Source organism: Lagenorhynchus albirostris, chromosome 15 (assembly GCF_949774975.1).
Source record: "Lagenorhynchus albirostris chromosome 15, mLagAlb1.1, whole genome shotgun sequence".
Classification (NCBI taxonomy): domain Eukaryota; kingdom Metazoa; phylum Chordata; class Mammalia; order Artiodactyla; family Delphinidae; genus Lagenorhynchus; species Lagenorhynchus albirostris.
Genome location: NC_083109.1, coordinates 23,766,640 through 23,904,766, shown reverse-complemented (window position 1 = coordinate 23,904,766; position 138,127 = coordinate 23,766,640). Strand labels below are relative to the sequence as shown.

The following is a 138,127-nucleotide window of genomic DNA, read 5'->3' as shown; positions in this document are numbered from 1 at the left end:
CGGCTGGAGAAACTGTGGGGTGGGGATGAACACGAAGGTCTGAGCTGGGCTGGGTGCGGGCTGAGAAGCCAACGAATCTGGGGTAGCGGGAGGGGCCAGAGGCAAGACGGTGTCCCAAGGCGAGGCTGCGGAGGAGGCTTCCTTCCAGTCCCCAGCGAGCTCCCCGACTCTCCGCGCGTCTCCGGGGTGGCGGAAGGTGGGGAGAGACGACAAGGACCCGAGCAGGAGAGGCGTACAGGATGACAGGAGGTGGCGGGCGGTAAGGGCGGAGAGCGACGAGTCAGTACCAGGAGGTGCAGACGATAAGGAAGCGCACGTCGTCCAGCGGCCCCCAGGGTCCGGGCTCTGGCCAGGGCCGCACAGGGCCCTCGGGCGCCGCGGGCTGGGGTTGGGGGTGGGTCTGAGGTTGGGGCTGGGGCTGGGGCTGCGCGGGCTGCACCGGCTGCGCGGGCTGCACCGGCTGCGCGGCGCCCTGGCCACCGCTCAGCTGAGCTCCCATGTTCTGCAGGACGAGAGGCCCGTCAGGTACGGGACGGGCCGCACGCCACCCCCGCCCCGGCAGGGCCCGACCCTCACCTCGCACCGCCCGAGCCGCCGGTCAGGAGAATCCCAGAGCCGGCCTCCGCTTCCGGCTCGCCTGCGCAGCACCGTCAGCAAGGACTGGCGTTGTGACGCCACGGCGCACGAACCCCGCCCTCTAACCGCCAGCGAGGAAGGTTTCAGGGCACAGGGGCGGGGCCCAGCAAACCCTACCCACCCACCAGCAACCGGCCACACCCGCCCGAAGCCCCGGGGCTCCGCCCCGCGAGCAACTCGGAGACGCTTGGAGCCGCCCCAGCTACCCTCGCCTCTCCAGCCCGGCTCCGCACCCACCCAAGGCCCTAAAGGAAAGGGCCTACCGAGATTGGTCTGAGGCGGTCCTGGGCACCTAGCAGCCAGGCCAGCAAACCTCCATCCACCCTGGGTGAAAGAGGACAAGACTGCCCTGTAGCCAGGTGCCCCAGAGCCCTTCAGGATCCTCACACTGGCCTAGGAGAGAGTTGAAACAGACTCATCTTTGAAGCCAAAAGTATGAGGCTGAAGTTGTGTCGAAAATGGGAGAAGTACAGTGGAGAGTGCTGCTTCCTCATGTCCTGGGATGAAACCGCCCATCTGGTGATGGGGGGAGAGGAGTGGGAGACTGTAGAACTAAGGGGTGTGTGTGCATCCTACCCCACCTCCCCCCGGAACAATGGTGGGGGGCTGAGTGCAGGCTGAGGTCCCCAAATAACACATTCAGAATGGCCGGAAGAAGCTGCCCTTTAATGGGTTGGCACAGACAACAGAGCTCTCAGCCAGAAGCCATAGGACCTGTGGCAGGTTTTTGCAGTAACTATAGATTCAGGAGATGGGCACAGGTGAAGGGCTGGGCGTCCAGCCACTGAGTCCAGGTGAGCTCTCTGCCACGGCCCTGCCAGCATCCAGGACAGACTGGGTGGGGCGTGGAGACGGAGCCAAAGTCCAGAGCCAGGAGCCCATGAAGAGTATGGAAGGTGACTCAGGTGAGGCTAGAGAGAGAAGGAGCATTGTCAGTAGGTGCTTCACAGAGCACAGCTCACCCTCCACTCTCAAGGTGCTTGCCTCCACCCTTACCCCAGGACCTCTGTTCCAGCTCAGCCCCGAAGAGCCACACACAGAGGGCCCTCCAGATTCCACTGCTCCCACGAGTCACAAATCCAGTCTAGCACTCTCAGTGCTTAAAAACTAGAAGTAACTCCTCCACTCGGGTGGGTGAACTCAGTAACTTATTCAAATCGTTACTGATCATAAATCAGAGCCTCACAGGTCAAGCCCAACAGACAGTAGACAAGGGAACAAGATGGCTCAGAGAGGGTAAGGGACACGTCCAGGCCCCAAATCCTCTAGTGGCAGGGCTGCGGCCAGAACATTCTTCCTGGAGGTGATAATCATGTGCACGATTATAAACATGAAGTATGTATTTCTTTTTTACGGCTGCCCCTCACGGCTTGTGGGATCTTAGCTCCCCGAACAGGGACTGAACACAGGCCCTTGGCAGTGAAAGCACCAAGTCCTAACCACCGGACCACGAGGGAAATTCCCTTAAGTACATATTTCTTCTTTGTTTTTCTTTTGTTATCTGAAGTTTTTATTTCTCTTTACTAAAAAAGTTGGATTCTATCTTAGTTTTCCTAGGATTGGCTTTTCCTCATAAAATCTTAAGTAGAAGAAATGAAAGAACTTTGGGGAAGCTGAGGTACATATTTCTAATCCCCGACCTGACACCTTCCTTGTGAGGTCTCATGGGCACCTCAAACTCAACAGGTTCAAAACCAAAGGAGGCTAATGAGTTTTGTCTCTTCTTTTCCAACACCCATGTCTTTATCTTAACTGCAATGCTGACCAGGGCTGCTGACTGCAGGCAGCTCTGCCTGGCAGTTTCTGAAGTTTCACCATTAAATACAACATTTGCTGTAGTTTAGTAGGTAACAATTATCAGGTTACAGAAATTTCTTTCTGTTCTTAGGTTGCTGAGAAGTTTTTTTTGTTTTGTTCTTTAATTAAATGGTTAATTGTGAAAGTACTGTTTTCTTTATGAGGTTCAATGTTCCAAAAGGGGAGAGAGGGTATATTCTATTCATCACCCCATCACTACTGTCTGGCACATAGTAGGTGCTCCAAAAAAAGTTGTTGAACAAATAACAAAACCACTGGTACCACTTTCCTATTCAGACCCTTTCAACTGCTCTCCAGTGCTGACAACAGAGTTTGTCAGTGTGGTCTCCAAACTGCCCTCATCAGAATCACCTAGGAAAGATTATTAAAACAGCCACACATGGTTGGGTCCCACGCCAAACTGAGGGAATCAGTATCTGAGGGGTGAAGGCAAGAAACTACATTAACAAGTATCTGAACATAAACCAAAGGTCAAAACACCTACAGTCAAAACTTCTTGACATGGGCATTCAGAGTCCTCAACACTGGGAATAAAACCTTTCCCCTTCACACCTTCCACACTTCCCCATCCCTGGTTCTGTTTGAAATGCTTCCCCACCCTATCTTCGCATTTTCAATTACCTACTCATTTCCCTGAAGTCCAGACTAAATGATCTGTCCTCCCCAAAACCTGCCTGGATTCCAGAAAGTGTATCACAGGAGCTTCCAAAACCACAAAAGGCACCTTTTACTTCTTCTTTGAAGGTAGCTAACTTATATATGGCCACTACATCTTCTCTCCCCTGCTACAATCTAAGTCCCTCTCAAAGGCAGGATGTAGCACTAAGCTGCCGGACTATCCCACGTGGGGTCTTGTCCATAGGGTTCAATGAACATCAAGCAATTGAATGAATGAAGGAGGGAAAATGAAGGGAAGTTCTGCCCCTGCTAAGTAGGGAGTCTGCTACTGGACACTTGCTCTACTTTGGGGTTTCTATCCTCATAAAGACTCCTGTGCTAGCTGGGTATGGCGTGCCTTGAGAAGGATCCTAAATGGGGGGGGGGGAGGCACTAAATATCCAGCACCTGCTGCTCTTCCAGAGGAAGAGATTCTAGAGCCTAACACCCCAGAACCTTCCAGGGTTAGGGCCCAAGAACCCACTCTTGTTTTAAACCCACAAAGTTCAGATGATGGTGATTTTGATGCATTCCCCATACCCCCGAGTCCCTTAGGCACCTGGGTCTCCTCAGTTCCTAAAAGCAGCCTTCCCTCCTTCCTTCAATTAAAAAGCTCTTTCCTGTCTCAGGCTACTGGCTGGGGACACTGACACACAGGCAAATACAAACTGCAAAAGAATGTGGTCAGTGATAAAATAAAAGACAGACTACAGAAAGGATATACTGAGCCAGCGTCTTCAAAGACGGCAGTGGGCAGATACTCAGGAAAGGCTTGTGGACTGTACTGTGCTTGCTCAGCAGTGTGCAGATGTGGCCTCACACGCCAGGAGAACCTACCAGTATGAATACAGCGTGGCTCCCATTACAGGTGGCATCTCCCTCCTCTCCCCTCCCCTCCCCTCCCCTCCAAAGAAGAGAGGCCCAGATACCTGTCAATGAGGGAATCCCGCATGCTGGTAGCAATGGTGCTAGGCTGGGCTTCATTCAGCTTGAAAACACTCTCCACCACTGACAGCTCTGTGCTGGTCGTGTCCAGGCCACAGAAGGCACACCAGTCGTTCACTACCATCCCAGCGGCGACCACCTCGCTGCCTCGGTTCACAGTGCCCGCCTGCCAAGGGACGGCTCGGTGTGGATCATGGCACCAACAGCCAAAGTCATGAGGACTCTCCCCAAACCCTTCTCCCTGACCCTCAGCCCAAACCCAAACTGTGACAGATAATAATCTAGATTCCCGAATACTGGGCAAAGGGATCTGCTCCAGCAGGAGACAGAGCTCAGAGAATAAGACTGCTTACCACAAGGGGGACCTGAAGGAGAGAGGACAGCTCATCCTGGTCTTCAATTGAAGTCTTGGGATGCACCAGCCCTCCCTGATTGCTGAAGACACAGTAGCTTCCTACCAGCACCTGGTCAGCTATTGTCTGTCTGAAGACTTCCACCTTTAGCACATCAGCCAGGATTTCTTCTGTTTCCTGTCAGCCAAAGGTACTGTGCTCAGCGCCCAGAACAAGCAGATCAAAGAACCCAGGGCCTCCACACCCAGACCCACCCAGGGCATGACTCCCTAAGCTCACTCCTCTGCTATGTAGCTGCATATGGAAGCTTCACCCAGAAAAAGGAGGGAATACAGCTTGGAGCAGAGTCTAGACCAGCTATGGAGCCCCTAATATCCATGCATGCCCTGAAGAGCCAGAGGCTGGTCTCCACATTACCCTCCTTTCCTCTAACCCACAGGCAAGAGTTCACCTGTCAATCTTCTCTCCTAGCCCTGGCTTCAAGACCAGATGGGTCAATCTCCCTGATTCTGAAGGACTGATACACTCCCTAGCTTCTTTCTGACACTGATCATACCATGGAAGGCCTCTATTCACTATTCCAACCAATGTCTGAACTGCAGGAGCCCAGGTATAAAGAGAAACCACAAGAGATACCCCTAATTCCTGTCTGATGGGCAAGAATGGTGGCTAACCGCTGACTCGGCTAATATCCTGTGACTCCTGGGCCGCCTCACCCTGTCCAGGTCTGGGTGGACTAAGGCCACGTAGTCATTGCAGGTGGTGACATTGCCCAGGGCCGAGAGCCGCTCCTCCACCCGCCGGATCTGCACTGAGTCTGGGAGGCAGTTGCGAATGTGTTGCAGCTCCTGGTCGGTGGCGTTGCTGGGCACCAGGAGACCATGCCTGTTCCCTGGGGAGACCCAAATTAGGGAAGGTGGGACAAGGACGGACCATGAATACACAAGATGCCTGCTGAGCCCTGGGGGCTGGGGATACAATCCAGCCCAATTAGCTTCCCCAGCAAAGCTTCAGACCCAGACCCCAGTCCTCCAAACCACTGATCCATACAACACCCGGGGGACCAGGAGTGCCAATGGGCAGGCCAGAGATGACCTAGGAGTTTGTCCCAACACATCCTGCCCAATTCGCCATCATCAGCCAGGAGGAACCAGGACTAACAGGAAGCGCTCTTGGGCATCAGTTGTATTTTAAGAAACTGAAGTAACACTCCACACCTACCAGAATGGCTAATTTTTTTAAAAGAATGTCAATACCAAGTGTTGGCAAAGATATATGGAGCAACCAACAGGAGTATAAACTGGGCGACCACTTCAGATAATTATGTGGCATCATCTACTACATTGAATACCCAGCCATTCCTCTCCTAGGTATTATATATCCAATAGAAATACATACATTTGTTCACTAAGAAACATAGCAGCAATACTCATAACAGACCAAACTGAAAACTACCCAAATACCCACTATCAAGAGAATGAATGAATACACCGTGGTATACCTACACAAAACACAGTACACGGCAACATGAATGAACCACAATTATCTTGTGACAACAATGACTAAACCTCTGCCTAACTCTGCAAGGTCACAACTCTGAACTTCTCAACTGTAAGTTTCTCCCATCATAAAAAAAAAACCCACCAAAGATCAGGTTAAGATCTCCCTTGTTACCTAAGAACTAGCTTCAAGTCCAAAGGTCATGGTTAGGGATAAGAATGTTCTGCCTGAATAAGAAAATACTCAAGAGTCCAATATCATCAGGCTTATGATTAAAAATAAAGGAACAAACTCCTATTTGAGCAAAACTAGAAAGAAGGGGAGGCAGTAAAGGCAGACAGATCCAGCTCAAAGAAAGGACAAATGGCCAGAGTCAACCGTGCTGAGGGATATAGGGGCACATGGTAAAGGGAACTGAAGATTGAAATGGGTAACTGAACAGTACACCCCAGAATCTTAGCTTGTCATTATTATTATTATTATTATTTTTTTGGTGGTACACAGGCCTCTCACTGTTGTGGCCTCTCCCATTGCGGAGCACAGGCTCTGGACCCACAGGCTCAGCGGCCGTGGCTCACGGGCCCAGCCGCTCCGCGGCATGTGGGATCTTCCCGGGCCGGGGTACGAACCCGTGTCCCCTGCATCGGCAGGCGGACTCTCAACCACTGCGCCACCAGGGAAGCCCAGCTTGTCATTTTTTAGAGGCAGAAACAGACGCTCCGAAAGTGGAAGCAATTTGCCCAGAGTCAGTGGCCGGGGAGAGATGACAATCCAATCTTCCCTCACACCAGGTGTGGAACTGGGCGAGTCACTTGGGTTCTTTGAGTCTCAGCTTCCTCATCAGTCAAATTAGGCCAATAATTCCGACCTCCCAGGGTCTTCGTGAACAAGGACTGAAACAAGGGTAAAAGTGAAAGCCCTTAATGTTATTTGTGATTACAATGATCCAGAAGCCTTTGCCAGAGGTTGTCCCTGATCTGTTGACACTTAGGGTCCAGCACAGGCCTGAGAGATTCTGTAGTCCCTGGAAATAATGGATGAAAGCCCAGAAATCCCTGGGTCACCCGGGGTCCCTTCTAGGGGTATAATGAAAGGCGCTGGGAGGCTCCATTTCCTCCCTCGGCGACTTCCAGCTAGCTTACCCACACACATGCGCCCGATGATGCGGCAGCCGGCGATGGAGGCGTGCACCACAGGGATGGTATCAGCAAGCTCACCCTCGAACACACTGCAGGGACAAGGACTCGGTGGTCACGGGGCTGGGGGGCCTGAACCCTCCCTCTGCCCGAGCCCCAGACTCCCAAGTACCCCTCCCAGCCACCCACCCACACACTGCCCACGGGCCCCGGGCTCCCGCCGCACCTGTAGAAGTTCTCCGACCCTCCGATGGCCACCAGGCAGTAGGTGTTGGTAAGTTTAGCAAAGCAGCCGATCTCACAGTTGTTCTCGAACGACGCTCGGACCGCCATGAGGCCTAGGGGCTGCGGGACAGGGAGCTCAGGGCCGGCGGATCCTCTCCCGGAACAGGGTGCTCCGGATTCGACCCTGGGTCCGGGTCCGGGTCCCGCGGCCTCCGCGCCTCAGGCCCCGCCGCAACCCCGCCCCTCTCGGCCCCCAGCCCTCGGGGCCCGCCCACCTAGCCCCTCCAAACACGACAGCCCCGAATCCTTCGGCCCCCAACCCTCACGACCCAGGGCGTCCGGAGCTAACCCTGCCGGTGTCTCGCCACAACCGCTCACCACGTAAACGAAACCTCCGCACGCGCAAGAGGCCTCCTCGGCCCTCGGTAGGTTTCCGTTTCCGCCTCCTCCCTGGGAGACTTCCGAGAGAACGCGGCGCACGCTGCCACGCATGCGACCACTCTAGCGCCAGCCTCTGGGAGCACTCTATGGCTGCAAGTGGTCCTGTCTCTACCCCGCCTGGCCCCGCCTCCAGCAGGCTCGCATTCATTCATTTATTCATTCAGTCAGGAGCTTTGTAGGAGATAATATCGACCCAGACCCGTGCTGGTTGGATGTGAGGCATCAGAATGGAGGAGCCAGGGATGTCTCGCAGAAGATGGGTTGATGATGGAGTTATATCTTAGTTCCCCCACCAGGCATCGAACCCGCGCCTCCTGCATTGGAAGCGGGAAGTCTTAACCACTGGACCGTCAGGGAAGTCCCAGACGGAGTTATACCTTGAAGTAAAGCCCGAGGAGGAAGAGCAGGTGTGGGAGAGGTGAGGGACAGAGTGAGGTGTCGGACAGATGCCCAGGCCGGATCTGGAGCCCAGGGGAGACTGAAGGGCTGAGATGTGGAGCTGAAGCCTGGGGTGGATGAAGTCACCCACGGAGAAGGTGTCCATCACGGAGAAGTAAGACCACGACAGAGGCTGGAGAAGGAGGCGTGGCCAGAGGATGAAAGGAAACCATGCTGAAGAAGGTATTGGAGAGGAGAGGATGGACGAAGCCGGGTGTCAGGGAGGGTCCAGAGTGGGCAAGGGTGTAGGGGCTGATGGGCAACCACTTTCTGCCTCCCTCCCCCACCCCCGACCCCGCCCCGCCCGCAGATGGTGGCAGTCAAGAGACCTGCTCTGGTGGACGGATGAACTTGGCCCCCATTTTGTACAAAAGCCCCAGGGTCTCGCAGAATGTCACTCTCAGCGAGGACAGAGGGAAACTTGGAGCCCCTTTCCTCCCCACCCCCCAGCCCTCCTGCAGCCGTCCACTCTCCTTCAAGGACCTCTCCATAGTTTGCCTGAATGGTGCCCTTCCCCTGTCCCCAACCTGCAGTTTCATAACTCTGCCTTCTCCAGGATACACCAGGCTGCTGCTGGGTCATAGCATGTCTGCTTTTATTGATTTGTATCACGTATACTGTCCCAGGCAGGTCGCAAGCTCAGGAAAAGGACCTACATCTGACAGAGCCTATACTTCTAGGGACACTCAGCAAAATGAGGCTGGTATGTGTGTGTGTGTGTATCCACGTCCTCTCCATCCTCCCAGATTCATCTCAGACCCACTCGTTCAGTCCTCTCCATGGTCTCTCTTCAGCTGGTTCCCTCTACCAGGAATTCCTCTAACCCTCGCCTCCATCTATCCAAGTCCTTCCCACCCTTCAAGGCTTGGCTCAAAGGCTGCCTCCTCTAAGAAACTTTTCTCACCACTCCATCATCACCACCATTTGCTGGCCTTCATTCTCTACCACCTTCTGTCACTGGTTAGCCTTTAATTAGATACACCAGTCGTTTATGCATTGAATCCTTGTCTCCCAGGGACTGAGTCTGATTCATTTCTCAACCCTATGGCATGTCCAGCACAGGACTGGGTACACAGCTTAGGTACAAAAAGATACTGGTTGGTGCATGCATGCCTGTGTGTGTGTGTGTGTGTGTGTGTGTGTGTGTGTGTGTGGTTGTGTGCATATTTATGGTCTGTGGATCCTAAGGGGTCTACGGTGTGCACCGAATGTAACCATTCATTTACCCAAATGACATTTATTGAGTACCTATAACTAGAATCCTGAGTGTTTTGGTTTATCACATGGACTGCATCTGTGGGTGTAGTTTGTGGGTGTGAAACCTGTCAGTGTGCAGTGTATATTGTGCAGGCATTTGGAGCATCTCTGTTACTATGTGGATTTTGTGTGCATGGGGACATGGGAACTGTTGATATTTTGTGTCCTGTCTGTGCAAAAACACGATCTTAAGAAATTAAGAGTCAGAGACACAGATTTGAGCCCCTGTCACTTACTCGGACCTGATTCCAAGCAAGTCATCAAACTCGCTGGGTCCCAGCTTCTAAATTTATATTATAGGGAAGATAATATCTATGATCCTAGAACTGTACACCTACTAGAGCTCTATCTCGTAGGGTATTGTGAGGATGAAGGATGAGAAGTAACTGGTGAGAAGGGCTCAGCACAGTGACAAACGGCAGGTGCCCAGTAACCGTGGGTTCCATTTCCCCACATGTGTGCATGTACGTGTGTGAGCAAGAATCCCAAGCCCAAGGAGTGTCTAACCTGGGCCTCTAGACTCCCTCTCCTCCCTATAAGGCCCCTGCTCGAGCTCCCACCCCAGAGTCTGGGACCTGAGCCAATCTAGAGTCACAGTGGATGGAGGACGGACATGTCCTTTCTGGGAGCAGGACTACAACTGAAAGCGGCTTTGGAGCAGCTTGGACTTGGACTTGTTGTACTGAATAATGAGGTCCAGTTTGCTGTGGCCCAGGGTCAGCCATTTCTCATCCCCAGACAGGCCACTGCTACTGCCATTGCGCTGGCCACCTGTGGGGCCCCTGGGGAGGCCAGGCTCAGGTCCCTGCCTGGTGCCCTGTAACTGATGATACTTGGTGATGAGGTCCAGCTGGCTGTGGCCCAGAGTCAGCCGCTTCTCATCCCCAGAGTCCACTCCAGGCTTTCTTCCAGGGCTCGGTCTGGGGAGATCACTGGACCCAGGCCCCTCACCCCGGAATGGGCCAAACTTCATGATGAGGTCCAGCTGGCTGTGTCCCAGGGTCTGCCGTTGTTCTTCTTTACCCTGCTTGCCAGGCCTGGCCAAGGAGTTGGCTTCAGGGGGCACTCTGGAGCCCCCAGCCTTGGGGGACTGTACCTGGAGGTCCAGTTGGCCATGGCTGTGGTTTGGGGACAGCCTCTTGTCCTCTGGGGTCCGATTGCCAGGCCTGGGGGAACCTGACTCAGGGGGACCCCTGGCATCCTGGGCCTGGGGCAGGAGATCCAGCTGGTTGTATCTCTGATTTGAGGCCAACCTCCTGTCCTCTGGGGCCTGCTCACTAGGCCAAAGGGAGCCTGAGATGGGGGTCACCCCAGAATCAGGGCCCCCTGCTTCTCGTGCCCTGGGGAAGGGGACGAGGAGATCCAGCTGGCCATGGCTCTGACTCAGAGACACCTTATTCTCCTCCACTGCCTCCAGGGCTGTGCCGGGTACCCAGCGGCCTCGTGGGGGGCTAGTCTCCTGGCTTCCTGTGACCCCATTCTCTGGGAGCCGGGACAGAGCTGAGACGCCCCGGGGAAAGGAGAGGAGGGGGCGAGGGTGAGCAAGCAGAGGTGACCCCCCTCCCAGGGTCACAGGGCTGGTGCTATTGGGGTTGAGGGCAGGGGAGGACTGGGACCAGGGGGACGCCCCCAGCTTGCTCAGGTTGGCCCTGTAGGGCCCAAGTAGGGGGCCGTGGTTAGGGTCTGAGAGCTGGCACTGCAGGGAGGGCTGGCCATCGGCCTCACAGCGGGCAGGGCCCGGGGAGGAGGACCCCATAGCCATGTCACTGCAGCCGCCGCCTCTTGGCTGAGCTGGGTAGGAGGAGTGACCCATGCGAGGTGAGCACTTGATGCTGCTGAGGCTGGTGCTGGAGCACGACAAGGACGTGGTGCTGGGGATGCTGGGCCCGAAGGACCGGGCCACTGGGGGAGGGCATGGCACCCTGGGAGACAGGGGATCTTCACCTCCGCAGAAGCCCTCCACGGGCCGGGACTCGGCATAAAGACAGCGGAACTCCCGGTCAAAGTCTTCCACGATGCGGCCCCTCAGCTGCAGCACCATGCTCGTGTGGGCCTGGCTGCAAAGCCAGGTGAAGCTGGGGGCAGAGGGTCAGGGTCAGGAGGCAAAGTGCAGGACCTTGGGGCCAGGCAGGAGTCACAAACAGGGGAGCAAGATAAAACCACCAGCACCCCTAGGGCCCAAGTGAGGGGCAGAGCTCTGACTCCAGAGTCTGTTCTAGCCCTGGCTCAGCTTAGTGGACTTCGGCATGTGGTTTCACATCTCAGCCTCAACTTCCCCATCTGTAAAATGGACCAAGGGCCAGGTTCCCTGAAGTCCCTCCAATTCCGAGGTGCAAGAGTTATTTTCTATGCCAAGGGCATTAAAGTAGTCCTTCCACAGAGTGAGCTCCTCCAGGGCCCAGCCCAGGGCTGTCTTGCTCCCCACACTGGCCCCTGGGCCCTGCACCATGCCTGCCACATGGCGGCTGCTCAGTTCATGGTGGAAGCGATGGATGAAGAAAGGAAAGTTCAAAGCTGCCAGGTCCCAGGCACCCTCGCAAGCCGGTGGCTCAGCCCCAGGCACCCTCCCCGCCATCCACTTGCTCACCTGTAGCTGCCTGCCACCACCTGCTCACCGTCAATGATGGCGAACTTCTCCAGGGCCTGCCCCGTGAAGCGGCGGCCTGCCTTGCTGCAGTATGTGTTCCCACACGTGCTCCGCACACGCATGTTCTGGACCAAGGAGGGAGGGAGGTTGGGAATCACCTTTAGAGGACAGGGCTCAAGCCATATCTAAATCCCCTGGGGTCTCTGACCCAAAATAGCTATAGGAGAGCCCGGCCTCCCACTCCCATTGACCCCCCATGCTCACGAACCACCCGACTGACTCTCCTGCCCTCCCTGACTCCACACCCCAGTTCCTGCCCCCGTCCCTTGCTGACCCGTAGGTGCCCTCCATTGAGGTCCATCTTGTAGCACATCTCCAGGAAGTGCCTCAGGTGTTCCTCGGCCAGAAGCAGGTAGACGGGGACACCACGCCAGCCCGAGGCCTCCATGAGGTCACACAGAAGCTCCATGTCGGTGAAGATGTCCATTACCACAGCCACCACCTGGCGGGGGTGGGGGGTGGGGGGAGCTCAGCCCTGCCCGGGGCACTGCCGAGGCCAGGGGTAGAGGCTAGATCCCCGGAGACAGCACTGGACTGAAAAGCAGGAGGCCAAAGCCCATGAGAACACCTGAACTGGGAGGGCTTTTAGTGGTGACCCAGCCTGGGGGTTCCTGACTTGGAAGCTGGGGGGTTTCACTGTCTTGAAGCCCAGAAGGCTGTTTGAAAGTTTTTGTGTGCATTTTTCTGAGGACGGTTTGTTTATCTGTCATCTGATTCTCAAAGAGGTCTGTGGATCAGCTGTACCAGTCTAAAGGTCTACTCTACAGATGGGAAGACTGAGGCCCAGAGGGGGAAAGAGTCAGAAGCAAAACCCAGACCCCACTTCCCAGGCTAGCACCTCACACTCCCCCCACTAGCTCAAGCTGTAGCTCTGGCTGTCTGTCTGAGGCTCCCTTCTCACGGATCAGAGCTGCAGGCCAGTTACTGGGGTCTTCAGTGCCCTTTGCTAGACCCACCTGTTTCCCTGAGAAGCTGCAGAGATCTGCTGTGACCTCTTACAACTGGGACCAAGTTTTCTGCTCGGTGGAGAGGCGGGGCTTGCAATATCTGCCAAGAGAACCTCCTCTCCCAGTCCAGGCTGAGAGGCAGGAGGTGTGGAGCAAAGCACTCCAGCTCTGGAGCCAGACAGAGCTGGGTTCGAACCTGCACTCTGCTACTTCCTAGTGCTATGACCTTAGATGAATTCCTTCACCCCTGGGAGCCTCAACTTCCTCATCTGCTAAATGGAGATAGTGATAGCTACCTCTCAAGAGTTATGGGGAATTTAATGTGAAAATACTCAACACACAACAGAAGCTCAGTAAATGTTCCTCTCCTGCTGCCTCCTTAACAAACAAAGCCATTGGGCCACAGGGGGAGGAAGCACTTCCCAAGATCACTCTGAGAGTCAGTGACAGCCCAGAGTGGAAGCTTGGCTCCTGACCCAGAGGTGGAGGGTCTAGACGGGAGGATGAGAAACCAAAGCATTGAGGGATGCCCTAGTCCATGGCACAGGCCTGGCCACAGGTGAGGGGAACAGGACAAGCAAGAAAGATCAAAGGGCAGGGGTGATGACAGCAGCCATCTCACTAATAACCCCATTCCCTGTGCCAGTCGGGTCTGGCCCTCCCCTGCCTGGGACATAGGTAGACGTGCCAGGGAGGCTCTGGAGGTACCAGCAGGATGCCAGCATCCTGGCTCCTAACATCTGCAGCAGGTACCCTCAGGGCTGCTCCCCTAGCAAGAGCACTGAGTCTAAGCCACCCCAAACTCTGCCTAGGGTCATCTGATCCATCTCCCTGCCTCCTGAGTCAGAGGCCAGGCCTCCAGGAGTGAGGCTGTGCTAGTCTGTAGCTGAAGGCTTCCCAGGTACCAACACCCCACCTGCTCTGCCGCTTCCCTTTCTCCTGAGGCCTGCTCCCCATCCTTGAGCCCAGCAGCTTCCGCTCCTCTTTCCTTTGGGTGCAGAGCTAAAAGCCCAGCCCTCAAGGCCATGCTGAGGTCCAGGCACCAGTGCCCCTTCCCCTGCTTCAGGCCAGTGGAGATACAGTGCACAAAGTGAGGTGCGGTTGGGACCATTTGTCAGGAGGCAGGGCTGTGCCTGGGGCCCGGGGCCTGAGTCTAGAGCCCTTTCCCTCTCCCTGCGCCCCGGGTTCCATTTCACCAACTGACTGGAACTCCTGAGTAAGTCCCAGTCCCTTTCTGGCCTCAGTTTCCTCCTCTGTAACTCAAGGGGGTGGCTCAGATGCTCACCAAGGTTGGGGTTCTTAGTTTGGGGATCACAGACCTTTTCGAGAATCTGATGAAGGCCATAGGCCCTCTCCCCCAAAAGAGAGAGGATCCCCCTCTGCAATGAACACCACTTTGCACGCGTTTTCAGGGTGTTTGTGGAGTCCCTGAGACCCATCCCCTGTTCTAAGCGTGTTCATAATGTCCTCGAGTGCCAAGAGGTTACCAAGGTAAATAAAACACGCCCACACTCTAGGAGCTTGTGATGTGATAGGGGGCAGAGGTTCTCGTCCCAATGCTGCCCCCAAGCTGCTGTGTGGCCACACTTCCCCTCCCTGGGCCTCAGTTTCCACATCTGTGAAATGAATGTCTGAAGAGACGAGGCCCTTACCGTGCGGGCCTGGCTGAAGAGGAAATGCAGAAGGTTCTTGATGCTCTTGGCTTTGTTCCGCTGGAAGTGGATCACAGCCTGCGTGGGCCTGAAGCCCGTGGCCCGTGGCACCTCGGGCCAGCCCAAGTCCAGGTCCGGGGGGTCTACGTCGGAGGCCAGGGGGAAGTAAGTGCCGGAGGTGACTTCGGAGAGCAGGCTGAGGGCGTCAGGCCCGGCAGCCCCTGGCCCCACGGCCTCGCCTAGCTCAGAGCCCCCGCGCGCATGGCTGGTCATGTAGTCCACATCCAGAGGGCTCAGGAAGAGCAGCTCCCGCTCCTCGGAGAGGACCCGCAGGTAGGCAGCCTCTCCCCGCTCCAGGAGGGCATCGGCCGCCAGCCGGGCTGCCTCGCTGTGCTGGAGCACCCGCGATGAGCTCTCCCGCCACCGCTGCTGCTTCAGCTCCTCCACCCGGCACCGCAGGGGCCCCGCCATGCCCTGAGCTCCCAGCGCCTCCGAACACGCCTGCCCACCGGCTACCCTCACCCTCCAGCAGGCTCCATGGCCTGCACCCCGGGCTGGCCGCAGCAGGAGGAAGATACCAGCAGAAACTAGCTCCCACCCGCCTGCCCTTTGTCAGAGCCACGCTCCACCCCGTTGCCCCCGGCCTCGGGAACCTGTTGGGTCAGCCTCACATGTCCGCCTGCTGTTGGGACTCGCCCGCCCGCCGCCTGGGGAAAGGGAAGGTCCTTACTCAGCACACACTCCCTCCGCCACCGCAGCGTCACCTGCTGCATCCCCACCAGGCTCCCAGCAAGTTTCCTCCAAACCCTGCCCTTCCGGAGTCCCAGTGAAAAATGCTGTCCCACCCCTGAAAAATTCTGTTCCGGATGTCTGCGTTTCCACCACCCTCAGCTCTGGGGAACCTCTTGACCTGGTGGCGCCAGACCCAGCCTTTCTCCCCTCCTCGGGGGCTGAGTATTAAATGGTTAGTGAGAAAGTTGGTTGAGAGGATCGGGGGACACGCTGCATGGTCCGGAGGCAAACAGCAGGCCAGTTTCCGTTCTCTGCCCCCATCAAGGGCCTTAGTCCCGGAGTCCTCAGGAGCAGGGTGAGGCTTTGCGCTGGAGAAGGGGGCTCAGCAGATGGCAGCTAGCTGGGAAGGCAGGCCGGGCAGAAGTGGTCACAAGGGTGCCAGCCCCACCTTTCTGTGGAGGGACGAGGTCCCATGAGGGTGGCCGGGACAGCAGAAGACCTAATGCCATGTCTCAACGACCCCGTTTAGTACTGGCTGCACTTGCTTTAACTGATCTGTGATCATGTCCAGATCAGACACAGGTTCCTCTATGCCCACAAAGCTTCACTTGGGGCCCAATGCATGCACAGCGGGGCTGGTGCTGGCGAGGGGATTTAGGGGCTCCCTGCGTCAAGCTGGGCCCTGGGACTAAAGACGAATGGGGCTTTGTCTCTGAGGATCCTAGAGGGGCCAAGGAGGGGCAGGGGCAGAGATCAGAGCCCCGGGTACTCTAAGGAGGCCCTTCCCTGGGCGTGGGGAGGCTGCGTGAGGGGCAGGGGGAGGAGTAAGTGGAGCCAGTCTGTGGGAGGGTAACAAGCCACGGGGGTAGCCGAGGTGTCAGGGCCTTATCTCTGGATTTGTTTAGGGGGAGAACAGAGCCATATCTGGGTCAGAGAAGCACTCCTGGGAGGGGAGGAGTCATGTTTCTGTGTTGCTGAGTTCCTGTGTTTATCCCTCAGTGTGTATATGTCTACCTGACAGTACATATTTTTGGATCTTTTAAAAAATTATTTTTAATTAACATAAAGTTTACCATCTTAACCATTTTTAACTGTGCAGTTCAGTGGTATTAAGTACACTCATATTGCTGTGCAACCGTCACCACCATCCATCCCCAGAACTTTTTCATCTTTCCCAACTGAAACTCTGTACCTATGAAAGGCTAAGTACCCTCCTCACCCCCTGATAGCCACCACTGTACTTTCTGAGTGTGAATTTGACTACTCTGGGTACCTCATGTAAGTGGAATCATACAGTCTTTGTCTTTTTTGTGACTGGCATATTTCACCTAGCATACAGGTTCACTCATGTTGAAGCATGTGACAGGATTTCCCTCCTTTTTAAGGCTGAATAATATTCCATTGTGTGTACATACCACATTGTTTATCCATTCACTCACTGATAGTCACTTGGATTGTTTCCACCTTTTGGCTATTGTGAATAATACTGCCTGAACATGGGTGTACAAAGTTGGCTCTGTATTTTTTAATATTTCCGTCCATGCCCACATTTGTATTAGATTCCATTTTTTTAAGTAAAAAAAACACTGAATATTGACAATTTCACGTGGCTCAACTCAGCATAGACAGGGACACCTCAGAGATATTATGGGTTCAGTTCCAGCCCACCGCAATAAAGCAAATATTGATATCTCAGTAAAGTGAATCACACAATTTTTTTGGTTTCCCAGTGCATACAGAAGTTACGTTTACACTATACTATAGTCTATTAAGTGTGCAATAGAACTATGTCTAAAAAAACAATGTACATACCATAATGAAAAAATACTTTATTGCTAAAAAATGCTAGCCATCATCTGAGAACTCAGGGTTGCTACAAACCTTCAGTTGGTAAAAAAAAAAAAAAAAAAAAAAAAAAAATGCAGTATCTGCAAAGCACTGTATAGTGAAGTACAGTAAAATGAGGTATGCCTGTACACTATACCTATGCATTACTATATACCTGGGCACGTGTGTACATTACATACTGTCTATTTGTGACGTTTGTGTGTCTGCTTGGCTGTCTTCAAGTAGCTAGCTGCACATCAGTGTATATTTACCTGCATGTGCATCTGTGTATGTTCTCGTGTATGTGTCTGGGTGCATATCTGTGTGCATGAATGTCTGCGCGGCAGGGGTGGTCTTTGACCCTAACATTGGACTGTGGTACTAAGTGTCTGTACAAGGGAGCTCAGCTGAGAGGGGCAAGGATGGGAAGACTAAGTTGAAAAGGGCTCCAAGGGATCCCGGATACCCTGATAATAAAAGCGTATAAATCAAATGAAATCCCCCAGGGCTGCAGGACTGTCCACCCGTCCTATGGGCTGAGTGGGTAAAGGGCAATGGGAGGGCAGACAAGTATATCCTAGCCTTGGGGCTGAGTCTAGGGGTGGGGACCCAGGGTAACGAGAGCCATACAGATAGCTAAGCCCAGACCCTGGATGCAGTGGGTCGGGCACAACCCCCTTAATAACTGTTATTAAGAGGAAGAAAATTATTTTCCTGTCCAGGGGGTGTGTCAGGCGCCTGCCTGGCATCCTTCTGCTATCCTAGGGGCCATTTAGCCTTGTCTGTTCTTTCTTAGAAGCTGAGTGGCACCTGGGCAGGTGAATGTCGTGTGGGGTCGGTGGGAGCAGAGGCTGGGCTGCAGCCCTTCAGTTGCAGGCTGCTCTGATGCCAACACTGCCACACGCCTTTACTGTGGCACCTCTGGGTCAGGGGAGACAGGATTCCTGGGAGGAGCAGCCAGGGCTAGTAGGGGCGCCAGAGTGTGCCTAAATCCCTTGAATGAAGGCAAAGTGACCTAAGAGCCTGACACAGGCACAAGTCGTGAGGATTCCCAGAGACTGGCTCGAGCTGGGTATTGAAGGATGAGACAGATTTTGAGACGTGCAGGGTGGAGGGCTGGGCGTTCCAGGCTGGAGGACTAGAGGGGCGGGGGCCTGCCTCCTGAAGGTGTTGCAAGCAGCAGTGCAGGGAAAGGGCTGCCGGAAAGGCTGCCTGGAGCCACACCCTGAAGAGGGCCTTGCTGAGGCCCAGAGGTTGGCAAGACCGTCGAGCGGTATTTTAGGATAACTTAGGAAGCAGGCCCCCGGGGGCAGGGTGGCCCAAAGCAGGAGTCCCAGAAACAGCCCAGGTGGTGTGGTTGGCTGTTCTTGAGCGCCACACAGGCCTTCAGGAGGCCACACTGGCTCTGGAACTTAATGGGTGAGCCAAACAATCACAACTCTGAGTCACGGTGGCGTAATCTGTAAAATGGGACCAACACCACCTCCTTCACCAGGTGGTTGTGAGGAACACGTGGACTACTCTGTGTCAAGTGCCTGACTGAGAGGACGAGGAGCTCAGTACCTGCTGAATCTAGAGCTTCTCCAGCCATGAAGGGGCAGGGGCTCAGTGAAGGCCTGACGGCAAACGAAGCAGCACCACGGAAGCTCCTTCGGGTCCGTCTCCGGCCTCTTCCAGACCAAAGGCCAGCCCTGAAGGTGAACATGGCCCTGGGCCATGTCAGGGGAGTGTGGCTCTGAGACTTGGCCTCTCATCCCAGCTCCCAGGAGTCAAGGTCCTCTCTCTACTCTGCATACACAGACGAGCACTGGGCAAGTACGATCACAAGGAATAAGGATTTTGGCATTCTGCTTTGGAAAGGTGACTGTGTCTGGGTCTACACTGTAACACTGTAACGATGGGGTCTCACCCTTTCCCCCACGTCCTTCCCTCCACCCCCTCTACCCATCCGTCCACTGTATTCCATCCCACAGTGGGAGACCTGTCCCCACTCCCCATGTTTCCATAAGGGGAGAGAATTCCCACTCCACTCTCCTGGAGGGGAAGGGTGAGAGGACCACTCCCTAAATCCTCACAGGCTTCATCCTCCCCAGAGGAGGGGAATGGCTTAGCTGATTAGTGGCTTAGGGAAGGAGCTGAGCTCAAATATTTCTGGGTCTCTCTCTGTCTCTCTCTCTCTCACTCTTGGTTCTGCTGTAGGCAGAAGTAGCATATTCTCCATTGATCTACACTGTAAAATTCCACAGGAGGTTCTGTCCCTGCCAGGGAGAGAGGTCTGCCCCTTTTTTGGGGGCGGGGGGCGTGATGTTTATTTGGGGGAGGATATTATTAAGTCCATTTGGCCCAAAAGCAAAAGCTACATTCTCCAATCCGCTTTATCAGAAATACTGGTAAAGCCCCCATTTTGATGTCCATGTGTCTGTCTCTTATTTTTCAGTTCATTCTGGACTTGGGAGGGGAAGAAGACATATTAGCCATTGATCTCTTAAGCCCCCAACATTATTGATCCAGCCACGTCTCCCTCCCCATCCCCTCTCCCTCTGCCCATTCAGTCCACCCAACATATATTTAATGCTTACTGTAGGCCAGCACTGTGGTCCCAAAGATGAGTAAGACTTAGTCTGTGCCTTGGAGGAACTCAGTTTAGTGGGGAAGGCAGACTCAGAAATAATTATAAGCCACAGAATAAGCCGAGGTATAAACCAGTTGCTTGGGGTTTAGAGCTCATGAGTCATTCTGGAAGCTTAGAGGAACCATGTTCCACCCTCCACCCCCAATTAGAGTACAGCCCTGTTGTAGGCTCTTTCTCAGATGGTGACTGGGAGGTGAAGGAACTGTTTCTGGCCACAGGGAGAGAGAAAAAGAGGGAAGAAGCAAGCCAGCACAGGCCAGTGATTCTGGTTCCCGACTGTGAAGACTTGAGTGAGCCTCTCAAGGCTTCGGCCTCCCATCTGTAGAGCAAGAGGCTGGAGGTCTCCAAGTCCCTTCTAGTGCTCACATTGTGTTCTATCACTTTTTGACGTTACGGGTCAGTGCTTGAAGATTCCCTTCCCGGAAATCCCTGGCCAGGATCTCCAGGACCTTTTCTCGCCTCATCAGAGGGATGGAGGCCCTTGACCTGGGCAGGGTCTGGGCCCTTGGGCTCAGCAGCGTGGCTTGAGGGAAGTCCCCTGGAAGCCACAGAAAACTTGTGAGGGGTGGTTATCACCAGGGCGGAGTGAGGGGGTAGAAGATCATGGCCAGGGGCCTGAGGTCTGGCCTATCCTCCCTAAGGCCAAGTCCATGGTGTCAGTGGTCAGGGCACAGTGGGATGCAGTGGGAGAAGGCTGAAGGGGGCAGAACCAGGGTAGCAAGTAAAGGGCTGCTCCCAAGGGAAGAGTTCACTTTGGGACTGTCGGGTTCTCGGCCCACAAACTGCCCACTCCCCTTCCTTCCCCACCTCACCCCAAGCGCTGATAAACTCTAGGTTCCCCGGGCATGGAGACCAGTGTGAGCTCCCTTCCCTCTGGGCCCTCACCTCAGAAATCACTTGCCCCCAACCTGTCCTCCAATCTCTGGTCTCAGGAAAGGCTTCCCTCCTCCCCTCCAAAGCCAGGCCCTTGTTCTCCAGACCAGGCTTCCACTTCCAGAGGGATCTAACCCTAATTCCTCACGTTTGAGGGACGCTTCCTACTCCACTCATTGTTTTACACTTAATCAGACTCCTCCGCACCCCCATGCACATCTTCAGTTCTTTCCTGTGCTGAAAACACCTGCTCTCCTATCTCCTGCCCGATTCTTCTTCGTTTCTTCTCATCTAGGCACCTCCCAAGATACCACAACTGTTGCCATAACCTGCTCTCAAAAGTCTTGTTCTTGGGGCTTCCCTGGTGGCGCAGTGGTTGAGAGTCCGCCTGCCGATGCAGGGGACACGGGTTCGTGGCCCGGTCCGGGAGGATCCCACTTGCCGCGGAGCGGCTGGGCCCGTGAGCATGGCCGCTGAGCCTCCGCGTCCGGAGCCTGTGGTTCGCAACGGGAGAGGCACAACAGTGAGAGGCCCACGTACCGCAAAAAAAAAAAAAAAAAGTCTTGTTCTCGGAAGAATCTAAAGCCCTTAAGCTCCACCCACTTACCCCCGGTCCTATGCTCTGCAGCACACAGCTTTAAGAGCCTCCTCCTCCTGGAAGGCTCCACCCACACCGCCCACTCCTGGCTTTGTGATTCTGCCTCCTACGCTGGTTCCTAATCTCTTCCTACCCCGTCCCCACCCTCCCCCGGTGGATGCTTTCTCCCACGCCCACCCCACTCCCTTTTCTACCCTCCACATTTCGTCTCTGGGAACTCATCCAGTTTCATGACTTCAGGTGTCCCTTCTATACCCAAGACAGGGCCAAAGTCCTTGGCCCCGAGGTCATCATCATCCCCCAAGGTCCAGGCCTGCCCTATGCCCTTGCCCTCCCTGATGCATCTTCCGTCAGACCAGCTCCCCATAGACACAACCAACATGCACCAAAGAGGTGGGGTGGGCTTGAAGACATGAGACTGGTCAGCTTCGCTATGTAAGTGGTTTCTTGCACCGGTAAGTGGTTTCTCCTCAGTGGACCTGCTTCCCTAGTGCATCATGGGGGCAATAATCCCTGCCCCATCTCATAGGATAATGTAATTAGCACCCGAAAAAAACCACAATGCAAAGAAGATTCTTCTTTTCACGCTCCTGTCTTCTGCTAGACATCACCATCTCCCTGCTTCCAGGAGAGCCCTGAACAGCTTTCTTCAGGCTTCAGGTTCAGTGAGGCATCCAGTCCTGACGATTTTATCCCCTGCAATGCCTCTGGGGTTTGAACTTCCTCTGAATTTCTACAATCGCTCCCAGGCCTTCAAGCCTAGATGGCTAGAATCCTTCCTGACTGCACCCATCCACCCTGCACGCCGCTGTGCACCTGCACTCCCATCAGGTCACAGTCCCTGCCACATGCAGCGTTACCCAGGCTTCCCTGAGCCGTGGCCCCATCTGGATCTCGGCAACCTTTTCTTCCCTGGCAACCGACTCAGCTGCTCCACTCGAGTCTGAAGTTTCCTGCTCCGTGCCGCAGATCCTCACTTCCTATTTTTCTTTCCAGCTACCTAAACCTTGCCCATCCTTTATGTTCCAACTCCTCGAAGGCTTTTCTGAACCTTGAACCTGAACTCCCTTGTTCTGACTTTTCCTGTTAGTATGTGTAGGCGCCCACAGAAGCCCACATGGCTGGAATACTGCTTTAGTTTTCCTTTTACTTTTTTTTTGTGTGTGTGGTACGCGGGCCTCTCACTGTTGTGGCCTCTCCCGTTGCAGAGCACAGGCTCCGGACGCGCAGGCTCAGCGGCCACGGCTCACGGGCCCAGCCGCTCCGTGGCATGTGGGATCTTCCCGGACCGGGGCACGAACCCGTGTCCCCTGCATCGGCAGGCGGACTCTCAACCATTGTGCCACCAGGGAAGCCCCTCCTTTTACTTTTTAATGTAGCACAACTGACCCTTTCCCCATCTAGTACTCCTTTTCTACAACTAAAAGCATTGGACTTGGGTGTCAGAACCGCCTGAGTCCGCATGCAAGGTAAATCTGGGCTTCCCTGAGCTTCAGTCCCCCTCAGCAGTAACAAGAACTTATTAATAACACTTACCTCACAGAACTGTCACTGAGGATTAAATGAGATACTAACTGAAAACGCCAAGCAGCATCTGGCGCAGAACAGAAACACAAAAAACACTGGCTGAAGTGTAGCCTGGGCTTTAATCTCAGCTTGATGTAAGAAAGCAATACTTGCAATTTTTAAAATTTTAGGCAAATCTGAAATCTTAGGGGTACTGTTCACAACATTGTTCAGTGTTTCTCATTTTAAGACCCTATAAGGAAAACATTTGTTTCTTCTGATGAATAAGTATAATTCCTTTCATGTGACAATGGGAAGTACATAACCTTCAGCCTGTCTCATTTCTGCCTTTGGCTTCCAGGGAGCTCAGAGCAAGGTTTTATACTCAGTTGCAGATTTCCTCACTGACCTGTGGGAAGCAGTGTGGGGTGGGGAGAGAGCAAGGGCTCCAGGGATGAAGATGAGGGCTGGGCACTCTAGGCCCCTTCTTACCCTGGTTCATCTTCCAGGCCTCTCTGAGCTGTAGTCCCGTCTCGTCTCTTGTGTAAAGGGGATAAGAATCAGAAGAACAATACCTGTTTTACAAGACTGCTGCGAGACAATGCACACCTGAGATCACACTTTATAAATTGCTGAAAAAGTCACGTGAAAGTTGGTTATTAGCGGGCTAGGTTTTCTAACCTACCAATACTTGCATCTTATCTCCTTTTTTTTTTTTTTTTGCGGTACGCGGGCCTCTCACTGTTGTGGCCTCTCCCGTTGCGGAGCACAGGCTCCCAACGTGCAGGCTCAGCAGCCATGGCTCACGGGCCCAGCCACTCCGCGGCATGTGGGATCCTCCCGGACTGGGGCATGAACCCGCGTCCCAGGCATCAGCAGGCAGACTCTCAACCACTGCGCCACCAGGGAAGCCCTTATCTCTTAAACTTTGTTTCAATCGTTTTGCAGTTTTTACACCTGTGTCTCTTAATTTGCTGTGATCCTTTCTGGACATATACAGAGTACAAATAAAGGACAAAATTATTCCCAGAGAGCAATCTCCCTGAGAGCAAAGAAAACATGTCTTTCACTTGTTCTGTATAATAATTTGCAATAGAAAAAGTTTAGCTAGAGAAAGAACATCTGGCTTTCCTTCCTATTCAAAGGCCAAAGGAGGTACTTCGTACTGAATTATTAAAATAAGCTGAACTGTAGTACAGACTGAGAGAATGGTCCAGAAAGGGGCTTTTTGTTGGGCTTGTATAGATAATGATTGGTGATTTAGTCATTCATTCCTTCTTTCATTGATCAAAGCTTACACTGATGCCTACTAAGGTCCAGCTATGCTGCTGGACGCTGGAGAAACAAAGGCGACTGATCCAAACACCAATGCCCACTCTGAAGGTGCTCACAGTGCAGGATGGAGAGTGGGTATGTAAAAAATAGCTCCTCTGGAGAACACTGCCTGGGGTGAACAGGAGAGGGTGGTATTAGGGGACATGTGTAATTTCTTTAGTCAGAAGAGCGGACAGGATTCCAGGCAGAGAAAACATACAGGGTAGTCTCCTCAGGTAACCCCAAGTGGTTCAGTTGCTCAGAAAAGAAATGGGTTAGAGACTCAAAAAGACAAACAAGGATCAAACTAAGAAAAGCCTTGCAGCTTCCAAGGAGCCTGGATTTTATTTGGGGGGGGGGGCGGGTGTAGTCAGTGAAAGATGCCTACGGGCAGGAAGTGAGGGCTTCGGGACATCACAGACATGACAGATCGACTGGCTCTTTGAAACATGGCTGCGTGTCATAAGTTGCAGTGTTTGGTGATTACTCTTCTTATGGAGACAGGACTTGGCTCTGCAGGTGGGGGCTGTCTGCTGCTGGAGGTATTCATATAGGGCCCGTATGAACATAGGCAACTGGGATGTTGAGAAAGGGCGTCAAGTTCTGGACCAGGGCTGGACTAAATGACCGCTAACGGTCCTTCCAATCTGAGATGCCATGATTCTAAAGCAAGCCCGATAGCTGAACTGGTGCTGCAGGCTGGGATCTGTGGCTGGGGAGCTGCCCTGGGCAGCAAATGGGTTAAGGCTCAAATAACTTTTATATATAAATTAATGTGTAGAGTTGAGAGCCAAATCTGTTCCATTAATTTTTCCATCCATTCCAGGAGCAGTTAGGTACACACTGTAAAGTTTATTTTGGTGCATGGTATACTTCACTCCATTAAAAATAAATTAATCAGCAAATTCCTGCCTGGCCCAGCTCTGGTTTATGTAAATAGTGCCCAGCTGTAATGAGTTACAAGGTGTTATTATCTCACACACACAGGAGGCTTCACTCTAGAGCTCCTTGTGCAACAAAAGCATCTTAAATAAACTCAGAGAAGGTGGTTTGATTTGTAATGTTTTCACAGAAGTGAGATATACCTCACCCTTATAGAGTTTCTTTATATGACTCATTTTATAGCAAGTTAAATGAAGGAAGTTTGATGGGGGGAGGGGCAATATGGTTCTCCGCCCCCTTTCTTCAATTTAAAGAAAATTCCCCCAGAGATGACCCACACTCAGAGGGAGGAGGGGACTGGTCCTCAAGTGCCCAGACCAAGGTGGCTCTGCAGCACATGCTCCTCGAGTTGGGAAGGGGGTGGAAGGCTGGGCACGGGGCTGGGTCCTGGGGCGGAGCAACGAAGCCAGGAAGAGTGTGTTCTCCTCTTCTCCCCAGTACCTCGTATAAGGGGGAGCCAAGAGAGGAAAAGGCAGCATGTTCCTCACCCAGTTCAATGGGAGTGTGTGTGACAAAGGGACCTTCCTCTTGAGGCCTCTTTCCAAATGACTCAGGATGTGACAAGCCCCCTGGCCATAGAGGCCTCCTGGGTCCCCAAGGTCGTGGCCTGGAAGGCTGTACCTTGGCCAGAACAGTGACATCTCCATGAGCTGGAGGCAGAAGCAGCAGCAGAGACCCCCCTGAGCCTCTCCGCCTCCCTGTCTCTAACTGAGCTGGGCAGTGCTCCTCAGCTCGTGGCATCCACCATCCCAGGTAAGTTTCTAAAAGACCCAGGAATAAAGAGCCATGGCAGAGAGAAGTCTCTGTTTCTTTTAATGGCCAACTCAACCCCACAGCTCAACGCCGGAGGACAGAGCGTGGTTACCCGTCTTGACTCAGAAGAATTACAAACTGCTCCTAGGCCACAGTGGGCCCTTGGGGGGGAGGGGGTGTCCCCTTTCTAACCTACCCCCATTCCCTTCTGTGGCCTTTGGGAAAAGCTGTCAATCGCATGTTTCCTAGAGGGGACCTGGGGAGTGTGGGCAGGGGAGCTCTTTCTCAGGGCTTCTCTTGAGGGAGAGGACACCTTAGAAGGGCTAAGGGTTCTCCCAGCACCGTACCCCACCCAATCAGACTCCTGGGCGTACTAAGAGGAAAATCAACACAAATGGGGCCAAGTATTGACAGATGCTTTTCAAAGGTCAGTTCAGGCCACTTCCTGGGCCAAACAGCCACCTCTCTTCTGGCAGTTCCTCAGAGCTAGTTGGCCAGCTGTTTGGAGGGACCAGCCCATCAAAGACCCTCGTCGTTGTAAGTTGGGGAATGGGGCTTCAGGATGCTCTGAGGATTCTTCTCCACTAGAGGGCGCCAGCTCACCTCCCCTGTCAGAAGCAGATCCTCACCGTTCATGGAGTCCAGGTACTGTATCTGCAATCAGAACAGGAAACAGGAAAGGGACAAGGGCAGGATGGACGTGAGATGGCACAAGGAACCAGCCTCCCAAAGGAGAGAACGGGGCGGGGGCACGAGGGGCTACTGACCATCCCAGCTCCCAAGCCTGAGGCGGGTGGGGGCGGGGGGGCACGGGTAGTGGTCTCTGATCTCCCGGATTATTTCATTTAAGGGGGTTCGAAGAAACAAGTCACTAAGGAAGCTTTCTCAGGCTTTAGGGAATTCCCCATTGTGCCTCTGAATGGACAAATGTCTGACACACAAGCCCTGACTTTGTGGACCAGAACTGTGTGTCTGATTGCCCATTCAGGGTAGCGATGTTACCCAAGGTGAGCCAATTCCCTTCTCTGAGATTTAAGTTCCCTTGTCTGAGAAAGAGGCCCATAATAGTAACGTGTACCTCACAGGATGAAGGACACTGCTAGTCACTGGAACTTAAAAAAAAAATGTGTATGCTTCTACTGTCCTCTAGTGGGCCCTGACCCCATGGTTAGTGGGCCCCAGCTTCACCCCTCTAGGATGACTGAGGGAGTTTATCCCCCTGAACAATGTGGAGAGGGGACACCTGTGATGGAGAACAGGAGCAGCGCAGGGAGGTGTGGTCGGGCAGTTTTGCAAGAGGCAGGTGCTCTAACAAGTGGCAAGTCTTAGGGGATAAAGGCCACCTCTGGGAGGATTCCCAGGCTTCTGCTGGTAAGGAGATGAATAAGGACAAATGCTTTCAAGTGCACAGGCAAACTCTAGGGCGAGAGCTGGATCAGAGCAGGAGTCAGCACTGGATTCAGAAAGATGAGGCTCCATTTGAGGGTAAGAAGGCAACTGGGGGGAAAGGAGAGGTGGCAGGAGTCCAAAGGCCTCATCTTAGGCCTTGCATCGACTCCCTCTTCCAAGAATTCCTTCACTCCCGCTGCTTTGTTTTTAGGCTGCAGACCCTCACACTCACCCCCAGTCTCTTACACACACCTCAGGTCTGGATTTCCACATGTCTCCAGTGCAAGGAGGTCAACTGACCTGTTATCTCATCTAAAAGCCACTCCTCTTTCCAATTACTCCATTTCTGTCCTTAATGCCACCACTATGCCCATCTCCTGGGTTGAAAATCTCAGCATGATCTCTGACTGGGCCTCAGGCCATCTACCAGACCAACTGGCATCATGGCCCAGGACTAGCCTCCTGGCCTTCCCCGATCCACTCGCTCAGACTTAGTCCCTCCTTTCTTTAGCCTTTCATAGACTCTGCTCCTGCCTGTATACATTGCAGACTGACTTACTCCAGGGTTAGCCTTGTGCCTGACTGGCTTCCTTGCCAAATCATGAGCTGGATCCTTGAGGGCAGGACTGGGTCTTACTAATTTCTGCTTTCTCAACAGAGAGGCTGGTAGAATAGGTGCTCAAAAGGTTTGCTGACAGAACTGGGTCCCCATCAGAGCTCGCTGCTTCCCTAAGAGCTCCATCACTGTTTTCCTAGTGCCTGCCTCTCACTGGGGCAATCTGGGCCTTCTTATTGGTGTGGCAGCCCCTTCCTTCAGGGCCCTCAGAGAGGTCCCAGCTGTGCCCTTGTTGTGGCCCCTGGCACAAGCCCACCGCGGTAGATGGAAAAGTTGGGCTGGTCTCTCAGAAAACACAGCATTTGCTCTGCCAGTTGCTACTCCTGTCTGAGGGCGAGTCGAGTCAACAGTGTGAGTCTCAGAATTCTCTGTGGGTGGGGTCCTCTGGCCACAGTGCCTTCTTCCCGGATCTGGCAGATTTGAAGAACGGTCAAACAGCAGTCCTGGCTTCTGGGGTTCTCTACCCTCTGAAGAGCCTTAGTATGTAGTTTTCCAGTAATCAACCAGCTGGGCCCGCTGGCCCTGTCTTCTCCTTGGAGCCAGAGCCTGGCCTTCCCTCTCCTGGCCGTTGGAGGCTTGAAGGCCGTGGACACAGGTGAATAAGAGAATAACTGTGAGGTGAGGCCCCTTTGGCTCCAGGGGCCAGGCCCGTGAAGCAAAGGTGTGACTCATGGGACAGCCTGAGCTGATGAGCGGTCTGGAGCAGCTGAGGCCTCCAGTGGCTGCATGAATCACCCAGCTGGGGGCTCTAGACCAGCTGCACAGCCTGACTCACTGGGAGACCCTGGGAAAGCCTACATGTGCCTCTTCCCTGCCACTCAGCTCTCCCTCATCTATAATGTATGGATTTCCCATCAATACAGGATCCGGGGGCAGAGAGCACAGGAGTGAATTCTTCCTGGGCTCGAGGAAAACTATGTAGTTAAGCAGTCCTCACCCTGGAGCTTTCTCTTAGAAGCTTTCATGTCAGGGAGCCCTGGGCAGCCAGAGGGGTGAGGAATGAAGCAGGGGAACTCTGCTTGATGACAGATAGCACCCAGTGGGAAGAGGCTTACAGGATGTTGTGGAATGCTGCCTGGAGCCCAGTCCTGTTGGAAGCCAGGAGCTGGAAACATGAATCCTGGGGCTCAAAGTGGGTACCTAAGGGGAGCTTTACTGCACCCCATGCTGCTATCTTACAGGAGGACTGTGTGTGCCCAGGATCAGTACGGCACTGCGCACACAGCAGACAGTCGAATGTGCAGTGAATGAGAGACAACAGGTTTATAAAAGCAGCAGACTTCTCGGTGCCCTTTACTCTTCTATTCCTACTCCCTGGCCCCTGACCTGGCTCATGGCTGGATCCACAGAAGGTGTTCTTGATCGGTGCCCACTGCTCACATGATCTGGTCAGAATTCCCTCAGACTGGACTCTGGGAACTCAACCTCTCATGATCCTCTGAAAGTCCAACATCCACAGACCTCAGGAAGGACCTGTTGTCCAGGAGGCTCTGGAGGGGAGGGGAAGGACTGCTCACCTGTTTCCTCACATACTCCACCAACAATTCAAGTTGTCGAGGGTCTTCACATTTCTGGTTAAAGAAGGTTCTCCAGAGGGCAGCAGCCAGCCCACGATCATCTGAAAGGACCCCCTAGAATACACAGCACAACTGTTCTTCTGGGGCATACGGCAGAGCCAGGATACAAAAGCTGGGGATACTGTGAACACGCTAGCAACACAAAATCAGCTCAGAGGGACCTTACAGATACCATGAGAGAGAAATGGGGCAGCACTTGGTAGAGCTTGGAAGGGGTCTTCAGAGAGCATCTAGTCTGACCCCTTCATTTTATACAGGGGAAGAACATGGGACCCAGAGGGGCCAAGTGACTGGCTAATAAGGTTGATACAGAGATGGGGCACATGTCTGATGGACCCTCCTAGGCCACAACTCCCTCTACAGCCTGCCCAGGCCCAGGCAACACCTGAGAGGCAGAGAAGAGAGATGGGAGCAGCAGTGGTTCCACTGCCGTCCACAAGGAATGGGCGTGGAGTACTGTGAGTATATATTTCTTCCCAAGAACAGAGGTGAGTGTAGGTTGCACCTTCTCCCCTGGTCCAAGGACACACATCTGCAAGGCAGCTAGCTCTTTAGCAATGAGAGCCAGGTACCTTGGCCTCACTGTCACCCAGCTCTGGGCTGGCTATGGCTGGCCCAGCCTCTCCCTAAGCAGAGGAACAGGCTGCTCGGCAGGATAGCCATAGGCCCCAGGGGAATGCTCAGAGCCTGTGTGTGCCTAACGTCGGCTGTCCTGGCACAGAGGAGAGAGAGAGCTCTGTTGGGAAGCCCAAATATCACAGAGACCTTCATCCTGGACTAGGGCCATTTTCTAACTTGGAGCTCTGAGGAGGGAGAGAGGAGGGTCTTGCTTCCTGGGCAAGGGTGACTAAAGGGAAAGGCCCTGAGAAGTTGCTCTGTCCAGGTGCCAAGGTAGTGTACGGAACCAGACAAAGTGCTGACTGGGGCCTGGAAGTCAGTTAGAAGACGGGATCAAGTCCTGGCCCTGCCAGTACCAAGCTCAGAGACGGTGGGCAATTTAATAAAGCTGAGTCTTGACCTCCTCATCTATTAAACAGAGACTAAAATGCCTGCCCTACTTACAGCACCTTTGAATGATAAGAGATAACACACAGGTGTTTTGCTAAGTGCACTATGCTAGGTACAAAGATTAGGAGCTTGTTTTGGCATGCAGCTGTGAATACAGTTGAAACAACAGTGAGATCTGGGGATCGGACCACCTGAGTTCAAATGGCAGCTCGGTCACTTGATAGCTATGTGGCCTTTGGAAAGCCACTAGCCCTTCCTGAGCCTCAGTTTCTCACAACCTAAACAAGCAAACTAAAACCTATCCCACAGAGTTGTGAGAAGAGACAATGGCCATGAAAGGCTCTGTAAGTGATAAATCATTACACAAAGAGCCAGGATCACTTATTCGATGTCATGCTGTGGTCTGGCCCCCGAGGCACTGCAATACATGAGGTCTGGCTTTAGGCCTGCTGCCAGGAAGGGCCATGTCCAGTATGGGGTACTGACAGTTTGGTGGAAAAACCGTCCACCTGTCCCAAATGCCCCCTGCTAAACCCCCCTACAATTCCAAGAGACTGTCCTGGCACAATGGCTGAGTCGGGAAAACCAGCTTCTTCTGGCAGATGGGGACAGGAGCCAAGGACAAGCTCAGGCACATCACTGTTCTCCAAGCTATTTGCTAACACAACAGCCTGCCTGTGTCTGAAGTGCCCTGGGCACATGCCGCAGTGCTGCTGGCAGCGACTCACATACGCTACACGAGAGGGAACACGAGTGGGAGCGAGTGTTATAAGGACTTAGAAAATGAGCCCAGAGCACAGGACAGCAAAAGCCCCGGGAGCCACGGCCTGCCGCAAACAGGCAGCCTTGGCGATGGGTGAGATGGCTGGGAAGGGCCAAGTCCATAATCAGTCAGAAGGAAAAGGATGACTCAGAACTCAGATTAACAATGATAGCAACCTGACTGTTCCAGACTGTCAGGGCTCCTTCACACACCTGGCTCTGATGGCGAGGTATGCCAGGAAGAACAGATGCTATTACCCTCGTTGGAAAGGTAAGTACACTGAGGCTTAGAGCTTCTCTAGCTAATTGGTGGTAGATTTGGAACCAGAATGCACTGGTGAGGTCAAGGGATGATGCTGACTGGCTCTAGTCAGGATGCGGTACCTGGCACAGAGTGGGAGTGCAACACAAATGGCTGAATAAATCAACGAACCCAACTTCTGCCTTCTTTCCACCACACTTCTAGTAAGTCAGTGAAAACAAACTGGTCTGAGAGAGGAAGTGGGAAAGAAAAAGGGGTGCCTAGGAGGCAAAAATTAGTTTGCATAGCAATTTTCCCACAATCTACTGGGATGCCTACTTGTTTTCCCTCACGATACAAAAAAAGCATCCTTCAGGAAATTGAGACACCTAGATCTAGAGTAACTGAGAGGCAGCGAAAGGGACTGTCCTGGCCCCGGAGGACCCTGGTTATAGTTAAGAGTTTAAAGTGGTGGAGCCTCACTCAGTGAGGGCTGATCTGACACCACTACGTGCTTAGCACGATGGTAAGAACACAGAGTCACAGTGATACGGTCACAGCTCACAAGCAGCTTGCCATCTAGTTGAAGGGACAAAGCTAGAGCACATCAAACAGCAGCACAGAATTAAATCCTGGAGAATGAACAAATGCTAATCTGTACAGGAGACTCTGAGGAATAGTCAAGACATGGTTGGTTCCTCAATCTTCAGTCTTAGCGTCTATGAAAACTCCTCAGAGACCTTCCCAGTCCACACTAAGTACACCCACCCCATTATTCTCTATCACTGTGCTCTATTTGTAATTAGATATTTATTTGCTTGTTTACTTATTTACTGCCTGTCTCTCCATTAAGAGATAAGCTCTGGTAGGAAAGAATCAGACCATGTTTGTTTTATTTACCAGCATATCCCCAGTGCATCACACATGGTTGGCACTTAATCAATACCTGTTAAATGGATGGATGGATATTGAAATTCAGGGTGAAAAACACAGACCTAGAGAGGTCAGGGAAAGCTCTGTGGAGAAGGGGGCCTTAAGAATGGAGACTATTTGGAGAGCTACAGGACATTCTAAGCAAGAGAGAATAATATTAGTTCACTGAACATTTACAGAGAGAATGCCTACCAAGTGTGAGACCCTGAAATCCTCAGGTTCAAAGCTGACAGCCTCAGCTACTGCCCCCCACACCTGGTTGTCCAGGACAGCCTCAATCAGACACGGCTTATCTGTGGAGCAGTGAGGCAAATCGTCTCACTCAGAAAGAAGGCTACACACTGGAGGGCCATGGGAGATAAAGGTGGACAGGACATGTCACAAATGGGGACAGTTCACAGAAGGCCTGGAAGTTCCATGGAGGAATTTGGACCTAATGTAGTAGAAAACAGGAAGGTTCCAAAAGTGTTCAGGGTTGGGGCACAACCCAAGCAAGATTCTAGGAACAGGGTGCTGTAGAGCAGCACTTGTCCAATCGAACTTCCTGTGATGATGGAAACAATCTACAGCTGCACTGCCCAACACAGTAGCCACTACTAGCCACAAACAAGTACTGAGCACCTGAAATGTAACCCGTGTGACTGAAGAACTGCATTTTCAATTTTAATGAATTTAAATCAAAACAGCCACATGTGGCTAGTACTGGAAAGCACAGCTCTAGAACGTTGTGACTCCCAGTGTGGCCTGCAGAATGGCTGCACATCCCCTACAGCTCGTGGGCCACGCAGAATCGCAGGCCTCACCTCAGACCTGCTGGGTCAGAGTCTGAATTTTACCTAGGACTCCAGATGATCTGCATGCACACTAAAATATAAGAAAAGCTGTTCCAGAATTATACCTTTAAATTACCTGGGGAACTTCTAAAACTACAGATGCCCACCTACAGTTAAATCCAGAACTTCTGAGGGACAGGGCCCAAATAATGGTATTTCTAAAGTGTCCCAGGTAATTAGTCTATTTCCCAAACTTTCCCACTCTGAAAAGTCACCTGGTGTGCTTGTTGAAACACTAGGCCCCACTACCACTGAACTGGAATATATATATATATATATATATATTTTTTTTTTTTTTTGCGGTACGCGGGCCTCTCACTGTTGTGGCCTCTCCCGTTGCGGAGCACAGGCTCCGGACGCGCAGGCCCAGCGGCCACGGCTCACGGGCCTAGCCGCTCCACGGCATGTGGGATCTTCCCGGACCGGGGCACGAACCCGTGTCCCCTGCATCGGCAGGCGGACTCTCAACCACTGCGCCACCAGGGAAGCCCTGAATTGGAATATTTAGTGCAGTTCTCAATAATTAGATTTTAAAAGCACCCCAGGTGACTCTTGCACTCAAGCATGTTTCTAAGATGGCTCTCCAAGATGGATTTGGCATGGGGGGACAGAACATCTTTATTAATGTGGGTAAAAGGAAACAACTGAGCCATCTGCAATAAAGACCACAAACAAATGTTAAGAGAAAGAAAATTATATTTCTTCAATTCTAAGCCTCATTCTTTTATATACTGTAAGGTTTCTGAAATCAGAATGTATCTAATTTAACAACTGATGCATAGATTTAAGCAGTGTTTCTCAATTCCCACCCCACAAAGCTCATATTGAATTAATGATGTATGCAGTACGCAGTCTTAATTGCTCTCTTATAACTGAGGATATTTAGTAGACTGGGAATTGGGAAACCTCAATTTTAACTAGTCCTATGACCCTAAGCAAATCATTTAACTTAATTTTTTTGTAAGCTCATGTCCTGGCTTTAATTATTATCTACAGGCTGATAACATTTCCTCCAGCCTGAACTCTAGTTTCTTACTTTCATCCTTTATGCATTTCTTCCCTTCTTCACTCTTCACCTGCCATGTGCCAAGCCCCATGCCAGGCAACAGAAATACAGAGTAGACACTGTAACTACACAGGAGAAATCCTCACCCAGTGGGGTGACAGTTAATGCTAATGCAGCAAGTGCTGTGGAGCCCAGGAAGGGCAGAAGGCCTTGGGCCTGGGGGGGAAGTTCTTGGGCCTGTGTCTCAGAAGGGGTGATGCTTGCATTAAATCTGAAGGTAACCACAAAATGAATATAAAAGCACATGGTTTGTTAAAAAGATGAGGTATGATGAATCCTGGTGGTATGCATACAGGTTCATTACACCATTCTTTTGCCTTTTCCATGTGTCTGAAATTTCTATAACAGTTGAGGAGAAAAAGATGAGAGAGATGCTACAACATGGATGAATCTTGAAGACATTATGCTAAGTGAAATAAGCCGATCATAAAAGAACAAAAACTGTACGACTCCATTTACATGAGGTACTTAGAGTAGTCAAAACCATAGAGACAGAAAGCAGAAGAGTGGATCCTAGGGGCTGGTGCAGGGGAGAGAATAGGAGAATAGTATTTAACGGGTACAGAGTTTCAATTTGGGAAGATCAGGAAAAGTCCTGGAGATGGATGGTGGTGATGGCTGCTCAACAATGTGAATGTACTTAATGCCACTAAAATGTACACTTAAAAATGGTAAATTTTATGTTATGTAAATTTTACAATAAAAAATGAGATAGATCTAAATGTTCTCATGCAGAAGGATACCCAAGATATATTGCTCAGTGAAAAAAGCAAGTTGCAGAATAGTAGTATATGCAGTGTAACTTACATTTGCATGAAGAAAATAAATACATAGGTGCTTGTGTGTGCACAGGTAACACTTGTAAGGACACCCAATAAACTATTAAGAAAGTTTTCCTCTGGGACAGAGAATTGGGCAGGAGAGGAAAGGGCCCCTTTATTTTTTATTTCAACCATTTATGCACAGTTTTATGTATTTTTTAAATGAGTATGTATTGCTTTTATAATTAAACCAAAAAAGAAGTGTGTGATTTGACCGTGATGTTGATGTGTGCATGTCTTCCTCTCTCTGAACGCATCTGGGGCTGAGACTGTGACTGATTTGCCTTTGTCCCTCCATCCAGCACTCCACAGGCACTCAATAAATGCCAACTAGTTGAATGATCTGACCATATTACCTAGTGCTTTCTTTCTCAAGTGCTAGGCAAACTGCTGGGCACACTCATTCTAGTTGCTGAGTCAGTGAAGGTGAGGAAACAGTAAAATACTAAGCCATAATGGCAGGCAGTGACGGTGGCCCCTGAAGCTTCTCTCAGAGGCTCTCATCAAATGCCTTTGTTGGGGGGGCCACTGTTCTGCCTAAGGCTTGGTAAATAAGCTTACCTCATCATATCCCAAGATTGCCACATAGAAATTATTTGTCATAAGCATCATGTTCTTCTTCAGGATATAGGAATTAACCTACAGAAACAAAATGGCAAAAACAAAAGTATGAAAGAAAGGAAAAACCCAAGAAGTATGATTTTTGGCTCTTAACTTAGCAGAACAGAGAAAGAGGGCCCCTAACAGGTCAAACTGCCAGTCCATCCTCATTTCCCTGATCTGTCAGGATTCTCCCCAATTTGACAGCTTCTTTTAGATGCTGGTCCCAAATTATACAAAGCAGTAACTCAGTTTTATGAACTGAGCCCCAACTACGCGTCGGGCTTTGTGCTAGATACTATGAACACAAATTAAAAGAAACGTTTCTTGACTGGAGGAGCACACAGTCTAGTAAACACAGACATGTAGAAAATAATCACACTGCAACGTACTGCCTCAAATTCTATCCCAAAGGTGGTGAGTGATAAATACATTTTAGTATAATGGTCTCCACTTGGTGGGGCTGGGAAGAATTCTCTAGGAGGTAATGTTTAAGTGGACCTCAGAGGAGGAGGAATCTGACAAGAGAGGGTTGTGGGGAGGAAAGAGGACATTCTAGACACAGGGAATAAGCTGTACAAAGTGCAGGGGCAGGAAAGAAAATGGGGAGTGCCAGGGAGGGTGAATGGGCAGGAACACTGGAAATGGGAAATTATGGACATCATCTCCTCTGTCACCGGGGCTCAGAGAGGCAGATATGCTATAGTCATGCTTTTAAAGACACAGAAAACTGAGACTCAAACAGGTGAAGTGACTTGCTCTAGATCCCACAGAAAAGTAGTGATAAATCCTCCAGGTCAGTCTGAATTCAAAGTCCATGTGCCTGACATTCCATCAGGTTCCTGCCTGCAGGAAGATAATTTTACTTTGGATAATAAATCAAATACTGAATGATTTCATCCTGTGGTTCATAACTGGTCTCTGAAGGAGGGCAGAAAGGAGTAGTGAAAGGATCTGGATTTAGTCAGAAAACTGGGTTCAAGTCATAATTCTGCTGTATACATAGGACGTGATCTTGGGCAAGTCAAGTAACCACTCTGAGTCTATGTCCTTGTCTTTTTTTTTTTTTTTTTTGTGGTACGCGGGCCTCTCACTGTTGTGGCCTCTCCTGTTGCGGACCACAGGCTCCGGCCGCGCAGGCTCAGCGGCCATGGCTCATGGGCCCAGCCGCTCCACGGCATGTGGGATCTTCCCGGACCGGGGGCACGAACCCGTGTCCCCTGCATCGGCAGGCGGACCCTCAACCACTGCGCCACCAGGAAAGCCCTGTCCTCGTCTTTTAAATGCCCTATACAGAGAGCTGGTTTGTAGAGCAAATGAATTAGCATGTACTTCATTCACTCATTCATTCATTCACTCCACAATGTACACTGAAAGCCTTGGTAAGCTGCAAAGTGCTCTGCAAATGCAAGGAATTATGAGTAATACCTTCTGGTTTGTTTATATAAAACTAAAACCAGCTCCAATACTTTATAGTCATGGACAATTTTCAAAAAGGGAAAGAGAACTGTGAAGCTCAAGACTGGAAAATGTGAGATTGGATGCAGCTGTTTATGAAATCCATGACCTTTCCCACCCCACCTTCACCCTAGGCCAAAATAGCCATCCATCCTCTGTGTTCCCAGAGCTTTCTGTCTACACTTCTCCTGGGGGCACAACACACTTTAGAGTTGTTTTTGTACCTGCCTCTCCCACTAGTTTGTGAGCTGCTCAAAGGTCCTCTAAGAAACTCTGTCTGATGAATCTCAGCACGCCTGACACCTAGGCCAGGGCCTGGCCAGAGCAGGGTTTAAGACTGGCATGCTGATGACTGAATCCTCACAAGGCCTGAGTAGCACACATAGTGTGTTCTATCCAATAATATCCTTTTGTTTGTTTCCTCTTTTTTACTGCTGAGTACCTTCCATGTTTCTGAAATTTCAGAACTGCCAAACTTCTTACTGCACCATCTTTCAGAATGGGCTAAGGTAAAAGAATCATCAAGGAACAAGCCAGAGCTAGAGTTAATTCCTTCTGTAATGAGAGGATGGGACTACAACCCAGATCTGTTGATGCCCATCTTGAGGCTCTCCCTACTCCCATACTAGTCGTTCTCCTAACTGTGCAAGAAGAACCAGAGCCACAAAAGGACAATGTCAGAGAAGTCAAGCACAAAGGCAGCATCTCTCAGAGGTAAGCGTTCACTGAACCTGCTCAGCAGAGCTGGCTTATGTGTTGCATCAAGCCAGTAAGCTTTAGAGCTGGAAAGGCCCTCAGATATCACCTAGCTCATTCCTTTGAGGAAATGGTAAACTGAGACCCAAAAGGGGAAGGGACTTGTTCTGCAGGTCACAAGAACCTGGTTTCTGGACGAACGCTTTCCCTATTTCACCATCTGCAGGGCATTTCCAGAGATCACCAACACATTAATCTGCAAATTTCAATTCCAGCTTTCCAACAAGGCTCGTTTACATACAAACATACTTTCTCCTCTTGGGATGCACCTGCATTCTGGCTGGCTACTGCCCAGAAAGAATGGAGAGCAGGAGTAGAATTCCTTATTAGCAAGGATCCTCTGCCTCCTGGTCCTATATTCTAACTCCAGTGACCTATAAGCTGCCTCTCCCCCTCACCTCTAGCTAAGAGATGGCAAGCTGCCACAGCTAGAAATGGTTTTCAGATATCATCACCCAGGCTGGATTAGATCATGAAAAGGGCCCTTCCTGGAAGAGGGTGGAAGCTCCATCAGTGCAGACACATGATCTGTAGGCAACAGGTGAGGGTAAGTGAGAGCAGCTTCCTGAACTACTGGACTCGCCCTGAAGGGCCCTTCTAGCCAGCCCAGCAGCCAAGGGGAGCTGGATATTCCCTCTGGTGAACCTCTGTTGGGATCTTATTCCCTCACTTAAGCTTTTGTTTGCTGGTGCGCAGGTTCTGTGTCCTCACTGCCAGATAATTCCATATGGAGCACCCTGCCCATGAATACATAGACGGACAAACCGGATGAGAAACTCTCCCCGGTTAGCATTGGGTTGTTCTCTTATTAAACTCTTATCCTTTCCATAATGCTTTTCTTTTTATTAAAAAACCATATATAAGGGGCTTCCCTGGTGGCGCAGTGGTTAAGAGTCTGCCTGCCAACGCAGGGGACACGGGTTTGAGCCCTGGTCCAGGAAGATCCCACATGCCGCAGAGCAACTAAGCCCATGTGCCACAACTACTGAGCCTGTGCTCTAGAGCCCGCAAGCCACAACTACTGAGCCCGTGTGCCACAACTACCGAGCCCGTGTGCCACAACTACCGAAGCCTGCGTACCTAGAGCCTGTGCTCCGCAACAAGAGAAGCCATCACAATGAGAAGCCCTCGCACCGCAACGAAGAGTAGCCCCCACTCACCGCCAACTAGAGAAAGGCCATGCACAGCAACAAAGACCCAACGCAGCCATAAATTAATTAATTTAAAAAATCTATTCAAAACAAAACAAAACCCATACATATAGCACCACCACAAGGAAAAGTTTCCTTGTATATCAGTTACTCATATTTTCCCATTTATTTAAGCTATTAAAATTCATGCAGATATTTATAAGCCATCAGGATTTAGTGACTGGTATTACTGAATGTTTAATAATAAACTAAACAGAAGAAATCAGAGGGTTAAATGATGACTGCAATTCCTGTAATGACTTAATTAAATTTTTATTGAGTACATAAACTATGATGTCATTTCTAGCCAACCATGGGTCTGCTTTCCTAGCATGTCACAGGGTGGGAGCACTCAATAGGAGGCGAGGCTAAACGAGCAGCAAGTCTCGGCCGAAATGGGGAGGGGAGCAAGGCTCATGTGGCACACTCAATAAATTATCCGTTCATTTTTAAACAAAGTCCACAAGTTATAATATATTTGCCATGCACTTTTTATGACATAATAAAAATGTTACCTTAAGGATTACTTAACACATACTACAGATGTTATAGCAGAAGCAGGCACCAGGGGCAAAGGAAACAAACATGAGCAGGCCAGGGACAGGTCCTGGAGTTTACATCCCAGGGGGACCAGCACAGTATATTGAAAAGGGAATGCAAAAATGGTCAGGGAGTGGGGCACACAAGAGTTCAAGGTTACTAATCAGCAGATTAATGAATGAGACAACCAACGGGGAACACAAGTAAAGCAATAATGAATCTTGCAAGGCACATGTTTAACTAATGTAGTATTCTCAAGGAGGAATATTTGCTTTAAAGAGATGCCAGTTCATTTGAGGCCAATCCGCTGCCCTCTTTCCCCTTTTCCCTGTTGCTGCTCTTAAAGACATTTACGTGACTGCTTAACAGAGGAACCAGATTATGTGGACGGAGGGTCTGACGGAGGATCAAGTTTAAACTCCTCTGTGAGCTCCGTGAGGTTTTTCGTGATCTGTTCTTGGTCATCTTTCCTGCCTCACCTCCTCCCACCTCCCCACTTTTATCTCACCCTCAGTCAGAGTAAACTATGTGCAATTTCCACAAACATGTCATGCGCTCTTATAGCTCTCAAGCACACTGCTGCCAGGAATCCCTCTCCCTTCTTTATCCACTGGGATGCTAACTCCTTCTTAACCTCTAAAACATAACTTACAAATTATATCTTCTGAAAAGCCTCCTCTCTCCCCAGTCTACAAAAGTGTCTCAGAAACAGTTCCCATAATTCACTGTTTACCATGTGCCAAGAACTATGCTAAGAGCTTTATACATATGAGCTCACTTAATCCTTCCCAGTGACTCTCTGAGATAGGTGCTATTACTGTCCCCACTTTAGAGAAGAGGAAAGTGGTGTTTGGGAAGGTTAAGGTTATACAGCTAGGAAATAGTGGGTCAAGATTAGAATACAGAGTAGTTCAATTCCATTGCTTATCTATGTTGGAACAAACACCATAAATAATGTGGCTGCCCTTTCATATGCCCTATACCTCAGGTTACCTGTAGAGGCTGGGCGAATGCTACTACGGTCTTGGGTAAACACAATGCAGATACTCCTGATCACAATGGTCGCTAGAGATGGGCTACGAGATGGGTGATCAGTGGCCAATTACTAATACGTCATACATTTCTAGCATAAGCTAAGCCCCACTCCTGGGTAAACTGGAGGGAAAAAAGTATAATTATGGTGTAGGAGGGGAGAATGGAAGAAGGTTGGTATGGGTAACACAAGAACTGATGAGAATGAAGATATGAATAAACTTTAAGGCTACTGAGGCAAAGCTGTTAACAGGGCTAATAAGGATTTGTTGCAATGAGTGAATGATAAAGCGTGCCTAGAGTTGCTGACTGAAGCATAAGGAATGTATCAAATTCACCATAAGGCTACAATGCAGCACAAAAGATGGCAGGTCAGGTTTTAGTTGTCTTTCTAGGGGTTAGTAATGACATCAGCAACACTCTGCAATGTCAACACCATGGGCTACACAGTCACTGCATGGCAATAAACTAGTGTGCACTGAACATCAGCCAGTCTATTTTTTTTTTTTTGCGGTACGCGGGCCTGTCACTGTTGTGGCCTCTCCCGTTGCGGACCACAGGCTCCGGACGCGCAGGCTCAGTGGCCATGGCTCACGGGCCTAGCCGCTCCACGGCATGTGGGATCTTCCTGGACTGGGGCATGAACCCGTGTCCCCTGCATCGGCAGGCGAACTCTCAACCACTGCGCCACCAGGGAAGCCCCAGCCAGTCTATTTAAGTTTAATGTTAGAAATGAGCTCACTGTGCAATATTATATGAAATACACAGAAACGGGTGGAAGTAGACAGAAAGAGAGAAGGGCACATGGAGAGACCAAATACACATGTGTGCATGTAACTCACTCGCATTATGACTAAAAGATCTACTGAGGCTCTCTCAGCAATGATCACAAAATACAAGAAATAAAACTCTGTGTGTGCGTGTGTGTGCATTTGGTAGGTCCAGAGAAAACTGTGTTAGTACCAAGAAGAAAGAAAAGGAAAAATAATAAAATATGAAAAGATGGACAATTTCTTTTCCTTTTTTTAGAAAATGATGTGAACATATGAGTATAGCATGTTCCAGCTGTGATGAAAAGCCAACCTAAACAAGGCATGAGATAATCCTTACATCTCATTTTAATAAATCACTTCAAACTTTTAATGCACCAGAGAGGCTTGCTACATTGAAATGCCTTTAAAAATACTCTTCCTTATTAGTTATTTATTTATTTATGTGTTTTGAAAGTCCCAGTTTTATTGCTTGGGATCTGAATATTCAAGATCTGCATAGCTTGATAAGGTCCTGAAAAACAAGGTACATGGTTGTTACTTTCTCAACCTTAATTTCTAAATGGTTACAAAGCACAGGAGCCTTTTCCTCAGGCTTGGAAAATAGCAAAACAAGAGATGGCTGTCCTTGGAAATTACAGTCATTTACCCTCTTAATAAGGCATTCAAACATATCAGTAAGCCTGTAATCACCTTGAAAAGAAGCTGATGAGGTACATTAAGGTCCTGGGAAAATCAAACTATCATGCCAAGTTCATTTTCTTCCATGCCAAGACATACACCTAAGAGGGAGATAGCTCTAATCTACTCTGATTTCCGAAGTTTTTGATTGTATCCCACAGGACAAGTCTCATGCGCCGTTGTCCCAATTCTATAAACAAGGAAACAGAAGCTCGAAAATGCTAAGTTATTTGCCCCAAAGTCACACCCTGCTTGTGTGCTAGCAGTGTTGGAATTTTTATCTCTGCTGGTACCTAAATCTAGTGTCTTCTCTACACTGTCACACCTTTCTGCTTCTGATAAGTCATATCAGAAATGGAGAATCACATAAGCAAAAATTGCTAATTTCAGTATGATGGAAAACAAAAGTAAAATGGAAATGACCCTGAAGTGTTGAAAAATCATCCTAGAAACTGAGATGAGATTCAACAAGGTCAGATGCACAGTAGCATGTCTAGGCCAAAATAAATAAATAAGTAACAGGATGAAGGAAGGGTCTGACTATGTGGTCATAATTAAGACCTAGAGCAAATCCCTGATCATGAGCTGATAAATGAGAAATGTGAAAAGGTAATCATAATTGAATACATCAAAAGAAATGCAATATACAAAGCTCAGAAAGTTTTCCTTCCTCTATTATTGTAATAGTCAAGAGTCTTTGTTTTAGCTACAGTACTTAATAAACATGAAGAAACCAGAAGAATTTCAATGAAGAATGTCAGACTGGAATGATCACATTGGGTTGGCACTGGTCACAAGCCAGGACAGTCGACTCTATGGCCAACAGAAACACCCAGAGGCCGTTCCATGGGTTGGCCTGTTTGCTTACATCATCAGCCTCAATGGATCAGTAGATCTTGCAAGTATTCTGATACTGTCTAAGGTGAAAATCACTCCCTCTCTCAGCATCCCCTCCTTATAGAGCCTTCCTACTCCTCTCCAACTCCATATGAGTTAGTAGGCTGCTGATCCTAGAACCATGTCCCTTCATCACAGAGAGGGGCCCAGAGTCCAAGCTAATCTAATGAGACTTGTTTCTGACTAGAAACATCCAAAGATAAAAGACAGCTAAAATTGGATCATCCCAAAGAGATTACTAAATTCCTATTACTAACACTAGGATCCCTGAGCTTCCTTGTATCTTTCCTTCCTGAGGCCTGCTGTTAAACTCTCCTTTCCATTCTGTGAGCTTTAGCTAGCCCCCAATGAACTCCTTTGTTTGCTTAAATTAGCTGCAGTCTCTGTTGCTTGCAATCAATGGATATACTGTCATTCATCAACTCAGTAAAACCTCTCCATAATAATAACATTAGCTAACAATTAACATTTGTTGAATGCCTACCATGTGCCAGAAGCTACATTAAAAACTTTATATGTGTTATCTCTTTAATTTTCACAATAATCCTAAAAAGGGGGTGTTACTGTCATTTTATAGAAAAGGAATCACTCCGTTTTCTGTGAAGTCTTTCAAGCTCCCAAAGCTTACTGCTTTCTCCTTCACATGGTTTTTAATATTTCCACCAGGAAGATGCACTGTATTATTTTAATAATCTGTTTACAGGTTGCCCCCCCTCACTGTATTACAGCGTGAGCTCCTTGAGGGCAAAGATGGCACACTGCTCAGCACATGTCTGTAGAATGAATCGATATAATATTCCCTGTCATAATTACCTCTTGTATTGATGCCCACGTACTTTTTACAAATTTTAAGAAAGCTCCCTGAATACAAGAATTTGGTAAGGGGTTGAGCAACTTTGTATACATGCTGCTACTGTTTTCATGGTTTTCAAACACAACTCTGCTCTAGCCAGAAGAGGTTCAACTCCTGTCCTTTCAGTATGTTTTCACATGGCCTCTGAAACTCCACACCTCTCTCAAAGCAATCTCTTCCACTGAAAAAAGTTTCAAGACCACTTCTAGTTCCACTACTACCATCTAATAGAGTTCTAGATTTGGAGGCAAAATACATACACATGGGAATTCCCTGGTGGTCCAGTGGTTAGGACTCTATGCTCTCACTGCGGAGGGCCCAGGTTCAATCCCTGGTCAGGGAACTAAGATCCCACAAGCCGCATGGTGCAGCCAAAAAAAAAAAAAAAAAATTAAAAAACAAACAAACAAGAACCCAAAATACATACACAAGCAGTTTCAAGTAAAAAGGAGACTTTATGACTGAAGAGAGAAGGAACTTCATGATTGCCAGGGTAAGAAAACACAAAGTGGGCAATTGACTTTTCCTCTCTCATTAGTCACTCTAACAAGATAATAGCCACTTAACTCTCTGATGTGAACAGATCAAACATTAACAGACCTTTGATCCCTGCCTGCTCTATAACAAGTACTATGGAAGAATAATTAGGAAACTAAGAAGTGCTTTTCTGCTTATATTTCCAAGTTTAAGAAAGGACTTATGCCCTGCAAACAAGTGCCAATGCATGAAAGTTTTGATCAGGATTTGGTTTTCTGTCGTTAAATACAAGATTTGGAAAGTGAAAACAGTCTAACTTATTAATGGTCACCAATGGTCAATAAGCAAATTAGAACCCAATTAGCAAGACAATTATCTGAAGCATAAGCAAAGGATAATTCCATTCACATCCACTAGGATGGCTAAAATTTTAAAAAGAAAAAAGAGGTCTTCCCTGATGGCGCAGTGGTTGAGAGTCTGCCTGCTGATGCAGGGGACACGGGTTCATGCCCCGGTCTGGGAAGATCCCACATGCCGTGGAGCGACTGGGCCCGTGGGCCATGGACGCTGAGCCTGCGTGTCCGGAGCCTGTGCTCTGCAACGGGAGAGCCCACAACAGTGAGAGGCCCGTGTATCGCAAAAAAAAAGAAAAGAAAAGAAAAATAACAAGCACTGATGAGAATGTAGAAAAACTGGAACCTTCATGCACTGCTGGTGGGAATGGAAAATGGTACAGCCACTAGGGAAAACAGTTTGGTGATTTCTCAAAAGGTTAAACATAGAACTACCTTATGACCCAGTAATTCCACTCCTAAGTATATATCCAAAAGAATTGAAAGCTGAGACTGGAACAGACATTTGAATGTTCCTATCAGCATTATTTACACTAGCCAAAAGATGGAAACAAAGTGTTTACCAACAGATGAATGGATAAACAAAATGTGGTATATACATACAATGGAATATTATTCAGCCATAAAAAGGAATGAATTTTTGTGTGTGTGTGTGGTATGCGGGCCTCTCACTGTTGTGGCCTCTCCCGTTGTGGAGCACAGGTTCTGGACGCGCAGGCTCAGCGGCCATGGCTCACGGGCCTAGCCGCTCCGTGGCATGTGGGATCTTCCCGGACCGGGGCAAGAACACGTGTCCCCTGCATCGGCAGGCGGACTCTCTACCACTGCGCCACCAGGGAAGCCCCAGGAATGAAATTTTGATACATGTTACAACATGGATGAGCCTTGAAAACATTATGCCTAATGAAATAAGTCAGACACAGAAGGACAAATATTGTATGATTCCTCCTATAGTAGGTACCTAAGATAGGCAAATTCATAGAGACATAAAGTAGAATAGAGGTTACCAGGGTCTGGGGGGAGTGGAAATGGGGGAGTTATTTAATGGGTATAAAGTTTTTACTGGGAATGATGAAGAAATCCGGGCGATAGACAGTGGTGGGACTTCCCTGGCGGTCCAGTGGTTAAAACTCCACACTTCCAATGCAGGGGGTGCAGGTTCGATCCCTGGTTGGGGAACTAAGATCCCAAATGCCACGGGGTGTGGCCAAAAAAAAAAAAAATCCTATGATAGACAGTGGTGACGGTTACACAACATTGTGACTGTATCTAATGCCACTGAATTGTACACTTACAATGGCTAAATTGATAAATATTATGTTATATATATTTCACCACAATAAAAGATAATTCCAATTACAAATGGTTCTTCCCACACAAGTATTTCAGTCTGCGACTTAACCATATGTATGTATATATTAAAGCCTCTCATGATACTTCTCGATTTTGAGCAGTAGTGTCATGAAGTAATTTACGTTCCTTGCTAGACCATAAAGCTGTCTGGGTGCAGAATTCTACATTGCCTTGCATGCATTTGATAAGTATATATTGAGTGCCTACCATATTCTAGGCATCATGGTACATGCTGGGCATAAAAGATGAATAAAACACAGAACCTGTTCTCAAGAAGTTTGTAATCTCATATGAAATGACATACAAATGATTGTAACAACATACTGTATGTAAAAAATGGCAGTGGTGAGTCTGGGGGCTCAAAGGCTTCAGAGATGAGGTCACATTTATTATACTGGCTATTAAAGGATGACGGGGATTTGTACCTTTTAGACAGAAAAAATAGTATGTGTAAAGCCACAGAGAGGGGAACAACTACAGCATCCTCAGAGGAAAATCTGTAACGAAGAGCTCATGATGGGACGAAGCAGAAGGTAGAGCTGGAAAGGCAGTTTACGTTTGACTGTAAATGGCCCTGAATGCCACATGAAGGAAAGACAAAGAAGAGCTCTTAGCACAGGGAAGCTGCACGGATAGATTTGTTGTTACTGTTATTTCACTGAAGTATAGTTGATTTACGAAGCTGTGTTAGTTTCAGGTGTACAGCAAAAGTGATTCAGTAATATATATATTACTGAATATATATATATGGATAATTAACAATATATATATTCTTTTTCAGATTCTTTTCCATTATATATTATTACAAGATATTGAATATAGTTCCCTGTGCTATTGGATAGATTTGTTTTTGAAAAGTAACCCGGGACTTCCCTGGTGGTCCAGTGGTTAAGAATCTGCCTGCCAATGCAGAGGACACAGGTTCGATTCCTGGTCCGGGAGTATCCCACATGCCGCGGAGCAACTAAGCCCGTGCGCCACAACTACTGAGCCTGTGCTCTGGAGCCTGTGAGCCGCAACTACTGAGTCCACGCACTGCAACTACTGAAGCCCGCATGCTCTAGAGCCCATGCACTGCAACTACTGAGCCCTCGTGCTGCAACTACTGAAGCCCGCGCGCCTAGAGCCCATGTTCCGCAACAAGAGAAGCCACCGCAATGAGAAGCCTGCACAGCACAACGAAGAGTAGTCCCTGCTTGCCACAACTAGAGAAAGCCCGCGCGCAGCAATGAAGACCCAGCGCAGCAAATAAATAAATAAAGGGAAAAAAAGAAAAGTAACCCAGCAAGTACAAACCACAAAGCTGGGGGAAGGATTGGAGGCAGGAATCCCAGAGGAGGCTGCTGCAATGGCTCAGGTGAGAGTTGGTAAGAAACTGAATTAATGTAAGTGGCGAAAGGAATAAAGAGGAAAAAGTCCAGCAAGATCAACAGGATTTGATTATGAAGTGAATGTGGAGCAGAAGGTGAGGCCATGACTCACACCTAATCAGACTTCACTGAATGCCTGAAAAAAAGCTGAAAAAAAGAATGCCAACAGTTATACGCAATCATAGGCTGATGACTTTCTGACCCTGGCAGCGCTAAGTGTAGACAACCAGTCTTGTAGGGTTTTAGCAGTCACGGTGCCCTCAACGTCTCCTATGTTGTGGTAATGGAAAATCTTACTTGGACAAGATGTAATATGAGCAAGATGTGTATTTAGCTTGAGCCCGCAGGCGTCTCCAGCAGAGCAGCAGTATAGCACACCAGGGCCTAGGAGCCTGAGCCCCTTTCCTAGTAATTTGTTCACCATGTGTCAGTGGCTGTCATTCCTCTGGGTCCTCTGCATTCTACCTGCAGCCATGAGGTCTGATTTCTGTCAGCAAGAAGATGCTGACACACCTAGGTTTCCAGAGACACTTGCAGGCTCCCAATTGCACCCTGGACCTCATGACTGTATTTATAAGTGCAGAAAAGCTGCAGGCACAACTTTGCTTTTTTAATGATTTTCTATTAAATTTAGGCAGACTGCAGACAGTGGAGAACTAGAGGATGCTTGCTCCCCATCAATGCTGGCTATCTCAGATGCACAGACATATAACCAAACAGCTGAAAATGGATAATTAACAAGTTTGAGAGTCCTTTGTGAATGGAGCCTGGGCACTGTCATTTTTCCTGGGTGCTGAGGATCTAAACAACCTAGAGGATCTAGAGGCAACACTGAGCTCACAGGCCCCAGCCAGAGTCCTTTCCCACTCAGCGATTTTAAGACAGACATCATGTTACCTGGACAGCAACATTTTCTCAGACGATCCAAAATCTAGCCCCTTCCCGATCTTGAGATTGGAAGCCCTTTTATCAAACAGACCTGAATTCTCCTTCTCTGCAGTAATAGGGAGCAAAAGAGATGGAAAACCCTAATTAACTGAATCATACATGTTAACTGGTGACCCCAGCTGGGCAGAGGAGGTCAGACAAAAACCTATAGCTCCGAACAATAAAGTGGCTATTTCCATTGTTCTGTATGGATCACAGAATGCTTGTCTTTTACTGCTGTTTCCTTACTGCTTACTGTTCAGCACCATACAATTTCCAAAATACTGACCCTGTGGTAATCTGAGAAAGAAGCTGTTCCCTGCTGTAGAGATGAGGAAACAAAGGCTCAGAAAGGTCAGATGAATTGCCTAATTATCACTCAGCTCATAAATGTTCTAGATGTTTACAGAAACAAGGTATTCTGACTCGCAGTCCAACATTCTTTTACGACTCAAACAGAAATGCCATTCAGCTGATAGCTTATAGAATCTTGCAGCAGTATCCTGGGAATGGCTGAGCCTGGATTCTGGGTAGGAGTGATATGATCACTCCTGCTCAAGTCATGAGGAAGCCAAGGAGTAACGTCCGAATACCCCCTGAAAAACGGAATGGACACTTGGCCTTGAGCTCTGAGAGTGACCCCAACTCTATAGGGTAATCCTTTTTTGTCCTCTTTTTTCTGTACAATGTTCTTAAAAGGGTAAGCATTTTTAAAAAAACATAAATTTATTTATTTATTTTTGGCTGTGTTGGGTCTTCACTGCTGCACACGGGCTTTCTCTGGTTGCAGCGAGCGGGGGCTACTCTTCATTGCAGTGCGTGGGCTTCTCACTGTGGTGGCTTCTCTTGTTGCAGAGTACGGGCTCTAGGCACACAGGATTCAGTAGTTGTGTCTCGTGGGCTCTAGAGTGCAGGCTCAGTAGTTGTGGCACACAGGCTTAGTTGCTGTGTGGCATGTGGGTTCTTCCCGGAGCAGGGCTCGAACACATGTCCCTTGTATTGGAAGGTGGATTCTTAACCACTGCACCACCAGTGAAGCCCAAAGGGTAAGCACTTTATAAAGGAAAAAGAAAACTGCTGCTGGAATGCTGTATCTGTTAAAGAGATGCTCTCTCTAGTGATCTGTATTCAAGTCCCACTCCAGCCTAAGAAATACTCTGAAATCTAAGCAAATTCTGGGCCCAAGCAGCTCCATTTCCCCACCTTGTGACTCTAGAAGACAAATCTCTGAGTCTCAGTTTTTCCATTCAAACTATGCAAATTACCTTTTTTTAAAAAGAAAATTAATTAATTAATTTATTTTTATTTTTGGCTGTGTTGGGTCTTTGTTTCTGTGCGAGGGCCCTCTCCAGTTGTGGCAAGCGGGGGCCACTCTTCATCGCGGTGCGCGGGCCTCTCACTATCGTGCCCTCTCTTGTTGTGGAGCACAAGCTCCAGATGCGCAGGCTCAGTAGTTGTGGCTCACGGGCCCAGTTGCTCCGCGGCATGTGGGATCCTCCCAGACCAGGGCTCGAACCCGTGTCCCCTGCATTGGCAGGCGGACTCTCAACCACTGCGCCACCAGGGAAACCCCTGCCTTTCTTTTTTCTTTTTACATTATCACATGAGATAAAAACGCTTAACAATAAGTAGTAAAGTTTATACAGCAAACACCTATCTCGGTCCCAGGTACTATTCAGAGAGTCTCACACATGATAGGTCATTTATTCTCCACAAAGCTGTAAGGTGAGGTAGGTAACATAGCTATCCCTATTTTACAGACAGAAAGCTGAGGCACAGAGATTAAGACTTTGCCCAGGGTCACACAGCTGGGGTGGGACCTGAGCCCAAACAGTCTGGCTTCAGTGCCCACGTGCTCTCAAACACCGTGACACTGCCTTGGAAGGGAAGTGAGAAACCGGACCCACTCCTTCACCTGAGACGAGGGCCTGGCAGTCTCCGTCCCTCCCTTCAGCACCTGGGGGCTGCCTAGTTCCCTGTGCCATCCTGCCACCACTCTCAACCCTGCTCTGGGCCAGCTTCTCTAGGAAGTCTGCACCTAAAACAAAACAAAATGAAACAAAAACCAGGTGAACTCTATCTTACTTGTTCATCTATTTAGTTTGGAACTTAATCTATTAAAGATTCAACCTCATTTCTCTTCTTGGCAAAGACTAGATTGTAAACCCTGTAAGATCATTTCTCTATGGCATACGCTCTACCAGCAGCATTTAGGGATTAGCACGTGGTGAGAGATCAAAATGTTCCTTGAATAAATACATGAGTGAAAACAATTCTTAATAGCGCCATACAAATTAATAATGCTGCTGGACTTCGAGGAAAAAAGAATTCAGTAATGCCGTCATCATTCAACAAATGTATATGCGTGCTAACCATGCACCAAGCACTGCTCTGGGAGTTGAGGCTACAGCAATAAACGAGAGGTAATTCCTGAACTCCTAGAGCTTACATTCTAGGGAGGGAGGAAGGGTCACAATAAGCAAAATAAAATATATAGGATGCTAGATAGTAATTTAGTGTTATTACCCTAACCCTATCATTCAAGGTCCCTAAGATTGGAAGGGCCTGTGTCTGGTGTACAGATGTGGGGATAGGGTGGGAGCCTACTGCTGCTAACAGTTGGCAAGCACCGACGTGAAGGTAGGGAAATGACTCAAGAACAGAACCAGGGATGTTTGATGGAAGCTTTACTACAAATTCCTGAAGGACACGGCCACATGGTCCCATCTGTGTCCCCAGCACATGGCAGGCACTGAGTGAACACTTCATGATGGTACAGGGCATCTGGGGACTGCAGGAAGGGAAAATGGGAAGCCCCATGCCTCTATATGCTCTGCACCACCATGCCAGATGAGAAAGGGTCAAGGCAATAGTTGACGAAAATTAATCAAGAAAAAATATTATTCAGAATACACTTTATCCAGCACAGATGTCTCAATACCTGTGTCAATTTTTGAAAGGATTATCTTTACTTCATTTACTTCAAGGGCTTCATTCCCCTTGGAGTCCCTTGCAATGCAACAAAATTACTTCTTAAATCAAATCAAGAAGCATTTCCTGTGTACTTACAATGTGCCTTGCTCTGTGCTGGGCCCTAAGGAGGTTAACTCAAGGACGCCCCATGATTCTTGCACTTGAGAAATTTATAATCACACTGGTAGAATAACACACAAATGTAAATCTGGATGAGTTAGGGAAGATTTCAAGAGGAGACAGTAGACTATGGACAGGCAGAGACTGGAAGAAAAGTGGGGCAGGCAGAAAAGAAAATGATGGTGAACCACAAGGAGCCTCGAGGACAGGTTAAGGGGGATGGCACACACCTAGCCAGCACCGGGCAGCCGCTGTGGGTTTCTGTGTGATGAGTATTTGACATGAGTAGTGTTCAGGAAGATGAGCCAGGCTGTTAAATGATTTGCAGGATGGAACTGAGATGAAGAGTCAAGAGGCAGGGGGACCAGTGAAGTAGCCTACAGTGAGTTCAGGTGAGAGGTCAGGACCTGTTCTGAGCGTAAGACAACTGAAGTCCTGATAGTGGTTGTTTTAATGAAGGGCTCCTTGTAGCTCTTCCCGCTCCTTTGAGCATCAGAGGTGTCATGTTTACGGCACATATGGCTGACACTCAGAAAAGATCAGCTAAATAGATGGCAATCGACATGGAAAAAGAAGTGCTTGCCTTCCAGCTAGGCCCTTTCAGCTCTAACCAACCCCACAGCATCATTCAGCCAGCATTTAGGGAAATGATCGGGAAAAGGAGTGTTGCAGCTGTCTCACCAATGGATCCAGACATACTCACAGCACATCCAGGGCAGCTGCAATCAATGTATAGCTCTAATGTATCCTGGGTCTGACATCTTGGCTTCCAGAACTTTTTTTCACATAGGTATCCCGATCTTAGGAGAACCATCGCCCTCTGGTAGTGCCCAGTGCCAGGTTAAACCCACAGGGGAAAAGAGCAGACAGCTGCCTACTCTGTGGTAGGACATGGAGTGGGGGGCATCATCAATCCTCCCTGACCCCAAGAGCTCCCCAGTGCTACTGCAATCACTCCTCCTTCCAAAGACACTAGTTACAAGAAGCCCCCCATTCAAATGCAAGTGTTATCAGGGACCATTAAAACATTAACCTATTAACATCCATCAACAATTTAGCGTCAGTTTATCAGGAAAGGTAGCAATAGGGAGCTGATTCTAAGGAGTCAGGAAAAGACTCTGAGTTCACTCACTCATTCACTAACATCTGATAAAGGCCTATTATGTACGAAGCACTGCACTAGACACAGGAACACTGACCTTAAAAGGACCAAAAGAGGTCTTTAAGACAGGAAGACAAAATGGAAGGTGTATATGGTAGCTCTAGGGAATGGCAAAGGTGGCAGGATGATGGCAAAGGTGATAGGATGATGTAATGAAAAGAGCAACAAAATGAACCAGCAGTGAGTTTTAATCTCTGCCCTGCTACTAATATGTGACACTGAACAAGCCACTTTCCTTGCCAGGATTTAGTGTCCTCAATTGGAAAAGGCTGAATTAGGATAATCCTTGTGTCTGTCAAGCTTCTAAGGGATTGCCAGCCACTGAAGCAGCACAAAATATAAACACTGACTGCTTTGCAAATCTGATCAGCTAGGGCTAGCCCTGACTGGGGCTTCCCGCTACCAGCCAGAGCAGTCTGGACTTCCTATACACAGTCCCTGGGGGTCATCACCAAGTGGGATTCTTCTGACATCCACATCTACCCACTGCTTCAAACCAGACTACTCTAGCATGTTTGAACCCACATCTGTCCCCAAATCACTCTAGTCTCTCATGGGCCTTTGAGCTAAGGATATTAGGGACAGGGATAGTCATCCAGGGCTACAAGGCAAGAGAGGCTTGGAGAACAAGTGGGAAGTGTGGCAAACTACTGTTCACTCTTGTAAATTCTCCCCAGGGTTGGAAAATTCTTATCTCACAGATTTTTGTCTGAGCTGGAAGGGGCCCTTAGGAATAACCTGGTCCAGGTTCTTCATCTGAACCTGCTGATTAATGGTAGGACCAAGTTTTAATTCCCTGATCTTCCAGCTCTAAGACTAGTGAGTGGTTTTTCAACTTTCCCATCCTGTTTCCTCTAGAGGGAGGATCCTCTTTGCCAGGCAACTCAGCTGGGGACCTAAAGCACAGCAGATGATAAACATCTTCTGTCTTTGAAAGAGAAGAGGTATAGCCATAAACAAGTATGCTCAAAATACCAAAGAAAATAGAGTTCATGTGAAATTTGAAGAATTTTAGCAAAAGGGCATAGGACAGGGATGAAAAGAAGTAGTGTGGGAGACACTGAGAATGCCATGGAGTGCTTAATGGGATTCGTCTCCTACTTGCCCCATAACCAGGTACAAACCACAAGCCCGTTGATTCTTAACCCCAGCAGCTGAACTACCCGAGGCCCAGAAAAGGGGCAACACACACAGTTTACACCTTTTATTATTCTGATAGAAATTTCTCTCCTGGGAACAGAAAGGGGTCAAAAGTCCAAAACCAAAATTATATCTCTTTATAAGTCAGAGCAAAGAAGCATTACAGCAGTTATTTTATTTATTTATTTATTTATTTAAAAGCCTCAGTGAACAGAGCAGAGCAGGAGGTGTTAGAAAACTCACTACAAGTAATTTATTCGCTGGGAACCACAAAGGCTTTCCTAAGAACAGCAAAAACACCATTGATTTCCCCAGTACCTTCCTTTCAAAGGACTCCAAACACTTCACACATATCGTTTTAAATTGTCCTCAAAGGCTCCAAAATAAGGGGTTACTATTTCCCCAGGTTCAGATGGAGAAACTAAAACATTCATGCCTGCCCTATCTGTCCAAGTCATCCTCACAGGTTCAGCTAACATCCACTGAGGGCCTGCTATGCACATGACCCATGCCAGGCAAACGGGTGATACAAAGACGAAAGATATGATCTCCATCCTCCAGGGAGGCAGAATCCAGTGGGGCATGACGGATGTGTACACAAATCCTTTTGAAATAAGGCAGCCTATGCTAGGTGCTGTAGAAAAGGTCCAAATACAGTGCCTTATTTTACCAAGTGGCACTAAAATGTGCCAAGTACTGTGCTAAGTCTTCACTACCATCATATTGTTTAAGTCAGACTATGTGTGGCTTATAGAGAAAGAAATGCGAGGTAAAGAGACTTGCCCAGAGTCTCAAGGCCGCACTATGGCAAAGCAGGGATTAGCACCCAGGTCTGTCTGGCTCCAAAGCCCATGTGATGGGAGGTAACTGCTTGGGAAAACGGTCTTTGGAGAGTTTAGCACAAAGTACCCATACCTTAGAGGTGAAGAGCAGGACACATGGGCTCTCACTAGGTTGTTGGGGAAAGGCCTGTCTCCTCAGCCCCAAATTGCATATGCATGTACTCATCCGGATCCTCCACCACAGGGACTGCTCTCGTGGATCAAGAAGCCAAAGGCAAGGGTCTTCCAAAAGGGAACAGAGATCTCTCTGAGCAAAGAAAGACTGCAAGGTCCTGAGCACTTCATCTTCTGTTGGTGGGCACTGAAAGTGGATCCAGGCCAGAGGGTGTGGGATCCCCTGGCTGGCTGTGACAGAAAGTCTACAGCCTGTGCGAGCAGGGCATGGTGGTCATGGTATACATACCAGCAGAGCATCCTTTTCTCAGAGCTGGAGTGGAACTCCTGCAAGGGAAGGAGCCCCCTGCTGGAGGTCCCTAGAGAAGGGCCTGGCCTGGAGATAGCTCTGCAGAGCTCACCTGGTGGGGGTAACCTCTGCCTCGTTTGCTAAGGTTCCATTTTGGAGGCTAAGGAACAAAGTGTCAGATTTGGAGGAAGAAGAGCTTATGCGGCACCAGGCTACTGTCCCCAGACCAGACAGGTTAGAGTGCATAGTCAGCCCTGGGGAATCCCTGGGTCTTAGCAAGGGTCAGGTTAATATATAGCTCTATATTAAGGCTCCAGGACAAGAAAGAGATGGCGGAAGGAGCAGGTCCTCCAAACTCTGGAAGAAAAGTTGGGCCTGGAACTAAGGAAGCCCAGTCGCCAGCCTAGCAGTCTTCCCATTTAACACGTGTGATCCTTCTGCAATTGTTTTCAAATCTTAATTTCGACCTAACAAGACAACAACAAAAATCCTTTGATGGATAAAAGTAAAAGAAAAGTGTTAACAAAGTGTGTGTGACAGAAAGGGGATAATGAATAATTATATCAAAATACCCAAATAAGGGAAGCTCTATACTTTCTGGCAGCCATGGCAATAGGAAAGCAGGATTGTTACATCATTCTCATTGTTAAATCAAGGGAAGCATAGAAGTTCATCAGGGCAGAGAAAGTTCTTAATTCTCAGTGCAGAGAGACTCATATATACACAAGCGAATGTGTACCTGCACACATACACATACACTTACCCCATTTCTCTTTCCAAGGAACAGGGCAAGCCGCTCTCCAGAGCCCTGCTGCCTCTCTCACACCACACTACCACTGCATGCAATAAAGCACTTCAACAGTTAAAACATTTTTGTGCCAATATTTTAAGAGTGCAGAAGGTTCCAAATTACATGTAAAATAAACAATGCCAGACTGTGAAAACTCTTGGCTGCAACGTTCTCTGATGTTAACAGGAGTTTCTTTATTACTGTAACCTTTCAGAAGTGAATAAAAATTATTTCTCTGCCCTAGTTTTGCCCTCCAGTAAAAAGGAAGAGAACAGGGACCATGGAAAGAGCTGTACAATGACCTCTCATGAAGCCTAGGAGGCTGGGAAGGGGGCAGTTTAAAACACAAAGCCTTCCATATATGTTTCTAGTCAAAGGTTAGAAATTTAGTTTGTGCTGTGCTGATCATATTGTAGAATTTCACGTTCCTAGTATTTTTATGTAACTAAAACCCTTAGGGGGACAAAAGGGCATTTTCAAGAGCCCGAACTAAGCTGCTACTATGGAGAAAACCCAAATCTTGATCAAGGCTCCTTAGCCATTCAGTGAAATCTCCTGACTCAGAAACTGAGTCTGAAGTGCCCTTAAAAAACAGGGAAGAAGACCTATAGGTGGCCAGGACTTTGACAAAATGTGTTATTTTGCAGACTTTTGAGTCGATGAGCCTGTGAATACTGGACACACAGAAGGATCTCAAAATGGAGCTAGTCTGGACGGTGTTTTCACCACTGCAGGAGAAAGAGGAAAAAAGCCACCAAACAAAGGCAAACATGCTCTTGTTCTCTCACAGAACACTGCCTTTACCCACGCCATTCCTCTGCCCAGAATGTTCCTGTCTAGCAAACACTCATCCGAAAAGATACAAACCAAATGTCATCTACCCCAAGCTTTTCTCCTCTGGGCAGAGCAATTTTTAAAGATCATAATCTCTTAATATTGTAATTACCTATTTATATGTTTGTCTTCTCCTACTAGACTGGGGAGTCAGGGACAATATCTTTGTCATCTTTGTATCTCCAGTGCCTAGCAGAGTACCTGGAAACTAGCAGACCACAATAAAATGGTTGGATAGATGGGTAAAACCTTGTTTGTGTCTGGGAACAGAAATCAGACAGAGAATGATTAACTGCTAAAAAAATAGAACACAAGCTCTGGGATTTAACACAAGGCTAGCTTTTCAGACTTGCACAGAGTTGCAAATGTTAAGTCTGGAAGAGAATTTAGAAATCATCAAGCTCTCCTCCCCAGAGAGGTGAGGTGATTTGACTTACTCAAGCTCACCCAGAGAGTGGCCAGGCTGGCCAGAACTCCTTCCATTATACCACACCATCCTTTCTCTTTACTGTCAAAAATTGCAGGTATAAATATTTATTTGGCAATAAGATGAGAAATATGATTAAGACTACAAATTATGAGAATGTTATTTCATTATAAACAAATGAACAATGGATGTCACAGTAGGAATTCAAATAACTTTATATAAATTACAATATCTGAGTTGCTTAAAAAGCTAAACATAGCATACCATATGACCCAGCAATTCCACTCTTAGGTATATACCCAAGAGAACTGAAAACATATGTTCAGATAAAAACCTGTACATGAATGTTCACAGCAGCATTATTCAAAAAAGCCAAAAATGGAAACAGCCCAAATGTCAATCAACTGATGAATGGATAATAATATGGGGTATATCCATACAATAGATTATCCATAAAAAGTATGAAGTACTGAAACATGCTACAACACGGATGAACCTTGAAAACATTATGCTAAGTAAAAGAAACCAGACACGAAAGACCACATATTATATGATTCCATTTATATGGAATGCCCAGAATAGGTAAATCCACAGAGACAGAAAGTAGAGTAGTGGTTACCAAGGGCTGGGGGAAAGGGGAATGGGGAATGACTGCTAACGACCATGGGCTTTCTTTCTGAGGTGATGAAAATGTCCCAGAATTAGATAGTGGAAATGGTTGCATAACATTGTGCATTTACTAGAAAAGCACATTAAAAATGCTGAATTTTATGGTATATGAATTACATCACCATTTTTTTTAATGGAAAAAAAATACAATCTCTTCCTTCTAGTAATTTAACTGAAGGAGTCAGGACCAGAGATGCTTAAGCACTCACAGGTTCTGAGTTATATGACAGTAATATAATGCAAGTTTGGGGAAGAAGTAAACACTTTTAAAATCTTAATGCTAATGCTAGAACCACAGTTTTTAGCAACGACCTTTTCAGGCAGTACACAGTAGTGATTAAGAGCATGGGCTCTAGAATCTGGCAAGTTTGGGTTCCAATCCAGGCTCTCATATTTACTGTGTAAGTCTGGTTCAGTTACCTAACTGGTAGGCTAAATAATGGTCTCCCAAAAGATATCTACATCCTAATTCCTGGAACCTGTGAATGTTACCTTATATAGCAAAAAAGGACTTTACAGCTGTGATTAGGTTAAGGATCTTCAGATGGGAAGATTATCCTGGATTTCCAGGTGGGCCCTAATTGTAATCACATGCACCCTTATAAGAGGGTGGAAGAGGGTGCTTAGACCCAGATAGAAGAGGAGAATGCAATGTGCCCACAGAGGCAGAGATTGGAGTGATGTGGCCACAAGCCAAGGAATGCCAGCAGCCACCTAAAGCTAGAAAGGGGCAAAGAACAGGTTCTTCCCTAGAGCATGGCCCTGTTAATATCTTGATTTCAGCCTAGTGGAAATGATTTCTAGCCTCCAGAAGTATGAGAATAAAGTTCTATTGTTTTAAGTCACCAAGTTTGTGCTAAGTTGTTACAGCAGCTATAGGAAATTAATATACTAACTTCTCTGATCCTTAGTTTCTCCATCTGTAAAATGAGGATAGGATTTCATGGGTAAGATTGCTGTAAAACATAAAACTGAAATGGTGCTTATAAAGTGCACAGCAAAGAGAAAGTGCTCAATAATTGTTAGCTATTACTATTGCTAACCTCTGTTTCTGTATTATGCTGAAATTCTCAACTTTCACATGTCACTAGTCCATCCCAGACCCTGCTCCTCTTAGCAAGGGGAGCAGTAAGAGCTGGCCATCAGGAAACCTGAGTTCCGTTCTTTGGTTGGTTTCTAACATAAGCTTACTCAGCTCTCCCAGAGCCAGTTTCTCCATCACTTAAATGACAGGATCAGACTAGAGCAGTGGCCCTCAAACTGGAGGCTTTGTTAAAATACAGATTGCTGGGCCTCACCTCCAGAGTTTCTCATTCAGCAAGTTCCTAAGTGATGTTGAAGCTGCTGGTGTGGGGACCACTTTGAGAATCTCTGGATTAGATTATTTCAAGGTTCTTTTCCAGTTTTAAGTCTGAGATTCTCCAGGAACATCCCATAGATGTAGCACTCCAGTAATAAACACAGCTGTATCAGGGTGAAATAGCCTTTAAACTAAGTTCTTTTCCCCGTGGGGGACAGGAGGGTATGAGGTTATATGGTAAAGACTGCTTTTAATTTTTGAACGAAGCAGAATGAAAAATCTTAAGCAATGGTGGGAACAGGAAGAGGCTGTCCCCTTATCCAACGTGCTGGCCCCATTTTAATTTATCTTAATCCCACCCTTCTTCCTTTTCACCAGACCCCTCCCCCTAATGCCCTCCTCTAGAAACACATCTAGGTGTCTCCTGAATACATTTATTGGCTTTGCACAGTATAATACCACCTTTGTTAGTCTCCCAGCCCAGCCTCTCCAAGCACAGTGTTCAGTCTCGGTGTTCCTCTACTCCTAAAAAAACACGACCGAGGAGTCTCTGAAAAATAATTGTAAAATCAACTAAGGCGAATTCAGACGATGTGGAGATATTCAGGCTCTAAATGCTGGAAAAAGAAACAAATTCAGAACATTGTTAGCATTCTCATCTGTCTTTTTTTTCCCCCTTAATCTCTATCTGTCCTGTTGAGTAGGAAACCTCTGCCGTATTGGGTTAGAAATTCTGAATAAAGGGGACTCAGGCTTGGGACTGCACTGAAGAAATGGAACAGCTCTAGATTCAAGAAAAGCTGTCCTCTTGGTCTTTGGAAGTCTTTGGTAACAAGACAGGGGAGAAGGAACCTGCCATGAAGTTGATTTCCACTTCCCCCTCACCCCCAGAGGTATCATCGTACAGTAAAGCAGACACTGGACTGGGAATCAGCATACCCTAGTTTTTGGTCCTCATTTTGCTGTTTTCTAGCTGCATGACCTTGGGCAAATCAATTAACTTCTCTGGGACTCCATTTCCTCACCACAGAAGTGAGAGGGTGGGAACAAATCTATAGTCCTTAACCTGAGATGGGCATCAGAAATCTTCTGGGGAAGTTTTTCAAAATACACACACCTCAGCACCTTCAGACCCAGAGAATCTCTGAGGCTCCCAGTCTAATGTTCTAAGGTTCATCTATCCTATAAAGTGGATTAAAAGTATAAATGATGAGAGAGCCAGGGAATCCATGAGGCAGGTCACAGAGAGAAAAATGAACTTTTTTGGGGGGGGTGGGGGGATGGGTCAGAGAAATTGAATCCAGGTGCCATAAGAGATCATTAATTCAGTATTTGGGAGATAGTGCTGGCCAGACATTAATAATAGAAGAACATACATACACCCAACAAGTATCTGAGGGGTGACTACATTAGGCACTCTGTGTTAAGCACTAGGGATCCTAGGATCCTTATCCCATCTAATGGGCATGACCTACACAAACCCGTAATTACAGTACAGCATGGTAAGTCCTATCTCAGAAGTTTGTGCGAAGTGCTGGAGGAATACAGACAAGGGAGTGTCCAAATATACTAATATTACTGGGGGGTGCTGGGAAAAGCTCCTTGGAAGAGGTACTATCCAGTTGTGTCTTACAGTGCCATGAGCAGAGGAGACAGGGTTAAGACCACTTCAGACAGAGGGAACTGCATGAACGAAGGCTCAGAAGCATAAAGGAACATGGAATATTATAGCACCAGTGAAAACGAGGCATGAGTGGAACATGTGTTAGAGTGTGTGTGTGCACACGCTCAAGTATGAACATTTGCATGTAGGAGAAGTTTGCTGGAAATTATACTAGAAAGGTGGGCTGGGGCCAGAATGTGAAGGCCTCTCCCCCAATTTTTCACTTTGTAAAGCTTCAAACTTATTATTTTTTTTAAGGTGTAAGATTAATACAGCAAAAGGTTGTTGTATTACAACCAAGAAGGTTCTCCGATATAACTGTGAAGGGTTCTTTATGCCATTGCTAAAAAGTTTGAATTTTGTCCCTCAGAGATTTCTAGACAGAAGGGATATGATCAGATGTGGGATTTAAAAAGAATACCTCTGGCAGCTTAAATGGTGGCAGGTTCACTAGAGCGGGAAAGTCCAGGAACTAGTTAGGAGGCCATGTCCAATAAAGGACAGATGATGAGGAACTGACATGAAGCAATGGAACAGAGGAGAGGATAAAATCCTGAGATATTTTGGGCAGAAAAGTGACAAGACAACTCGATGCAGAGGATGAGGCAGGAGTTGAGGACATTCTAAGAATTCTAGCTTGGGGGGCTCGACTGGTGGTGATGACCTTAGACGTGAGACAGGAAAACACAGGAAGAACAGGTTCGTGGAGCTCTTTATCCCATCTCCTGAGTGAGATTTATTTAGGAGTAGCACTAGTGACCCCTGAAAGAGAGGTGTGGAAAATGGCTTTAGCTGTGCCCGATGCACACAGCTCTAAGCAGTATTCTGACTATGGTACAAAAGATACCAAATGCAACCGGGCACCCAGAGAGATTGGAGGCAAAAGAAATGTGACGCATTGGAGAGGTAAACAGCTCTGCAGTGATGAGCTGAACTGGGAGTACTTAGCATGAGGGGTACTTAAGAAGGTATTAGGGGAAGGCAGGACTACACATGCACTGAGTCAGCCAGGGCTTTGTAAAATGGATTTAGGTCACTGTTTCTCCTACAGAAATTCCAGGAGGCAAACTGAAGATAAAAAAGGGGATGAAATTCACTTATTTATTCAGTCAAGAAACATTTACTGAATGCCTACTAAACACAAAGCTCCACTGAGGCACCATAGGAATACAAAGACAAACAAGTAAGAATTAGACCTCAGGAAACTCACGATCTACAGCTGAACATGAAAATGGCCATGAGAGAGATAAATGACCATATGCATAGACAGCAGTTTCACGCTTTATTTAATTTCAAATACAGAAACGTTTATAACTTCTCTTTTAGGGACACTCCCTGAAGCGGAGTGAATCCAGTACGCCACTCAGAAGGTCACATGACCTGAGCCATCAGACTGGCATTCTGGTTGTATGCACCCAGGCATCCAGTCAGTTAGAAAACCACCTAAAGCATACACTCCATGCACTCTTGCTACCTCTTCAGGCCTGAGGATAAGAAACTTGCGTACAGAAAGGAACGCATGTATTAGAGGTACATCTTCAGCTGGCTCAAATTCATGGGCCAATTCCAAAATGGAATTGCTCTACCTTCTAAGAATTTAGTCTTCTCTCCCCTAATAAATAAGTATCCACTCCAACACCTTAGGACATTTAAAAAATGTTCAAAAGAACGATTGCTATTGGAAAATAAACATGTATTCTTACTTTACAAGCTTCGAGCCCATGGGATTGCTCTGTATTTACACTCCACCATTCATATTACTGGCCACAAAAACTATACCTTTAAAGTGGTCCTTGCCTTTTAAAACAATACCTTTGGCAGTGAGTTTTAATTCTGACCTAGAGATGCAAAGTGTAGCAAAATTTTTACCTCATGGTAAAACAAAGGAGTTTGATTCAAGATTTTTGTGGGGGGAAGGAAGAGATGGGAATGGAATTAGAGGTCTGGAAGGAAATTTCCAGAAATCTAAAGTACATGTAATTCTTATTTCTACTACCTTTTATAGATTTAAGGCTTTTCTGGTTTAGAAATATAATGTACCTTATTTACAAATTGTTTCTTTTTAATCAAATAATCCCACTAGAAGATGAGAAATCATGGACAAAGAAAAAGAAAAATTGAGAGTGGAGACAACTTCTCATTTCTTTTTCTTCCAATATTTAAGACTAATGAGCAAACAAATATCCTCAGAATAAAAAGGATACCTCCTCACCCTACTTTTCCCAACACTTATAGTGGGCTTCCAGAACCATCTCCTTTCATCAGATATTCACCAGGCATACGTTCTGCCAAGGAGCAATGACTGGCACTTTGGAGAATACAAAGAGGGATGCATGTGATCCCACCCCCCAGGAATCCACCCAGAAGGCAGTCAATACATGAATAACACTGATGCAAAAGAGAAACAGTAAAAGCCAGAAGAAGGGTAAAGATAAATTATTAAGGTACTAACAGCTAGGGGAAACCAGGATTGGCTTCCAATTTGAAGTGGAGGGACATGAAGGAATTGCGGCTGGCATGTTAGGGCAATCTAGGTATATGTACCACATGAGAAAAGACACAAGACAGGAAGAGCAAAACATTCAGCTTGGCTGCAGTGAAAAGTACGTGAGGCGGGCTTCCCTGGTGGCGCAGTGGTTGAGAGTCCACCTGCCAATGCAGGGGATGCGGGTTCATGCCCCAGTCCAGGAAGATCCCACATGCCGCGGAGCGGTTGGACCCGTGGGCCATGGCCGCTGAGCCTGCGTGTCTGGAACCTGTGCTCTGCAACGGGAGAGGCCACGCGGTGAGAGGCCCACGTACCGCAAAATAATAAATAAATAAATAAAAGTACGTGAGGCAAAAATGGAATGTGATGTTCACCGAGTGCTTCCTATGTACCAGACACATGTGTAGAGGTTTCTCATATTTAAGGTTCAAGAAGAATTGGGGAAATGAGTTTGGAAAGGTAGTCTGGAGTATGATCAGAGGACTTTACAAAGCAAAATGCTAGTTCTGAAAAGCAAAGTAGAATTTTACAAAGGAGTCCAATTCAGCCCACAGCTCCTCCACCTCTTTCCAGGCCCTCTGCACCATTCCATCAAGCAGCTCTGCTACAGAGAGAGCAGGAGACCATGAGCTGACAGGAGGTTCATCCTTATTCAGAAAAGCAGTGAGCAAGAAGTCACCTGACATCCTGCTGAAGCCAACTGTCATGCCAGGGACCACTGACAGAGATAAACTTGCAATTTCTTAACTAAAGCCCATCCCCACCCACTCCTACCTTGTCTCCACAGTTTGGAAAGCTTAAACCTGCTTATTGTAAGCCACAAGGTGGAGATGTCTGGCAGGGCAGAACTGAAAGGAAGTCGTTTAGCCAGCCTAAAGTTACCATTAACACTCTGAGCCACTGCCTTGAGCTAATTTTTATGTTTGTTTTTTAAGTTTGGTTGAAATGTCACAAATGGAAAAATTAAGTAAAGCGCTCCAGTTAGCCACAAGACTGGACACACCTGGCTGCAAACCCAGCAAAAGAAAACTTACTTCATTAGTAGGAGAGGTAGAAAGTGAAATTTACATCTGAAATCTGCCTGCACCAGGAGAAAGTGCTGAGGCCAAAGGCGCTGTCTGTTTTTACAGCTGTGTCAAGTCTTAGTTCTCTACTCTTACCAACACTCAGGAGTGAGGCAAGGGCCCAAGGAAAAATGGTCTCCAACCTCTTCAGCTGCAACTCAGCTCACAAAGGTTTTTAAGAACCAGTTAATGAAATAAAACAAGACCAGATGAGGTGATATAATGGACTTTATTTCCACAGCTAATTTATATGTTTAAATCCCAAATAATGTTTTTTTTTAAAGTCAGAACACTCTAAATTATTGATGTGATTTTTGTAACCTCAAATTTAACACTTACTTTTTATAACCAGCTTCACTGATGATATATGAGGCTGCCATATTTTTCACAATAGTTGGGCTCCTAAAAAGCTGGTAAAAAGCAAATTTTTGGAAAGTGAAAATTTTCTCACCAAATGAGACTGGAACTCTAATTTCAAAGGATTTCTTGATCCAAATTTCTAATGTGTCATTAATTCGCATTCTCAATCTTCCCCACACAAATCTACTCAAGTAAAGTAATGGCCTCTAAGAATTCTTTGGCATAAGAAAAATCACCACTACATTGATCAGTCTTATAAATTCTACTTTTTATATGAGTTTTCTTAAAGATGCCAAGTAACACAGAAATAGATTTGCAAATTACCACCTTCACATCATAGGTTTTCAAAGCTGAAAAGAAACTTGGAAATCATGTAGTCATACACCCCCCCCAAGTTTTTTTTTTTTAACCAAGAAACTGAAGCAAGGAGAAGAGAAAAGACTTGCCAGCCAGGGTCAACCAGGCCAGACTGGCTCCCTCTGGCTGCTACTTTTCTCCAGCCACATGCCATTCTTCTCCAGCCTAACCTTCTCATTTCTTTAGGTTGTACAAAGGCCAAAGACTGAGGTCCCCTCTACACACACACAGTCACGCTAACAACTGAGAAGTGGCTAATGTATAATTTTCTTGCCTGTAAAAAGGGTGTCTGTTTATAGCATGAGGTTGGAAAGGGAGGAGCAAATCAGTTATAACAGAAACGTAATAATATTAATTCCCCAACTCTTTGAAATCTCTATTATTTTTTATAAATTTATTTATTTATTTATTGGCTGGGTTGGGTCTTCATTGCTGCGTGCGGGGTTTCTCTAGTTGCGGCGAGCGGAGGCTACTCTTTGTTGCGGTGCGCGGGCTTCTCACTGTGGTGGCTTCTCTTGTTGCTCGCGGAGCACGGGCTCTAGGAGCGCGGGCTCAGAAGTTGTGGTGCACCAGCTTAGTTGCTCCACGGCATGTGGGATCTTCCCAGATCAGGGATCAAACCCGTGTCCCCTGCATTGGCAGGCAGATTCTTAACCACTGCGCCACCAGGGAAGTCCCTCTATTATTTTTAAATCATCTTTTATTTATAGTCTTTGTAACTAAACTTGAGCTTGGCATTTCTGTTCATGAAGACAAATTTAAGAGTCTATACTTGGGGAGCATTATGGATCATCTGAAACCCTGCTATTCAACGTGTGGTTGCCCCTCCCCCACCCAGCCCCACCAGTGGAACTGGCATCACCCAAAGCTTTTTAGAAATGTAGACTCTCTGGCCTCACCGAAAACCTACTGAATCAGAATTTGTATTTTAACAAGATCCCCAGGTGAACTGTAGGCTCATTAAAGTTTGAGAAATGGTGGTCTAACACACTTCTCTATAGGACAGCATCATATGTAGAACAATTGAGATAGAAAAAAATGGTTGGATAAAATGGGAGAAAAAAAAAAAGAAAGGCTAATTTCTGCAGGACTGCATTGACGTACACCTGGACCAGAGACTAATAAACCGAGTATGATCTATCTGACAAATAACTTGGCTTTAAAACAGAATTTCAGAGGCTGAAGTTCAATTTATTCATTCATTCAACAAGTATTTATTTATCCAGTGTTTACCGTGTAAACAAAAAACTGGATAAGACAGGTTTCGCGCCTTTATATAGCATACAGTCAAGCAGAAGGGACATTATAAAGTAACATGGGAGAAGGTTCAAATTGCTGAACCTTGTGATGGAGATATATATATGTAGGTCCCAAAGGAAATCCATTTGGGGGTGGAGGTGGGGTAGAGTAAAAGGTTCCTGTGGTCCAGGAATTGGCAACCTATGACTCATTAAGCTATTCAGTTGGGGACAGCTGTGGTCCACATGGCTCTAGTGGTCCCACTTCCAGCAGAGTTTAATCAAGAGTGATAAGAAAACAGACTAACTCATAGAAGAACTACTGTGTAACTGCATGGCAGTAAGCCGAGGCTTTGGCTGGCCAGGGGGTATCACTGGTCATCATTAAATGGGATGATTTGAGACTGCCAGCACTACTGTATATCCACTGTGAGCTGCCACAGAGTTGAGCAGTAAGTACTTGAGGGCATGTGGAACACTCAGCTGGTTGAAGAGCTTAAAGACTGCTGATCCCACTCTGGGCAGCTAAACAGCAGTAAGGTATGACAGTGAGAAAAATGAAGAAGGAAGCAAAGAGTGTAATTACAAACACACATTGACTCCAAAACAGATGATTATAATGATTATGATGACGAAGATGATGATGACAGCAGCTAAAACTTTGAAATATGCTATCATCTTCTTAGAATGAACAGAAATGCTAATGGTCTGCTGTCCCAGAGACCGGCATGTAAATGTCAGTGAAGCTATCTAAAGATGAACCCGAAACGAAATTGAGCTATTTGTAATGAGGTGGATAGACCTAGAGTCTGTCATACAGAGTGAAGTCAGAAAGAGAAAGATAAATACCGTATGCTAACAAATATATATGGAATCTAAGAAAAAAAATCTCATGAAGAACCTAGGGGTAAGACAGGAATAAAGACACAGACCTACTAGAGAATGGACTTGAGGATATGGGGAGGGGGAAGGGTAAGCTGTGACAAAGCGAGAGAGAGGCATGAACATATATACACTACCAAACGTAAGGTAGATAGCTAGTGGGAAGCAGCCCCATAGCACAGGGAGATCAGCTCGGTGCTTTGTGACCGCCTGGAGGGGTGGGATAGGGAGGGTGGGAGGGAGGGAGACGCAAGAGGGAAGAGATATGGGAACATATGTATAACTGATTCACTTTGTTATAAAGCAGAAACTAACACACCATTGTAAAGCAATTATACTCCAATAAAGATGTAAAAAAATATAATAATAATAAATAAATTACTAAGCAATTTAAAAAAATAAATAAAAAGATGAACCCATGTCTACTGTGCTTTCTATACACGCATTTCCTCCAAAGTCATGAGAATCTGAAAATACCCTCAATCCAGATTCTCAGTAGGCAACCATCATTTCCATGACTTAGTCTCAAAGACTATAATTTCACACATAGAGTGAGCACATGATACCATCAGACAATAACATAGGAAGTGTGTGAAAATAATTATAGTAGATAAAAGTAAGACATGGGAGATCTCCCACTTAATTCCCATGCAGCATGGAAAGATCTCTAAGATATATTGTTGAGTAAAAAAAAAAGTTGCATTTAAGTGCATAGAGGATGATATCATATATGATAAAATATATACACGCAAAACCACAGAACTTTGTGCTGTAATGAAAGAAACCAAATTAACCCATTTTGTGACCCTGTCTGATGGTTTGGCTTTAGATGCTCCCAAGCTAGGAGGCAATGATATGGGAAAAAAACAAGGAACTACAATCTACTAAAACACGGTCTAGATACACAAAATACACAATATACACAAAGGAAGAGATTACTATTTATATAACCAATTGTATCCTAATGTTTTGGTTTTGGTTTTCTATTGTCATCATATTCTGTTATATACATACTACATATTCTCCTTTCTCAGGTTATTAAATATACTAATGTACCTTTTCAGTAGATACCTTGCCAAAGTATTCTAGGTTGTCAGTGATCAAGAAGCTTGTTTTTAAGTTCTTGAGCACAGTGCAGGCCCCATGCCAGGATCTTTCCATCCAAACTAATTGTGAACTGACACACTGAACTGGTATCAAAGGCAAAGTGTCCTAAAACTGGATTATTATTATTTGATTTTATCTGTTCACCAAATCCATCCCTCCTATCACCATGATTTGGACTTAATAATCCCATCTCCGTACATAGGATGTACTCACACTGACAAACCATGGTAATGTGGGCAAATACATAAATAAAGTGTCAGTAGCATGCCAGTCTTCATAGAGGCAGAAGTGACTCTAGGTGAATTACCACTTGACATCAGGCCATTCTAGAACAGATAAAACTTCAACTCCAGTCAGGCAACCCCTCATTGGAGTTTTCCAGGACCAGAATCTGATAGCACTCACTTACCCCCATGATTCTGCCACGCTGCTCAACATCCTCCCACATAAAATGAACTATGATACGACACATGTATTTCCCACTCCGGCCTTCCTGCTTCATTCGGACTAGACACATCCTGGGTGGGAAGAAGACATAAAGAGTCACTGGCTGTTTGCATTTTTCACATCACTCATTTCCACGGAAGGTCAGCTCATCTAAGTCATTTTATCAAAGGGCACAGAATCAAAAAACTAGAAGTGATTAAAAAAATCTTTTATTGAGCTATAACATAGATACTGAAAAGTACATAAATCTTAAGTGTACAGCTTGATGAATTTTTACATATAATATACAACCATGTAAGTACCACTCACATCAAGACATAGATTATTTAGAGCACCTCAGAAGGCTCCCTCATACATGAAAGGGACCACTTTTAGTTGTTTAAAGATAAGTCTGAATCCTTCATTTTACTGATGAAAACAGGAGTTCTAAAGAAGGAAAATGATGTGCCCAACACCACAGAGCAGTCTATAAAGGTGGGTATAGTACTGAGCTCTCCCATATGGACGCCACTAGCTACATGTGGCTACTGAACACCTTAAATATGGCTAGTTCAAACTGAGATGTGGTATAAGTTTAAGATGTCAAAGATCTAGTTCATGAAAAAAGAATATAAATATCTCAAAGTTTTTACACAGCTTACATGTTGAAATATTATCAGGTATATTGAGTTAAAGAAAACCTATTATTAAAATTAGTTTCATTTTTTTTCTTTTCACTTTTTTAAATGGAGCTACTAGCAACTTTTAAATATGTGACTTGCATTATATTTCTGTTGGATAGTACCCGTCCAGAATATAGATGACAGAAAGTATTATGATTTCATCTGTATAATTATCAAATTGTTTCCCCCATTAGAATGTAAGTTCCATTGAAGGCAGACATCAAGTCTGGGTTTTTTGGGTTTTTTTAAATCATTGTATATCTAGGGCTTAAGTATAGTATGCACTCAATATATATTTTCTGAATAAATAAATGAATAAAACATCTCAGGGCCAAGTTTAGGGCTCTTTCCCCTAAACCACATTGCCTCTAATCAGTCCAGAATGCTCTCTGCTTAAGACCTTACATAAGAATATAAGAATATAAACAGGGTCACCAACTTTCCAAGATAGCTCCTAATCTCATTCTTATGACCACACGTATTTCTATTATCTCTTGTTAAATAGTTATTAAGCAGCTACAATAGGACTACTCACCTAAACGACAACTCCTACTGTAATTATGGAGTATTTAGTCTAAACCGACAATTCTATCTCCATACACAATTAATCCTGCCCATTTAAATATCCTAGCAATAGTAAGGTCCAATGGAATGATTCCAGCCTGGCCTGCCTCAACATCTCTGTTAATGACTAAGATGGAGAAAAGAAAACATACTTATCAAATATGTAGATTGCAAGAAGCTGGGCAGGAAGACAAATATGTTGGATGACCCAACCATGAACCAAAAATACTTCAACAGACTGTTTCAATGGGCTAAATCTAACAGGGATAAATCTAGACCCTGCACTTGGGTCTAAAAGAACAGCTGTAGAGGTACAGGATTGGTGAGTCATGCCCACCTATGTGTGAAAAAGCCTTACTGGCTTACGTTGACAGTATACACTGAAGGGGAGTCAAGAAGATGATATGGTTGCCCCCCAAATTAATGTGATTTTAGAAACAGTAATGCAAATATAGTATCTTCATGTACAAAGCAAGATTTTTGTTCTATTCAGCACACGTCAGACTCTACTTGGAATACTGTCGACAGTTTTGAACATTATATTTTAAGAGACAAGAGGAAGAGTTGTAAGATCAGAAGATATTTAACCTGGAGAAAAACAGGACAGTTGCCTTAAATATTGCAGAAAAGTGATTAGACTGTTTATCCAAAAGGTAGAATCAGAACGAATGGGTGGGTCACAGAGGGAGAAAAACTACTCAACATTGAATGCTGAAAGTAAAAACTTTCTAATAGGGGAGTTTCTGAAGATTTGAATAATGTAATGGATGACCTCAAAAAGCAGAGAATTTGCAACTTGGCTATCTATCTGATGGAAGGCTGACTACGCGATCTCAAAAGTCCCTTCCAACCTCGGGATTTGCTGATGCTGTGATTCTAAATTTGTAACCTCTGAACCCAGTTAGTGCCTAAGAAATAACACTTTGTGACAATAAAAACAGGTCATGGAAAAAGACTTGGCCACTTTATATGATATAGAGCATATTCCAAGGCAGAAACAAACTGGGGAAAGTTCAACAGTCCTTTTTCATAACATTTTTCTTAAAGTTAACCAAAGTTAGCCTCTCCACCTGAAAAGACGCTGTGTGTTTTGATGCTTAAGTGTCGTCAGAGGCCAATTCATCAACAGCAATAGTGAGGTAATGGAATTCTTCATTTATATAAAAATTCTCTAGTTTGTTAATACACCTGCCCTCTGAGGTTTAAAAGGCACAGATTTTCTCAGACCATAAACTTACTAACTATATCAACATGGAGTGAAGTGTTTTTTGTTTCAGAGCAGTTTGTTTTATAGCCCTTACAGTCAAATGGTTATCTGGGTTGAAAAGGTAAAGCAAATTGAAGATACTTTCAAGATGCTGACTGACACTTAATTCACTCAATGGACATAAATTTACTTCCTACTGTGTGGAGATTAGAGTGATGGTTAACAAGAGCCCAGCTTCCAAGGAGCAGTTAGTCTCCTTAGGGGAGACAAGAGCCCTAAGAGAGAATGCAGTAAGTGTCCCAAGAGGAACACAAAGTGCAATGGAGTTTGAGAGGATTACTCTTGGCTGAGTGGGATCAGGGAAAGCTTCACGGAAAATGAAACATTGTACCTGGGGCTTGGAAAGGTGAGCTGCAGGTGGACAGATAAAGGTAAAGAGAATTTCCAGAAGATGGAACATTATGAGCAAAGACAGGGCCATGGAAAGCTCAGCACATGGACAGGGACAATACCTAGATTTTGTGGAAGGGAAGTATAGGAAACAGAAAAATATGCCAGAAAGGTCATGAAGGGCTTTTAAATGTCATGCTGAAAAGTCTGGACTTCACTCAGCAGACAAAGGAGAGCCACTGAATGTTTTTCAGGAAGAAGGGGTGTAATAAGATTAGGGGTGTAATAAGACCTTGGCTTTAAGAACAGATAAGTCTCTCAGAAGTTAACCCTTTCTTTCTTCCCAGCTGGAAACCCTTTCTTTCCAAGGCTGAAAAATGACAAATTTGGTGAATATTTACTTCAGTAGAACTATGGTATTTACAATTGTCTGATCCAGAAATTTAAATTAAGTGTGCATCTACCTTTTGAGAGAAATGCAACAGCAAAGTTTGCTGCAACCTGCACCTAATTTTGCTGATACTAAGAGTTTAAAAAATATAGATTCAAGTCTGATAAATGAAAGAAGGGCAAATTCTAATTATTCCTAAAACACCGTACCTAATTAGTTCTGTAGACAATTGATGACAATTTGAAAACACTATCAAATATAAAGTTCTACAGTAAATTTCATCTCACATAGTTAAAGTTATAAAATCAAAACAATCAGTCTTCTCATTAACAGGAAGTGTAGTGAAGATAACCATGAGTTCTACTGGGAAAATAAGATTCTGATCCACAGGGCTGCCCGTTCATCCACCATCACCAAACTCAGCTAACTAAAGGCTCAACTTATTTTTGTCCTGAATTTGTGAATCAAATTCTCTAGGTAGTTAAGGACAGAAAAGTCATCTTGTTGTGAAGAACTTTTGTGTTTGTCCTCTTCAAGGAAAAAGCACAGCTGAAGGCTGGGGCCCACATCTTAGACAGTCAGCTGCCTGGAATGTCCAGATCAAGCTGAAGGTCAATTCTTAGGGTACCTAACCTTGAAGCCTACAAGTTCAGTCTACTCCTTTCTTTGTTTAGTAAATGTTTTGAATAGATAATACATGCACATGTTAAAAAAAACGTTAAGTCCCCTTCCTACCCACATCTCCCAATCACCAGGTTCCTCTCCCTAAGGCAACCACAGTTAGCAGCTTCTTAGGAAACCTTCCACATGTAATCTATATATATACCAACTTAGTGTATATGTACTCTCTTTACATAAATAGTAGCTTCCCTTTTCTCCCCATTTTCCACAATGGTAGCATTCTACACACACTTTTCTTACGTTGAAAAAACAATCTGTTACAGAAGGATGGTGGTGAAGAAATCTCAACTCCAACTCTGTGCTTCATCCACAGATACTACAGTCACCCCAGTGAAACCCTTTTTAGGATAATAGAGTTGTAGTAATTTATTTAGCAGTTGTTAGGGTAACATCTGATCCAGGCTGAATTCAGCTTATCTGGCAATTTTTTCCTATTCTAATAAGACTAAGAAATAGGAAAAAAACCCTTTAATAGCAAAAATGGACAAGTGCTGTAATTAACAGCTAACACAACTATGTGCCAGGCACTGTGCTAAGTGATTCAGATACATTATTTCATTTAATCCTTACAACTATCGGAGGTTGGTATTCTTCCTGTCCCCACCTTACAGTTGAGGAAACTGAGTCTTACAGAAGTAACGTGCCCAGAGTTACAAAACTTGTTAAGTGTCAAAGCTGGGATCTGAACCCTGATAATCTGATCCCAGAGTTAGACTGTTTTTCTGCCTCTTTTAATGACTAGAACGAACCTTCCAGAATCCATTTGCTTTTTCATTTAATCCTCACAAGGGCAATAATTTAAGTTTCAAAACTAACATCATATTAGAAATAAAATACCAGAAGGGAAAAGACTGGCTAACCTGAGGCAAACACACCTACAACAGCAAAAAGTAACTGCTGGCAGACTAAAAGGAAAGAACCTAAAAATGTATTTAAAATAAACACAACAGCAGTTCAACATGGAGGCTATAGCTACGAGTACAACTCAAAGAAGGCAGCCTGGCAAAATACAGTTGAGAGTTATCAGAACCGGGACTTCCCTGGTGGTCCAGTGGTTAAGACTCTGTGCTCCGAATGCATGGGGCCCAGGTTCGATCCCTGGTCAGGGAACTAGATCCGGCATGCAGCAACTAAGACCCAGTACAGCCAAAAAAATAAATAGAATTTTTTTTTTTTTTTAGAAAAAGAGTTATCAGGACCTCCTGAATGATCCAGAATAGGTTAAAGTATGTTGGAAGGTGAAAAGAAAATGAGTAAAACAAGTTCAAAATGGTAAACAAAAAAGATTTGATGGTCCTGGTACCCCCTACAAAACAAAGCCAACACGTGTCACAGGCTCTGACCATACAATAATATTTGAGCCATTAAGTAAACTATTCCACAATTGAGAATACTAGGTTTAAATAAAAGATCAGGACAGCTTTACTTCAATTTACATCACGGATGCATTCCTCATAATAAATGCTTAAATTAAATGTTGAGGGGTCAAATTACATTTTGCTACTGATTAAACTTCATAATTTCAGAGCTGTTCTGGGGGGGAAGAGGAAGGGGAAGAGGGGAGACTTCAATGCTAAAACATAATAAAAATTGCCCTTGGGCTTCCCTGGTGGCGCAGTGGTTGAGAGTCTGCCTGCCGATGCAGGGGACACGGGTTCGTGCCCCGGTCCGGGAGGATCCCACGTGCCGCAGAGTGGCTGGGCCCGTGAGCCATGGCCGCTGAGCCTGCGTGTCTGGAGCCTGTGCTCCACAACGGGAGAGGCCACAACAGTGAGAGGCCCGCGTAAAAAAAAAAAAAAAAAAAAAAAATTGCCCTTATGAATGCAAAAGAAACTTTAAAAAGAGACAATATTCCACTCAAACCTAAAACTGCTCTAAAAAATAAAGTCTAGTTTTTAGTCTTTTTAGAAAGAGACAATCTAGTAATTTTTAAATTCTTATATTAAATAATTAATTTAATCATTCATTAACAAGTATCTACTTAGTACCTACTCCGAGTATAGACTTAATCTATGCATCAACTACCCTCTGTTTAGGAGCAATTCCAGTTGCCCCTCCCGAGTCTGATGATGTTCTTAACCCACAATTTATTATTGAGGTTTTGAGCTTCACAGTACTATCCTTGTCTCTCAGTGATTCCAGTGCCTCATAAATAATACTGATCTCTTTTACATATAAGGAAAGCAAATAACCCAGTTAGCAAAGTAAAGAAAAAAAGGAGTGTTCAAACCCTAGTCTGATGGTTCTCTAATATCTAAAATACAGGGGGAAAGGGAAGAAAGACTCATTCACTAGGAGTCTCAAAATATAAAGGGCTAAGATTTAAATTTTGCCTTATGGCAAATAGTAATAATGATTATTACCGTCTATTAAGTCCTCTAATATGAGACTTGTCACTGTAAGATGCATTTTCATTCACCATCTCTTTCAACGTACATCACCATCTAAGTATAACTGTCCCCATTTCACAGGAAAGAAAACTGACACTCTGAGGACGTTAAGTACCTAAAGGTTGCTCAGTGAAGGAGAGTGGAGCTGGAGTGAAGCCTGGGCTCCCCCTCTCTCCCTCAAGCCACAGTGCCTCCCAGGGCAGTGTCAGTATTGACTGCTCCCCCATCCTGTGACAGCACAGCTCCAAGGGCCTCTTCCTGCTAGGTCAGACTCGGAGGAAGACAACAACACTGCCTGCAGAGTTCAAAGGAAGGAGAGTTTCCTAGCCACGCTTTCCTCCTCTCTGCCTAAATCTGGGAAGGAAGAATTCTTGTTATTCCTGACTCTGACTCCTGCCATGTCGTGGCAGCTCTCAGCATCCTGTCTCACTTGCTCTGCTTGGGCCTTCTGACAATGCCAGTTGTGTTTTGGCCTTGTTTCTCCCTCATGGTAGTTTATAAGCCGCTCAGAGAGGATCTGATTTTGAATTCAGTGAAGACTAGTGGGCACTTGGGCAGGTTTGTCACTCTGGCTGCTATGAAGGCATCCCAAAGGGACACTCACGTAGCTTGTTTCCCTTACTCCGCCACCGGCTGGGGCCAAGAAAGCAGAGCTGACATGGCCACACTCAAGTCTCAGCAGTGTGCTCATGAATGAGTTTATTTATTTGTGAGCTGGCACGCTGACCCTTTCCTGGGGCTGTGTGCATGGCTATCTCCACCTGGTTTCCTAAACTCCCTCCCCACCAAGCCTACCCTTTATGTGGGGAGCATGGGGGCCACAGGACAGTCTGTGGGCAAACAGACAAGTGGGGCAAGGCACTTCCCTAAGCCATCTCACCTGACAGAGGGCCTCCTCCAAGAGCTACACCTGGCCTGTGGCCTGCCTGTCAGATCCAATATAACGAACAAGCTCCTGGGGAGCAGGTACCAGTGCTCTTAGGTTGTGCAATGTTGGTAAAGTGATGCTGCATAGGCCTTTGGTTTGGGAAAAAAGCTACGTGTGTGTGTGTGGTTTAAAGAGAGTGACTCTGGCTGGGGGAGGCAGAGAGAGGATGTGCACATGGCCCGGGCTCACCATATACAGCAGGTCTGGAGCTGCTGGAATCCAGCATGAGCTCGAAAGCCCTACAGCTACATCAGAACTGCTGTGGTGGTGTTAAAGAGCCCTCTTGAAAAGGCCAGGAGTGTCTGCCAGGGCAGTTCTCTGGCTGGACTGAGACTGGACCCAGTCTGTTTTCCAACCCCTTCCGTCTCCACACTTTACTTCTTTCTCTTCGTTCCCAGAGGCTTCTTCCCTTAGGCTTATAAAAATGTTCTAGTGTTTCCCCATCTTAAAACAAAAAACAAATAACAAAATGCTTCCGACTCCATCCTGTTTCTTCCTCTAGTGATCATCCTCTCATCTTTCTTTCTCACTTGGGACACCTTAGAAAGTAGTTTACAATTAATTCTTCCTCTCCTAATAACTCCTCAAGACCCCATGTCCTCTAGTTCTAGACCCCAGAGGGCCAATGCAACTGCTTTCTTTGACTATCCCCAGGCTGCCTGCCTTCCCTGTGCTCCATAAGATCTGTATGTCTGCTTATCAAACGGCCCTTGGCACCCTGTACTATTTTCAGGTTTACTTGTTGCCTCTCCCAGGACACAGACAGTGAGTGCTAAGAAACACAGTTTCATACAGTTGCTGGTCGGTGGTATGCAGTTCAAATTCAGGGCCACAGACTCCCATCCCACAACCACCGAAAGGGGACAAGCACACAGGAAGCAAAGTGTTGCAGAAGGAGCAGTTCGCAGAGTCAGTTTTGGATTTGGGTCTCGGATCCTCCATTACTGATAAAGAGACCTGTGAAAAATCCTTTAAAATTGCCAAGGTCATCTCCCCATTTGTAAAATGAGGGAGCTGGACTAGATCTGCGGTTTTTAAACTGTGCTCTGAGTTTCCACGGAGCTACGTAAGGGTCCCTTACCAGTGGGCGTGTTGGGAAGACCTGAAGTGAGGTCATTCCCACTTCTTCAACCCAATTAGCAATCCTTTTATCTATTCATACACTGTGGCTGAGCATAAAAGCTCATCTGTAAAAAGGGCTCTGCTGGTAAAAAGATGGAAAACCATGAGGTCCCACTGCCTGCAATGCTTTTTCATCCACTCTTTGACTTGCTAACTTCTACTCATTATTCAGGGGTCAGTTTAAATGTCACCTCTTCAGTGAAGCCCTCCCTGAGTGAGCCACACCCCCTCAACTAAGTTATGTATCCCTCTTCCCCCACAGAGCCCTGTCACTTACTCTCACAGCATTAATAAAATACAATAAAATTGTATTTTATTAATGATTTCTTCCAGGTTTTTCTCCCACACCCTCAGCCCTATGAGGGCAGGGAACAAATGTGCTGCATACCGTAGGTTCAATTAGAAAACAAATGCTGTAATTTTATGGATTTATGTTTAAGAATAAGCAGGTACTTAACTAATAAATAGTATTAGTAATATTAAATATTATTCATATTAATAAATAATTATTTAATTAGATACGTCAGTAGTTTTAGTTACCAAAGAGGAAAGCAACTTAAAGCAACTCGAAGTTAGCCAGACCCATACTGGAATTTCCTCTCTACCATGCACTAACTAGCTCTGCGGCCAAGCTCTCTGATGGCTCTCAGTCTTTGATCTCTCATGTAAACAGGAATAAAGCAGTTATAAGAATGTGTGAGATAATATAAGTAAGTAATTTTTAAAATAGTACTGTAAGGGGCCCAGTAGTTATTATATTTATGATATACCTGACTTTAAAATAAATTAAAAAAATACAAACTGCATTTTCCTCTCCACTCTACCTCCATCATAGGCATATTCTAATTTTATTTGTTCTATTCCATTTTCTAAAATTAATTTCTGTATCTATAACGTACTAGTGTTCCATGACAAATTTTAAAATGGGGGTCTCTGCAAATCTATTAATACTTAGAACACCAACATAAATTCTACCTACATATACCTCACCCCCCAGGGAAACTTAAGTAGGTGCAGAGCTTTTGCCACTAACAGGCAGTGGCCCCGAACCTTCCAATTGCCATAGGAGCCAAGTCAGATCTGAGGCCATAAATTATTTAATCAACATTTATTGAGCTGAAGAAATACCTCATTTTCATATCTCTCCAAAAGGAAAATAAATATAATTCTTGGCCTCAATAAATTCACCATCCACAAGGAAGACTGACACATATACGATAAAATATAAAAATGTTATGTGATGAGTGCTATAAGAGAGGTATTCAAAATATTAAAGGAACTCAGAAGAGGAACTAACTCTGCCTTCAGAGGGAAGGGAAGGCTTCAAAGCAGAGATATCTTGAGTTGGATATTGAACAAAAAATAGGTGTTTGTCAGGTGGAGAGGAAGGAGAAGGACTTTCTAGGCAGAAGAAAGCTTTGTGCAGAAGACCTGAAATTGCTATTACATAGTTTAACTTTTTCTTGCAGGGGAGGGAGTGATGGTGGTAGTGGTACCTAGAACGGCACCAGACGAGAGTGGTAAAGGTGGCATATTTGGTGGGATATGAATGCCATGCTAGGAAACATACTTTATCCTGAGAACAATGGAGAATATTAAGGAGAGAGAGTATGTGTGTGTGTATACTAATCCAATTTGTATTGAGAAGACCAATGGCACAGGAAGAGGGAAGTTGGAGGCCAAACACCAGTTTTCAGGTACTGTTACTTGTAACCCAGTGAAATCAATTTAGTGGGTGACATCTTGAATTTCTGTTTTAAATGAATTCAAATGGAGTAGAAAATATCAGAGATCATCTGACATTGTAAGGATAAGTTTTATAAAACTTTTGTGTCAGATGCATGTGTGTGTTCTGGATTGCAAGGTAAAATGCATTTGTTACTATGGGTCATGGTCAAAAAAGTTTCAGATGGTGAAACTGGTGCCTGACCAGATGAAGGGAGTGAGGGAAAAGTCAAGGAGGCTTCACAGGTTTCTGGTGTGGGTACCTGAATGGATCACAATGCCACTGTCCCAGACAGGGAACAAAGGAGGAGGCTGGCTTTTATCAAGTCCACATGGGAATGCTGGAAACCCCTCACAGCAACCTCTCTCAGCATTTTTTCAGTAGCCATGGTGAATACTAATCTTGTTCAGCAAAGACAAAGGACACACAGTCACCGAAGCTGCAAGCTCACAAGAATACACAACTGATAAGGGCCTTCTAGGAACTGGAGGGGTCCCAGTCCTAAATCCCAATACACGTAAAAACTTGGGAACCAGAGAAAGCAGACAGGATAAGGGAAACATCAACACCTCTTCCAGGGAACTAACAGGATATGAGAAATCCTGTCTCTATTCTGAGAGCCAACAGGGAGTCATCACCCTTGGGAACCTAAGCAAGCTTTCTGTAAACTCCACTGCCAGGGTATTCTAGTTTTGTGGGTTTTTTATTTTTTTTCACGGTGGGGGGGGGCGGATTCTATTTTTATGACTGCTTTCTAAGCCTCCCCACCTCTCCCTCACACTACCACCCACAGGAGGTATTTCAACCCTGCACATCCCTAGCAAGTCCACTGAGCCCTGTAATACTGGATTTGGTGATCCCTCAGTTACCCTCCTGGAGCTTTGGGCTAAGAAAACAGGACTTAGAAGAGCATAGCTTTTCTGCAGACTCGGGGTGGATCCCTTATTCCCTCTAAGAATCCTATCCCCTGGAAGAGAGTTTCCCCAATTCTTCTTGGAGGATCATAGCACAATTGGACACTAAAGTAACTTCCTGGTGACCCTTTCCACTACATTTCTCCACAAACCAGCCCTGAGTGCTTCAGACAACTTGGCTGCCCTCAAATACTCCACGTTCTTGTACATGTTCTATGTTTTGCTCCTAATAATTCCCTCAACTCAAATGCCCTTTTCTCTGACAGAAATTCTACTCACCCTTCATGGTACATCTCAAATGTCACCTCTACCACAGAGCAACTGTTTATCCAACACATACTCCCTCATCCACCAAATTTGGATTTAGTCACACCTCCTTATCCTTCCATAGTATCTGCTTATGCCTTGGGCACAGCACTTTTTTCATTGTCATCCATTACAGGCAATTGTACTGTGCCTGTTTTCCACTCGACTAATTTTCTTGAAGGTGCACACCATGTCACATCCTACTCTCCAGTGCCCCCCAGTCCTTAACACAACAAGAGTTTGCTGATTCATCCCATGAAGCCCGCAGATCATGAGAACCAAGGAGGAAGGATGGAGGGGACACCAAGCATAGACAGGCCTCCCTCCCGCTACTTAACTGGTGGTGGTACTCCCCACTCCTCTGAGAAATTAAACCAACCTCAGCAAGGAAGGCTCAGCAGGCACATTTGGAAATGGTGGCTAACTGGAAAGAACTACAAGTAGTTTCAAGGTTCTCCCAGCTGCTAGTAGTCAGGTATTGACGTTGGGATGTGGTCACAAGGATTATATTTTTTATTTTGCCATCCACTCCCTCTAACACTCTGATACCTCTGGCTATTGAGCAATAAAGAGTCTTTCATTCTGACTCTGAATATTATCTTTGAGCTCCTCTGGGAACAGCCTAGCCTCCTCTCATCCCTCCCACCTCTCCAGTGAGTAATTCCACAGGGCCACCTCTGCAATCCTCTCCTCTTGAAAAAGTAGTTTTCCTCTCAGTACATCCAGCTGCCCTCCCTGAACCTCTTCCTAACCTTCACCATTCAGACAGAAGGTGGTTGGCCTTCTTAGCTGCCTGACTAAAAGACATGGCACATTTCAAGGGTTTTGATAGTTGCAGCTTCCTCTGTGATCCTACAGGCACTACTTACTCAGATTTATTATAGAACTTAGCCAGTCCAATTTATAACTGACTATTATATATGTCTTATCTCCCTCACTAGACTGTGAGCCTCCTGACATAGCTTACTAACTGCCCAGGACACAGTGTACACTCAACAAACTACCGGCTTAGGAAAAAACAACATGAACTGCCACCTTAGGCCCCTTAGCCAATCTCACTGACTATGTGAGTTCAGAAGAAATATTTCAGAGGTGATCAAAACCAAAAAGTCTTTATATAGTAGTCAGTCCTGTGATGCAAAGCTCAGCTGAAGGCAGTCTCAAACAAGGGTCCTTTTGACAGGGCAACCATTCCCCACGTTCCTCAGATACTACGGTCAAAGTAGTAAACTTAGTTCTCCAGAATTTACTTTCCCAAGATCTGGCAGTTCAATAAATAGTCCCCAGCCCCCACTTCAACGTCTCTCCTATATCCTTCTGACCTTTAATACTGTGTAACATTAGATGAAAAATTGATTTTTTTGGCTACTTAATTTGCAGCTGAAGAAAAAATATACTGTTTAAGGTGTTAAATATTTTTACATGCAACAAAACTGGCATGAATCTAACCTGTATGCACATTTTAGAGGTACAGGCGTAAATGTCAGTGCTATAATTTGTTATAGGTTTCTGATGACCAGCAATGAAAATGACCACGGATGCTCACAATTCAAACCACTTTTACGTAAATGTGAACTTTCCTAAAACAGCGAAGGGAAAGAACTTTCCACCCAAGCTCATAGGGTCTCTTACAGATACTGATAGCATTGTTCACTGGGTTAGGTGTTCTTTGAGAAAATCCTACAAATATTAGTTTCTTTCTGGGACTATGCTTTGACCTTTAATAAAAAAATGTGCTACAAGACACCAGTTATTAAAATGAAAGGAACAGCTTTTAATGCCTGAACAACTGCGATTTCATATAATCAGCCCTGCTGAAGGCTATACCTTAACAAGTCAGCAGTGTTTTAAAAAAAAAAAAAATACATTTGGTGACTTCACTTAAATTGCTCACTTACCAGACATGAAGTAGAGTTATAAGAAACCATGAATTGAATGTATCAGGCATCTGACACCCTAGAAAATAACAATAAAGTATAAATATGTGAAGGTTTAGAAGAGGCATATGGACTATATTTGAAATATCGGTAGAAATTTGTTCAACTAAAATATATGGTAATCACAGTGCTCTCTGATTATGCTATCATAGAGGAGGCCAATGGAACCACAAGGCAAGCCCATGGGTTGATAAAGCACTGAATGCAGTCAGACAAACAGGCTTCTAGTAACAGCCCTGTTACCACCTTGCTGTGTGGACTTGGGAAAGTCACTTCTCTTCTCTGAGCCTCAGTTTTCTCACTTTGTATAATGTGGCCTGGACAATCTTTATAATTCCTTCCAACTCTGATTCAATGTTATTTTCCCCTCCTGGTCTCCAATTCTTCTGGAAAGCTAGGCAGACACCACCTTACCTACCCCACTTAACTAGAGGCTTTTTTTCACTTGAGCCCTGCTGAGAAATCTAAGTTCTTCTTGTCCATCTCCCTTTCCTGTTTTCTTTCTCTAAGGTGACCCAGTGGGTATGCTAAATGATTCAACCAAAATAAATGATCAGAAGAAAGAAGCAGGACTCTAGGGAGCTACAGTTGAATAAGAAAGCAGATAATATCTAATGAAAGGTTGTTCATCACCCCCAGGAATGACAAACCTGGTAGGGTTTCTCCTTGGTTTAAGAAACCAAAAATCAGCTCAGGGCTTAGACATCCAAGCGTCTCAATTCTCAGATCTCTAAGAAATGCCTCTGGCTGGATGAGGGGTCCCCCACAGAATATGCCCTCCTTATTACACGGCAGGGAGAAAAGCTGGAGCAAGAGGATAAAGAAAAAAGAGAGGGCTTCCCTGGTGGTGCAGTGGTTAGGAACCCGCCTGCCAATGCAGGGGACATGGGTTCGAGCCCTGGTCTGGGAAGATCCCACATGCCACGGAGCAACTAAGCCCGTGCACCACAACTACTGAGCCTGCACTCTAGAGCCCGCGAGCCACAACTACTGAGCCTGCGTGCCGCAACTACTGAAGCCTGCGAGCCTAGAGCCCGTGCTCCACAACAAGAGAAGCCACCACAATGAGAAGCCCGCGCACCACAATGAAGAGTAGCCCCCGCTCGCCACAACTAGAAAAAGCCCGCGTGCAGCAATGAAAACCCAACGCAGCCAAAAATAAATAAAAGCAAATCAATTTATATCAATAAATAAGAGAATCAGTGGGAAACTTGGGCCCTTAGAGTAGAATCTGTCCTTTGGAGTAATGACTCAAGAAGGAAGTAGTATCTTCTGCCTTTCAGCAAACGAAGTATACAATGTACTAAATGATAACAAATAGGGGCCACTAAGATAGAAAACACAGAGCAGGACCCCTGTGAGGTACACTAACAACGCCAATAATAATAAAGAGCTGTAATTCATTGTGTGCTTACTATGTGTCAGAAATAATAGGTACCTTACAAGCATTAGTTCAATGACTCCTCCTAACATTCCTAAGAGGTGGGTATTGATATTATCCGCATTTGACAGGTGAGAAAACTGACTTAGAGAGATCATGACAATTGCCCAAGGTCACACAGCTATGAAATGAGACATCTGGGATCAAATTCAGATCTACTTGATTCCATACACTGTTGGCTTAATCGCTAACTGCCTCTCTAATACTAGTATCAGAAACTAACATTCACTAAGGGTCCATACTTCCTGTCAGGTCCACCGTTAGTCATGTCAATATATTATCTCACTTAATCCTCACTTTAACCCTGAAGGAAGGCATTATAAGCCTCATTCTAGAGATAAAGAAACAGGGCTCGAAAAGTCTAAGTAACTTGCAGGCAGCCACAATATTAACAAGCTAGTGGCTGGGCTGGGATTTCAGTCCAGGTCTGTCACAAACTGACACCAAAATACGCTGGTGAGCTTACTGGGAGGTGCCCAGCAGCTGTCAAGTGGACTTCCTCTTGGAGCCCAGCAGGAGGGAGGTGAAGGCTAGCCTGGCTAGCCATTCAGCTATTAAGACACATGCCATCTGAGAGTGGGCCAACCACCCTCCACCTAGAACAAGAATAGCCATGAGAAACTCTCAAGCCCGGATCTAAAGTTGGGTCTTTTTTGGATGCTAGAACAAAACATTAAAAAGAAAAGTTTTCTTGGAAGTCTGTCTTTCAATCTGGAAAATGAAATTTGGCTGCTTCTAAAGGACAATCTGTTCAGTTGCTACCTCTACATCAAAGCTTCCCAGCAGCCTCCAGAAGCCTTTCCAATTTTCTCAAAGAGGGAATCAGTTCTTCGGCTGGAAAGCATAGACAGACAGACAGGCCAGCAACTGGACTTGGGTCACAATTTTCCCTCTGGGGGTCAGCTCAGGGCTGAGGATGGGAAAAGAGCTGGCATATGATTGACTCCCTGTACCCACTGGGGTCAGAACAGAAACCCACGGGGTAAAGCCCTAAAAAACAAGACCGCTGAAAGTTTGACTGTGAGCAGCTCAACAACACAGCAAACTCTTTAGCTTCATGAAATGTCTTTAAACACTTCAAAGTTAAAACCTGCTATAGGGTCTTGCCATGATCACACTCTTGCTCCAGTACACACTCAGTGCACTATTTTCTGAGGCTAGGTACTTTCCTCCTCAACATCAAGTTGGATAAAATTAAATAATTCATTACTATTATGGGGCAGCAGTATTAACATAGTTGTTTGTTTAACGCAGACACCAGGGTCAGATATCCTGATTCAAAACCTTAACTCTAGGGCTTCCCTGGTGGCGCAGTGGTTGGGAATCCGCCTGCTGATGCAGGGGACACGGGTTCGTGCCCCGGTCTGGGAAAATCCCACATGCCGCGGAGCGGCTGGGCCCGTGAGCCATGGCCGCTGGGCCTGCGCATCCGGAGCCTGTGCTCCGCAACAGGAGAGGCCACAACAGTGAGAGGCCTGCGTACCGCAAAAACAAACAAACAAACAAAAAACCTTAACTCTACCTCTTACTTGGTATATGACTCTGGGTAAAGTTACTTTACCTCTCAGTGCCTCACTTTTCTTCTCTGTAAAAATGGGAAAACAAAAGAACCTACCTTACAGGATTCTTGTGAGGATTAAATGAGATAAGGCCTGTAGAACATTTAACAAAGTAGTTAGTATTTAATAGGTACTCAATAAATATTCACTATTGATTTTTAGTGAATTGTTTAAACACTAGGGTTTAAATTATGTTTGAAAAAACTCACTATTTAAGACTGCATCAATAAAATGATGAACCTCAATCTTTTTTTTCTTCAAGTTTTAAAAAATATATTTATCATATACTTACACAAAATTGATATATTTGATAGCTGAGTATTAGTAGCAGAAAGAAAGGTAGAACCTCAATTTTATTAACTCAAAATTTATTCACTAAGGAGTTCCTCTCCAAAGTATGAACTCTTAAGGGCTAAAAACAAAGCAGTCTGCAGACAACAGTGTGGTATTAAACACAAGCTTTACTGATTGGCTGGACGCCTCTGCCCCTAAGTGCTCTTTATAACAGAAATGATCTCCAAAAGACCAGTTAGCAAGCACTGTGTGCTCACAGAGGGTACACTCATTTATGCCACAATGACATCATCAGAACATCCTGGAAACAAGAGTTGGCTCTTAAGCTATCTCACCAGTCAGAATCCCCAATATCTAGGTCTCTGGATCAAGACGTCTGAACACTTTGGCTCTGAGATGACAGAGTATCTATAACTTTGGCATTTTGTGAGGGCCTGTCCAAGAGGCTGATAGGCATATTGTTTACTGAGTAAAGAAACTCAATCTTCATGAAATATAACTGGTCTCACTTTTGTTGGAAGAGTGAGAATGACACTGACCAGCTACCTGGGACTCTCTATCCTTTTAAAAAGCTACTGAATTCTCAGGACTCTAAAAGTCAAGCCCTAAAAGACCAAAAATCCAAGGGAGTAATAGCCACTTTAAAGATGTAATCTTAGAAAGCAATATATCTATACACATTCTCTTCTTTTACCTCAAACCTGTCTGGCCTACTCTTTAGAATCCAAGGTGCAAGGAAGTCAGTCTCATTATTTTATAGATATTCTTTATCTGCCTATAAATAGTACTTTTCACACTTGCTCCTTTTTATTCACTGGCCACAGTTTGGAACCACTTTGGTTTGATTCTGAAATTTAATCTAACCACAAATGACAAAGATGGACCACAATGGAGCATAATACAAAGGAACATGATATAGGTCTAAAAGGTAATTCTCAAAGTGAGTCTTAGAAAACCTGAAGTAAGAGTGGTGTCACTGAAAAATGTGACATCAGATAACTACTTCAAAGGGCAAGACTAGGACAAAGCTCACTGAGATGTACACACTCTAATATACATAAACATCAGCTCACAATACTAACAGAACATCTCACAGAGGTAGGTCTCATTTAGAAACTATAAAATAGGGCTTCCTTGGTGGCGCAGTGGTTAAGAATCTGCCTGCCAATGCAGGGGACACAGGTTCGAGCCCTGGTCCAGGAAGATCCCACATGCCACGGAGCAACTAAGCCCGTGCACCATAACTACTGAGCCTGCGCTCTAGAGCTCGCGTGCCACAACTACTGACCCTGCGTGCCACAACTACTGAAGCCCGCGCGCCTAGAGCCCGTGCTCCACAACAAGAGAAGCCACCACAATGAGAAGCCTGCGTGCCGCAACGAAGAGTAGCCCCCACTCGCCGCAGCTAGAAAAAGCCCGTGTGCAGCAACGAAGACCCAACGCAGCCAAAAATAATAATAAATAAAAATTTTAAAAAGTAAAAAAAAAAACTGTAAAATACAAAAAATTAGAAAACACAAAAATATTAAAATGGATTACAATTTCTATTTTGCAGTTATTTTCATTCACAGGCAATATGTTATAGTAGAAAAATTCCTGGATTTTAAGCCAGATGACACAGGATCAAGGCTTGACTAAGCAACCTTGGGCAAATCACTTAGCCTTTTTATAAGTTTCAATTGTTTATGAAAACAAAAGAAAAATGAAAATAAGAAATACAAGCCCTTTCCGGTCTCACATGTTTTGTAATTCCTAAATGAGACAAAAGTAAAAGCATACCATGTAAGTGTGAATTATTAAAATATAATAGTTAATAATTTTAATAAACTTTTATTTTTATAAGTAGTTTACAACAGATTATAAATTGAAGCATGATATATTAATTTAAATATGTAATAATAGTCTCATTATTCAAGAATCTTCAATAATGAGGATTAGCTAAACAAAGATAGCTAGTAAACATCCTTTCAAAATAATTATAAAAAGTTTATGAGTTATTTAATATTAAATAGATGTGTAGGATGAGGTTTTAAAAAGATTTGATGAAAAATACTTGTGTACATGGATTCAAGAAACCACTTGAGAAAAATCCAGCTTCTAATATTAATAGTCTCTTCATCAGGTAGAGAAAGATTATTTTCTCCTTTCACACTAATTTCTCCTAAAGTAAGAAATCGTTAGACATTAAAAAAGGAGGAAAGTTTTCTTTCCTGACTATGAGTAAATAAGAAATGGAAGGTGGATACTAAATTAGGATTACAACTCAGCACAGTATTTTAAGTTTCCAATGAAATATTGTACCAATCTGCTGAAATAGTAAAAATGACAAAACTTGCATTTAATTTAAAAAAACAAAATAGTTATTAAATAATCAAAACTTCATCTCTTTCTTCATTGTTGTTAACATAATTATATATAATTATTGGCTGTCCATGAAAAATATCAAGTATATTTAGTTAAGTGTTTGTTGCTTTGAGGATAATGACTGTTACCACAGATGTGCACAGAACACATTTCCTTCCAAAATATGTGGAACTGGAAACAGCTTAAACTTTCCCAATGACTTTATAAGTATCTGGTTTAAATGACATGTTTATAACTACAACAGTTTACATTAACAAAATGAATACTGTATTGATATAATCAACTGCTAGTGATGATGATATAAACCAGTAAAACACTTCTGGAAAGCAATTTATCAATGGGATAAAAATAAAATTATATGTGCCTTTTGACTCAACAGTCCTTCTACAGAAAGAAGAAAAATCATGAGGCATATTCCAGGGTTAACTAAAACAATTATAAACTAGAAATAAAAGAGGAATGATTGGGCAGAAGTTCATGTCAAAAATACTGAGTAAAACATCCAGAACGTAAAACAGGATGTGTTTACTCTGAGTACACTCTTATGTAAAAAGATGCATGTGTGGACAAGGGGGAATGATGATGTCAAAGTACTGGACAAATTTTTAGGTCTTTTTTCAAACTTGTTAAAATGTCTTATTTATAGGGCTCTTTTGGCCTTTGTTTATTCTATTAAAAGAGAAAAATAAGCAGCTTTTATTATACATTTTGTTCAGGAAAAACTGTTTTACTAGTAACTTAAAAAGAAACCCGATCCTACCAAGACACAATCATAAAAATGAAAAGTAGATTTATTTTCCTTTTCACAACTATCAAAAATAGTAACTTACTTCGAAAGAATTCCTCGAAGTCAGTTTTCTCCACACAGCTAGTATACATGCGCAGGGCCGCAATCTTAATCTTCTAGACAAAGAAAATAAAACCAAACTCAAGACATGACCAAGTGAATGTTCTAGTGCCATTAGATGTAGGTCACAGAATCTTATATGTTTTCAACTAGAAGGATGGGTCCAAACCTGTCTCTAGCCATTCACAGACTTCACACAATTTTACGATTTTGGCATCAAAATGTCAAAAAGGTTTTTCCAATATTTAGACGAACTCTCTCCTTTAATTCAAACCCATTTCACCATGTTTCAGCCTCTAAACCACCATTCAGAACCATCCACATTAATTCTTTATAATCTGAAACCCTTTATATTGAAAAAATTACCCATTCTCCTTACCAAAATCAAACAAACAAAACCCTCCATCCTTTGATCTTTCCTCAGAAGCCCTATTAACTATTCTGTCTTTTTTTTCCCTGAAGGGAGGGGGTCACTTTTTTTTATGTTTTCCCTAGTTTTATAGTTTGCTGATTAACAGAATACTATGTTTATAAATAAGAGTTTCTAATGAATGTAAAATATAGTAAAAGGATCAACCTTTTACTATTCCCCAAAGCACTAAGAATTCTCTTAGAATCTTGATCTGGGTGGTGGTTTTAATTTATTCACTGAGCTGTATACTTAAGATTTGTATATTTTACTGTATGTACATTATACCTTCACAAAAACCTAAAAATGAAAAATAAATTCTTGTAAGGGTTGACTGTAGGCCTGAAGACCAACTCAGTGCTAAAAGAAGAAGAATTTCTAAGGGCTTTCAAAATATTTCCTTCAGGATACAATTAAACTAGTCCATCAACAAAAGGCTCGTAGAAGCTTATTTTTCCTTAAAATGACAGAGAAAATTACTCAAATATACACAGACTAAAAAATATGTATATGCAAAGAGAATGGCATAGCAACTGAAGAAAAACCAACCTAGAATTTTAGCAGAGCTGTTTGGTTATTAAGGTTCAAAGTCACCAAGGATATACTATATCCAATACTATATAATATTCATATTTCAGTTTCTGATGGGCAGAAATACCTATAATAAATTAAAGTATTATGTCTTTGATTGCAATTAAGATTTTTTCATTTGCTAATGTTAAGTTTTCAATGATTTTAGTCTAAAGTTCATATGGGGGAAAACAGAACAGAACATACAACAAATGGAAATCAGATATACTTATATGAGCAGTAAATCAGCAATGGAAGTCCACATTTAAACAAATAGTGAGACACTAAAAAAGAAAGAGCAAATTAAACCTAAAAGCAAGCAGAAAGAATGATATATAAAGATAAGAGCAGAAATCAGTGAAATTGAAGACAGAAAAATAACACAGAAAATCAAAAGAGGCCAGAGCTGGTTCTCTGAAAATATCAATAAAATTGACAAAAATTTAGTAGAACTGATCTAGGGGGGAAAAAAAGGAAAAACAGAGAAGATACAAATTACCAACATCAGGAATCAGAGAGGAGAGGAACATCACTACATATCCTAAAGATATTAATAGGATAATAAGGGAATATTTTGAACAACTTTAGGCCAATAAATGTGACTACTCAGATGAAATGGACAAATTCATTGAAAGATACAAACTACCAAAGCTCACTAGAATAAATAAATAACATGAATAGTCCTATCTCTATTTTAAAAATTGGATTTGTGGCTAAAAACCTTTCCCCAAAGAAAACTCCAGGCTTGATGGCATCACTAGAGAATTCTATTGAATATCTAAAGAAATGATACCAAATCTACACAAACTCTTCCAGAAAAAAAGAGGAAAGAACACTTCCCAGCTCATTCTATGAGCCAACATTACCCTGGTGTCAAAACCAGTCATCAGAAGAAAACAAAACTACAAAACCATAGCCTTCATAAGCATAGATCCAAAACTCCTTAACAAAATACTAACATCAATATTTTAAAAGGAGATCATATCATGATCAACTGGGATTTATCCCAGGAATGCCAAGTTGATTCAACATTCACAAATCAATAAGTGTAATTCACCATATCAGCAGTCTAAAAAAGAAGCATGTTTAACTTTTTAACACCTGAGGTTCTGGGAAGTATGTGACATAGAACACATTTTGGGAAGCACTTGTTTGTACCATCACCAAACTAATGATATCCTAATGATATCGTTATCCTAATGCTTTGGCCTTGACAGGCCTATTCCTATCCTTGAAACAGAGAGTTTAGGACATCTATAAGCTTTTGTTCCAGTCAACAAATAATTTATTGAGCACCGAACTCAGTGCCTAAAACCGATTTGGACACTAGGAATACAGCAGTAAACAAAGCAGTTAAAAACTCTTTTCATGGAACTTAAGGCCTAGTTCAACTATCAATACATTTATAATTTTAAGTAAAATTCCTAATGGCCTGTGTTTTGATTTTTTTTTTAACTCGGCAGTTTCCTTCTGATTCTGGTTCATAATTAATCACTCTGCCTAAGGAAAAGCACACTTGCCTCCAAGGCCCAAATCGTTCCATGAGAAAGAGGTTTTTCCCCACAACATGTTCATGAAGCAAGCATTCATTACAAATAATGAAGACCTCACCAGATTGGCCAGTGTATGTATACAGTGCTCATACTGCAGCAATCAGGAGCATTTTACAGTTCCTCACTTTTCCTGCAGCGAGGCCAAACCTTTATACTTGGGTGAGCCATTTTCCTGGACAAATCTCTAAAGCAAGTCCCTTAAGACCATCACACAGGGACTGGAAATAACAACTCAGGGAAAGAACCTCTTCAAGATTCATGCATTAATATAAGTTAAAGAAGTAGGTGGACTAAATTTCCATCCAGTCAATACAAATTGTTCTGGTCCTCAGATGACTTCATTCTAACTTTGGAAGACTTCATCAGTCTACTTGACTAAAACACAAGCACCTAAGACAGGTTTAGAAAATGAAAATCAGCTCTCCCACTAACTGATGCATTTTGTACCATCCTACAAGATAAAAAAACGAATCTAGTAAAAGGCTTACACTAAAACAACTGTGTGAGAGTTGGAAGGGGCTTTGAAGTCATTTGAACTTTCTATTCTGTACTGGAATTCCTTCTACAGCATTCTTGATTCATGGTCAACTATCTGGGCCCCTGTTCAAACAAGTCCAATGACCTTGTGAGGCTACCTATCCCACTGGAGGACAACTCTTGCTAAAGTTTTGTTATATTGAACATAAATCTGCTTCATGTAACATTCAGTAAACATTATCTGCACACTGGAATACCTCAGATTAAGTCTCCATTTTTTTTACATTTGCCCCTCAAACACCTGAGAAGAACCATTATGTCTTCTCTTTTCCAGGCAAAGTATCCCTATTTCCTTCAACCACTCTGCATTCAACAGTTTCTGAAGCCTTCACAAGGCTCACTGCCCACTTCTGAATGCATTCCAGTTTGTCAGTGTCCTTCAGAACAGGAATAACTTTTTGGCTTAATGCTAATCTGAAAACCGCCTATTCAATGAAATGTGGCTCAATCTGTTAAATGTTATCCTTATCTTATCTGATATTGCTCCATAAAGATAATGAAAAAGAATGGTTATTTCAGGATAATCAAATAGGTAAGGGAAAGCCACATTTAAATTCCTAAATATGGATCTAGAAGAAAAATGGAACTACACATGAAAACATTACATAAAAAGATGGAGGAAAGCTGGCTGATACTGCTGATGCAGAGACAAGCAGACATTTTACTCCTTAATGAAAGACATGAGAAAACACAAAATTCAAAGATTCTTGCCAGTGCAACCCAATACACATGTCTGCCACAGATTTCTGAGTCAACATTTGCTGAAAAGGGCTCTCAATCTTTCAATATGGAAAATTATACCTACATCTTCCTACCCAAAATATACTAGAGTGTCATACTTTGATGTTTTGATGTTACAAATTAAAAAAATGAAGGTTACAGGAAGTAGACACTGCCACATCACAAAAGAGTTTTTAAATGCAAATATTAGGGACTTAGTTGAGGTCACAAGGGAACCAAGAAAAATCAGAGACTAACTTAAACAGTGAAGAAATTTTCCTGATGAGTTAGTAATCCTCCAAATGGTAGCCACCTTTGCCCCTGGAATCATAAAAATACGGACGAGACAAAGCATATGGAAGCAACCAAGTGGAACTCAACCATCAAGAAATGAATAAAACAGTAAATTTTTTCTCTTTTCTTTCTTTCTTTCTGCTCTCATTTCCCTTTTAATTTCTTACTTTCAAACAAAACACACATTTTAAGTTTTTCAATCCAAATGTATTATCGCAAATATTTTTTTAATAAAGGAAAAGATCCTGGTTAATAATATTACCAAATATACCAGTGATTATCATTTGTCAAGAATTATGATGTAAAAAAAGATAACTTTAATGAGCATAACTAATATTTCATTAATGATTAAGAAGACACTTCATAACCTTAGGGTCTCAAGGACATCATTATAACCTAGTTATGTGTGTGCTATCTTCTATACTTTTCAAAGCCCCTTACAAACAAAATGCTTGTGGAATCACTGTTCAATTTATGTAAAACGGAGATTACAGAGAGAAGCCTATATTTGCTACAGTGAGAATTGTTAGGAAGAGAGCCAGATATTATAAGAAGAAACTAAAAGTAAAGTTCACAATAAAATTGAAATTCTAATTTTACTCCAACTTGTTAAAATGGTGTAACTGGAATAATTTAGTCATTTTGGGCAAAGTTATAATGTCTTCTAGAAAAGTCTTCCCTACTGCTTTGTGTTGGTTTGCTTTAATATATAACTTATGACTGATTAGGCTTATCCAACATTCTAGCAACCTTGAAAAGTATTAAAAGGTACTTTTGCCATAACTGTAGAGAGAAACAGTAGTACTAGGAGATAACTGGGCTGAGAAAAACCCAATGACTTGTGTTTTATTATTTTAATTGGTTAGAGGCATTGCTATAAAAGTCCAGGGGCAGTAGCACCTGATGCAGAGAGGACATTCATTCATTTATAGCAAGTACCATAAAACAGATAACATGCTAGGCCAAGACCTGATTAGGAATGACACAGTTAGCAAACAGCCCTCATAATATGAATTACAATAAATCATAGAACTGATTAATTTTAAAAATGCTTATTAGTAAAATTTTAAAGGAAGTCATTACAATGACCTAGGGAAAATCACTTATGAATCACAGAGAGTGTTTCCTTAAAAGCAGTGCCCATCAAAACATTTGGCCCATCTAACTTCTGAGAACTCATCTATATGGCATAACATGTAGCAAAGACCTGGAAAGACCAGTGTTATTGGATTGCCTGCTACTGAGATACTTCTAAGGAATCAGGTTAAGGGAGTAGAGGGACTATTTCAGTCCCACATGCTGTATAGATCTGACCTGGAACGGGGGGCAAGGGGACAACAACATATTTTGAAGCTCTCAAAATAATATAAGCATTTCACAAAAAGCAAAGCAGAAGCTTTAAAAAATTCTTCTGTGAAGAGCAGAAAGCACAAAGCTCAAGAAGAAAAATGAAAACAACTTAAAAGACTTTACCCATTTACTGTATTTCAAAGGTCCTGTGAATCCCATGGCTTCTATTATCTTTGTGAAGGCACCAACCTTCTCCTCAACAGGCTGTGGGGAATCCTTGGTAGAAGAAAGCTATTTATTCAAAAAGAAGGAAACCAAAATTAGTTGCAAAAAAGTTTTTTTAAAAGAATGCTTTTATTTCTCACTAGGGTCTAAGGGCATTTTTTATTGCTTAGATTTTTTTTTTTTTTAACCTAGAATTTTTCATTCTCATTTTTCTGGGTACCTTATCACTCAGTACAAACACATCTGGAACCCTAACAGGTGTCCTCTAAATTCCAGAGCAGACATACCCACCTCACTGACCATATGTCTATGAACCCATGTCTAGGAAATGATAGATTTGGGGTATCAGAATAAAAGTTCTATGGAAAAGAGTACTTTAAAAAAGAAATCTTGACCCCCACCTCCCAAAGAACAATTCTGAGAAACATGTTCTATGTTTATTGACATTATGGGAAAAGGAAAGAAAAATACTGTCTGAAAGCAGTCAAAAGTCATTCAAAGTCATAATCAATCAAAGCATGCACTGAATAAATGTTTTTAAGCTCTTTTATTTTTTATTAATGACTATAGGAGATATAGTTTTGTAGTTTGCAAATAAATTCAAAGGAAAACCTATTCTAATGCTAATCCTCTCTAAATGAAGGCAGGCTATACATCCAATAAGAAATTCTCCATCAGTTAAATATTACTTTATTTTTAACATATAAAAAAATCTACGACACTTTTTCTCTAAAGTGTTTTCTAAGCAAGAGAGTACAATGGAAGAAATATAGGACACGGGATCAGACACCTCAGGTTCCAATATTCAGTTGGTCTGTCTCTTCCCATCCTTGTGACCTCGGGCAAGTCACTTTACTTCCCTGAGCCTCACCTTCTGCATTTGATAAAATTTCTTGCCTCATCCAGCTAACAATTTTGCTGAATTTCAAGTAAGAACACTTGTGTGAAAGCACGCTATAGACATAGAAAGAACTTGTAAGTCTCACCTTATTTGTGGTATGATACTTCCTACTTAGCTGAATGTCTACTACTGATCCACCACATGCTAGGGCCTGGCTCATCTGGGGCCACTGGGGGATTTAAAAAAAAAAAAAAAAAAAACAGAGGTAAGCAACACTGAGCATTCACTTAGAGGGTTAATGTGATCAGAGTTGTTTCAAAGTAAAAAATACAGAATCTTTCTAGCCTTGTTTAACTCAATTCCTAATGTTGCCTACTACACGCTCAATAAACATCTGCTGAATATCTGAATAAGTAAAAGAACGTAAAGTACCTTTCACAAAATAGGTACTCAATAAACAGTAAAAGTCTTCATCATCACCATCATTATCAACATCATTGTCGTTCAGATCAGAACTGTCTTCCTCCAATGTTCACACTGCATTTGAAAGCACTTTGGCAATATAATAGACATTAGTTAAAATTATATGCCAGGCACTATGTATTTGCCTTACATATATTACCTTATGTAATCCTCACCACAATCCTACCAGGTTGGTATTATTATAATCAAGACGAGTAAACATAGTTTTGAAAATAAATTCCTAAGGAAAAAAACAATATGCAAGAGATCCTCATTGTAGCATTGTTCACAAGCGTGAAAACTGGGGAATAAGTCCAATAAGAAAGGAGGTGGTTAATTAAATTAAGGTACAGTCACGCAATGGGAAATCAGATAATCAGATTTTTAATAGGCTTTATTTTTAAAAGCAGTTTTAGGTTCACACCAAAAATGAGCAGAAAGTACAGACTGCTCCCATATACCCCCTCCCACACAGCCACAACATCCTCCACTATCAACATCCCCTAACAGAGTGGTACATTTGTTACAATGGATGAACCTACACTGACACATTATCACCTAAAGTCCACAGTTTACATTAGAGATTATTATTTTTAGCAACATGAAAACACTTATAATATGTATAAAATTATAGGTAAACGCATGAATGCATAGGGGCAAGTCTAAAAAGGAACACACAGAAATGAAAGAGTTATTTTGCTATGCTGGTAGAATTACGGAAGAGTTTAAGAATCTAGTTTCCAAACTCTCAGTAATGTTTTATTTCCTTTACAATATAAAGGGGTGGGAAAGGAGCAGCAGGAGGGTTCAATTCTGGCTTATTCCAAGAGATGGGACACATGAAATGAAAATGATTTTTTCTTTAATCCTAATGAAGGAAAAAAATAGAATTTCTAAATGTGGAGAGTTACTATTTACTTTTCTTTCCAAACAAGGATATTAAAAGATTAGTCAGGATTCTTCTGGTCAGTCCCAAGAACACTTATGCTTTAATTCACAGGTATCAAGCAGGCTTTGTAACACAGAGACTAAACACAGAACACCTCCCATTACATCACATATATCAGTGTAATGGTCCACTAGAACACGAAGCACTTAAACAGGCTCAAAGAACACAACTAACAGCAGTTTCAACAAGCTGTGCTTTGGGGCAAGGTGTATGTCATGATCTTTTTCTTCCCCTATAGCTCCTTACTTTTTGTATTACCCATTCTTGCCCTTGCCCCCCGAAAAGATTCCCTTGACCTTTAAAAACATTAATTTTTCCTCTGTTTAAACCAAAAAGATATCAAGTAACTTTCTGTGAAAGAGAAAAAATACCCCAAAATACTCAAATGTCACTTCTTCAAAGAGGCCTTTTCTGACCACTTTATCTAAAATAGTTTCTTATCATCCCATTATTCTCTATCATAGCAGTATCCTGTTCACTTTACTCATAGTACTCATTACAATGTACAATTATATATTTATTACACACTCTTATTTTCTATCACCACCACCAAAAATATCCATGAAGGTAGGAACTAGGTGTAGTACCAGAATCAAGTACAGTGTATTATACACAGGAAACCCTCAAACATTTGTTGAATGAACAAACCCAACCACCTGTATGGTTATTTCTTATTATATCCTTCTTGTTCTTATCCACACACATGCCATGCATACATGTTTCATTTATCAAACCTTTATTAAATACCCACAATATGCCAGCCCTTGTGCCAGTTTTTAAGATAAAACAATTACTATCCTATGGAGCTCATAATGCTGTGGAGAAGAGAAAGAAAACTCACTACACAAGAAAGAGAACCGAATATCACATTTAAAAATGTTTAAAGACCACCCACCAAACACACACACACACACACACACACACACACACACACACACAAAGTGCTAGAAAGGATACAGAGCAACTAGAACTCTCATACTCTGCCGATGGTAGTGTAAAATAGTACGGTCACTTTGGAAAATTATTTGGCAGTATCTATGAAGCTGAATGTATACATTCTTTAAGATTCAACAATTTCATTCCTAAGTGTATATCCCAACAGAAATGTGTACATATATTCACAAAAAAACATGTACAAGAATGTTCATAAAAGCACTATCAATAAAAGCCCAACTGGAAGCAATCTAAATATCCATCAATAAATAAATGTCATATAGAGTGAAGCAGGTCATAAAGAGAAAAACAAATATCATATATTAATGCATATATGTGGAATCTAGAAAACTGGTATAGATGATCTTATCTGCAAAACAGAAATAGAGACAGACGTAGAGAACAAACGTATGGACACCAAGTTTCTACTATATGGCAAAGTGAATCAGCTATACATGTACATATATCCCCTCATTTTGGGATTTCCTTCCCATTTAGGTCACCACAGAGCACTAAGTAGAGTTCCCTGAGCTACACAGTAGGTTCTCATTAGTTATCTATTTTATACATAGTATCAATAGTGTATATATGTCAGTCCCAATCTCCCAATTCACCCCACCCCCCTTCCCCCTTGGTGTCCATACGTTTGTTCTCTACGTCTGTGTCTCTATTTGTTTTGCAAATAAGATCATCTACACCATTTTTCTAGATTCCACATATATGCGTTAATATATGATGTTTGCTTTTCTCTTTCTTACTTCACTCTGTATGACAGTCTCTAGGTTCACCCACGTCTCTACAAATGACCCAAATTTGTTCCTTTTTATGGCTAATATGCCGTTGTATATATATACCACATCTTCTTTATGCATTCCTCTGTTGATGGACATTTAGGTTGCTTCCATATCTTGGCTATTGTAAATAGTGCTGCAATGAACATTGGGGTACATGTGTCTTTTTGAATTATGGTTTTCTCTGGGTATATGCCCAGTAGTGGGATTGCTGGGTCATACAGTAGTTCTATTTTTAGTTTTTTAAGGAATCTCCATACTGTTCTCCATAGTGGCTGTATCAATTTACATTCCCACCAACAGTACAAGAAGGTTCCCTTGGGCTTCCCTGGTGATGCAGTGGTTAAGAATCCGCCTGCCAATGCAGGTGACATGGGTTCAAGCCCTGGTCCGGAAAGATCCTGAATGCCACGGAGCAACTAAGCCCATGTGCCACAACTAGTGAGCCTGCACTCTAGAGTCCACAAGCCACAACCACTGAGCCCACATGCCATAACTACTGAAGCCTGTGCTCCTAGAGTCCCTGCTCCGCAACGAGAAGCCACTGCAATGAGAAGCCTGCGTGCCGCAACAAAGAGTAGCCCCCGCTCGCCACAACTAGAGAAAAGCCCGTGCGCAACAATGAAGACCCAACACAGCCGAAAATAAATAAATAAATAAATTTTTTTAAGAAAAAAGACATATTAAGATTTTGCTTTTATTTTTTGCTTCCTAAAAGGTTCTAAAAATGAAAAGACCTCCCTGATAGAGAGAGGGAGAGAGGGGGAGAGAGAGAGAGGGAAAGAGACAGAAAGAGAGAGAGAGAGAAGGAAGGAAGGAAGGAAGGAAAGAAGGAAGGAAGGAAGAAAAGAAAAGAAAAGAAAGAAAGAAAGAAAGAAAGAAAGAGAAAGAAAAGAAAGGAAGGAAGGAAGGAAGGAAGGAAGAAAGGGAAAGAAAAAAGAAAGAAAGAAAAAGGGAAAGGAAAAGAGAAAGGAAAGGAAAGGAAAAAGGAGGGCAGGACTCAAGCAATTCTTCAACACTATATGTATCTGGTCCTTTCAGCAAAGCTATAAGCTCCACCAGGAGACAGTCTATCTTATACTTCTTTTATTTTCTGTCCCATTGCTCAACACCATTCTGGGCATGGAGTAGGCACTCAATAAAAACTAGGTGGAGTTTTTTTTTTTTCCAAATAGAAGGACAATCTGGAGAAGGTCCAGAAAAGAACCACAGGAATGATCAAAGAGATGAATAAAAGGTCCTAGTGGAAAGGTTAAAATAAATTGAAGCTGTTTATCTTGGAGAAAAAGCAACTGAAGAACTAAGGAGTAACTTAGAATAACAACACTTGAGCTGGAAGGAATCTCAGAGATCTTCTGGAAGGAATCTCAGAGATCTTCTAAGTCCAACCTTTTCCTTTCACAGATGAGGAAACTAAGACACAGGGAGAGGGTGCAACTTGCTTAAGGTAGTTTTAGGATTAAAAAAAAAATTTTTTTTTAAGTTTCAATTTACAAGGTGAGGAGAACATTTACCCAAGTAGCATGAACATAAATAGCAACAAAAATAGCAGTTACAAGTTACTGAAGATCTCCCATATGCCCAGCACCTGTACGCTTGCTGTTTTACTTATGTTATCTCACAACAACCTCGAAAAGTTGATACTATTTTTTCCCATTTTAGAAATAAGAACACTAAGGCTCAAAGAAGTAAAGTTCATTAAGGGGTAAAACATGTATTCAGAGCTATCTTCTTTGCCCTATATCTAACTGATTTCAAAAACCTGCGTAGAGTTCAACAACACTGGCTCATGTACACTTAGCACCCAGATCTTAATTTCTGAATATTCCAAATATCATTCTCCAATAAAAGGAACCAGGGCTCCCGGGGGGAAACTGTTAACTCTAGGGCTAGAGCAAAGAAAATACAACATGAACCTGAAACATCTTGTGGTGCCAAGAAACAAGGAAGTGTTCAAAAAATGAAGGCACGTAGAAAGGAACTTGAAGGAGTTCTCAACAGCCAAACATGGAACAATTTGATCAACAAAATAATGAGAATAATGTATTATAACTCACAGAATAAATATCCATTAGCTCATACTGATACAAACAAAACAATCGAATAAATAAATAAATGGAGAGAAAGTGACAGCTCTTCCTTACAGTAGAATTCCAATCAAGAAATGTAGTAAGAAATGATGGAATTCAAAAATGACCATCAAGCAAACACCATAGTAATGACTGTCGCAGTCAAGAACCATAAATAGAATTACCACATGATACCACAATCCCACTTCTGGGTATATATCCAAAAAAATTCAAAGCAGGATCTTGGAGAGATGCTTGCACACTTATGTTCACTGCAGCATTATTCACAATAGCCAAGATATGGCAGTAACCCAAATGCCCACTGACAGAAGAATGGATAAAGAAACTGTGGCATAGATATACAGATATAGATATAGATAGATAGATAGATAGAATGGAATATTATACAGCCTTAAAAAAGAAAGAAATCCTGCTCCCACCCCTCACCCCTGGGTGCCCACAGACCCAACAATAAACCCTTATAAGACATTTTACACAAACATTTACAAGTTGTTGTAATAAATTATTCAGCTTAGGCTGCTTCATCTTTTGTAGTTTTGGGGCCTTTTCTTAATCCTTTAAAATGAACATCACTGATTGATCCTTTCAGTCACTATCTTCTAAGATCTTGGAAGTTTTGGAACATTTTTATATTTATGCAAAAAAAGGAACAAAATAGTTGAAATAAAAGTTTTTATCAAAACTCCACTTCCTGGGGCTTCCCTAGTGGCACAGTGGTTAAGAATCCGCCTGCCAATGCAGGGGACACGGGTTCGACCCCTGGTCCGGGAAGATCCCACATGCTGCGGAGCAACTAAGCCTGTGAGCCGCAACTACTGAGCCTGGGCTCTAGAGCCTGCGAGCCACAACAAGAGAAGCCACCAAAATGAGAAGCCCGTGCACCACAAAGACCCAATGCAGCCAAAAAAACCCAAAAAAACCCCACAACATTGTAAATCAACTATATTTCAATAAAAATTATTTTAAAAACTTCAAAAAAAGAAAGTGTGATGAGAAACAGGATATTTGCATAATCTCAAAGTATCTTCTCACAAGACACCTACTAATTACAAAGGGGAAAATAGTACTTTATAGTAGAGGAAGCTGACAGACACCAATTTAATAACCAAGTCATCAAAGTTAACATCACCAGTAATAACTGGCATCATGTATCCCCTGATGTGACCCACTGAGAAGGAAACAATATCACTTTTGCCAAAAATGCATAGCCTCAATCTAATTTTAAGAAAATATTAGAGGAACCCCAATTGAGAGACCAAAAAAAAGGACATTAATGGGGAAAAAAAGTAAAATTGGAATAAGGTGTATAGATTAGTTAATAGTATCACATCAATGTTCACTTCCTGGTTTCAATAATTGCTATAAGATGCTAACATTAGAGGAAGCTAGATGAAGGGTATAAGGGAACACTACCATTTTTATAACTTTTCTGTAAGTTTAAATTATTTCAAAAATTAAAAAAAACTTTTTTTTTTTTTTTTGCGGTACACGGGCCTCTCACTGTTGTGGCCTCTCCCATTGCAGAGCACAGGCTCCGGATGCGCAGGCTCAGCGGCCATGGCTCACGCGCCCAGCCGCTCCGCCGCACGTGGGATCTTCCTAGACCGGGGCACGAAGGCGTGTCCCCTGCATCGGCAGGCGGACTCTCAACCACTGAGCCACCAGGGAAGCCCTAAAAAAAACTTTTTAAGTAGACTCATCAAAGTATGACAGAACTTCAAGAGGTTACTTAGAAAAGACAGATTAGAGTCCAATGTCCCTAGCCTTTTGAAAATGATAATAGGATTACAGCATTGGACATTACCTTAGAGATCATCTGATACTACCACTCATCCAATGGAGGATACTTTTATGTCAAGCCCCTAACATAGCCTTCCAATCATTGCTTGAATACTTCCAGTAAAAGTAAATTTACTTTGTTAAAATACAGCCAACACATCCCATTACACCACAATTCTAGTTAACACAAAGTTCTTCCTCATTCTAAGCCAAATCTGCCTCCCTGTCAGATATGTACCTAAGGATGTCATTCTGAAGCAGAGTTTTCCAACCAGGAGAACTCAAAGATGGGAAGATGTACCAGTGAGGTAACGTCAATATGACAAAATGTCCAGTTTATTTATAATCTTGTCAGCATGAGATAAACAATTTTAAGTTATTTACATGGATGTTTCTCTATAATGCCATCCCAGAGCCTAATATAGTATCTGGTATATATTAGGTACCCAATAAATGTTTATTGATTCAAAGAATGAGGCACAACTCAGAGACTGATATAATGAGTTCCTCCTTCCACCATCTCTGCACACATTATTTACAAATGATTTAGAACTATAGGATAAATTCTACTAAAATTTTCCAGTGCACAGAAATAAAAATAAAAATAGAACCTAGCCCAACTCTGAAAAGAAACAGCTACATGACTACCCAAAGTAGATGCCTCTTTTGCGCAAGCATATTCTTCATTCATTCAACATACATTTAGTGCCTTCTCTGTGCCAGACTTAGTGAGAAGCCCAGGAAATACAGGTGAAAATAAGACATGTCCTCAGAAGGGCAAGGCTTATACACTAGCTGGAGGGAATTACTCTATATTTTAAGTATTTTAATATATTTTATTTATTTATTTAAATTATATAATATATAATTATATACATCAAAAATAATTTTTCATTGCATTAAATATGAAAAAGAAAGTGAATGGCTATAAAAGGAATTTACATAAATTGGTAATGAAAATAAATTCCCAGTAGATAAACAGAGAAATGATGTAAATATGTAATTTTTACAAACCAGAATATAACTGATAAACAGAAAAATGTTTAACCCTGATAAAGAAATGCAAAGCAAAACAAGGTAACATTTTCTACCCAATAAGTTTAAATTTTTTTAAAACACCCAATTTAGGGGAGGTAATGATGAAAAACTAGTTATATAAACTTGCTGGTGGCAGTATAAATTAAAACAACTTTTTGGAGAGGAAAACTGCTTATACCCTTTGACCTAGGGTACACCCTCCTAGAAGTTCATCTTTAATAAATAATTAAAAATAAGAAATACTATATAACAATAAAATGGTAACCACATTAAAGTCTACCAAAAATCTGAAGATAATTTTAATATAAACAAAGGTTAAATAAATAACATGTAGCCATTTAAAAAATTAATTATGAAATCTATCTAACAACGTGAATAATGTCTGCTCTAATAAGTGAAAAAGCACCAGAACATAAAATTCTGTGGATATTTGTTAAGGTACCGAGGGAAAAAATTAGTACACACATACATACTTAAGGACTGGAAAAGAACCAGCAGATGTTTTCAGGTTTGAAGTCATGGGTGATTTTTATTTCCTTTATTACTAAATTATTTGTACAATTAACAAAAATCAGGAGAAAAAACTCTCAAGGAGGGTCCAAAGTAAACTACTTTATAAAGAATCATGTGATCAGTGGTAAACTAAGGCCTGAAATAATTGTTCCTTGGATTTTTATGTTCATAAAAAGGAAAAAAATGAAGAAACATTTCTTACCCCAAATAAAAGCGGCATAAAGTGGCTACAAAAAGAAAACTGAAGAAAAGTTAACTCTGAGATGAATATCTGGAAACACTCCCAACAGTAAAAATCATCAGACTGTAGCGTGGTATCCTAGGCTAAGTTCCACTGCTGGGGTATTTAGAAGCAACGCCCTAGACACCATACAGTAGGAATCAGTCCTGAGCTGGCACCACAGAGACCCAGAAGTGGTCTCATGAGGTTTTTCCATCACACAATTTGGTTGGTTAATCTATAAATACATGACATTTGCACATAAACACTAAGGTTTTTTTCATAACAAGCAAAGGAATAACAAATCTTACCTGGGAAGTACCAGACAGAGCCCTGCCCCACTTTCCCTGTGTATGAGACACAAGTAGCAATCGGCTGCATACTGGAACCCACTGGGAGATGCTAATCCGGTTCCTCTAGAGAAAGAAAAAAATAGTTTGTCAGGAATCTATATCAGACTCCATGTGTAGAAGGCAAAGAGCGTACCTAAGTCTAGAAATTCTGCCAGAACAGGGCACATGAAAGGAGAATTTCCAAAACAGGACTAGGACCAAGCCTCCCCATGCTCACCTCTCCAAGGATAAAATGTACCCCTGCCTACCACGGACTAGACGAATTCTGGTGATAGCTGACCCAAACTGGAGGACATGAGCTCCCTCTCAGGAAAGTAACAAAATAAACCTACTTCAGGCATTTTACAGTTAGCTTATCATTTAAATCAGTTTGCAATTCCTTTTCATAAACACTGATTTATAAGCTCTTCATAAAATCCCTTTACAGTGAACAGTGCCAGGATTACCATTAACCCCAAAAGGATGAAGAAACTAAGGTTGAAATTTTTATTTTTATTTTTTATTTTTTTGCGGTATGCGGGCCTCTCACTGTTGTGGCCTCTCCCATTGCGGAGCACAGGCTCCGGACGCGCAGGCTCAGCGGCCATGGCTCACGGGTCCAGCCACTCCGCGACATGTGGGATCTTCCCGGACCGGGGCATGAAGCCGTGTCCCCACCATCGGCAGGCGGACTCTCAACCACTGCGCCACCAGGGAAGCCCCATGTGCTGAAATTTTTAGGGTGGGAAAACACACTTGGGCAATTTGATTTCCAAGACAAAGGGAGATTAAGTGGCTGTTAGAGCTATGACTGAGGTCCAATTTTTCCCTCTGGCATTAATTGACCTCAAAAAGGTCTCTGGACTAAAGTGAAAGGTTAGGCTGGAGAAAGGAGAAGCTCTACCTTGCTAAATGAAAAGCCTGCTTTACTTTATGAAGCTGAAATACAACCCACTGTATAAATGGCATCCACGTACACAGCACTGGAAATCTCTATCCTAGAAGCCAACTTTGGGAGATCGAAGGGTTTCTTTCACTTGGCCTGTAGACTTTATAGAGCCATAATGAGGACTGGATATACAACTATCTGAAAACACTTTGCCAACCATCAACTACAATAGTAGGAGTCAAAGATCCGGATCCTAGTTTAAACTCAGCTACTTCAATATAATCTTTAGAAGTAATTACACCTTTATGATACTCAGTTTCCTCTTAACAAATATTAGTAATACTTATAAGCACTTACTATATGCCAGGTATTTTTCAGGTACTTTACATATATGAACTCATTTAAACCTCATAATCACCACCCAATGACTTAGGTATATTGCTATTATCCCACGTATATGGATAAAGAAATGGAAGTATGGATAAGTAACTTCCCAAGGTCACATGGTTAATAAATAGCGGGGTTAAGATTTGAATCCAGAAAGCCCAGCTCCTGGATCCATGCTCATTTATGGGATGAAAGGGTAGAGGAAATATCCCCAAAGTCCCTTCTAGCTCTACCACTCTATGACCTAGTCTTGAACCAATTAAAATACAGCATAATACTATGGGAAGAGTCCTGTACTTGGAATCAGAAAGCACTGATTTGACTCTTGGCTCCCCTGTCAGTGAGCTATGAGCCTTCGTTGCCTCTTCCATAAAATAAATAAAAATCCCTACCTCTCAGGATTTTAAGGAAAAAAAATGTCCTTTGCAGTATGTCCAACTCAATAAATATTAAGTTGAATCTGAATCTCCATTTCCTCATGACTAGGCAGGAAGGGCCAGGGGTAAGGGGGAGAAAGGTATTAGAATTTTAAACCTAGAGATGCTTTCTAAAGTTGTGTAACTGTTTATAATAGGCTACTCACAGCAACTTATGTTTCAAATTAAAAGTAAAGCTTAAAAATAGGATTTTATTTCAGCTGAGGTTTGACCTGTTGGGATTGTTTTCAAATGAGATACAATTACTGGCTTCTTGTTTACTAACAGCTGACACATTTACCAGATCATTCCATGTCAGATGTTCCTTTCCTAAAAATGTAAATACGTGCTAAGATGAAACTTCAGCAGATTCAGGCCCAAAGCGGAGTGGGGGTGGGGGGTGGGGGTAAGGTAAGAGGAAATTACAAGTAGGAACAATGCAAACTTTTGGAAGATTTTCTGAAGAATTTCATCATATTTTTTCCAATGTCAATAAAAATTTTCTCTGTAACATTTGACTCTACTTGGTTTCATGCCAATACTTTAAATCACATCTTATTAGAAGAAAGTACTAATCAGCTGCTGTTTTCTTTCCTTCTCCAATCCTACAACAACAATTCTTTGTCGAAATCCTTAATTGAAACTGAGGTGTAGCAGAAAGGGTATCTGAATCGCAAGCCTACCATTAAATAGCTGTGTGACCCTGAACTAGTAACTCAAAACTCTGGACCTCCATCTTCCCTTACTTAAAAGTGGGAATAATAAAAGCTACCTCACAGGAGCGTCCCAAGGACCACCTGTAAAAGCACTTCAATAACAGTAAAACACACACACAAAGGCTTCACTATCGCTATTAACAACTGTTACTGAATTATGTTAAGTAAACTCCTCTTTCCCCAGCAAACTGTCACAGCAGCAAGAACCATTTTCTTAAAATATTGCTTTGAACCTGGAATTCCCTTTCTCAAAAGCTTGCAGTGCCTCCAAGTGTCTCTGTAGTCAAACTTAAACACCTGATCTTTACCAACTGGACTCCAACCCATCAATATACTTACATACTCTGCCTTGCATTCTCCACTCAGCAGTTCCAAAACCTGACTCATACTCTCTGGTTTGAGAATTACTGCTCCTCTCCACACAAGCTAATCCCCTTGGAGTTCCTCTGGGACTCTCTTCTCTCCTACCCAAAGCATGAGCTCATTTGCTTCAACCTAGACTCCAGGTTCTGGTTCTACTGATTCTACTAAGTCCTTTTTCCTTTCCACCTCTCCCAATACTTCATTTATAAATATATATCAGTAAATCTGTGGAAGTACTTATCATCCTCTTATAGATACTAATACATTAGGTCTATAACAATTAGCAAACCTCAGTTCTCCCAAGTTCAGAAAAAAATTCCAGCGGTTAAAATCATTGCTTTAGGGCTTCCCTGGTGGCGCAATGGTTGAGAATCTGACTGCCGATGCAGGGGACATGGGTTCATGCCCCGGTCTGTGAAGATCCCACATGCCGCGGTACGGCTGGGCCCGTGAGCCATGGCCCCTGAGCCTGCGCGTCAGGAGCCTGTGCTCTGCGATGGGAGAGGCCACAACAGTGAGAGGCCCGAGTACCGCAAAAAAAAAAAACAAAACACATTGCTTTAACTTAGGATAGTATAAACACCATTACTCAGTGGGAACTGGTTTTATCATCCTTTTGCCTCATCAACACTTCAACCAAAATTTTAAAGATACGTTTTATGTTTGTATTTCCTGTGCATATTGTGATTTGCAGGTGATTTTACATCGTATTTGAAAATATTCTCACAGATCAGCTCTTTTTGTGACTACACTTTAATCAGTCCACTGAGCAGACTCTTTCTTCATGTAGTTTTTAAGATACATAGTATTTTCCTTTGCTCATCCATGAGCTGGAAAAGGCTTTACAGGTAGTCAATTCTCCTACTCCCCATAGTTATGTTTTACAAAGTGACCACAAACACTAAGTTAGCAAACACTGAACCATTGCTCCTAGGGGAAAAATACAGGGTTAGGTTCCTGCAAGCCTCTGGTCACAACATTTTCATCAACCAAACAATACATGAACTTGTTTTGTGTGTTTCTGTTTAAAGACACCTTATTTAATATGTTGTTGATTCATTAACACTGAACTCAGAGCCAATAGCACTAACTCGCTCCTGAACAAAACTCATCTATAACACACAAATCTTCTCCACAAGAAACATCACAGCCTTTTTGCACTTAGTAGCACTAGACAGCACTTCAGCACTACACCTGGGGGCGATTTTAAACAGGGAAATCACCAACAAAAGCACAAAAATGCAAAAAACATGACACTAAATTGACCATGAGAAGGATACTTGTTTACAGCATAATAGCTAAAACAAGAAGTCAGAGTATCACCTCAGCCAGGAATATGCATGTTGCAGTTCAAATTTTTCACCCCCTGCACATGTCCACAAATGACTGCAAAAGCACCACAAGTATTGATTCGGGTTACAAATAAATTTTAGCAAGTATGTGAATTCACAAATACAGGAAGGATTTGAGCAAATCAGTAAATATATTAAGGATGAGGGATCAGGTTTCTATCAGAGAAAGGAGTTAACAAATATGAAAAGGCAAAAGGACAGAATAAACCCTGTGCTATTGGGATGGATTTAGAGTAACTGGTGTAAGTTTTTAATATACAGAGGTAAAGAAATCAACATATGTGTGTTTATGTATATGTATACACATACATATACTTCCTACTCCTGTACTGATAGGGCCTGGAAGCAATGACACCTCAGTTGCAATGACAACATGTAGCATCCAAACTTGGTTTCTAAATAGTAGTATTCACTGAAAGGAACTAGTCTTCTCTGGAGAAAAGTTGACTCCTGAATGGGGTTGAAGCTCCTCAAACCTTATTCACAAAGGTCTGGAATTATTTGATCTGTCTAGCAGTTCCTTAGAAGACTCCATCCGTCTTGAAACTCCTCCAGTATGATAACCATTTTCCCCAGGAGCGTTAGTGGAAAACAAATAGAGGCAATTGTTTAACTTTGTGGCTGCCTGAGGCAGTGGATAATACTTGGGGAAAACAATAGGCTAATCAAAAAGTTTAAAAGGAAAATCAGAGGAATGAGATATGCATAGGGACCTTGAAAAGCTCTGACATATTCCCGGGAATTTGAAGGCCAAGCAGATGCACAGGTTTGTGCACATGCCCAGAACAGGAAAGACCTGAGACTGCTCTAAGCTCTCATCTCTGGTTGACCTTGAGGTGCTTCGCAAGCAGGAAGTGAAGGTTAAGGCAGAACTGTCAAATGACTGGCAGAAGGATGAAGGCATGCTCCAAAATGCACACAGAGCCCCTCAACAAATACTAAGAGACTCATTGGTTCCAGGCATTTAAGGAAATCTCCATCCAATCATTACTTGACCACTAAGCTAACTGGGCAGAGACCACATGACAAAGAATACAGACTTTACAGAATTAATTCAGAAAAGTCACTAAACAGAAAAATAACAACAAACTCTGGGAAAACAAAGTCCTGATTTCCAGAGGTGCCACATTATATTATTTAAAATGTTTAGTTTTCAACAAAAACTTGTGAAACATGTAAAACAACAAGAAAAGCATGGTCAATACAAGGGAAAATTTAAAAATCAGTAGAAACTGTCCCTGAGGAAGCCCAGACATTAGACAAACCAAAGACTTTGAACCAGCTATTTAAAAATTTTAAGATCTAAAGGAAACCATAACTAAAGAACAAAAGCAAAGTATGAGAATGGTATCTCACCAAATAAACAATATCAATAAAGAAAGAAATTTTACAAAAAGCCAAACAAAAATTCTGGAGTTGAAAAGAACAATAAGGGACTTCTCTGGTGGTGCAGTGGATAGGACTCTGCACTCCCAATGCAGGGCGCCTGGGTTTGATCCTTGGTCAGAGAACTAGATCCCACATGCATGCTGCAAGTAAGAGTACACATGCCACAAATGAGGAGCCCGCAGGCCGCAACTAAGGAGCAGGCAAGCCACAACTAAGGAGCCTGCGAGCTGCAACTAAGGAGCCCATCTGCCACAACTAAGACCTGGTGCAAGCAAATAAATAAATAAATATTTTTTTAAAAAAATTTTTTAAAAAGAAAAGAACAATAAATAAAATTAACATTTCACTAGAGAAGTTTAACAGCAGATTGGAGCAAAAGAAAGAATCAGTGACCTTGAAGATAGATCAATTGAGATTATCCAGCCCAACGAACAGAAAGAAAAAAAAAAATGAAGAAAATTTAATGGAGTCTCAGAGACCTACCAGCAAACATACCTACACCATCAAACATACCAACATATGTATAATGGAAGTCTCAGACGGAGAAGAGAGAAATAAGGAACAGAAAAAATATGTGAAAAAATACTTGCAGATGGGACTTCCCTGGGGGCACAGTGGTTGAGAATCCGCCTGCCAATGCAGGGGACATGGGTTCGATCCCTGGTCTGGGAAGCTCCCACATCCCACATGCCACAGAGCAACTAAGCCCATGTGCCACAACTACTGAGCCCACATGCCACAACTACTGAAGCCCACATGCCTAGAGCCCATGCTCTGCAACAAGAGAAACCACCACAATGAGAAGCCCGCACACCGCAACAAAGAGTAGCCCCTGCTCGCTGCAACTAGAGAAAAGCCTGTGCGCAGCAATGTAGACCCAATGCAGCCAAAAATAAATAAATTAATTAAATTTTTAAAAAGACTTTAAAAATAGTCCAAATCAAAAAAAATCTTAAAAAAAAAAAACTACAATGAGATTATCCTCTCACACCCATTTGGATGGCCACTACAAAAACAAAAAAAAGAAAGAAAGAAAATAAGTGTTGGAGAAGATGTGGAGAAATTGAAACCCTTGTGCTTGGCTGGTAGAAATGTAAAATGGTGCAGCTGCTATGGAAAACAGAATGGTGATTGCTCAAAAAATTAAACATAGAATTACAATATGATCCAACAATTCTACTTCTGAGCACATACCCAAAAGAAGTAACAACAGGGACTACAACAAATATTTGTACACCCATGTTCATGGCAGCACTATTTGGCAATAGCCAAAAGGTGGAAGCAACCAAAGTGCCCATCAACACATTAACGGATAAATGAAATGTAGTATATGCATACAACAGAATATTATTCAGCCTTAAAAAAAGGAAATTCTGTCATGCTACAACATGGATGAACTTTCAGGACATTATGTTAAGTGAAATAAGCCAGACACAAAAGAACAAACACTGTATGATTCCACTTATATGAGGTACCTAGAGTAGTCAAAATCATAAAGACAGAAAGAATGGTGGTTGCCCAGGGCTGGGTAGAGTGGGGCATAGGGATTTATCTTTTAATAGGTACAGAGTTTCAATTTTCGAAGACGAAAAGAGTTCTTTGGATGATGGTGGTGATGGCAGCACAACAATGTGAATGTACTTAATACCACTGAACTGTACACTTAAAATTGGTTGAAATGGTAAATTATGTTATGCGTATTCTACTACAATTTTTTTTTAAATCCAGTGTGGCTTTCTGCAATTTATACTACTATCAAAGAAAAGTAAAAATTATTACCAATGTCAAAACAGCTCATAAAACCATAAAAAAGCCCCAGCGCACTGCTCAAATGTCCAGTTCCTCTGCTAGATCTACTCAGCAATAGCAGTGTTTCAGTTTACTCCTCCTTCCCAAACCCATCCTTGGAGAAGGGTAAAAACTGGTCAAAAAGACAGAAAGAGGAAAAAGTAAGGGGAGACTAATGAGAATGTTTCAGGAATACTACTTCTCGGTGGTTCAATTTTCTTGTCTGCAAAATGGGGGAATAATAGTGCCTACCTTTTCAAAGGGCTGTCATAAGGATTTAGCAAGTTCACACATATAAAGTATTTGAGTGCTTACCACATGGTAAACGCCCTATAAATGTTCCCTATCAATATTATTGCTCGAGAAATCTCAACATTTTTGTTTCAACTACAACTTATATTTCAGCTCCCTCTCCTGAACACCAAATATCCAGCTGCAAAAACAAAAACCAACAACAAAAAAAAAACACCAACAAACAGAAAACCCCCAAAAACTCCAGCTAGATTTTGTCAGTGAAGAACACTGCTATTAACTCAGTCATCCTAGGCTGACCTGGGACAAGCTGTTAGACTCTTCCCTCTTCCTCATCCTTAACATCTAATCTCTCATCAAGCTCTGTAGACAATTTCCTCAATACCTCTTGCAACCATCCCTTCTTCTTTAACCACACTGTCCATCTCCCACTTAGTACAGGCTTCATCACTTCTTCCAGGATTACTTTAGTTTCTGACTGGCCTTGGGGACTCTAATCTCAGCCCTCTCTGACTGACCCATCTGTTACATCCACCCTTGTTACAGGGATCTATTAAAACAAAAATCTATGTTTTTTGTTTACTATGTGGATTGGACTTTTTTTTACTTTCAAATTAAAAATTTTTAATTTCAATTTAAAAATAAGAGAAGGAACAAAGTGTTCCCCTGATCAATGGTGGCTGGAAGCAGGGAGAGCAATATAAGGATTGCAAAAGGGCGCAAAGAAATTTTGGGGAGTGACGGATATGTTCATTATTTTTATTATGATTATGACTTTTCGGGTGTATACCTGTGTCAAAACTTATCAAATTATACAATTAAATAAGTGTGATTTACTGTACGTCAATTATTCCTCAATTTAAAAAATTTAAATAAGAAAAAAAACAAGAGTAAATGCATCAAAAAAACCTTTAAAAATAAATCTTCCCTTCGTTTAAAATACTTCAGTGGCTGCCCTCTGCCTCAAGATAAATCTCCAACCCCTAACTATGACATGCAAGGCAATGTCTCCTCTACTGCCATTTCCCCACAAGTGCCCCCGAGTCCAGCCTGAGCGATTTACTTAGAGCGCCTTTGTTGTCTAGCATAGTAGCATAAGCTAATGCTTCTCCTCTATTTCCTTTCCCCTATTCCCCATCTAATGCTCCCTCATTTAGTTTAAGCATCTAAATGCTTGTCCTCAGGCTGGGTTAGGTGCCTTTCTACTCTGCTACCACAGCACCTAGTTAAGACTTCTATCACAGCATTTCAAGAATTGTTATCAGTAGTTTTCTTTTCTGTCTCTGCTATTAGATTATAAACATGAGAATAAGTTCTCTGTTTTTCATCCTCAGTCCCTTGGAGAGTTGCTAGAATGCAGTGAACACTCAAAATAGTTGCTGAATTAAAAGGAAGGGAAAACAAGCATTTAAAATGTCATTTGTATCAACTGATTCTCTGATCAACCCTATCAAACTTACCCTCAAGAAAATCTGAGGCTCAGAGAAGTTAGGTGATTTGCTCAAGGCTATACCCATAGTAAGTAATGGGGCCAAGCTTTCAAACAAGGCTCTTCCGACACCTAGACAGGTGCATTTTCCTGTATTTGTGAATTCCTCACAGTGCTTAACCCTAATGCCTCTTCAGCATAACCCTAATGCCTCTTCAGCATAGGTGATCAATAAATATCTGCTACTTTCATGTTTACTGTAACTCTCTAGTCCTAAGGGAGTTTCTGTTGCTTTGTCACACATTACAACATATGATAAGAAGACTTCAAAGAATTACAGTATACCGTATAAAGTGAAAGTGACTTTCCTTACCTAATCTTGCTTTCCACCTAAAAAGATGAATAGAAAGGGATAAATGGGGGGTAGAAAAAGATTCAACTAATAGAAGGCAGTTAGAAAGGTGGTTTCACTGGATGCTACCAACCAAGAAGAAAAGATCCTGTAACCATCCACATGCTCAGCAGCATGCTCAGCTGAGGAAGTCACTAACTTCCAAGACAAGTCAAGGTATTCATTTCAGATCTACAGCCCAATAAAATTCTCATCTTTCCCCCGCAAAGTATCTATCTTAAAAACACCTAGGATGGGACTTCCCTGGTAGCACAGTGGTTAAGAATCTGCCATGGGTTCGATCCCTGGTCTGGGAAGATCCCACAGGCCGCAGAGCAACTAAGCCTGTGCACCACAACTACAGAGCCTGTGCTCTAGAGCCCATGAACCACAACTACTGAGCCCACATGCCACAACTACTGAAGCGCGAGCGCCTAGACCCTGTGCTCAGCAACAAGAGAAGCCACTGTAGTGACAAGCCTGTGTATCACAACGAAGAGTAGCCCCTGTTCACAACTAGAGAAAGCCCGCACGCAGCAACAAAGACCCAACGCAGCCAAAAATTAATTAATTAATTAAAAAAAATACATCAAGGAGGGGGACTTCCCTGGTGGTCCAGTGGTTAAGAATTCACCTTCCAATGCAGGGGACACAGGTTCAATTCCTGGTCAAGGAACTAAGATCCCACACACAGCAGGGCAACTAAGCCCATGAGCTGCAGCTACTGAGTATGCGAGCCACAACTAGAGAGAAGCCTGCGCACCGCAACTAAGACCCCAACACAGCCAAAATAATAATAATAATAATAAATAAATATTTTTTTAAAAAACAAAACACTTAGGAGGGAATTCCCTGGTGGTCCAGTGGTTAGGATTCTGCGCTTCCACTGCCAGGGGCCTGGGTTCGATTCCTGGTCAGGGAACTAAGATCTCACAAGCCGAGCACCATGGCCAAAAAAAACCACTTAGGACATCCTAGTTGCCATTTCCTCAGCAGTCCTCAGATCTGAATCAGTTCCTGCCCTGGCATCAACAATTACTTCACCAAGTTACTTTCTGTAGGTTACAGGAGCTACTCTTCAAAAAAACTTTTACTACGCAACAACAGAGGGCACTGCACTTTGCTAGGCTGACAAGGAATACAAGAAGTAAAATCACAGGCCGTGTATGCCACATATAAAAAGATTAGACACAAATATTTCTAATATCAGAACTCAAAAGAAAGCTAGAGGCAGGAATACACAGTGTCTGCTATGAAAAACAATCTCCTTGACCCAGTTTTTTAAAGACTTGATAAAATTATAAATTCTACTATCCCTCCATGATTAGGACCCAAGCTCTGTATCCTCCTAACTCTTGTTCTCTTTAATTTCTATAAGTCAGAGTCGGCTAGAAGTTCAGGACTGAATCACAAGAGGTGCAGCAGCTTCCCATATGGGTGTTAATTAGTCGAGTAGTTCTTCATCACTTATTTCATTCCTTCAACAAATCTTTACTGAACACCTATGATGTGCCAGACACTGTGCTAGGCAGAGTGAAAACGACAGATATGACCCCAGTTCTCGTGCAGCTTTCACTCTAATAGCATATAAGAGTATTCCACTTAACTATAGAGTTAATAATTGATCTACTGATCTCTGAAACAAACCCAAAGAACCTCAGAATCCCAAAGACTTGCAGATTTACGTCCTCGCTTTGCCCATGGGAACTCTGAACCCCAAAAGTGACTTGCCCAAGGTCACCCTGAGCGTTAGTGACAGAACAGAAACTAGAACCCGGGTCTCCCGAAACTACAATCAGTGCCCCACGCGCTGCCTCTCTCCCTGAGGGGAAGGAGTCACAGGTGGTGACCAAGGAAAAGCAAGCTTCGTCAAATTTATATCTGACGTCAGTCTCACGCCTTCTCCAAAGAGGGGGAAGCCACGGCCAAACCGAGGGTCGGGGGAGGTGGGAAACTGCCTCAGTTTCCCCGAAGAGATGCGGCCGCGCAGCCTCGCTACCGCACAAGCTCCGCTCCTGCACTTCCGTCCAGTTGCTCCCGCCCCTCCCTCTCCGACTCCAACCCGGAGGCCCGGTGGGCGACACCACAAAATTACTCCTTCACTCACAAGGACTCGCACCAGCAACGCCATGTTTCTCGACAACCATTTCCGGGTGAAAGGTGGGCTTCCGGAGTCCCCGCTGCCACCACCCCTCCCCTAGGTCGTCTTTTCGCCGGCGGATGCCCGGCAACGGCGGCGCAGGCGCACAGAGGTCGCTGCGCACACGAGCGCGCGCTTTCACTGCTGTGCGCGAGGAGGCAGGGCCTGGGGCGCGGCCGGACGGTCGGGACGCGCGCGCGCCTCCCGCTCTCCCTAGTCTCCGCCAGACACGTCACAGAGGCTCAAGTCATCACAACACCTGTCCTCTTTGACCTCTGCCTCGGGCTTTTCATAGCTCTTTCATTAACCCACCTCACCCAGCCTCAGTCTTCAGCACCACCTTGTCGGAGTCCCTCTTTCCCAGACTCTGTCCCCACAAGGATTCCCCCCTTTTCACCGATGGTTGAAAAGAACAGAATCCTGGGAGAATCCTAGCACTTCAGAACTCCCTAAGGGACTTCCCTGGTGGTGCAGTGGTTAAGAACCCGCCTGCGAATGCAGGGGACGCAAGTTCGAGTCCTGGTCCTGGAAGATCCCACATGCCACGGAGCAACTAAGCCCGTGCGCCACAACTACTGAGCCTGCAAGCCGTAACTACTGAGCCCATGCTCCTAGAGCCCGTGCTCCGCAACAAGAGAATCCACTGCAATGCAAAGCCCATGCACCGCAATGAAGAGCAGACCCTGCTCGCCGCAACTAGAGAAAGCCCGCGCGCAGCAATGAAGACCCAACCCAGCCAATTACTGAAAGAAAAAAAAAAGATTCTCTAAAACGAGCCTGAGAAAGAGTAGGAGGAAGAACAAAGGGCATGGCTGAGTCCTGAAATTCAGGGGAAGAGGGTGGTCACCTGCTGACCTGAGACCCGAAGGAGGAACTTTAGGGGCTTCTGGTTGGTTGGTTGTGATTGGGAGCATCTTTGAGTATTGATAGGAAATTATTATAAAGATGAAGATACAGAAGAAAGAATCAAGGACGCAAAGAGTTTCCGCAGGAGGTTGGGAGAGAATGGCCTTGGCTAGAACACCTCTTGCATTCATTGTATCCCAAGAACAGTAGAGGAGAGAAGGTGTCAGTGCTCCTGGGGTGACTGGGAGCAGAAGGTCAGGGTGCTGAAGGACTCCCTTCTCTTTCATTCAGTCAACATAGACCCACTGAATGGTCACTATGTGCTGGACACAAGACAGGTGTGGATACTGGCTTCCTGGAGCTCATAGACCTGGGGGTGGGGGGGTAGAGGCTGGAGGTGCTGTGTCACAAAAGTCTAGTAAGCCGATGAAAAAAATAAAATAGTTAACAATTGTGGTAAGTGCTATGAAGGGAACAACAAAGAGCTAAATTAGAGAATAACATGCGGGGACTTCCCTGGTGGCACAGTGGATAGGACCCTGCCCTCCCAATGCAGGGGGCCCAGGTTCGATCCCTGGTCAGGGAACTAGATCCCACATGCATGCCGCAACTAAGAGTTCACATGCCACAACTAAGCCCGCCTGCATCAACTAAGACCCAGCGCAACCAAATTAAAAAAAATAGTAATAATAACATGGGAAGGAAACTGCGCTTTAGAAACTACCCTTTAGATGCTTTGCACTCAAGTGGACAGCTTATGTGTTTGGTATTGGAAACAGTGGTGTAGCGCTCCCACACATAAGTTAGGACAAGTTGCATCACATATTAAAAAGGGGGGTTTCCCGGCTTCCCTGGTGGCGCAGTGGTTAAGAATCCGCCTGCCAATGCAGGGGATACAGGTTCGATCCCTGGTCCGGGAAGATCCCACATGCCGCGGAGCAACTAAGCCCATGCGCCACAACTACTGAGCCTGCGCTCTAGAGCCTGTGAGCCACAACTACTGAAGCCTGCGCGCCTAGAGACCATGCTCTGCAACAAGAGAAGCCACTGCAATGAGAAACCCGCGCACCACAACGAAGAGCAGTCCCCGCTCGCCGCCAACTAGAGAAAGCCCGTGCACAGCAACAAAGACCCAATGCAGCCAAATATAAATAAATAAATTAATTTATTTTAAAGGGGGGGGCACTTCCCTTCCTACAGCTACTGAGCCTGTGCTCTAGAGCCCGCAAGCCACAACTACTGAGCCTCCGTGCCGCAACTACTGAAGCCCGTGCGCCTAGAGCCCGTGCTCCGCAACAAGACAAGCCACCGCAACAAGAAGCCCGCGCACCACAATGAAGAGTAGCCCCCGCTCGCTGCAACAGGAGAAAGCCCGCGGGCAGCAATGAAGACCCAATGCAGCCAAAAATAAATAAATTTATTTAAAAAAAAACTACCTATCTATAAAAAAAGGGGGGGATAAGAGCAATATTCTTGTTAATCAGATTCAAGAAGCAAATGTGATACAAAAACTGTGCAAATTTAAGACCAAGTAAATAATTCACACAAGAGATGATGAACTAAGATGTTGGGGACAAGAGAAAAGACTGATATTTAATTTCCTTTCTGATGGCTTCTATTTTCTCTGTTAACTTGGCAGGAAAGTTTTTCTACTCAGAGGAAGGCAGATGGTATGAGATTATAGTTTAGAAGAAGGAGAAAGTTTAAAGTTTAACAGAGAATGAAAGAAAAAGGGGCCAGTGAAATATGGAGAATCTAGTTGAAGCTGGTAACTCTCCACTTTATAAATTTTAATTTATTAATTAATTTTAAATTAAAAAGTGATTTATGATTACACTGTATTTTCTAAAAATTAGCATGTTACAGATAAAGTTAAAGTCCCTTTTTACCATCACCTTGAATCCCAACCTTCCACCCTCTCTAAAATTGAATTTCCTTTCAGATCTTTTTTAATGCTTTCATATACATATACATGTTCCCTTAGAAAATGTCTTTCTGGTTGGTGTGGATTTTCATTTTTTTCCTTTTTTTTTTTAACTTAATTGACAGCATAGTTTTGTTTTATTTTGCTGCTTCCTTCTTTTTACTAGTTTCTTTTTAAAATTCTATATATGTTGCTCTACATAGATCCAGTTCATTTCCTTTTAACAGCTGTTCTATCATATGATATATATGGCATATAGTTTATTTCTTTTTGTTGTTGTTCTTATGACCAATGTTCCCATGAATATTCTTATACACTTAAGAGCAAAAATTTTAATAGCATCCATCTATTTCTGTGTGATTTTTCTTCAAAATCATTAGCTAACTTGGGATTAGCAGAGGAGAGAGCTGATAGTTGGAGTCAATAAAGGATTGTTTTTCCAGGCCATGGAATAGATGTCATCAGTGCAAAGATGGTGATGATATTGTCAAGAAAAAGTTTCAAGGGCATTCCCTGGCAGTCCAGTGGTTAGGACTCGGTGCTTTCACTGCCGGGGGTCTGGGTTCAATCCCTGGTTGGGGAACTAAGATCCTGCAAGCTGTGTGGCGCAGCCAAAGAAAAAAAAGAAATGTGAATGAAATGAGAGAGTGACCCATGTAAATATCTTGGAAAAGAGCATGCTGGGCAGAGAGAACACAAGTGCAAAGGTCCCAACATGAGAGAATGCTTGGTGTTTCCAAGGAAGAGAAAGGAGGTTATCACGGCCTAGAGCCAAAAGAATAAGGAAGAGTATGGTAAGAGATGAGGTTGACAACCTGGCCCTAGAGGCCAGATCATGGGGGAGCTTGTTGGCCATGGTAAAGACTTTGGATCCTATTCTAAGTATGTGCTAGTGTAGCTGTAGAAAATCACTGGAAGGAAACACAAGAAACTGGTAATAGTGGTTATGATGGTTGATTCTGAAGAAGAGGGCTGGGAGACTAGGAGGTTAGGTCTGGAAAGGAGACATATTTTTTTCACTATATATCCTTTTGCATTGTTTGGAGTTTGTACTGCATCTATATAATTACCTTTAAAATTGAAAGACAAGGGAATTCCCTGATAGTCCAATGGTTAGGACTCTGAGCTTCCACTGCCAGGGGCCTGGGTTTGATCCCTGGTCAGTGAACTAAGATCTTGCAAGCAGCGCAGTGCAGCTGAAAAAATAATAATAATAAAATAAAATAAAATTGAAAGAAAAATATCCATATCACTCTCAAAACCTTATTCTGAAAAAAAAAAGTTGACTCATTGGTTTTATGGAAAATACAAAGAAGTAGAACTTGGTCCTTGCCCTCAGGCATATTACACCTGTGGAGGTATAATACATATTCACAAAAATTTTTAAAGAATTTAAAAGAATGAAGTTGGACTCCTATTTCACACCATATGGACAATTAACTCAAAATGGATCACAGATCCAAATATAAGAGCTAAACTATAAAGCTCTTAGAAGAAAACATAAGAGTAAATCTTTGTGACCTTGTTTTAGGCAAAGCCTTCTTAGATAAAACATTGAAAGTACAAATAACAAAAGAAAAAATAGATAAATTGGACTACATAAAAATTTAAACTTTTATGTTGCAAAAGATACCATCAAGAAAGCGAAAAGGTATAGAATGGGAGAAAATATTTGTAAATCACATATCTGATAAGGGACTTGTATGCAGAATATCCAAAGAAGTCTACAACTCAGTAATTAAAAAAAAAACACCCAGTCAAAAATGGGCAAAGGAGGGCTCCCCTGGTGGCGCAGTGGTTGAGAGTCCGCCTGCCGATGCAGGGGACACGGGTTCGTGCCCCGGTCCGGATCTTCGTGCCCGGAAGATCCCACATGCGGCGGAGCGGCTGTGCCTGTGAGCCATGGCCGCTGAGCCTGCGCATCCGGAGCCTGTTGCTCCGCAACGGGAGAGGCCACAACAGTGAGAGGCCCGCGTACTGCAAAAAAAAAAAAAAAAAAAAAATGGGCAAAGGCTTTGAATGGACGTCTCTCAAAGAAGATATACAAATGGTCAAGAAGCTAATGAAAAGATGATCAACATTATTAGTCATTAGGGAAAGACACACACACACACACACACACACACACACATACACACAATGAGATACCACTTCACATGCCCACTAGATGGCTATAATCAAGCAGACATGTAATACAAAGTGCTGACAAGGATGTGGAAAAACTGGATCCCTCATACATTGATGTATGTGATGTTTGGAAAACAGTCTGGTTGTTCCTAAAAATGATAAACATAAAGTTACCATATGGCCCAGTGATTCCATTCCTAGGTATATATTTAAGAGAAATTAAAACATATGCCCACACAAAAAATTGTATATGGTTGTTCATCACAACATTATTCATAATAGCCAAAAACAACCTAAATATCCTTCAACTGATGAAATGGATAAATAAAATGTGATATATATATCCAGAAAACAGATTATTTCTCAGCAATAACAAGGAATGAACTACTGATACACTCCAATATGGCTGACCCTTTAAAATATTATGCTAAGTGAAAGAAGTCAATCGCAAAAGGCTTACATACACTATGAGTATGATTCCATTTCTATGAAGTGTCCAGCCGCCCATTCCCATGGCCAATTCCTGAACCTCATCACCAGAATTGTTTTAATTATGAAAATTTTAATTTATGCCATTCTGGGTTCTCACCGTCCTTTTTTTTTTTTTTTGGCCACACCATGCGGCTTGCAGGATCTTATTTCCCCGACCAGAGATCGAACCTGTGCCCCCTGCAGTGGAAGCACGGAGCCCTAACCACTGGACAGCCAGGGAATTCCCTCACCATCCTACTCTTTAAGTGTCCATTCATTCCTAGGACACTTGTCATTTCTACCTCATTGAGACCTCCAGGCTTTTTATCTCTTCTCTTTACACAGTAGTCTGTCAACTCTCATCTCTCTCCTTCTATCTAGCTCAGATAATACAGTCTGTCACTGTAATTGCTTATCTCTTGCAATGTAACTCCCTTGCTCAAATGTCTTTCTATCCCTGCCCCCCCACCTAGAGAGACACCATGCCTGCATCTAGGTTATTGAGTACTATTGGAGAAAATCATGCAAGGAACATATTGGTACCATCAAATATGGATACCAACCTTTATTACGCTCAACTCTGCCCCCCTTTTCCAAAACTACTGTTTATAACTGTATTAGATTCCTAGGACTTCCATAACAACAACAAAAAAAAAACAAGCCAGGTGGCATAAAACAATGGAAATGTATTGTCTCACAGTTCTGGAGATAAGAAGTCCAAAATCAAGGTGTTGGGCTTCCCTGGTGGCACAGTGGTTGAGAGTCCGCCTACCGATGCAGGGGACATGGGTTTGTGCCCTGGTCCGGGAAGATCCCACATGCCACGGAGCGGCTGGGCCCATGAGCCATGGCCGCTGAGCCTGTGCGTCCGGAGCCTGTGCTCTGCAACGGGAGAGGCCACAGCAGTGAGAGGCCCGCGTACCGCAAAAAAAAAAAAAAAAAAAAAAAATTCTGATCAAAATCAAGGTGTTGACAAGGATCACGCTCTATCTGAAGGTTCTAGGGGAGGAGGATCTTTCCTTGTCTCTTCCTAGCTTCTGGTCATTGCCAGGAATCCTTGCTGTTTCTTGATTTTTTTAACTCCAATCTCTGCCTCTGTCAGCACATGGACTTCTTTTGTACCTGTCTCTGTGTCTCTTCTCATCTTATAAGGACTCCACTCATACTGGATTAGGGTCCACCCTGATGACCTTATCTTAACTTGATTACATCTGTGAAGATCCTTTTTCCAGATAAGGTTATATTCATAGGTTAGGGGCAGGGGTGTTGGACTTTAACATATTCCTTTTGAGGGACACAATTCAACCCATAACAGGAACCTGTTCCACGTTCCTTGACTCTGACCCCTTCTTACTGTCTCTGAACAGATAGCCTCACCTCCTGCTTCACAGAGAAAAAATAAATTAGAAGCCATCAGAAGGAAACTCAACTTCCCACCACCAAACAAACCTGCTTGTATAACGTGCATGTATCCTTTCTTCTTTATATCATTTCAATGGAAGAATTGCCATTTTTCTTCGTTAAAGCTAATCTTGTAAGAGTTCTTCAAACTTGACGTGTCCAAAACTGACCTCATCATCTTCCTCTAAAAATCTATCCTCCTTCTGTGTTCTCTCTTTTCATTGTTGTTGAATGGCACACCATCCGCCCAGTTGCTCAAGCAAAAAAGCCACAGGATTCACCCTTGACTCTGCTTCTCCCTTATTCTCTCCATCCCAACACTCCCCAAGTCCTGCTAAGAGAGCAGAACCACAGTCTCTTTGGGTTTGTACAGTACATGTCTATTAACAAAGCCCACACTTGTATTTGCACTTAGGCACCCACATTATATTCAGTTGATTCTACTAAGTTCACAGCTACCTACAACACTATCTCTTTCCCATCTGAAGTTGTGAAATCACACTTCATATCTTGTACTTGTATGGTTGGTTTCATGCATTCTGATGACTTTCCCCCCTGTTTTATTTCATTTCCTTTGATTCAGTCTATTACCTTACCATCTTAGTATCCTTTGGGATCTTTATTTTCTCTTTCATTCATGCATGGAACTTGAAGGCATGATCATTGCAAGATAAGAGACTTCATGTAAAGTGCTAAGCACAGTACCTGGCACATAATAAGCCCTCAATAAACATTGTAGTTTATATTATTACCCCAACATTCAGAACAGTATTGAGCCATAGAAGACCCTCAATAAATATTTACTGGTTAATACATGAATAGATGGATCAAAGATGGATGGAATGAATGAATATCCCCTTTCCTGCATCCCAGGTCCATTAAATTTGATATTATTATGCCTCTTTTACAGTTAGAGAAACTAGAGAGGTTAAGTAACTTGCTCGAAGTCACTCAGCTGGAAAGTCGTGGAACTAGAACTGGAACCCAGATCTGCTTGACTCCTAAGCATATATGACTATTCTGCTTAACTCTGCTTCCTCACATTATATTCAGATCAAAAGAACTAATTGTGAAGTCAGAGGCTTCCCAAGGTTGTGTGTTCCAAGCCCTAAAACAGCTGATTCTCCAGCTTGTGGCCCTGGGACACAGGGATGTGGAAGAGGCCAAGAGATGGCATCAGAGCTTTGGGGGCCTCACTTCTTTCCTCTGCTATGGACCTCCCATTTTCCCTGCCCTAAACTATATGCTTAGCTATTTCTCCCTGAGAACTAACAATATTCTGTGTCCCCAAGGAGATACTTTAAGACCAGGGCGCCAAGCCCCGGGAAGATAATTCTACTACTTGCCAAGACTGGGGTCAGTGGAATTGGGGGTCCAGAAAAGTGGCAAGAATGGTACAAAGAATACAGAGACCTGCAGGAGACCTGCAGTTACCTCTCTGGATTGTTAACTTCTCATCTGTAAAAATAGGGGAGCAGAGGGTAACATTCCTTGCCCTGCCTGCTTCACAAGACTGTTTGAGGCACAATAATGATAACAACTAACATTTGTTGAGTGCCATCTCTGTGCCAGGTACTGTGCTGTCTTTCGTATCCTCACAGTTAGCCTTATGAAATAGGTACATCGTTTACCCTTCCCCCCACTTTTATTTTCACAAATGAGGAAATCAAGGTTCATGGAATTAGACGACTTGCCCAAGGCCTCTAACTCTAAGTGACAAATCTTGAAATTTGAAACTGGGCTGCCTTTTGAGGCCAGCAGAGCTGTGAGACCACAGCTGAGACAGTGTTTGTGAACTCTAAAGAACGATATAAGCCTTGAACACTTTGGTGTGAGAATGCCCTGTACAAGTATGCAGCCTGTTATGATTGGGACTGGAGGTGGGTGCCTGGTGGGGATAATTTTCCAAGGAGGCAGTTGAACAGATCAGATGGTTAGGATGGAAGGGCTGTTCCCACCCACAGCAATCTGATTGGTTCCCCATAGTCTGGGTGGGAAAGGGGGTCAGGTACAGAGTCTGAGTGGTTCTCTTGCGAAAAAGTGTTCTAGGACAGGTGGAGGAGGGAGAGGAAGCTCCTAGGGTATCAAGCTGGAGCCAAAACATTCAATTCAATGCCTGGGCCTCAGCAGGAAGAGCACCGTGGCTGAGAGTCCTTGAAGCTCTCTGATAGGGATAAGGCAGGGAGAGCTCCAGTCTGTCAGACTTTCCAAGAAACCAGGGACGTACAGCCCAGGAAATCAGTGCATGTAGGAGCCTGCCCCACCTGTGACCCCTTGGTCCCCTGCCTCTCTGCCCTTGGGTCTCCAGCCACCCTGCTTCTACACTGCTTTCCCTGTGTCCACAGTCCACTGCTTGGCCTCCCCGGGCACCTCCCTTCCAGGCTCACTCTCCTCTCACATACACCAGAACTCTGTCTGCCGTGCAGCTCCTTTGTTTACTTCCAGAGCTTGTGGGCCTGCCCCCAGCCAAACACAACGAAACTCGGCCAGGGAGGGCTAGGCTCCAGGCTCAGGCTGGCCCCTCAGGGACAGGGAATGGCCTCCAAGCCAGGGAGGTAGCTCGAAGGTATGCTGCCCCCCACCCTGGGCTCTTGCTTCAGGTCCTGACAACCTAGGTTTCAGGCCTAGAGGGAAGAAACACAGGATCTGCCCAGAGCTGGGCAAGAATTCTTACTGTTGAAACAGCTTTGGCTAGGAGCCCTGGGAATCGAAGACCCAGCTGGAGAGAGATGGGGGAAATTTTGAAGCCCCCTGGGTGGGAAGCTGAGGCCTAGGCTTTCTTCTGCTGGTCCTCCCTTTCTTCAGCCAGGCAGAACCTGGTCCTGAGCCCTTGGAACAAGGACTCAGGTGCCCAAATTTCCCTACCAGAAAGCTGTATTCCCCTCCCAAGAGCTCATGCCTCGCTCTTCCCCATAGGTTCTAGTGGAAAAGGGAAGTGGGCATTTAGTCTGGGCCAAGCCCCAAGCAGGAATGTGTCTGGCATTGGTCCGTCTAAGGTCAGTAAGGTCAGTGGGGAGGTTACTAATGTATAATTATGTATTTATATATGGTATAATGTAAAGGGGAGGAGCTCCAGTTGTTTCTAGAGCTGGGGTGAAGGGGTGGAATGTGTGCCGAACTGGAGGGTAGCAGGTAAGATAAGATCACAGGTAAGATTACATGAGGAACAGTGGTCAGTGACAGAAAAGAGATGCCCCCATAGGGGAAGAGGAGATCGTGGCAGCCCACGTTCCCCAGTGAGAGGTGAAGGGCCCTTTAAATGGTGACCAGTTGATTCTGTGAGTATGATGTGGGGATGAGAGGGGACAGAGCAGACACTGGTGAATGAAGTGGGGATGACTTTAGAGGAAATGAAATCCCCAGTTTCCCTCCCATTTAAGGGACCCATTTTGGAGGCAACAAACTTGACTAAGGAATGTCAAAAAGGAAACCTAACTCTGTTGCTATGCCTCAGTGGAATAGATGGAGCTCTGGAAGAAAACCAGGAATGGGGTTAGAGGTAGCACTGGCCCTGCTCAGCCTGTGCTCTCTGTCCCATTCTGCTCTGGGCAGCCCGCCTCCCCTCTCTGGGACAGTCATTCTTTGAAGGGTCACTGGGTCCCCTGGGGTAAATAAGAAATCTGCCACAGTTTTAGGCATGGTTTTGTTTTTTATCTCATCAATGTACATTTTAATCTAACAGTCTAAGAGCCTCACACCCATGCCCAAACCCGCTCCCCCTCTTTCCCACCCCTGCCCAACCAGCATCCATCTGCCCCAGGGGCAGAAAGTCATCAAGCACAATGGTAATTCAAGGAGGAGGTGGCACCTGTGCCTCTCCCAAGGCGAGCCCTCCCTGGAGAGTCCAGAGATCGAGAAGGTCCCGGTAAGGAGAGGTGGTGGGCTGAGTTTCATTGGAAGACAAGGCCTCCTGGGTCTCAGTACCATTCAGAGTCTGTCTCCCTGGGCCTGTCCCCGCCAGTCAGAGCAGCAGAAGGGCAGAGATCCTCAGACAGGGGGACTTGTGGATAGAAAGAGACCTTCAGCCCAGTTCCCACTCTGAGAGTGAACAAGGCTGTTGAAATCCCCTTTCACGCAGGCTGTGTAGATGCTCCTGGCTGTAGCTTCCCGACCCCTCTGTGATTCCAGGAGTGCGTGGAGGGGCTCTTGTGACCAGCATCCTGGGATGTATCACCTAGGAAGACAGAGGCCAGTGCTGCTACCTGCAGCCACAAGACTCCACGACCATGTCCTCATACTGCTTATAGACCACGTTGTTGGCGGAGTCAATGAAGAGGATGCTGATGGGACTCAGCCGCGTGGGCACACAGCAGGTGGGTGGCGTGGACTCAGGGTCCATGGAGTTCATCAGGGTCTGGATGACTGCATGGTTCGTGGGCTCCAGGTGGGAGCGCAGGGGGAACTCACATAGCCCCTCGCAGTGGAAGGCCTCGTACTCCAGGGGCGCGATAATCCAGTCGTCCCAGCCCATGTCCTTGAAGTTGACATGCAGCGCCTTCCGACTGCAGCGGGCCTTGGGGTTCTTGCTGGGCCGCTTGCCCTGACGTGTGGCCAGTGGGGCCCGCCGCTTTCGCCGCTGGCTGAACAGGTACTCGTAGACGGTCTTATCATCTTGGCCAGAGCGGGCCTTAATCTCATTAAAGAACAGGTCCCGTTTCTTGGTGCGGCCAAACACCAGGAACAGGGCCTTCTCATGGACCTGCCGGGCAGCCCGGTCAAAGCCCAGGCCACGGAGGTCCACGGCCCGGCCCCGTTCCCAGGCCTCCAGCTCCAGGCACAGCTGGGCCGAGTTCTTAAAGTTTCGGAAGAGCTTCCAGATGTCGAACACCTCCCAGCCAGATCCATCCAGGCCTGGCATGGAACGCACATCCAGCAAGGCCGCCGGCTGTCGGCCGCTGGGGCAGCTGGACAGCTTCAGCTGGGCAGCTCGCCCACTGCCGGGGGCCACTGGCTTAGCTGTGTCCGAGGGCTTCTTCCGCAAGATCCGCAGCTCGGCCCCTAGTAGCCCATCCTTCTCCAGGGCGCTAATGTCAAACATGTACCTCTGCTTCCTGATCGCAGGACCTCGGTCATCTAGAGAGAACACCCATAAGTCATTCCCCACAACCTCACCAAGGGAGCTGGTCACCTTAAGGCCTCAGGGGAGGACCACAGCTCTTCTCCCCTCGAGAGAACGTTCTTTAACCTCTTCCCCACTCTGACAGAGGGCAAGACCCAAACCACTGGGAGCCTTTTTCAAAATAAGGGAGCTTCCTATACAGTCAACCAAGTAGGATTGTTGATCTGTAGATGTGGCTGTAGCTGATTTGAGTGATTCTGGGTGTTTGTGTCAATGAGATGCATAGCAGAGGTCCATCAGCCTTAGAACTGCCTTCTACCTGCCCCTCTCCCATCTGTTATCCAATATGATTTCTCTTTGGTAAGATAGGTGGAATGGGCATTATAATGACTCCTGTTTTTCCAGGGGAGGAACCTGAGGCTCAGAGAAGTTAGTAACTTGCTCATGGTCACCCATCTGGGAAAAAGCAGAGCTGGAACTCCAGCCTAGAACTTTTTACACCGGATCCTGAGCTGCTTCTACTATACCATGCCTTAAAGAAGATCTTAGTGTTCTTGTTTTATGGATGAGGGACAGAGAGGGGGAGTGACTTGCCTAAAGTCACACAGCAAGTTAACAAAAAAGCCTGTCTATAAGCCAATTTTCCTGGCTTCCCAGTATAATGATTTTGTTGTGTATGTTTCTTACCCTGCTGGGTACGTGAATGTGTGTGTGTGTGTGAATGACAGTTGTTGTGTGTGTGTGGGTGTATGGTTCAGTTCACATGTGAGTATGAAAAGTAATGCATATGTGAGTGACATGTTATATGCATGTATGATTGGGCTTGTGTGAATATTTGAAGGGTATGTATGTATATGTGTCTATATATATGTAAGAAGATTCCTTGCATATATGTAAGGTGTGTGTGCACGTGTGTACGTGTGTGTGTGATTCAGCATGTACGCATAAATATAAGGCTGTGTGTGTGTATAAGAAGCTCAGTAGTATGTCCGAATCAGCATGCCTTCCTTCCTAAATACCAATTTGCCATTGGGAAACATTCATAATATTGCTCTAGAAGCTAATTAGGCCTTTAAACTCCCCATCTCCCCCCTCCAAGCTCCCTGAGAGCTGGGGGGCACAGGGACTTATTTTATAATTTCCCCAAGGGGCCACAGCTTGCTCTGGCTGGGCAGGCAGCCAGGCCACCTCCCCCAACCTCAGCCAGACCTGCTGCCTCTGTGCCTCCCCCCACCTCTGTCATTCCCCCACTGGCCAGCTCTAATGAGGAGCCTCTTCCTCTCTCTGACCCTTCCCCCACCCTGCCAGCCAAAGTCCCAAGACTCCCAGAACCAGAATGTATGAGCTGCCAGCAACTCTAGCAATCAGGTCCACCTCCCTCTTCACACTTATGGAGAAACTGAGGCCCTAAGAGGGGAAGGGACTTGCTGAGATCACACAGCAAGTTGAGAGGAAAAGCCAAGACAGTGATGTGGGGTGGGCAGAGGGAGAAGTGAAGGGAGCACATCGTCTCCTGGGTTCATGATAAAAATGATGTGTGTTTAGGACAGGACAAAAAGTTTTCATATTTGAAGGGCTCTCAGAAATCACCCAATCCAACCTCCATAGGGTTGTACTGATGGGGAAACTGAGACCCCAAAGGGAGAAGGGGCTTTCCCAAGGTCACACGGTGAGTTAGACCCTAGGTCTGTTGTCCACCCTGCCCCACCTCGTATATCTAGAGGTTGTTCCAGAACTCCACTATGCCTCATTTACTGTCATCACCTATCTTGTCCCCTCTGCCCCCCAGGCCAAAGGCAAAGTGGGAGAACCATGGGTATCTGAGATTAATTTCTCTCTCTGCCATCTGAGAAAACCTACAACCCTCTGCAGCCTGGAAAGTCTGGCCAATTCACATAAGCACAGAGCATGGCCTGGTAATCAAGAGTCTTAGAGGCTGGTCCCCAACTCTGCCACCAACAGGCAGGTCTTATCTCCTTCCCAGGCTTCAGTAACCCCCTCTGCACCTTGCAGGAATGGCGCTTGGTGATCCCCAGGTGCCCTCCAGCTCTGACATGCCAACAGCCTGGGACCTGGAGTGTGTGAGGTAAGTCCCAGATACCACCCAGGCCAGATGCACACACCGTCTCCCACCAGTGCAGTGGCGGGGCTCTAAGAGCCCCCTCCATGCATGCAGATGCCCCTCCCTCTGAGCCGTGCCCCTGCCCCCCCCCGCCCCCTCACCTTGCCCTTTGTCAATAAAGCTGGTGATGGTGTTGGCCAGGCCAGCCTCCAACTTCACGCTGCTGTTGCCTCCCTTTCTGTCAGCCTCGGACAGCGTCCTGTACAGCGAGAGCATGTATTCGTGGGGCGTGATTGGGGGCGGGCGGAATGGCTCCTTGGGCTCTCGAGGGGACCCAGGCTCCCTGGCCTTCTTCAGCAGGAAGGGGCTGGGGACAGATCCTGTCTTTGGTGGTGCCTTACCCCCAAGAAGCTGTCCTTTTGGGGTCACAGTCCGCGTTGCAGCCTGCCTTGTCTGGGGAGAGTGTCCTGGCTTGGGTTCAGGGCCACCCGATCTGGGGGGCAGCTTTTTGGGTTCATCCTTCTTGGGCTGTGTCAGGGCTCCTGTCTGCCCAGTGCCCCCCTTTGCCCTGGCATTGGTGGCCCCCCCACCGTAGCTGTGACCCCCCGGCCTGAAGATGTTCTGGGCCAGAGGGGGCCTCTCCTTGGCTTCTGCTTTGGCCAATCCTGGCCTGGCCCCCTGGGGTCTCTGGCCCAAGTCAGGGGCACCCAACACAGTGCAGATGAATTCCAGGTCCAGCCAAGCCAGGTGCCAAAGCAAGAAAGTGAGGACTTTGGGGAGTCTCATCCTCTGGACAGCCGCTGAATGACACCAAAGAGAACAGTGGCAGCAGCGGAGGTGCCTCTGGTTTGGCAGGAAAAACCATGAAAAGAGTGGACCCTCAAAAGCAGCGGCAGCAGCAGTAGCAGCAGAAGGAAAGGCTTTCTCCTCAGTCTGAGGCTCTTGAAGTCTGCCGGGTGTGTGTCTGTTTCCAGTCCCATAGTGGAAATGCTCTCGTATCCAGACGTGCACCGTCTCCAGTCAGCAGCTGAAAATAACTCGTTCTTGAAAGGAGAAAGCCGACCGCCCCCTTTCTCCTGCACAACTGACTGAGGGCTTGAAGGAGGCTTGTATAAGGCTGAGGGATTTTTCCAAGAAGGAAGAATGGCGTAATGCTGCCTGTGTGCTCCAGTTCTTTTTTTTTTTTAAGTTTTGAATCCTTTCCAGTGAAAATACTTACACACACACACACACACACACACACACACACACACACACACACACACACACATGCCTGCAGGTGCTCAGAAAAATCTTTTACAAACCTGAACTCAGGAATTGGAAACGGAATTCCAACCCAAACCAATTTAATTACTCTCTGATGTCATGCTGTCTAAACTCATTTAAGTGCGATATATTTATGTGAAAAAAATCACCGCTGCCCTCTGAGGCCATGGCTCATGGGGACTCTTGGCACACAGCCCCGAGGGGGGCTTCTAGGCTTGGGGGGGGGGCCTCTCAGTTCCACGGAGCAGACTCTCGGGTCTTTACCTCCACGTCACGGGGCAGCCCACCCCACCTTCCTGAGGAGAGATGCTGAGGAGTGAACTCAAGGATCTTAAGCCCCAGAAACATGAGGAGTGTGGGTTTTCAGTTAAGTCTTTGGGGTGTTTTTAAAGCAACCTTTGCGTCTAGTCTGGGACCTGATTTGTTGTTGGGGGGTGGGCAGTACAGATGGCAGCATTTACCCACAGTTTCTTTTACTTTATTAAACTTGTGGTGACCCAGAGACAGAAAAGTATCAGTACCCACTACACCCCTCCCCCCAGATGCCGTTGACTGAGCTCAGATTGTTACTTCAGGCTTTGGGGGCGCTGCCACCCTGAGCCTACTCCTTAGATGGAGGCAGATCCAGAGTGTACCTCACTGCCACCCCAGCAAAGACAAACTCAGTTTTGTTGGGAGGGACTGGCTGAGTCCAGAGGTGGCAGCCCCTGCCTGGGGCAGCAGCGGCACCTTCAGGAGGCTGGAAAAATGATTTCCCACACAGTGCTTTTCTGGTAGTTCTGGAAGAAGTCTCAATTCCAGCTGGACTTGTGCGGGAAAACTGTTCCCTTTACCTGGAATACCCTCCTTTCACTCCCACAATGGGAGGTAGTCCTCCTCATCCTGAGAGCTTCAGCTGAAAATTTACCCCCTCCTTCCCTGGTTAAGAATCCGCCTGCCAATCCAGGGGGCAAGGGTTAGAGCCCTGGTCCGGGAAGATCCCACATGCCGCGGAGTAACTAAGCCTGTGTGCCACAGCTACTGAGACTGCGCTCTAGAGCCCGCGAGCCACAACTACTGAAGCCCACACGCCTAAAGCCCGTGCTCTGCAACAAGAGAAGCCACCGCAAGGAGAAGCCCGCGCACCGCAACGGAGAGTAGCCCCGCTCGCCGCAACTTGAGAAAGCCCACATGCAGCAACGAAGTCCCAAAGCAGTCAAAAAAAAAAAAGTTTCACCTCCTCCAGAAAGCCTTCCCAGATCCCCACACAGAGCCAATTACCCCTTCTTGAACGTTTTGCTACAACACTTGTCACACTGTGAGAGGTATAGCAGCAGCAGAAGCAGTCAGGTAGGCTTCCCTCTTAATCCGAGATTCTTTGAGCCTGCCTGATAGAGATCCGTTCCTACTCTAAGGTCACCAGATTGGTTTCCCAGCACAACCTGGCACAGAGTAGAAGCTCAGTAAGCATTTGATGAATGAAAGAAGACGAAACTCACAGCCCGGTTGTCCAGGTGCTCGACCAGCCTTTTCATGGTGATACGTCCAGATTCTTGCTGATCTTCAGAGCACAGCTGCATAACTTGGCCATTTCAAGCTTCATCTGGTGCCCCTAGGTCAGAAACCCCAGGAGAGCTCCACCTTCCCATCTCAAAGGATCAATACACTACCAGACACTGTTCAGGGGGAGCTTTAAGGAAGAACTGAATTCCTAACTATCCCTCCGGTTGCCCAGATTCACAACACTTGGCTTCCCTTTTGACTTGTCCACTTAAGCAGTCATCTCTGGGGCTCCTTCATCCTCTCCATCCCCACTGCCTCACTGTCTCAGTCCTCCTCACGGCCTGTCCTAATATAATTCCCTTATAACTGGCTTCTAAGCCCCCCGGATCTCTCTGTTCCAATCCTCCCTCTCTCTAAAACCTGCCCATTGAAAAGTGCTAACTCATGTGCCCTCTCCTCCATGAAGCCTTCCCTCATTCACCAGAAAATACACACTCCTGATTTGCCATCACACATTTTCTGTGCCCCTTTCCATTTTGGCAGCTCCAAGATTATCCAGTTCTGCCTCTGCCCCCCGTCTCCGACACAGTTCATTTCTTCTACTCTGTATACTTTTTTCATATTTAAAAAATCATAACGTAATTCCTTATAGCAGTAATAATTTATTTACATACCTGTCTCCCCCATGAGATTATGACTAGACGGCACCATATTTATCTTTCAATTATTCCCAGGGCTGGGCACAGGGCCCAGCACATAGCAGGTTCTCAGTGTGTCGTATGGATGAATGAATCTCTAACCGGCCCTCATATACAAAAGCCATCATTTTCTACTTTAAGGTATAGTTACTTACAGACATATCGTGCCTTCCCTGCTGGACTCTGAGTTCCTGAAAGGAAGGGATTCTTGTCTTGCCACGAATTAGGTATTTTGTAAGCCTGAGTGAGTGAATAAATGAAGGGATGAATAAATCAAAAACATCGGGAATTCTCTGGCGGTCCAGTGGTTAAGACTCCACGCTCTCACTGCCAGGGGCCCGGGTTCAATCCCTGGTCAGGGGAACTAAAATCCCACAAGCCGCGTGGCCAAAATAAACAAACAAACAAATGAACAAAAATAAATCAAACAATCAAGATGCCCTTGAACATGGTTTTATAAAGAGTAAGGGCTCTTGGAGACAAACAGGCCTGGTTTTGAATTCTAGTTCTGCTATATGGTTTAGTATATTATATTATCTTTGGAAGCCTCTAAACCTTTTTGTAACTCTGAACAGGAATCATGACAGTACCTACCTCACAGGGTGTTTGTGGGGATTCAATTAAATAAATTATAAAAAGTGATTAGCCTGGGCTTCCCTGGTGGCACAATGGTTAAGAATCCGCCTACCAATGCAGGGGACATGGGTTCGAGTTGTGGTCCGGGAAGATCCCACGTGCCACAGAACAACTAAGCCCATGTGCCGCAACTACTGAGCCTGCATGCTGCAACTACTGAGCCCGCATTCTACCACTACTGAAGCCTGCGCACCTAGAGCCTGTGCTCTGCAACAAGAGAAGCCATCACAATGAGAAGCCCGCGCACCGCGGCGAAGAGTAGCCCCCTCTTGCTGCAACTAGAGAAAGCCTGCACACAGCAACGAAGACCCAATGCAGCCAAAAATAAATAAATAAAATAAATAAATTCATTAAAAAAATAAGTGATTAGCCTGGTACCCAGCAAATAATAATAGCTGCTATTTATTGAGCATATACTGGAGTAAACTAGACTCTGGCCTTTGTATCGCACTGCATTTTTATCTTATTTATCTTCACAAGAACCCTATGATGAAGATACTCTCAGTACCCTGATTTTGCAGATGAAGAAACTGAAGTTCAGAAAGGCTAAATTACTTTTTAAGCCTAATTCCCTCTCTGACACATTTTATACCAAAGAATCCTAACCTAGCTTCTAGAAACACAAAAAGTGAAAGGGTGGTAGGGGGCAATTATGGTATTCTTGGCTTTTAGTCAAGGTCTCATCCAATGGGCTGGGACTTTGGGAACATGGAGGAGTCTCTGAGCAGGGCTATTATTTGAGGACCAGGGAACTCCAGAAATGGGGTGGGAGTCGGGGAAGGGGACTCTGGGCCTGCTTAGAAGGCCCTCTCCAGGGAGGAGCCCAGGGGACTGGCCTGGCTCTCACTATAAAGGTGACTAATCACTTCGGTCCCCTCTGGTAATTGCAACCAGATGCTGCCGCTGGCAGCACTTCAGTCCCAACATGTTTAATTACTGGGACGGAGAGTCCCTTGCCCACCGCCCCCCCCCATGTCCCCCTACCTCCCCCTCTCCTGTCAGCAATATTAATGTCAAACTCGAGTTAGAAGATGGGAGTCTTGGGAAGCCACTGGCATGGAAACAACCTTTACAGTCCTTTCTACCGTGCAGAGCCTTTAACTTTTTTACATGTTTCCCTATCCATCTCACAGGCACTCCACAAAACATCCTCTTAAAGTTGGCAGGCCAGAGTATTTTTTATACCCATTTCACAGATGAGCAATTAACTGAATCAGCAGCAGCAGCAGCAGCAGCAACATCATTTTTTAAGCACTTAGCAATTTTCAAAGTGGCTTCACATTCTTTATGCTATCTGAATCTCCTAATTCTCAGAGTCAGTTCAGCATGGGTTAGAGCTGGCTAAGAGTATGGGTTCCAGGATCAAACAACTTGGTTTGTGTCCTGGCTCTGCCACTAACCAATTGGGTGACCTTGGGTATTCATTCATTTATGTACTTAATTATCCGTCAACTATACACTGGGTGTCTACCGTGTGTTACATCCTGGGCCTAAGCACTGTATCTAACAGTGGACTACCAAGTCTGTGCTCACATTCTGGTGAAAAAGACAGACAAACAAGCAAACAAATGTATAATTTCAGAGAATTCTAAGTGTGTAAATAAAAATTAAGCAGGGTCAAAGGGATGTCTATTTTAGATAGGAATGTCTCTTTGAGGGGGTGATGTTTGAGCAGAGATCTAGATGTAGTGAGGGAATGAACTGTACAAAGGTCTGGGAGAAGATCATTCCTGGTGGAGGGAACAGCAAATGCAAAGGCCCTGTGGCATGAATGTGCTTGGCATATCTGAGGAACCGGGAGAAGCTGGTGTGACTGAAACAGAGTGAGCATGGCGGAGGTGATAGATGAGGTCAGATCATGCCAGGACCACATTGAGAATGGCCTTGGAAACCAGAGAAAGGAAGTTGGATTTTATGTTTAGTGCAGTGAGAATTTTAAGCAGGAGATTTGTCTAACATAATGACTAAGAGCTGGACTACCTGCCTTTAAGTCCTGGCTCCCTAATTTACCAGCCGTGTAATCTCAGGCCAATTATTCAAACTTTCTGTGCCTCAGTCTCCTCATATACAAAGTGAGGTTAATAATAATATACCTGCCTCAAGGTTGTTACAAATTTTTGTTGTAAGTTCTTAAAACAGTGTCTTATGCAAAGTAAGCTCTACATAAATGTTACCTATTATTGATATCTTTAAAAAAAATCACTTCTCTGAACCTGTTTCTTTACCTGTAAAATTAGAATAAAAATATCTGCTTCACAGACTGCTTATAAAAACTAAATGTATTTACATATGTAGAGCACCTTTCTTTCAGTAACTATCATATAGTAGGTACTCCATAAATTATGGTTAAAAAAAAAGTCAATTGTTAATATTGTCCTTGTTCACAAATGAGGAAATTGAGTCTCAGAGGAGTTAAGTGATTGACACAAGGCCACGCAACCAGAAATGATCACGGTAGGACTCAACCCAAACTCATGACTCTGAATCCAGTGCTCTTCCCCACAGCAAGGAAGGATTGATCTTTCCTGGCATCACCTTATATGAAAGGGATTGCCTGGGAGGAGGGCCTGCAGCCCCTGGACCTCCATCTGTGCTTTTTATAATCTGTGGGGCATGGGCCATCCCCATCCAGGGAGCCCAGAGCACCCCAGCAGGAGCAGAGCCTCCTAATCCTCCCCCACATCCCCATCATCATTCCGGTTTGTGTTGTTTTAAACGTCCCAGGAGCTGCCACTCCTCTGGGATCTTCTCCACCAAGCTCTCAATGGTTCCCCCAGCTGAGCTCCTGGGGAACTGCACCTTGTCAGAGCATGTGGGCGCTCCAGTGAGGTCGGTCCATCCCACTCCCTGCAGATACTATAATCTGGAAACTGCATGTGGGTGTATGTGTGTTTTTGCCTGTTGCAGGTGTGGTGCACAAACAAAGCAACCACACATTTTCACTTTTATTCTTTACTTAAAGTATTTTTATTTTAAAACTTCTTAATATTTAAAAAATGTTTTTTAAAAATTTAAAAAGTAATGTGTATTAGAAAGAAAGGTAATACAAATTCATGATGAAAAAAAGTTCAGACAGTACAAGAGAATACACAGGAAGTCCCCCTCCCACTCCAGACCCCCAGTTTTCCAGACCTTCTCAGAAACAACCATTTCTATCCGTCTCCTGGATGACTTTCTATGCAATATAAGCTTTGAAAAAAACCTTTTTATTGAAGTATGATTTCTATACTGAATATATTTAAATTACAAACTTAAATAATTTTCATTGTAAAAAAAACAGAAGTGAAACAATACCAAAGGGTGTTAAATTAAAAGAAGCCACTCCCCAATCTCTCCGCCTAGAGGTAACCACTGTTAATAGTTAGGGACCTGGAAACCTTATTGTCATTCTTGAGCTCAGAAACCTCAGATTCTTGCTGGACTCCTTCCACTCCTCCCTCCATTCATCTACTTTATCTCCCACTTTGCACGTAAAAACTCTAAGAGGTAAGTATTATTATCCCCATTTGCAGCAGAGGAATTTGAGGCTCAGAGAGGGGAGGCGAGGCGGGTTGCTCAAAACACAAGGCAGAGCCAGGAGTTCAAACTCAGGTGAGTGTGTCTGCCTCCAAGCCCGACGTTCTTCCTGCCATGTTTCTCCACCTGGTTCCTGTCCAGATTCTTAGAGTTTAGTTTCTGTGTCACCTGAGGCAGCAGATAGAGTCTCAGGTTAGAATATAATTAAGGGCTCATCTTTTTTTTTAATTTTTTTTTTCTTTGGCCACACCTCATGGTATGCAGGATCTCAGTTCCCCCACCAGGGACCAAACCTGTGCCCCCTGTAGTGGAAGCCTGAAGTCTTAACCACTGGACCACCAGGGAAGTCTAAGGGCTCATTTTTTGAGGAAAGAGAGGACCCAGTCCTATGGGAGCTGTCCCTATACATCTTTTTACTGCCCAAGCCCTGAATGGTGGTGAGCAAATGGCACCCACTTCAAAGAAATGTCAAGCTTGGGTGAGTGGGTATTCAGAGCTTGACTTGGTCAGTGGGAAGGGGCAAGGACTGGAAAGAGACCTGCCCACTGAGACAGGGTCAGCGCCACGGGGGGGAATACCCAGCTGATGGAGGGGATTGTGTTATTATCTAATTATAAATCCAAGGAGACTCATACGATACAACCAAGTGGCAGAATCAGCCAGAGGAACCCCCAGAGGAAATCCCCGGCAATCCCCAAACATCCATGCTTTTGCACATCACTGTTCCATGAACACTGCTTGGAATGCCTTTCCTGCCTTTGTCTGCTCAGCAGATTAATCCTTCATAATTAGGTTATATTGTCACCACCTCTATGAAGCCAGCCACTCCCTCTTTACAGAATTTACCACCCTGTAAATGTGTGAAATATACATTACTCACCTGCCTCACTTAAGTCTGTGGACTGAGGCTCTAGGCAGGGTCCATGTGTTATTGTTCTTTGGGTCTCTCCCAGTGTCTAGCACAGGATTTGACACATAGTAGGTTCTTAATCAATATTTGTTTAATGATAAATAAATGGACTCTGATGGAAAGCAGCGAGTGGTTCACAATCTATTACAAGATGCTATATCCTTTTGGTGCCTCGAGCTCTGCTTCTGGCAGTTAGCTTGCAGTGAGAAAGAGGGGAATGATTGAGGGTTATTTATTTTCCTCAATTTTTCCCCTGTCATCCTCAGCTCACCTTGGTCACTCAGAGTGCTGACATGGAGAGGAAGATGGAGAAAGGGGTGGGAAAAGTCTTCTCTGAATTCGTGTCGTAG

At 44.7% G+C, this 138,127-nt stretch overlaps 4 protein-coding genes and 1 non-coding gene across 9 annotated transcripts; 1 reads left to right on the top strand and 4 right to left on the bottom strand.

Moving 5' to 3' along the window:
• Positions 1–1,281: 1,281 nt before the first annotated feature.
• On the bottom strand, positions 1,282–8,399 carry EIF6 (eukaryotic translation initiation factor 6). 4 transcript variants are annotated; one of them, XM_060124714.1, is made up of 7 exons: positions 7,911–8,399; positions 7,272–7,390; positions 7,052–7,137; positions 5,126–5,301; positions 4,410–4,586; positions 4,041–4,222; positions 1,282–1,547 (listed from the first exon to the last, which is right to left on the bottom strand). In XM_060124714.1, the coding sequence occupies exons 1-7, from the start codon at positions 7,932–7,934 to the stop codon at positions 1,538–1,540; spliced, it is 774 nt and encodes a 257-aa protein (XP_059980697.1). In that variant the 5' UTR covers positions 7,935–8,399; the 3' UTR covers positions 1,282–1,537. The 4 variants fall into 4 exon arrangements, with proteins under 4 accessions (XP_059980697.1, XP_059980695.1, XP_059980698.1 ...); XM_060124712.1 differs by lacking the exon at positions 7,911–8,399 and adding an exon at positions 7,649–7,885; XM_060124715.1 differs by lacking the exon at positions 7,911–8,399 and adding an exon at positions 7,620–7,778.
• Positions 8,400–8,720: 321 nt separating this feature from the next.
• FAM83C (family with sequence similarity 83 member C) lies at positions 8,721–15,240 on the bottom strand. The gene is made up of 4 exons (XM_060124711.1): positions 14,653–15,240; positions 12,328–12,495; positions 11,994–12,118; positions 8,721–11,481 (listed from the first exon to the last, which is right to left on the bottom strand). The coding sequence occupies exons 1-4, from the start codon at positions 15,121–15,123 to the stop codon at positions 10,041–10,043; spliced, it is 2,205 nt and encodes a 734-aa protein (XP_059980694.1). The 5' UTR covers positions 15,124–15,240; the 3' UTR covers positions 8,721–10,040.
• Positions 15,241–24,488: 9,248 nt separating this feature from the next.
• Positions 24,489–115,474, bottom strand: LOC132505142 (ubiquinol-cytochrome-c reductase complex assembly factor 1). 2 transcript variants are annotated; one of them, XM_060123049.1, is made up of 10 exons: positions 115,347–115,474; positions 103,847–103,951; positions 94,906–94,989; positions 93,878–93,985; positions 88,305–88,377; positions 81,778–81,835; positions 68,561–68,669; positions 35,637–35,714; positions 29,352–29,465; positions 24,489–26,483 (listed from the first exon to the last, which is right to left on the bottom strand). In XM_060123049.1, exons 1-10 carry the CDS (start codon positions 115,368–115,370, stop codon positions 26,349–26,351), a joined length of 888 nt encoding a protein of 295 aa, XP_059979032.1. In that variant the 5' UTR covers positions 115,371–115,474; the 3' UTR covers positions 24,489–26,348. The 2 variants fall into 2 exon arrangements, with proteins under 2 accessions (XP_059979032.1, XP_059979033.1); XM_060123050.1 differs by lacking the exon at positions 94,906–94,989.
• On the top strand, positions 73,531–73,603 carry TRNAR-CCG (transfer RNA arginine (anticodon CCG)). Its single transcript has one exon. It is a non-coding gene; the product is annotated as a tRNA-Arg (tRNA).
• A 10,872-nt stretch (positions 115,475–126,346) lies between the features above and the next one.
• GDF5 (growth differentiation factor 5) lies at positions 126,347–130,055 on the bottom strand. Its single transcript, XM_060124003.1, has 2 exons — positions 129,431–130,055; positions 126,347–127,221 (listed from the first exon to the last, which is right to left on the bottom strand). Exons 1-2 carry the CDS (start codon positions 130,053–130,055, stop codon positions 126,347–126,349), a joined length of 1,500 nt encoding a protein of 499 aa, XP_059979986.1.
• Between the last annotated feature and the right edge of the window lie 8,072 nt (positions 130,056–138,127).

Coding starts and splice junctions, on each gene's coding strand:
- FAM83C (XM_060124711.1), bottom strand. CDS start 15,123: ATGGCGGGGCCCCTGCGGTGCCGGGTGGAGGAGCTGAAGCAGCAGCGG. Junction 12,496..14,652: donor TCTTCAGCCAGGCCCGCACG/GTAAGGGCCTCG, acceptor CACCCCCGCCAG/GTGGTGGCTGTGGTAATGGA. Junction 11,482..11,993: donor GTGGTGGCAGGCAGCTACAG/GTGAGCAAGTGG, acceptor CTCTGCCCCCAG/CTTCACCTGGCTTTGCAGCC.
- EIF6 (XM_060124712.1), bottom strand. CDS start 7,762: ATGCGTGGCAGCGTGCGCCGCGTTCTCTCGGAAGTCTCCCAGGGAGGA. Junction 7,138..7,271: donor GGGTCGGAGAACTTCTACAG/GTGCGGCGGGAG, acceptor TTGTCCCTGCAG/TGTGTTCGAGGGTGAGCTTG. Junction 4,223..4,409: donor TCCTTCAGGTCCCCCTTGTG/GTAAGCAGTCTT, acceptor GTCCCTTGGCAG/GCGGGCACTGTGAACCGAGG.
- GDF5 (XM_060124003.1), bottom strand. CDS start 130,055: ATGAGACTCCCCAAAGTCCTCACTTTCTTGCTTTGGCACCTGGCTTGG. Junction 127,222..129,430: donor CTTTATTGACAAAGGGCAAG/GTGAGGGGGCGG, acceptor TGTTCTCTCTAG/ATGACCGAGGTCCTGCGATC.
- LOC132505142 (XM_060123049.1), bottom strand. CDS start 115,370: ATGGCGTTGCTGGTGCGAGTCCTT. Junction 103,952..115,346: donor CGTTGCTGGTGCGAGTCCTT/GTGAGTGAAGGA, acceptor TTCTTTCTCTAG/AGGAACCGGATTAGCATCTC. Junction 93,986..94,905: donor AGTATCATACCACAAATAAG/GTGAGACTTACA, acceptor TTGAATAAATAG/CTTTCTTCTACCAAGGATTC.